At 40.8% G+C, this 111,269-nt stretch overlaps 1 protein-coding gene and 1 long non-coding RNA gene across 8 annotated transcripts; both read left to right on the forward strand.

Moving 5' to 3' along the window:
• Positions 1–16,748: 16,748 nt before the first annotated feature.
• On the forward strand, positions 16,749–30,615 carry LOC128918630 (uncharacterized). Of its 4 annotated transcripts, none has more exons than XR_008469645.1 (8): positions 16,749–17,018; positions 17,161–17,310; positions 17,585–17,733; positions 17,821–21,244; positions 22,543–22,646; positions 23,086–23,262; positions 24,073–24,214; positions 24,374–30,615. It is a non-coding gene; the product is annotated as an uncharacterized LOC128918630 (long non-coding RNA). The 4 variants fall into 4 exon arrangements; XR_008469649.1 differs by having other exon boundaries at positions 16,750–17,018; positions 17,821–18,035; positions 22,546–22,646; XR_008469644.1 differs by having other exon boundaries at positions 17,821–22,646.
• Positions 30,616–33,305: 2,690 nt separating this feature from the next.
• EEA1 (early endosome antigen 1) lies at positions 33,306–103,582 on the forward strand. Of its 4 annotated transcripts, XM_054205632.1 has the most exons (30): positions 33,306–33,449; positions 42,073–42,165; positions 45,047–45,169; positions 55,995–56,122; positions 59,828–59,882; positions 60,017–60,082; positions 60,988–61,027; positions 61,891–61,998; positions 62,085–62,206; positions 63,880–64,035; positions 69,005–69,121; positions 73,116–73,454; positions 77,605–77,754; positions 78,746–78,865; positions 79,086–79,289; positions 79,908–80,108; positions 81,583–81,696; positions 82,919–83,074; positions 85,032–85,171; positions 85,797–86,127; positions 87,617–87,718; positions 89,179–89,373; positions 90,197–90,379; positions 96,586–96,771; positions 97,212–97,343; positions 99,170–99,355; positions 99,658–99,896; positions 101,345–101,465; positions 101,808–101,906; positions 102,986–103,582. In XM_054205632.1, the coding sequence occupies exons 1-30, from the start codon at positions 33,426–33,428 to the stop codon at positions 103,106–103,108; spliced, it is 4,353 nt and encodes a 1,450-aa protein (XP_054061607.1). In that variant the 5' UTR covers positions 33,306–33,425; the 3' UTR covers positions 103,109–103,582. The 4 variants fall into 4 exon arrangements, with proteins under 4 accessions (XP_054061607.1, XP_054061628.1, XP_054061617.1 ...); XM_054205653.1 differs by lacking the exon at positions 89,179–89,373; XM_054205642.1 differs by lacking the exon at positions 45,047–45,169.
• Positions 103,583–111,269: the final 7,687 nt, after the last annotated feature.

The raw sequence follows: 111,269 nt of genomic DNA on the forward strand, positions 1-111,269 counted from the left end.
GATGTAAGACCAGTATGTGCTGCTGCTCTGCCTTTCTGGAAGGGGAACAAGCACACCAAGTCACACAACCGCTATACATCGATTATAACACATTGGTTATAATTTGGCAGAACGCTAGTCCAAAGCTAACAACAATTCTTGATGTGTCCCAGGATGTTTTGTTGGGCCCCACTGGAAGCAAGGGCATCCAGTCAACAAATAATCTTTACTGTGTTTTGCTGCATAGACCCAAAGCTTTGTCTTGATGATGATGACTGGTACCCTCTTATTCAGATGCACAGGCTGTTCCTGAAGCATGTTATGAAAGCAAAATAGATTAGGAAAATGGTATTATTTGCAAGCAAACTGAATAGCAGTATCAAATTTGGTGGGGTAGCGCTGTGCAGTCAATTGAAACCAAGACTTAATAACTTCTATGTTAAGGGAGAGAGAGTATGTATTCTTCTTAGCTGGCAGTAAACTTCACTGCCTATATTTTTTGGCTGCTACAGTTTCAGTCTTTTTTAAAAAAAAGTAATATCAAGCCCCAGCTCCATTGTACTGTTTGTGACCTCTTTGTCAATCTCTTGGAGTCTCTTGGAACTCTGGTGTCTGCTGGATCAAGTCTTGATCACCACTCCTTGCGATAAATGACTGCTGCTTTTCTCTGTACCTTTGCACTGCTACCTAAGGTGCCCATCAGTCAAGGGCAGTTGCATGCTATAGCTCCCAGTCTAGTGAATTACTGATGCTAAAAAGGGGAGATCCTGCTGCTCTCCCCCGTTCTTTTCCTCCCTCTTCAGGCTGCATAGTTCTATCTGTCCTCCCACTGTCTCTAGGACTCATCTAGCTGTACAGTGACCTGGCTCAAATTGGCAGCACTAAAATAACCCCAAAACAAAACCAAAGTATAGCTTTTTGCTGCTTAGTAAGTTGAATTGGCTTTATTGTACACACAGAGCATTGGAAGTTACACAAGAGAGGAGCTGAGGTTGTGTGGTTGGGAATCAGGACACAGGCAAGGAAGAGGGAGAAGGAAAGTGGAGGAGCAGGACCATTGCATCCTAAGGCAGCCAGCTGTTAAATCTTCTCTGCTACACATCTGGCTATACTCATAGCATCTCAGCACCTCTCTCTGTCGCTCACCAGGCTACCTTATGCTATGTTGGTGGAGTAATGGTGGTCTGTATTGCCATTTTGCCATTTTGGTAACATGAAAAAGTATTATACCTTTTGAAAGATCAAGCTAACATGCACCAAAGATTAGCTTGTTTCTACATAATAATCATGTGACACTTAAAAGTCACTGGGCAGACTGCACATGACACTCAGGGACACGTTTAAAAGCAGTGTAATCAGCTTTCAGTCTGGTCTTTCACTTTGCAGGCATTTAGAGTAAGTCAGACAGAAATATTCTACTTGCAGGTCTTGCTGAGATCTTTTTTAACTACCCACTTGTAAAATCTTTTAGTAGCATGGTAAACAGGCAGAAAACAGCTCATATAGCATCTTGAAAATAAAGCAGCGCACTGGAGGTGAACGCTTCTGAATGATGACATATTTCAGTGAACGTAACCTCTTCCACTTGTGGAATTCATGTGGACAGACTGCGCTTCCTTTGTTCATCTTCTGTGAGTACGTTTGCAGTATGGAATACTTGGTATCCACGATACAAGCTGCACTATTTAGCTGTGATTAGTTACTTAAGTCATTTGTTATTATTTCCATTACCTAACTGGGTGAGAAGAATTTATAATTACCAGGGTGAGTTTGGCTTTCTGAATAAGGCAGTAATTTGTGGGATGGGATTTAGCAGGGAAGTACAATTAGGACATTTTCTCTTTTCTTAATTATACAGGTCTTGTCTATAGAATCAGTCCTAGAAAATTAAGTTACTCCTAATACTTTAGGAAGGGAACATATTAATTTAAAATGCTGTATTCTATTTAAAAAGGAATTCAACTGTGCTCTTGATATTAAGTGTAAGAAATACTGTCAGTACAGAGTTTGCTTTATGTCAGTCTGTATACAGCATGTGTATTGTGCCTATTATGTACTTAGATATCTTTGATCTGTGGGCTGTGGCTCTCCTAGTCACCCTTCAGTTTGAACCTGTAATCAGTGATATAGCTGCAGGCAGAGGCTAAAGGTTTGGTACAGGGTTCTAGTTAACACCACTCTTTGCTGTTAAGGTAGCTTTTCTGTACTACTTCTGTGGTACGTGTGCTGAAATGAATTAGGAATTTTGACAGGAGCCAGGAGCTTATTCTTATTTACACATTTGGTAGGACTGGAAGTCTTTATAGGGATACACTTAGCATTAAAGTTAGGGTAACAATGAGAGTCAGGACTACTTGGAGACCTCAGCTTCTGAATCTATATGGGAATATTATACTCTGGTTAGGAGTATTGCCCTTAAATCTGGGCAGATTAGTGTCAATCATGTAGTTTTAAAAATAAGCTCAAGCTTCAATATTGTGTTGATTTTAGTAAGCATAGTATCTGGCAACTCAAGTTTTAGTTCAATCTGTATTTGGCTTTCAAATTGCATTTTGAACTCTGGCCAGTGGAAATGAGACCCTGAGATTGGACTCAAAAGTGACAGGGCAGTGGGTCTAGTCTTTCACTGATTGTTGATGAGCATGAGGGTTTGAGTAGTGCTTGCAGGGCAGTCTTGACCTCTGATGGACTTATACAGAAATGGTAAGTTAGATGACGGGATGAGTTATCTTCAGGGGGTGCTTGTTACTCTTCATGCACTACGCAGAGAGAGTAGTGTGATCCGGCTTCCAACTCAGACGTCTGCATTAAATACCTGCTGCTAGCTGGGATGAATCAGGTCTGTTTTGCATGTTGGCAGTAGCACTAATGAGGATCCAATTGCCTGACTTTTCAGCACATCAGTAGCAATCTAGTACTACCCTGGAATTTACCTAGATTATTTTGATCAGTGTTTGCTCTCCTTGTCAGTTATTTTGAATCCTTTTGACAAATAAGGAAATACTGTGAAAATGGGAAAGCTGGAGCCAAAGTAGGTGAGTTCATTCCAGCTTTGTTCAGGCTTGATCTAATTCTGAAGAAGGTGCCTTTCCACAAGATGTTGGGTGGAGACACCCCAGGTTCTGTAGCTCAGCCAGTCTGGCTATTTCAGTTGGAAAATTTTATTTCTTTTATAGTTCTGTTCAGGCCAACTTTATGGTTCCTTCCCCTTTCTAACAGATATACAGATTCACTTGATTCCTATACATTGGTAGAGTTTTCCCAGTAAGCGTGGGAAAATAGTCAATAAGCGATACCTGTTGTGCCTTTCATCTTTCATCTGCAAACTCTCTGTGGTCAGCCATCTCCCCCTTGTACAGAAGAGGAAATTGTAGTTGTGAAGGGGCTTGAACAGGAGTTGAATCTTGCTTCTCTGAGGGTTGGGCTTGGCACAGAATTCATTAATCTGCAGCTCTGGCTCAGGCAGGCATTTTCCTCACTCTTTCCTCCTCCATTCCCTTCCTCCTCTTGGCTGCTTGTCATTGTCTGGCTCTCCCTCCACCATGCTAGCACAGTTATGAGTAGGACTGCAGAATAAGTTGGACTGGGGAGCTGTTCCAGCTAAAAAAATCATTATTGTATTGGAGTACAGATTATATTTTAGCTGAATCACTTCCTTAGCAGACTACATAAATGTTTGTGCTGGGATGGCACTGTAAGAACCAGGATTGGAGGTGAAGTAGGAATGGCTTCAGCTGGCAAAAGCATCATGGCTGCCAAAGCCTCAGGCCCAGGAAAGTGCTCTGAGAGCAAGGGCAAACACGATCAAGTGACCTGATACGGTGTTGGCGATGGACTTGCTTTGAGCAGGGGATTGGACTAGGTGAGTTCCAGAGGTCCCTTTCAACCTCAGTTATTCTGTGGTTCTGTGATTCAAACTTAAATCCTGTTTCAGGCATCCTTTGACTCTGTCATGCTGTTGCACAGATTTCTTCAAGAGCACAAACCTAAGATCAATACTGTCCAACAGAGACAGAGGCCCTCTGACCATCTGCTATGCTCAACATACTGAAAGTCAGATCAAATCCACCCATTTTTTATTTAGTAAGAAGAACGCTATTGCAACTTTTCTTTATTTTTTTCTGCTTTGTTCTAAGTAAGAATTACAGATGTGGCACTGTGTAGAGACTGTTGTATTTTTGATTTGTTGCAGCTTAATTGTAAATGATGTGAAAGCTGAAAGGATGATGTCTAGGTAGAAACACTAGACAGCCCTGTACCTGCACCACTGTCAAACTCTCTGTGATGCCCACGCTATTGAGCCTGTTCCCACTCTAGCTGCAGTAACGTAGATATCGAAGAAAGAGCTGAAGTTCACAGTTCCCCTCTGTCTGAGGTGACTCCCCTGGTATTCCAGCTCTGTCAGCCCCTGCTACCTTCCAATGAGATCATATTAAAAAAGACCACAGGTTACTGCACAAAGAGATCCAAGACCAAAGAGGAGCACTGCGTCCAGCACTCAGGGTGATTTTCAGCAGCCTGCACAACTTCAATTAAAAAAAAATAATTATTTTTAGTATGCATGAAAGTATAGGTGGGAGACCTAATTCTACAGTTTTGCTATGTTTAAGTGAAAGTGAACTCCCACTATGCAAATGAAACTGTAATAAATCAGTTCTAAGCTGATATAAATGTATTCACGTGGGTATTTGTATGAAATGGTGCAAGCAAGTACAGCTCTATCTCCTGTCTAGAATGGGGTTCATTGATGGATTCAATGGTGAGGAAAAAATACTTTGTGATACATGAGTCATCCCCTTCTAAGGTAGATATATAAATTAATTCAGATAAGTTATACTCCAGAAGTGCTTCTCCACTACGATAAAAAGTTGTCTAGACAACTAGCTCAATTTTCCGTATTTACATTAAAGGCATCAAAAGTTTTAGTGAGATGAATCTCATCCCTGGTTTACTACAGGCCTCACTTGTGTCCAGCTTTAACATGGGGGTCTGAGAGCCTCATCCTGTTACTAACATGAACATGTTTAGCTCTATCTGGATCTGATCCGTACTCATCACTGTGGTGAAGAAGGGCAGAAGCATACCGACAGGCAGAGTCATGGCCAGAACCAGGCTAAGGGGGACATCAGACACAGAGGGACTTTGTGAAGGGTGTCACAGCTTGGGGAGCATACAGCCAGGGTAATGTTTAAGGGCATGCCAGTAGCTGTTGCTGCCCAGAAACACGGCCTGCAGGTCCCTGGTGGCAACTAGCATGATTGTGAAAGGCAGGAAGAAACACTACAGTAGGATGGTGTGGGAGAGGGATGCTCCCAAATCTTCTTGTGACAGTTCTGCTTGCGTTTCTTGCATGCCTGCAAGCATTGCATGTGACACAGGGAGAGGCACGTAAGTGCATTCCTTACAAGCTGACAGCAAATTATCTGCAGCGTGTGGGGGATATTTTAGAGAAACCGTAGAGAAGTACAGTGGAGGGTCAAGACTTCTTGGGCAGCTAAGGGATGTAGTCTCAAGGGGAATTCCCTGGTGGCACACCTGATCCCAGCTGAGATCTCAAGCCAGATGGCCCTTTTCTCTATGCCAACACAGCTGTTCATATCACCAGGTGAGAGGCCAGACTGGGAAACTGATGTCACTGAAATATAATGTGTTCTTTATTATTTTTCTGTGTGGTTTGCTGCCTTATGTGGCTCTGCTTCTGGATGTCCATGGTGAGGTTCACACAGCAACCCTGGCTCAGAGCTGCTTTTTAAAGCCTCAGCATAGTCTACTGCATAGTCTCTCAGATTTTTGTTTAAGTCTTGTCAAGAAGCTCTTGCTAGTGACACAAGTCTTTACACACGTCCCTGGCTACCTTTCGGACGGTCCTCAGAGAAGATCCTACGTAATGACCAACCTCTGTCTCCTTTGAGTGTGGCGAGCCAGGCTGTAGTCACAGCACCTTTACTTGTTGTCAGTGACCTCCCTGGTGAGACAAATCAATCCTGAAGGAGGACTTGCGCTTTTAAAGGAAGCTAGTGAACCTTTGCACATTACAGGTTGGCATGATACGTGTTGGTTATTTGAACTAGAGAGGGCAAAATCCCTTGGGCCTGTTGCCCAGGCTTTATGAGTTTATTTGGGGATGGCTGACAGCTTGCTGTCCCCAGCTCTGTGCCTCACCCTGGACGTGCAAGGTGCCTCTGAGTCAGCTGCTGCATCACCTCGGTTTACATCATGGTTATGGTCTGTAGTATAATAGGGCTGATTCATGTTGATTCATCGGCAGCTTTAATGTCTATACGGTCTGCGCTAGGCAGAAGGCTAGGGCATTATTTTTCTCCTTTTGTCCTATCTGTCTAAGGCATTCCTGCTCTTCACCACAGCCCTTAGCCAAGCTTGAATATGGGGAGATTCGCTGTTCTGCAGAACATTGCTAGAAATTCTTCCTTCTCCCCACAGCACCCTTCTTTCAGGGGCTTGCTTCGGTCTTCACATCAGTTGCAGAAACATAGTGTCTGATGGGTCCTCGCTGTGCTGCCAACCTGTGTGGGTCTGCAGGGTGCTGCCCCCTTCAGTTCTTCATGGGCCATTGAGGCAAATACTTGAGAATTTTCCTTCCCTTGCTTTCTTTTCCCCTCTCTCAACGGTATCCTAACCTGTTCTTGTCCCTTTTAACCACTCATGCAGAACAGGAGAACGCTATGACATGACAAGGCTAAAAACACTGCAAAATGTTCCTGCAGTTTCTACACAGCAGCTGTGGACAAAGCTCACAAAACGCCGTGTTATTATGTACCCCAGGGGAAAACACTGCCTGTTGTACGCTGGCTGCTTCCTTGCTACGGAGGAAGCTCCTCTCTGACCCACTGGCATTCTCCTTGGGGCACAGACACCCTTAGCGGTTCTCGGCCTCAACCTGCAGCTTTCCTCTTTCCCCCTACGCTCAGCCTTTCATTCCCATCCCCTGCTTCCCCGCTCTGCCTCTGTGACTGCGTGCCAGGCAGCCGATTGAACCCTATCACTGCAATGATCAAAGCTGAAAGGAGCTTGATTTCTCAGGGTTATTGGCGTGCCTGATGGCTGCAGCGATACAGTCAGCAGCACGGCCCCATCATGCCGTTAGCAGGCCGTGCCTGGTAGAGGAAGCGCTTCTGGCTGGACAGGAATGTCTCGGTGGCTTTGCCTTGTAGAAGACAAAGTTTTATGGAACTGCTCCTGCCTGACAGGGGCCTGTCAAAGGGTCTTCAGTGTAATGTGAGTGGGAGATCCAGAAGATCTGCTCAGTGAGGCCTTAAGGAGATGGTGGGGCAGGGTGAGAAGAATGGAAAGAAAGGTGGAAATGAATGTATGAAGATTCAGTGGGTCCAGACAAGACTGGGAGTGCTGACGGAATGGAGATGGGGTTAGAGGGAGCTTTACTGGGGGGAGAGAGAGCTGAGCGTCAGATTGAGGAGAGGAGTGTTTAATGGACGTGTCGTATCTTTTACTAGACAGATACAGCTAAAAAAAGCTCAGACATACTTCTAAGCACACTGACTTCTCACTGACATGGAGATGGGCTTGTGTACCTGAAAATCTCCCTGGTTTTGCCCCCCAAATACTTAATTTAATACAAACTGGGACCTGTCCCTACAAATATTGCCTTGGTTATGTCCTGAGATCACCACAGCTCCAATAGCTACACTATTACAGCCAGAAGTAGAGACAGAATGAAACTGGGGGAAACGGCAGTTGAATTAGATGAAAAAATCAAAGGCAGTTCTTCTTGCTGGTTTTACCAAGGATATGTTAAAAAGGGGTCTCAGACTTCCTTATGCAGTCTCTGCCCAGCAGTAGATTTTACTTTCTCTAGGGTCCCTAGAGTTCAAACCCTTTTAATGTCTAAAAATGCTCGCCTGTTTGTTGCATAGCCGAATCCCGCTCGGCTTTCTCCAAAATTAGCAGAGCTACCCAAACAGTAGGGATGACCAGGATCAATCCCTCCCTGTTATCTTTGTGCAGAATTTCCCCTGAACTTTACTGGATAAACTGCCTCAAGCTAAATGTGTCCATCAACGTACGTGTCAGAGCTCTGTCCCCAGGCTTGCCACAGCACAGACACTGCGTGAAGGAAGTCCCCTAACATATGATAACATACAGCCTTTGTGCTTCTGGTTTAGTGAAGGATAAGTGATGGTATATGATTTCAGGGAAGACTGCTGGTTTGCAATCTCTTCAGGAAATTGTAATGTTCACTTAGACTCTATCCTTAGTCTGAATACATTAAGCCCACTGGCGAAAAGATAGCCACAATTTAAGTTAATTGTACAGTTGCTGGAAATGATAAAAGAAGAGAAGAATTCTCTTTGTAGTCAGTCCTCCCACTCATGGGATCAGCTAGTTTCATATCCTCGCTATCTCATACCACAAACCAACGGGAGAAAACAGTAATTCTTGACTCTTTTTTTTTTTGAAGTGGAGGAGGCAAGGGAAGGACATTTTTGTATTCTGTACAGCTTTATTCAGCAGCAAGCTTGCATTTATCTGCAATTTTCAAGTGTCTCACAAAAGATTATCACACGTATCCTGAGAAATATTGGCAGTGGAACCGTCACTTTATTGTGAAGAAAGAAAATGAGAAAAAAAAGAAGTGAAATTGAAGGAATTAGTGTCAGGACTTTCTGGGTCCAGTTTTAGGCTTGGTTTATTAGAAACTGTTAAATGGGGACGTGAGCTGTTTTCAAAAGGTGTTTTGATAAAATGCAGTCAAATGGTCGTGCTTCCAGACTTTTCCCACCATTTACAATACAGGACTGTGGAACAGGTAGCCAGGCACTATTCTGTCTCATCAGTCCTCAAATCCAGAGAAGGTGAGAGGAGAAATAGGCTGTTTGCCTCTGAAGTGCTAGCAGTTGACTCCAAAGGATCCCTGAGCATGTCATTGATAGGAGAAAGCTCTTTTTCAGGTGTAAGGACACTGTGTTGGAGGCGATGGACTTGGCCTCAAATGCAAGCAAGAATTAGATACTGCCGTGCAAAGTACTTTTCTCTGGGCATTCAGGAGGAACCTTCAATAGCTCTGTGCCTATTTACGCCCCAAAACAGGGGTTTCTGTGTGTTTTCTGGGGATGAATGCTGGTGAAAGCAAATGCCAAACCATGGCACCACAATAAGGCCAGCAGAGCTGCTTAAAAAAGCAAACCTTTCCCCCTTCCTTCTCCCAGTCAGTCATTCCTGTCCTTACAGAAACCTTCTGACAATTGCAGCACAAGCATTTGTATGACCTTGTGGGAACTATATTGGAAAAATTGTGTATTTTTTTTTCCCAGGGACTGTTTTTCAGCTGGATTGGTTCTCTGATCTGGTTCACCATGTAGCCACACAAATATTTATGATGGCACAGTACAACAGATTATCTGGGAGAAGATGTGGGAGTGGGAGAAAGCGGGGACTGCTTCACTGGCAATAGTGTTCACTTATAAGAACACCAAACTGTAGTTTAAGAAGAAAGGAATAGCAGTGGGATGACACATCTGAGAAGGGAGTTGAGGCATGTGTGTTATTCCCCAGAAGTGAAAATACAGCTTCGAATGTCAAATGGTACAATTACAGGGGGGGAAGATCAGCTAACACAGCCATTTCCAAATGATGCAATCTCCAGGCACAGAGATTTTCAGTATTTTGGTCACTCTGAAACTTCACTTTGAGGGAGCTGGGAAGCAGAAGATGCAGATGGTGGATCCAAACAGCTGCAAAAGCAGTGGATCTGCATGTGGATGACCCTTCACCTCCATGTGATCTGCAAGATCTGAAGTGAAATCCTATGTGGGATTGTTCTGGGTAAATACATGTGTTTGTGTGCATGCATGGTACAGGCTGGGATTCTTATGTGGTTTTCTTCTCTTGAAGGTGCTTGTTGTGTGTTTCTTTTGAAAAAGGTTGTCACAGAAGGAGAATATAATGCACAGATTTATTTACCACTATTTTCTTACTGAGCTGTGCTACTTGCAGCAGCCTTCTGGGCCCTGCACACTGCAATGGCCCAATAGCCTGGCCAAGTCCTCACGGAAAGATGACATGGGGCTCCCTGTCCCCTGTTGCCAGTGTTCATCCTGACTTCTGTCACTTGGCACTTGGGCTTGCCTGGACTTGGGACAAGGGCCCTGTCTGTCCCTGACCATACCCCCCAAAACTGATTTTGCTGGGCCTTTAAGCCTCTGGCTTTTGCTTTAATATGTCTGGGTTTTATGCCAAAACATCCTAGTTCCAATGCTTCCAGGTGGAGAGGAGAGAAATTGAATAACCATTGTTTTCTGCTTCGTGAGGCTCTACTGCATTTTGTAAAACCCTTCAGAGATAATTCCAAGTCCAGAAGGGAGCTCACAACATGCTTCAGCGTTACTGGCTAATGCACTTGCCAAGTCTATTCAGAGCCTTACAGCTACACGGGTGCTGAAACGCTTTTCTGGACAGACGTCCAAAAACGCTGGGCTGCGTTTCTGCTGCAGTCTCAAGCAGCATTTTGTATCTGCTCTTTTTCTCCAGGACCCAAGATATAGCTTAGGCACATCAGAGCTAATTTGGAATGTGTTAGCTCAGCTGCCTGCAGCAGTCTAGCTAGGGGAGCAAGGAGTTCACCAAAAATTTCCTGTCAGAGAATTAGGGTAAAAAAAAAAAAATAAAATCAAGGTAAATCAGTGCTGAGCTCCATGGCGCTGCAGGTTTATGGCTGTCCCTGCCCCCAAAGACTAAATTTTGGGTCTTTTCACACAGTACAGTATTTTTGGGGCTGTCATATCATTACATTGTGATGGACTGTGCTCCTCGCATACTACTGAGATAGGTGACCCTTGTTTACACCTACCTTTTAAAAGATTTTCTCTCCCGCTATTGTATATAGTCTCATAGTTGTACATGAGGTAAGATAAGGATTTTTCTGCTCTGTAGTCAGTGTTGTGGGAGGATAGACTATGTGCAAGTACTTTGATTCTAGACTAAATGCCAAGTCTGATTTAGCGTGGCACTTCTTGTATTAGCGTTCCCAGGGATGCATGAAGCAGTTTCTTTCAGAAATGTTTTTTAATGAATGAAGTTCTGAATATCCAAGTGACTCTTCCTTATTCACTGGTACTTTATTTCAGTAGATACAGTTTCAGTCAGTATCTCCCCAGCTTTTAAGTCAATGATGTTATTATACCTCCGCTTCTTCAGAGCCTCTCAGGATCTGTGGTGAGATCAAAGATGTCAACCGCCCTGTGATCTTCATTAAACGGGAAAGACGACAGGGAGAGGGCTGGCTCAGGCAGTGAGAAGATCTTTTAAAAATCTTTATCTCTTCAGACCATAATAATGGAGCAATGATTCTCGCCTGGATGCAGGGTGAGAAGCAGAACAGTGCTGGAATCACACAATTTGGTAGTTTCCTTCTTTTGCACATGAGGAAGGTCCTTTCCAGAGCATTACAAATTCTTTGTTGCCCCTGCATTTAACAAGATTGTAGGAAACCTGATGGGAAGGAATGACCTTGGGAATGGGTTTACAGTTCCAGCTGCTGCAAATTTAAGGACAGGATTGCTGGGCTTATAAAGCTATGAGTGAAAAGGAAGCAAAAATTTTATCTTCATCAATTCCAGGAGCAGAAAGACCGAGAACTTTTTTCTTAGTAATTCTGCACCTCTGCATGACAGTGTCAGGGCCCTGAGGGTACCCCCAGCCCTGACTGACCCTGCCCAGTCCCCCGGGGGTCCCCCCACCCTGCCTACAGCCCAGGACCCCATTTCAGCCCCTGAGGATGTTGGTCCCTGCCCCAGTGATGCTGGAGCAGGGATGGTCTCCAGCTCCCCACAACCCTGCCTGGCCATGGGCCCCTGAGCTGGGCCCACCTCTGAGTCCATGTCCCCATCCCCAGGGAGGTGCCCAGTGCCCAGGGCTGGGGCCGCCTTGGGTGCCCTGGTGTCACCCTGGCAGCCCTGTTCTGGGCTCTGTCCTGCCACCTCCCACGGGGACTATTCAGCATCCCAGCCCCAGGGAGCTCCCGGCAGCCCCCGGCCCTTGCGGGGTGCTCTCGGTTGGGTTGCTTTGGCTGGAATTCAGCCAGCACCTTTCTGAGGGCTTTTTCCGTGTGCTTTCTCAGATACACGAATACATCTGAGCTGACTAAAAATATTCTTATCTATTATTCAATAATCTCTTCATCTTTCACCTTGCTGCTGGGTTGCTTTGTAAAACTTTAACAATAAGCTCACTTGATTGAAGTAGAGATAAGGAGTCAGCTCATATGTGTAGATTTTTTTCTGGAGAACAGTTTCTGAAACCCATGTGTATTTGGTCTGTCTGCTTGTTTCAAGACCTATAGACGCTACTGTAAGAAAAGGGTGTTTGTTTGTTTCCACAGACATTTTGAGTATGTAACATAAGACAAACATGTTCTTGAACCTTTATTTAAAAATATCTATTGCAAAAGCACTGAGCTCGACTCTAATACCCAGGAATAGCAAATGAGCTGTTCACTAATGTGAAGCGATGCTTGAAACAGAGTGTTTTCATTGCTGTATTTTTTTCATTTGAATGTTTCTTTTTCATCAGTCTCAGAATGTTCAGTGAATGCATTTGACAATTTTCCCTTAAAGAGATTATGACAGCCACGTGATTGAGGCTGGAAGAGGAGGAGGAAGGGGGGAGTTACCTAATGTGAGAAGAAAGAGCAGACCGCAACAACCCCCCGCCCTTTTTATCCCATTTTGGATATTACGACGCTGTTCTGGTTTTAGAAATATGCGATTTCTTTTTTTTTGCCCCTGGAAAAAAAAGGGAATGCATTTTTCAAGGTGATTGGGAAGAAGAACTGTCGTTCTCCAGCCTGGGCAACCTGTGTGTGCACTGCGCACAGGCAGCGTGAGAATGTCCTGCTCATGAAGATACTTGTTCTGGAGTGATAAGGGAAGCCTAACTCTAATCCAGGGCATGGTAGTTTGTATGCTCTCAAATGTGAGTCCTACCTACGGTAGGAAATTTTACTATGAAGTGTGAAATCTGAGTGGTTGCCCTTGTAGAGATAGGTGGGTACCTGTCACCTGCTGCTGCTTTTGCCATGGAGGTGGTAGGTGCGACAGCAGTGGCTCCTCCACGCTTGCCGAAGAATCTCTCACTTGAGATATCTCCCCAGGTTTCCTGTGTAAGCAGGACTGAAAAGTAAACCACCTATTTTCTCAGTACTTCCCTGAATCACAATCTTGAAGGAAGGGAAGGTTAAAAGCATTTTAAAAAAATTCTTGTTAATTAAAAATTAATCAAAAATATCTTGTTAAGTCTCTTTGGCCTTAACTATACTGAGAAAATATACTGATTTAGAATGTAACTTGCATAAAACACAGTTGTGTTTAATAACGTGGTAGCTTGTCGCAAATTTCTGCCCTTGCTCATTCCAAGGACAAAATGAAGTTTAACATTGGGACAGTTAGAAAACATTTTACCTCATACATTTTAACACTGCATTTTCCCTGTATGGTGTTGAGCTTAGTTATTCTAATTTTATCTTCAGTAATGGGTTCCTAATTTTATTGTCGTGGCTGTTGTTCCCTCAGGGCATTTGGAAATGAGATTTAGCATTAAAAAAACGCCTTAACTGTAACAGACTTTTAATAACGAAATCAATGAAAATGGTATTTCTGACCATAAATCTGGAATACTTTTACATGGATACATAAGAGCTGCTACTCAGTGCTGAGTTTTCCAGCCCTGTTTCATTCAACCACTTATTTGTTCCGGGGATATTCTGTGCAGGTCTGGAAATCTCCATTCAGAAGAGCCAGCAGATGACATGTTTTCCACCAAAACATGTCAGATGTGGTAGAGCCCATAAGAAACCTCTCGAAACATAAGAGGAGTGTGTAGCCGGTGCAGTGTTATGGCATTATGACCAAGAAGCTGTTTTAGCTTTGAGGCAACAGCAGATGTGTTCTCTGAGATTGAAATTGGTGCAATTTTTCTTTTGCTTGTATGGAAAAGTTGGCTACTCAGGATCTGGAAGGAGGCGTGGCTAGGTAGAACCCTGGGGGCTTCTGCTCATCTTCACCTGTGTAAAAGGTGATCAGTGTCTTGCTCTGCGTGCATTCCCAGGAGATGGGCTTTTCCCTTGGGGAAACTTCTCTGTGTCTCGTCACCGAGTGCAGCTTGTCTGCTCTGCCCTGTGCCCCCCCAGCATTTTGATCTGGACCATTCAGGGCATCTGGAGGTGAAAGGAAAGCCCGGGAGCCAAGTGCTTTGGGATGGCCAGGTGCTCACTTCCCCTGGTGCCCATAGCATCAGCAGAGAAGAATCAGGGAAGGTGTCAGCGGGGCCCACACTTGCAGACTTCTTGATTTACATGTCTGTAGATTACTCAAATAGGATAATGTGTTTTAAAAAAGGATTATCTTGCTGGGTCTTGTTTGCCAAATATCAGCCTGGAGCAAGTTTTTACAGCTGAGATACAATGAACATAGCTGAGATACAGCTGATAGCAATGTTTATGATAGAAATCCTGCCAGCTATTTAATGCTAGCAACACACTGGCCACTTACTCACTGGAAGACTTTGTTGTCAGAATGACTCTTTTCTTTTGCAAATGGGAGTATGTTTGGGGAATATTGCTTGGTGCTTCTAAGAGTAAAGGCTCCATGCTGGGTTAGTGGTTAGCCAAGCCCACAGGCGCTGCGTGCCAACATCCCCACGCAGCTCTGCCAGTAACAATGAGGGCTGGCGCTTACGCAGCACTTTTCATCTTCAGACTGGTTCGCAGGGCGGGTGGGACCCACTCCTCACAAGCTGCGGTTGCTGCCGGACGCTGAGCTGGGATGGCAGCTCTCCTGCGGCTCGGGGCTGGAAGGGTCGCGGCGGTCCGTGGGACACACGCTGCCGGGCACTCCCACACGTTGCTTGGAGGAAAAGCGGCCTGTGTCCTAAAGACAGGGCAGGCAGCGCATCCCAGCTCGGGCACTCATCGCTTGCCAGGGCTACCACATCGTGCCTGCCTGCAAATAGGACTCCTCTATCAGGCTAAATAGGCAAAGATCTCTTTATTAGGATATTTCTGCTGGGAAACATACCCATGAAGCACTAGGGCACTATGGCTTCCTCAACTCTTTTGACTACTCTGTGTGTCACTGGGAGGGGGAGGATTTTGTTCCTCTTAAGGCAAATGCTTTTTGATCCTGATCTCATCTCCCAGATTTGGAGCACTTCTGGGTGAAGAATACTAAATATGCAAAATCAGCTGGTGTTTCTACCGTGGTGTTACCAAGTACCATTCAATGCCCTTGGGCAAAAAAAGTTAGGACGGGGCAAGCTCATGACAGGGGGCTTTGCCCTCATGGAACTGCAGGATAACCTTTCTGCGAATATGCCCTTAGGGCATACTCAGAAACAGCAGTCTCACATGTTGGTATGGGCAAATGCTACCTAGAATTTTGATAAAAAGGAAAATGTATTTGCTGAGCCATTCTTGGTAACGCAACAGCTCCTACGGTGATGTATTTGTTGTCATTGGCCTGGTTTGAACAGCAGGGTATGTTCAGCTCGTATTCAATCATATGAAAAAACGTGAAAAATGACATTGTGATCTAAGGCCACTGAGCTTCAGCTCACATGGTACATCGCCTGCTTCCAGTTAAGCTCAATTCGAAGAAAATTATTGCCAGTTGTGTTTCATTAGTGCACCAAAAAAAGGGCTGCATTCATGTTTTCCAGAAAGTTGCTGAATCACATCACGATGCAGAATATATTCCTCAAATGGCCTCTCTCTAATGATACAAGAAAAAGAAAAAAAAGGCAAACCTGTATCAAAAGATGAAACATGTTATATGGGTTAACTGAGGAAAAGTAATATTATCTTTTTTTAATGCCTTATGCTGCAGTGCCTGGGAATCGAAGGGCATAGAGTGTTCCTTTTCTCTTTTACTGCTGCATGACCTGTGCTTAACTACTTCTGTTGCAATCCTAAAACCTGCTCTTGCTCCCCAGGAGACAAACGCTGAAGTATTATTAGACCTTAGAGCGTGAGGGGAAGAGCTCTTAGTGTAATTTTAATGTATAAATATTGTATGCTTTGTGCAAGTTCTTAGATTTTTACAGAAATCTAAGTCAGCTGGTGCACACTCTGGTGGCCAGTCTTTCTACAAAGAGAACTCATAGGTGCGTCATGGTAGATAAGGCGTGTGTATTTGCCATGTATTGTGCACCATTTTTTTCATTTGTAATTGTTATTTTTAAGTTGAGAACGCATATACTACTCAGCCAAGCATCTTACAAAAGTCATTGCCCCCAAACAGTTATTTATTAGTTGCTAGTCTTTTAATCTCAAAGGCTGATTCTGGGTTTCTTTGATAAGATCCAGTTTCTGTTAAACTTTTTTTGGTCACAGCTCCCTATCTGTTTCAAAAAGAAAAAGAATAAGGGAAAAAAATAATCTTGTCCTCTCTTTTGTTGGACTGTAATAAACACGGTAAAGCAAGGCTCTTGGTACACATTTGTGTCATGCTCAGCAAATGCAATTCTGACTACGCCAGGTTTTCTGGGCTGTGCAGTCCTACAAATAACTACTGGCTTCCTGGACTTACAGTGCAGGTATACATGGGTTAAAGATTTTTAGAAACTTTTGTGTATGCACGTGTAGATTGGAATAAACATAATGTTCAATTCAGGCACATAGCCTCTACTGACAATAACTAACTTTTTGATATTTCTGTATATTCTGTCTTCTGAATGCAGTTTTAGTATTGGTTCTGCTTAATACTCTTTCTCTTATGTTGTCTATGGCATACAGTTATACATTTCCGAGTTACTCTTTTTATTCGACGGGAAATGCCAGGCTTTCCTTAGTGCATTCTTCCCTTAGTTCTAGGCAGTGCTCTGTTACGTCGGCTGTAGGTGTTGGAAGATGAAACTCCGCTCAATTTCTCACCAAGGAAATCTCCATCCTGCAATGTGCTGAAGTGCCAGGACACCCCAGCGACTGCAGAAGGGGGAAAACACCGAGAGGTTCTTGCTGGCTTTGCGTGGCTCGGGTGTGAACCTGAAGAAGAGGGAGGGAGGATAAGAAGGTAGATGTGGATGTGCAGCGCTCCTGCCCCTGCCCGGAGAGGCCGGTGCTGCTGCTGCCCACCCTGTTTGCAGGGTAACTCGCTCTGGCCTTTGCTGCCTAAGACATTTTCATCCTCTACCTTTGTCTCTGCTTTCTCTCAGGGTCGTCCCTTAAGGCTGAAAACTCCTGTCACTCCGGAAAAGAAGGCGACCTGCTCCCTCTATAGGCTTTCCTGGGTGTTGCGTTCGTGAACCGGCCACACAGGGATTCAGAGCTGCATGCAGGCTTTGAAGGCTGGCAAAAACTCTGAAGTGAGACACATTTTGCATTTCTTTTTAATTTAGAGGTGATCTTTCTGTGTATGAATATGTATGTGTGTGTGTATGCGTGTGTGTGTGTATATGTATACACGTTCTCTGAGACCTATGTATTTGGATACTTTTTCTGCAGAAGTCATGTATGAAGCGATGTTTACTATGTAGTCTTAGTTTGTTTTAAACCAATGCATGATCCTTTTGTGTGTGAACATTCTGTTTGTTACTGGTTTATGATAATACCCCCCTGACTGCATTCTACCCTTATTAGTGGAAGAGACACCCCCTGAACAGACAGTTCCCCGAACCCAGGCACGTTTCCTCCCCAGCGCCTGCTGTCCCGACCGCTTTTCTCTCCTCCCTGTCCCAGGGCCCCGCTTCCTCCGTTGCACCAGCACTGCGATTTCTGGCATTGTTCCGGTAAGAAAAGCAACCTGTATTAAGAATAACCCTGTAAATAAAAAAGATTATTTGTATCTTGGATCAGCTCGGTGACCTGATTTACAGCACAGCCCCAACGACAGCTGCAGAGCAGCATGAGTGTGAAGAAGCAGCCGGAGGCAAGGCAGGGATGGGAGACAGACGTTCCCAAGCTGGCTTTGCAGCTGAAGTCCCCCTTTGTGAAACCGCAGCTGCCAGCGTACCTTTGCTGTGGCATAGGTATCAGAGCGAATTCCCCTGCAGTGCCTGAAATAACGCTTTAGGGAAGAACTGACACATCGGTGAGTTATATATTAACTGTTATAGATGACCTTTCAGAGAGTGGCAGAGTAACAATCTCATTGAATTACTGATAAAGAAAAATGGCAATTTTTCCATTATGCAGAGCACAGGTATTAACACCTAGGAAAAGACTGTCCAGCTCTTTCCACTAAATTATACTGTTTTCAGTTCTTCCGTACTTTCTTAAATGTGCATAAATTGTTCAGATGCTTTCAATGCTAAATAAATGCCTCCGTCTGTTTCTTGTGGGGAGCTGAGGCGGGAAGGCAGAAAATGTTTTAGCTAAAAAGATGCAGCCATTTCCAAAGAAGTGTCAGAAGAGCAACGTAACAGTTTGCTTGAGTTACAGAAAAAAATAATCTTAGCAGTCATTCAGCACTGTGCCCACTTTTCCTTCCCAAGGTCTGACCTTGCTCTGTGTTCAGCGTTATCAGAGACCTGCTGCAATGAAGTTTATGTACTTATGTCACTTAGGACACAAATGAATTGCTTTAACTTGAGCTTAAAAGTTAAAGCCTGCCAGAGATGACAATATGAGCACTATATGTCACCAGTTAAATGACTAATGATTTATTTGCCTTTGAATCTTCTGGTGAAAGCCGAAGCATAATGGTGAAAGAAAAAATAATGTAAGTTACATAACATCTCACATATGGAATTGATAATGTTCTGTTTTTATGTGGAATAAATGGCTCTTCAGTGGTTATATACATTGATATAATGAGGATGATTTCATTTGGTGTCCAATGTGTGCTGTGCATATATTTCAGGAGATTTGGGAGATTTAAACTTTTTAACTGAGGATGAGATTTTCACAGAAGATCCTTCTTTTGGTCAATACATTCCACTACTTAATGAAAAGAAACCCTTGCTGTGTTTCAATTCAATTGTTTGGTTTTCAAGAGACATTTTTTGACCTTCAAAACCACAAAAATCATCCTTGTTTAGACAAAAATATCATATTTTTGAATTGCAAAAAAAAAAAATCTGAATTTTTTTTTCAAAGAACTTCTTACTTTAATATATTTGTTTCAAATTGTATATTTGGAATTTTGTTGTATGGAATTTATGTAGCCACAGCTTTAAGTGCCCTTACATAATTAATAATAAAAACCAAAATCCCTGTGATCTTTCTATGAGGAACTCAGCTAGACACGCACCTACAGAGACTCTTTTCCACCCATCATTATGGGAAGCCTACTCTGCGCTTGACAAGGTGAAATAAGAAGGGATTCAGGTAACAAAAGGCTGGTAATAAATACCAACTGGCACAGGAGAGTTGAGGGTAGGGCCCATTCAGGGCGAGATATTGCCCAAATGTGTTTGGGGAGGGAAGGTCTGACAGGGGTTGTTTATCTGCCCCTTAGAGCTGCTACACTTCACATGGGTCAGGGTTGTCCTGGGATGCAGAGGCTGCATCTCCTTTCATCCCACCCAGACCTTTTCAAGAAATGAGAGGCATGAGTAAGAGAGAAGATGAATCATTTTGCTCAAATAGCTGATGCTGTGGCAGCCAAGGAGGCAACCTGTGACAGAGAAGGGAGGTGAAAGGCAAAAAGGGTTAGCCAGGATTAGGTCAAAAGGAAGACTAGGCAAAAGCAGAGAAACACTGAGACAAAGGCTTAACCCAGGGATGAGGGATGCAGAGTTTCTATGAAATTCATAGAATCCAGGATATAAGTATGCTTAGGAATAGTGCGGTGGTTATGTTTGGATGCAAGGGCATTGCATGTATACTAGTGTTGCAGATATTGAACATCCTTTAAGCTAATGCCAGAGGTCTGTCACATACGTGAATCCTGGAATTGCTTCCAGTTTGATGAGTACAGCGTGTCCAAGTGATTATTGCACGAGACTGCGGTTAGAAGCATGCAAAATGACTAGTTGCACATAGGTTATACTTGTATCTGATATTTGGGTTCAAAGAAAAGGGGAAGGAGATGTAAGTCAGTCTTGCATGTGACAGTTTTGACCAGTCTCTTCAGAAAAATAATTGCTTTGTACTTGTCCATAAATTAAACTTGCATTGTGATGAAAAGACAGCAACATCCATTTCCACTTGTTGGAAATGTTTTGTATGCAGGCTTTGGCAACATCATTTCTCCTCACAGGAAGAAGACTCTAAGAAATCCCAGCGTTACCTTTCGGATGGTTATGCCATCTCACTACTGTATTGCACCACCAGGGCATTGCAAAGAATGCCTTACAATGTGGAGCTACCCAAACCTAAAAACACTTGGGAACGGCACATTCTTTACTGTATGTGTGACCTCATCTTAAAAGGAAGATTATCGTTAGCAAAATTAAGATGATGGAAAGTTAGGAGGAGTTCTTATAAATTTCATTTCAGCAACAATATGGTTCAAATAAGAAAAAATACATTATTGTCATCGTCCTCTTTGCCAGTTCTACCTATAACTGTTCTTTTTTATTTCGGAAGAGGCAATTACCACAGAAATCATGTTGAACAAATTTCCCACGTATGTTCCAGGGCAACATCAGAAAGTGGTCTGCAGAGCAGCTGGTATCGCTATTTGGGCTGCTCGGCAGGGCCATGAGGATGGTGCTCCCGGCTGCACGCAGGCTCCTGTGACTGCAGGGCAGAGGAGGGAGCTGCCAGCAGCCAGCTCTGCTGTCAGACTTATGCGAAGTATGACTAAAACAATGTCACTGCTGAATGCAAAATTCCCCCATTTCTTTCTTGCTTTAATGAGAAGAGCACTACAGATGTGGGGATAGGGACAAAAGTAGCCAGTATTTCCTCTCCTCTCTTTCTACGTGCTAATCATCTGTGCGCATGGGGCAGCTAATCCCTCTGGCTTCTGAACCAAGAAAAGAAGATGCTTCTCTTTCAAGTTAAGTAATGAATCACCCCTCTTAGTACATAGCATGCATGACTGCATTGTTAAAAGCAGTCTTACTCACTCGCTGAGAAAAATTATATCGATCATTTCTCCCTTTTAGTTGTTAACTGGAAGCCTCGGGAGTTGTGACTCATAGCCTATGTGTTGTGGCAAGCCCAGAAAGACTAAAGATTTTCAGGCAGTTATAAGAGCCCCCTGCATCTTATTCCTCACATCTTCCTAGTATGGCTATAATTTGGAAAAATTATAAATTTCTTGGTTTTGTGCCTTTCTAGGAATCACTGTTCTGCAGATGGATTTGGCCTGAACTTTAAACCAAAGTTCAAAGAAGAGAAGCATTTTTGGTAGGCAACTGGCTTCTAGCAGGGAGTAGTGCAAAATAACTCCTGGGCTGGAGGAAACCCACCCTCCATTTTGCCTTTAGCTATGTGACGGTGTTGGACAAGCTGCATATACAGCAGTTCATCCTGGTTTACGAGGATAGGACTGTGTGTCAACAGGACAGTGGAATAAGGAAAAAGAAGTAATAAATCTGAAGGTTATTGCCAGCTTCTTGGAAAGAGGGTGAATTGGTCTGAGGTGAGAAATAAATTCTGTTGTTGACCAGGAGTTGCCAAAGGTAGAGCAAAGTGAATAGATAAAAGTGAAAACGTAAAAAGTTTTCAACGTGATGTAAGAAAAAATTGTAACTGTAGTTGTTTAAACGTAGACTGATATACTGATAGACGCGCTTGTGTATTCATTGCACAAAACAATACTAGACTGAAAAATTGTTACTGATGCTGAATGGTCAAGTTTTCAGCTGGTGGAGAATGCCAAAGTTAAGAGAGCCTATACCCCCTTAAATCAGTCCTTCTGTGTATGTATGTATATTATAAGAGTATAATAAGGCTGAAGTTTGTTATTACATCCAACTTATTTAATTGGATCAGGCTCTCAACTTGTTAATTTCTCCATAAATGCAAAAGAAGCTATGGAGCCTTCATGGAGGAGAATATGTAAGGACAGTTCTGTTAGTAAGTGACCGAAGCATGTTTGTTGTTATCAATGCTTTGTTATTTCCCCTAAATAGCCCTTCTTGTTCACTCTGTGCAGAGACCTTCACCACATGCTCCTCCAGTTCTGACAGTACATGACATGCTGCTGGTTAGCAGGTCCTCTGCTGTCCCACCACAGCCTTCCTTAGCTGCTGGAAAATGGGCTTAGCTTCTGCTGCAAGCAGATACTTAGGAGGCAGAGGAAGAGGGGAAAAAAGGCACCCAATGAACTAGCGATTGCTTGTGTAACGATTGTGTAATGATGCTAAAAACACACGCATTACAAGACTTCATCATGTCTGAATGTAGCTGGGAGCAATGGTGTTGTAAAACAACGCTGACATGCTGAGTGGTCAGGGTAGAAAGAGGAAAACTGTTTGCCAGGAGATGCCTGAATGCTGAACGTGATGCGTCCTCACCTACGCTGTCTGCTGAGCTGAGGTTGGTGACGTGACATCTCAGTGATTTGCTGGGTGCTGTTCAACCATCACAGCTTTTTGTAACAGAAGGCATAATACCCTCAGTCACCTGAAGTCCACAGTGAACAGGTCTCTTCAAAGAGACTGAGTTCATCCACAGTGGCTAATGACCTTTTCTTTCATCAGCAGGCCTTTCTGGCAGCTCAAGCTCCATTCCTGGAAGGGAAAGGACAGAAGAGAGGACTGGTTCAACATAGAGTTAGGATCCATTTGCGTGCTTCCGAGATGCAGTTAAGTAATTTTTATTTGCTGCTGTGAAACATCAGCCTTAAAAATACATGTAGACTACTAATTAAATGCAAATTGCTAAGGACAATAGGGATAAACAACAGAAAAATCTCCAGGTAAATGGTACATTAAAACATGCTTCAAAAAGGCACTAGCAATCATCATGTAATCTGCTCTTTGTGCTGGGCTGGTAGAGATGGAAGGGTGGGATGGCCCAGAGTTCCTCTGCTTTAGCAGGGACTGCTGGTACGGATTTGCTCCATCAGACAATAATAATTTTTTTTCAGCACCTTTGCCTGGCATTGGATGAATGGCTTTTTGCTTGTTGGGCTGCCATTGCTGCAAAATGTATTGCCGTCAGCTGTAGGTCTTAGAAATATCCTGTGGTATATGGAAAGGAAATGGGATTTATTTTGTGACAGAGTCTCACTCCCCTGGTAGGTTGGTTGATGGACGTGGTCACTTGATGGAGGCACGCTGTCGCGGGGGGACAGCCCCTGGGATCTGCTGCTGTGTCAGCTCAGCTCTCAGAGAAAGACATAAACTGCTGTGGAGGAAGCAGATGTTCCCAGTGGTATCACAAAGGAAGAACAGACAGGAACACATTTGGGAAGAACGGTATGCTAAAGATCCTAGCGAATCTGCATTCGGTGGGCTCAAGGCAGGGTTTGGTGAGAGCAGAGATGAAGAGGGAGTCTTGCTGGGGGGTAGCTCCGGAGCAAAGCAGAGAAGCACCAGAGGCACCACAGGCTGTCAGGAGGGGTTCAGATTTTGTGCGATGACCCTACGGAGGAGTGTAACTTGTAGACCTGCAAATCCCAGTCATCCTCTGCACTAAATGGTCAGTGAGAAATACCAAATAGTAACTGTACAAAGTTCTAGCCTTTACATAGTTTTGTCTCAGTAGGAAATAACCTGGCCCTTGGCAACTAAAAATGGACAGACCTGTTATAATCATCTGTAAATGTTTTCGTGATGCAGAGATAGTTAGAGTAGCCAGCTCTTGTCCTTTGTGAGTAGGGTAGCAGACATCAGGAAACCAACATCTTTAATAACAAGCTGCAATTTGAATTCCTGACTGCAACTTCAGTTTAAAATCTCTTTACTACTCTTAAAACATATTTCAGGTTAGCAACCCCATTCAGCATCAATTTCTGCCCGGATCTGAGAGTACCTTTTAGTATTTGCTGTTTGTTACACTCATAAAAATAGTATTTAAACATCAGTTGGTCCTTTATAAACATAAGACTCTTGGATCACTTCAGTAAATTACTTACTTGTTAAAACTAATTGCCCTTCACAAACCCCCCTTGTTTCAGGGCCTTTCCTTGCAAACCCCCAGTGACACTGAGATAGCTCCGTATCTAGTATCTCAATACTTAAAGTATAAGATTGTGACTCTCAATGATTTTTCTTTTTTTCTCCTAGATCCCATGTATGTCTATAAGCAGGCACAGGTCTCCCTGCGAGACCTCGGAGTGGAGCCCTTGCATTGTGCGGCCGAGGGACTTGCTCTGGTTCCCACATTCAACCAGGTCCTCTGCTGGAGCCTCACACACCTCCCTGACAGGTACATGTACATGTTACCCGCCTTTCCATGTCGACAGAGTCCCAAGCTGTGTTTCTGCCTAACAGGGACACCAGTCCTTAATGGGAATCAAAAGTCAGGATGACCAGAAAAGCCCTGCCCAGTCATGAACTGTGTGTAATGGTTCTTCTCTTTCCTTAGTGGAGACTGGAATATTTCAACGCCTCACTGAGGTCAGCAGTAAAACTCCCACTGTCTGCAAGTGAGCCAAGAGTCCAGCCTTCAATATCTGACACCTATTGGGAGATTTCTTTGAATGCCTTGAAATGAAATGCTGAATGCCTGCACATTTATTTTTCTGCCTTGGGCCAGGTTATAACATGAACGTCTTGTACAAACTGGCTGCAGACGTCACGTTGCCGGACAGCTGAGAAATGATGCAGCAGCAGATGACCCTCGCCTCCTTCCTAAAGACAAATGACATTTTTAACCTTATATTTTTGCAATTACACTGTCAGGGTCTGTGACTACCCAACACAGGCTTAAAAAGAAAGGAGTTTTATACAAACCAGTGTTGTCCAATTGCCTACCAAAAACGGCTTTATTATGCACTGTGGCAAATCTCTATGTTTGGCCAGAAATGTCTAATAGGATAAAATGTGCCAACTCCAAACAGTACACCTGATTTTCCATTTCTTGCTCATCCAAATCACCTGGCAAACTCATCAAGAGATTTTGGTGCACTAAACACATATTCTAGCCAGGTAGTTAAACCACCACTGAGACACTTTGCAGGTTGGATGGTTTTAATCAGTTTTGTAATCTTTGATCTTAAAAAGATCTTTTCTTTAGAACATGCTTTTTCTTGCTTATTTGGTTCAAAAACTTTTTGAGGCAGCAATTACCCGTACTATAGACTTCTACAATATATAATATCCAGTTTAGGAGGAGCCATTTCAGTATCATTATGATGCCAAGCAGGAAATAAAAAGTGAGCACTTATTTTCTGAGCATATGCGTCACTGGCATTGCTCTTACCATTACAGCTATCAACCGTCCAAGAAAAGACAGGTATAGAGGCCAGGTTGTGGGTACACGGCTTGGTAAATTTGGCTTCAGGGTACTTAACGGTGGATCAGAAAAGTTGCCAGCACAAATAGTAAAATTGTCAATTTATCTTACCTAATAAAATGTGTTAGCGTTGTTTTAAAGCAGTAACTTTCTTCTGGCCAGCTTTATAAATGGATTTGATGTTGGGTTTTTTTTGCTTGCAATCAACTTTTAGTCGACACAAAGTACAAAACTGCTTTAACACTGTATCCCACACTCTTGTTAGTTCAGAAGAAACAGAAATACAGTGGTGCACACACATCTGATCCAGATTAAAATTGTCTTGTCAGGTGACGCAGCAGTGCCTGTAGCTGGCGTTAACGAAAGGGAAGCCTCAGCTGTTGAAGGGTTGATTCTTGAGAACCATGTAACCATGTAGGATTTCGTCGTCCCACCACAGGAAATGCATTTGTTACTTTTTCCTTCCTTGACTCCCACTGCCTGTTTGCCCTAGACTTTGGTATACGCATTTTATTTTCCATTTATAAATTAGCCCCTTTTTTTGCTTGCAAACTTTTATCTAAGTGTTTTATGGAATTACAGATCTTACCTGCACTATACAAGGAAAAGAAGGTGACGAATGAATGGTCCCACTCATTATTCTTTTAGTGTGAACATTTTAACTTTAAAAAAAAAAAAAGCTTAACTGAAAGAGATTTGTAATCCTCCTTTGCTTATTCCCAAGATTCTTCCTCATGTCTAAATCACTGCTGCAATTGCTACATAGACAGGTTTGGCCAGTACTGCAAGAAAATCAAGGGTTGACCAGCAGGGCATTTAGGCAGTGCAATACTCTACAGCTTAAAAATAGCATTTTAGACTTTGAAAGGTTGAATTTGTAATAACAGATGTCATTAAGCATTGTGTGATTACTCTAAAGCTACAGGAGAATTTGTTTACTGTTTTAAGAAAGCCTGTCAACCTCCTTTTATAGTTGTCTTCTTTATTTAGCAGCCTCTATTCTGACCATTTAAAAATATTTAACTGAATTGCTGATGCAATGCATGTACACAGTGACTCCCAACAAAGCCAACATTTATTGCATCTGCTGACATACAAAGCCATGAACAAATAGCGCATTAATTTTCAGAGAGAGAGGACAGTGTTTGAATCAGTGCTGTATGGACATTCATATATTTAAAAAAAAAACCAAACCAACAAAGAGCCCCCATACAATTGGTGAGTTTTGTGTTTGAAAAAACCCCACAGACCTTCAGCTGTTTTGCAATTATTCAGAAGGGTGATTAAAACTATGCACACAACTCTATTATCACTAGATTTTCATACATGACATTGAAAATCCATCTTATGTTTCCACTGTAACTAAGAGAGTCCTGATGAGATTAATTTAAATGATCAGTACTACTGGCATTTCCTACAACCTGCATAACTAAGGGCTCCCCTGCTTATTTCATTTGGCACTTTAAGCATTTTGCTGAAAAATCTTTGAAATATCCTCAAACGTGCGTATGCGTAGACTGATGGAGATTAATAAGTTTGTGTCTGAGACCCAAAGAAAAAGAAGCTACGTGTGTGTATTACCACATACCAAAGTGAGCAGATAAGTAACCCCAAAGAATGTGTTTTTTAAAATATTTGAATTTTACTCTGCAGTGGAATTCCGCCAATCCCCTGTCTTCTTCCTATTTACCCATTTTCTGTGCCGTTTACTGGAAAGTGCCTAGGAAACTTGCCAGCAAGAGCTAACGTCTCTGAAGTAACGGGATCAGAATGACCGTGGTATCACCACAGCTTTTTAGGGTGGAATTTGAAAGCGTTTGTTTTGTGGCAGGCTTTCAACTTTATATGGAATAATTTCTTAACTGAGGGATTTGGCAAAGAGTGCTCTGCGTGACTCAGTGGCAGATCTTCTCCATCTCAGATTTTGGTTATATTAATATCAGGTTTATTTTTTACATGAACTCATACATATTTATGACTTAAGCTCTCTTGCGTGCTGCTGGGCTTTCTCTAGTTCCAGTGCCTGTCTCTCCAGCTACTCCAGCAAAGCTACATGGCATACTCCACACAGTGATTCAGTCCTTGGGGTGGGTGGAAAAAAAATAAATCAGTCACTGGAGCAATTTCTTGTTGTTAATAGAGGCAATTCTGTTACTTCTGTCTTTAGCTGGGGTTACCTCGGGGGGAGCTGTGCAAATCCTACCATGTTCAGGTTCTGTAGCACTAGATAGAAGTCATGACTTTGAGCTCTTGGATTTGGTATTAATGCTAACCATGCAACCTTTATTAGTACACACGCTCGTTACTCATGCAAATAATTGCACTGACTTAAAAGAGGCTTTCTGTAGCACAGGAGCTGGCCTCCAGTCATCAGCTCTTTGTTACAGACATCATCACAGAGCCAGCCTGGTTCTCACAGAGCTGAGAAAACGCACTCACCCTAACACACGCAGGGTGAAGTAGTGATGCTCTGGCCAGCCTCTTCAGTACCTCGAGTGAAGAACTGAAGAGCTGTTATTTTTCTCTATACTGAGAAAGGAATGGGTCAGGAAAGATGGGTGACTACTTCAAACATAGACTAAAACCACCCTATGGGTTTTGTCTTGCTCCTTAGGGAAGCAGAGGTGACCTCTTGTGTCTTTCAATGTTCTTCCCCTCTGCTTCCCGCAACATACCTTTTGAACCCATGGGGCAGTTTAAGTCTAAAAGGAAACAGGTGTAGATGTCTCAAAGGTTGTTACATTTCTTGCGTTTCTGACAAAATTGATGACTGGGTGGAGGTAAAAGGTCCACATTTATACTAATGGAAAGATCAGCGAGCCAAGCTGATGTACAGGAGCTGCTGTGCAGCTCTGGACTGACCACAGCACATACTGTCTCCTGTGTGGTGGGGCCCCGAGTGGCCTTGGAGAGGCAGAAGATGGAGTTTCTGTAAAGGTGAAGCTGTGGGATATGTTCTTCATGGGAAACTAGAACTAATTTCTTTTACTGCTCATAAATCGCTTGGTTATCACCAAATTGCCAATAAATTTACATTAGTAGTAATATTTGACTCTCCTATAAAGCTTTTCATCACAAGATTCCCATTTATTTTCACAATAGAGAGATATTGGTATTTTCTTTTTTATAGGTGGGGAGTGTTTCTCAGAGTTTCTCAGAGGTGGGCTGAGTACAAAATGATACGTAGTCTCCTAGAGTCTTAGACTAGTGCCCAACCCACTGGTTAATCTTGATTTACTAACACCAGTTTAAAAACACCCTAAATATTTTTCCAGGCTAAACGCATTTGTTTCTGCCAATAGAGCTGAGGGGGAGCCAAATGGTAGATAATGAAATACTGCGAGTTCAGTCTGAACTGTCACATTCTTTTGAAGGCAAGATAGATGCTGTCATTTTAATACTTAGCCGTTGTCCATTTTAAAGTATATTCCTACATAAATAGTAAGATCAGTAACAAATAGAGATTTTCATACTTTGAGAACTCTAAGAAGCCTTTTAGCTGTTCTTAAGTGGATATCTTAGTTCTCCTATGGCTATTGTGGAACAGATATGCCCTATATATACAGGTAGCAGGCAGGGAGGGACTGGCAGCTGCGTGCCTTAGCTCTGTCTGGCCAGGTCCATGTACCCCCATTGGATGGCAGTGGCCCATCTGTGGTGCTAAGCAGCCCTGCCTTCAGTTGAAAATGCATTTGTGCCCAAATCTGTACTTCATAAAGCTTCCCAATTTTGTCATACACTTTTACGACTTCATAAGTCTACAAAGATTGAACCAAAATGTGGAATTTCTGTAGTTTCCAATGTTTTTCACCTTTTTAACTTTTCGCCCTTACGTGACACTTCTAAAATTATTTTTCTTGATGTAGCGCATGTCTCACTGATGTCTTATCCCAACCATCTAACACTTATTTCTCCGTATCAGTAGTTTCACCAAGAACTTCTCTTTTATCAAGTGTTTTCTGCTGTTTGCCTCTTCAAGCTTATTGGTGCTGCCTGCAAGATCAACAAGTTTCAGTTGTAGTTTCTCAGCAAAATGAAGAAAATGTGAATTCGAACTGCACTCTGCGTATTTTGGTTGCAAATATTTTTGAGGGACAAGAGTATCAATAGCTGAAACATTCTTCTTCAAGGTAATTTTCCCTTCACAAATTTTCATTTGTCCAGCCATGTTCTCCTTAATTCCTAGTAGGCATTTTGATGAAATGCTCCTTTGATTTAGGAACACTCAAAGCCCTAATTTTCTGTGAAATACATGCTCATAAGCCACTCGGAGGAATTTGAAAATCCCAGATGTACGTCTTCTGTTGGTTTCAGCAATGTTGTAACTTACGCTGTACTACTTACTTATGAATTACAGTTTTGCACTTACAATAGCTTGCTTCTTTTTCTAGTCACAAATTTACTAACAATCGTTTATGAAATGTTATGTACTTTACCATCATTTTAGAATCCAAAGTCCAGGTGGCAGGTTTTCTAAATCATTGAGAGCTGAACAGGAGATGATGGCCATAATCTTTATCTCTATATTGAATCCTTGGCTGCACATACTGTGGTTGTAGGAATATTATAAACGTTTTCCAAGAGCTAACAAATCGGCTGTGCTTGTATGAAGTATTTTAAGACAAAATACTTCTTTTGATCAATAATTTCTATGTGGTAAATTGTATAATTTCTTGGGGGCTGGGGGAGGGTGTTCGTATTTAAATTGTGTGTAGAAGCCAGTTTTCTCCAATACCTCAAACACAGGTTTGCTGGAGGAGCTTGGCTGAGGAGATAAAGGGGAGTTTATGGAAAGTTTTAATCTCTGAAGACAGATGGTTGGCAATTTTTTAATACTTTTTAATCTTATTATTTCTCTTTGTTCCGTGTTTTGTGATGTGTATTTTTAACATTATATTACTTTTACCTGCTAGTTATTATGTTTTCTAACATACAAATCTTTTAAACAAACTGTGTTCAACTGAGTTTCTGTAAACTGTAAACTTAAAGGAGAGATTCTCAGAAAACCATGTGGTTAAATTTGAAATCTACTTGCTGAAACTGTATGAGCAGCGTATAGTGACAGTCAAACAATGTATAGTTAAAGAGCTAGGAAAAAAAACAAAACAAAAAAGCTGATGCCTTTTAAAAATATAATACTTAAAAGTAACATCTTGAAAAAATGGGATACTTTTCCAGTGCAGAACATCATGTACCCAAGGAGCTTGTGACCAAGAGATTTTGAGGTCAAGAACTTAACATGACTGAAAATAATCATCCATATAAACACTGAAAACATGTAGGACAGTAGCCCAGAATCTTTGCAAATTTATTGGCCCCAAGTCTAAGTGAGCATATGTGCTGTGGACATAGCATGCATAATTTTCCCTGCCATTTTGTACCAAGTGGTGGTGGTTCCTTGTGGCCCTCAGTCACGGCAGAAGATTGCATGGGCACCAATTCCTGTGAGCCACAGTCCAGGAATCATTGCTTTTATTTGGCTATATGCATAGCCACTTAAAAAAAAAAAAGAAAATAAGGCAATTATCTGCTGGAAAGTCTGAGAGTTGCTGGTGCATGCTGGGCCATCCTGAGTACTGTTTGTACAACCAAAAGACTGATTTCAGTTCCCTACTGAAATAAAGGCATGCTGGCTTCTGCAGGTATGTAAGAGGTTGATGTAGTTCAGACTTTCAGCCTTTGGCTTCTGTTTAGAGGATGAAATACCCGCTTCCAGCTGGATCTGGGAAGGTCTTTGCCATGATCGTGGTCTGAGACTTTCTGCCACCGATGGACTCCACAGAAAGGCTCTCCTTAACCCTCCTGTCGCCAAACCCCTCACAGAGTTTATGAGGTAGGATGAAATGAAAATTTACAACTCCCATGCCTGAGGGCTTCAACCGTGTTCTAACAGCCTGAGATTTCAATATTAGGGCAGCCCGTGATATGAATTCATAGGCATTACCATACACACAATAATTAAAACCAAGGACTTCCACTGGAAATGGGACCAATTTAATCTTTTTTTCCTAGATCTCTGCCTCAGGGGTGAATTTTTATGTGCATTCTCTGGTACTTAGTAAAGGCAGTCTCACTGCAGTCTTTCCTTTACAGACTGGTCCTCTCCCTGGCTGCCTATTTAAATTTGTAGGAACTTAATTATCTTTGAGCCTTATCTGGCTCTGTTGTATTTGATTGAAATTGGCTGATGGATTAATAAGTTACTGAGGAAATGACGGGTGGACAGGGAGACAGATACATATGTTCACACAAACATCCACACAAATAAAGGATCATGCATTTCCTTGCAAGACTTGTCTAAGAAAATCCTCCTCTGATGTAAGACTTTTAACTAGTGTCCTCAAATCTCTGTCATCTTCCTCTGAGCACTTAGGAATTGCTAACTTGGGAGAGTAAAAAACATGTTGCAAAGATGGGCAGCTTAACTTACCCGGGTATGGTAAATTGAGCACTCCAGCAGTTCATTGTCTAGTCTGTCAATTGCTCTTGTTGAAATATCTGGTAAAGGGAGTGAGGTATTAAAATTTGCAGTAATTTTTATCAGATTTAGAGTAAATGTTTACAGCCTGCCCTACATATTTAAGGAACTGTACAGCCATACAAGAATAATCCTTCTCCCATCGTTAATCCTATGTACAAAATTCAGAAACAAACCTCGTTACTGCCAAAACTACTCAAAGCCATTTCATACTATGGACACATAAATGAAAATGATCTAATGGACGTGACCAAAGACGTCACCGCTCGTCAGCTGAAGCCATTACCAGCTGCGTGTGTGCTCATAACCCGCCCCAGTTGTGGACTAAACGACATTAGCGCTGAACACACTGGAGCCCGTAGCCGGAGTAAACCGAGTCCAAACACATAACGCTGCTGTGCCTCCAGCCTTAAGCTGCTGCAGCCGAATCCTGCTGGTCATGCGCTTGTAACTCGCTCTAAGTCTGGGGATTTGAGAGGGCTTGGAAACGTCAGCCTTTGAGTGGAAAAACGTTTTCCATCTTTGCAGCACAACTGGTGCTCTGCTATGATGTTTGCTCTACTTGGCACAATTAGTCATTGAACAGGTTTATTATTTACTCATGACCCTTTGTCGTGCATCCAGTGTGTGAAAGTTGCAGCTTTAGAATAGAACAGGGAACTGTAGTGTGTTGAGCTACACCTTATAGAAGCTACTGGTATTCCAGCAGCTCGCCAGTGGGGTTTTGCCTCAGCATGTACAGAAATAGGCTCTTGGTTGAATGGATGTTTTTAGGCTGCACTTTTTTTGAAGGTAAGTGTGTGCTTGTGTGAGCAAAATTTTCTGGTACTTAGAAAACACCCAACGGGTCACAACGCAACGTTGCCTTTTCAGTTCAGGGCTTGAAGGAAGCAGCTGCTCCTTCAGAATTAAATTCCCAGTTAAATATCCAACCCGGAATGCCTTAACAACGCTCCTTTAATGCATTCCTCGGGACTTCCAACACCTCACGACTAAGGCAGTAACCGCGGAGCCGCCTCTGCGCTTTGCCGCATGCGGTGAGCCCCCGGCTGCAGGTTCAAACCGCGCCTTGTCCCTTCCCCTGCCCGGGACCCGCGCCCAGAGAGGTGACAGTGGCCAGGGGGTCCCGGCAGCTGCCAGGGGCCGGGGGCAGCCCCGGCGGGGAGGTGGACGGCCGCGCTGCCGGGGCTGGCGGCCCGACCGCGGGCACTGCCGGCCGGCTGGGACGGAGGACGAGGGCTGGGGGGGAGATACCGCCGTCCTCCCTTCTCCCCCGCCTCGGCAGCCCGGTTCCCCCGCCGCCGGCGCACCGAGAGCTGCCAAGCTGGGCCCGGCGCGGCGGGAAGGAGCCCGCCCCGGGCTCTCACGGAGGAGATGGGGTCGCGGACCCCTCACCGCCACAGCCGACCCGTCCCCCGGGGCAGCCCCCGCCGACCCGGCTCCTTCCCTCCGGCCTGTCTCCCCGCCGTTCCTCCCGGCTCCCCGCGGCCGGGCGGTGGCAGCCCCGTCCCTCCCCGGGGCGGTGCGGCGCGGTGCGGTCCCGCCCCGGCGCGGCGGCTGCCCCGCCTCCCCGGCCGCGGCGGCTGTCACGGGGCGAGCGGGCCGCGCCGGGCTCCTGCGGGGCGGGGGCGGCGCTGCGCGGGGCCCCGCGGCTTCCCCCTCGGCCTGGCAGCGGCCGCCCGGCGGCATCCGGGCCCCGCCACCATGTTCAGGCGGATTCTGCAGCGGGTAAGGCAGCGAGACCCGCTCCGGCGGCCAGGGCGGTGTGCCGTGCCATGCCATGGCGTGCCTTGCCTTGCCGTGGCGTGGCGGGGAGGTGCCGCTTCCTGGTGCCGGCCGGGCTCGGGGCTGGGCTCCCCGCGGCGGGGACGGAGACACCGGCCCAGCCCGGCCCGGCCCGTCCTGTCCTGTCCTGCGGCGCAGGGGAGGGGGTAGGCCCGTGGCGGCCGCCGAGGCCGTGAGCCCGTCCGCCGCCGCCGCCCCCTCGCCCGCCGCGGGGGCCGGCCCAAGCCCCGACGGGGCGGGACGGGGCGGCGGTCCCGGATGGGGGCGGTGGCAGCGGCGTCCCCCGGGCTGGGTGGGGGGGGTGCCGGCGGCGGGCGGGCCCCCGGCGGCCGGGCGAGAGGCCTGTCGGTGGGGCGTGGGGCCGGCCCTGCCCCGGCGTGGTTCCTTCTCGCAGCGCGGCAGCGTCTCCGCCCGCCGCCTTCGCTCCGCGCCGCGGCGGGGGCAGGTTGACGGGGATCCCGGCCCGGGCAGAGCCACCGCGGGGACCGGGGGTTGTTCCCTCGGGGCGAACAGGCTGCTAATGCTGAAAGCCAGCCCAGCGGCCAGCCGACTCCCCTTATTTTAGGAACCGGCTTTTCCGGCAGCTCTGCCTGGTTGGAAAAGCCAAGTTGTGACACTCGTTTATGAAACCCTTCCCGCCTCCCCAGATCCTGGCGTTGTTCCGTGGCAGGGCCAGCCGTGGCTGGGGTGTAAGGTGTCGGGGTGGCCCAGGGCCCCGGGGATTTGGTTCTTTATCGACAGCGCTTGACAGGCTGGAGGATGCACCGAAAAGGGTTGAGTCACGGCGGTGATGGAAAGGCAGAGCTCCATGTCCCGCTCCAGATCCCGCACCGCAGGAGAGCGGGGTCTGTGTCATGCAGAAGGCGCTCATGATTAGAGGGGAAACCGGCTGCCCTCAGTGGTTTATTTATCTGGTGTTCATCTGGAAGCATGCTGTCTGCATAACACCTCTGTGAAAGGGTGTTTCATTGGAAATGCTGGCATGCTTTCCTTATCTGCCATGCAAGGAAGCGTTGCTACATGAATGAGAGTTATCAGAGGGGAAGAGAGTACGTCGGTATGCATACCACCAACTTTTTCAGCGTAAAGCATGCCTCAAATTGTTTTTCGGTCATAGACCCTGCACAGGTGAAGATTGCTCTTGGTCTATTTGGAGCTTTGTGTTTACAAGGAAGAACTTCCTTCCTGTAGTTGGATGGGAAGCCCTGCTAACAAGCAGGGAAACTTAGTACGGATCTAATTAAATATTGGCAGCATTTAACTGGGTGTTTATTGATTCTGAGAAACAACAGGCCGTCAAGGAGAGCTTTTCCTACATCATGTAGGAAAAAGCTTGATATGGTGCCAAAGGAAATTTGCCCCCTAGTAATAAGTACAGCTAAACACTTCCTATAAAAATCTGAAGCCAGTGCAAAAGTTTTTGTGTGTTAGAAGTAGCCACCTTCTCTGAAAAGTTTGAACAAATAAATATTCCCCAGTGGTTCCCGATTACAGGATTACAGCACAGCTAATTGCCAACAAAGGTGAAACAGACATCTTCCTGCCCAAAAAATAAATAGAGAAATGCCAAGATTTTTAAAGGTGTTAATCTTTTAATTGGTGCAAATAACTATGCTTTTAAAAGTCTACCTTTTATTAAAAGGGCTTTGGGCCTTTTATAAAAGTAGTGATTGGACACACAACCCCATACGTACCTTTTTGATTTACAATCTGTGGTTGGCAAAGTATGCAGAAGACTTCTGATGTACTTTGGTGTTAAAAGTGAGCCATAGCTTGCTGTCATATTTGTTCATAAAGAGCATAAGTATTAAAATCTTCCACATCTCTGAGGCAGTAATTTGAAGATCAAGGACCCTTTTCTTGTGCACCTTTAATGTAGGTGGCAAAAAGCCTCCACCTTCCAGTCACTGAAACATAGTTTCTTGTATATGTATCGTGTTTATCGTTTGCTCATAGGTGATGCCATCCTTTCTAGCCAGATGGCTAGTCATTACTGGTGATATAATTTGAGTTATGAAAGTATGTTTAAAAAAAAAAGAGGAATTCTTTATTACATTCCTTTTTTTTTTGTATCTCAGCTGGCCATCAAGCTGCAAGGGAGGAAGACTAAAGCTATGAAGATACTGTTTATAGTTTTAGTCACTTACTTGAAATTCTGATTCCTGAACTTTTAAAACATCAGCTGTTTCTTTTTTATACTTCTTCTGTTCCCTAATCACCTTTTTATTTCTTCCACAGTTGTAATTTCCGTTTTTAAAAGCATCTTCACGGTGACTATGAATGATGTATTTTCAAAATAGGAAGTATTATATACTCATTACTATTGATCATTGCTCACTTAGTTTTTGAAGTTAGTATTTCCATGCTGTCTTCAACTATGTCCTTGTTTTAGGCCCTTTCCCTGCAAGCTGTTGCTAAATTTTATGTGTGTTTTCAGTGTGACATCTCGGGGATCCATCTGTTCTGTACGTTTGCACTGTAAAACCACCTTTCATTCATTCTTGCCACTTTTCAGTTTCATGCATTGTTCATTGTCCTGATCTAGGAAAAGGTAGTCCTTCCCAAAAGACATCTGTGTGGAATGTCTGAGACACAACTTTCCTGCCCGGATATTTTGATTTTTGTCAGCCCTACATATATGTATTCTTTAGAGATCTGTCGTTTCTTTATTCTGTTCAACTCTGAAGGCCCTTTGTGGCCATTATGTTGCCACTCTGTTGTTCATCTACTAGTAGGGCAGTGGCTGTTGCCTCTGGTCTACTAAAGCAGAGCTCACTTATATTTTCAAGATGCCAAAACTTGGTAAAAAAAAAACCCAAACAAACCACTTTTTGTAAGGAGGAGGCATTTATTTTCAGATGGTGGAAAACTGATTACTTTGACCTTCTTCTGAGCTGTCTTCCCATCACTCATATTTTGTAGTGAAGGACTCATCTGTTGGGCCAGTGTGACTACTGTTTGCATTAGTTTTTGTCTTCATTCTTTGCGTTTAACTGGCTGTCCACAACTGTTAACGATTGTGTTGTGTTTTGGGTGCTAAGATTCTATTGCTTTGTTTCTAAAAGTGCTTGAGTTCTGGTCTGGAGATCTTGGGGTCTAGTTGGAGAGCGGGGCTTTGTAGGCATTTCTGTAGCTTGGGTAGTACAGACGCCTTTTCTCTTACTCCAAGCTGAGGAGCAGAGATATTTACTTGTCTGGGATGCGATGCATCTCATGCCTTACCTATAATTTTCTTTTTACGTTTATAATTGCAGGGCTCGCTAGATAGCGTATTGGCTCGGATGAACGTTGAACTGCAGCTGTGCTCGTGCCCTCCCTGTGGGGTCGAAGGGAGCGCGTGTGCCTCTTCCTGGGCACAAAGTCTGCTTGTGTGGAACCCATGGCGCGAGGGGGAAGAAAGGTTTTACGCCCTATGAAGTCAGGAGTCATTTTGTTTTACAGAGTCACAAAATAGCATCACACTTCTTTAGAAGTAAATAGTATTACTCTTCTGTGTTGCACTGTACTCTGTAGCACTGAGAGTTGTTTGATAACAAGGGCTTTGGCCTTCTCCTGGTCTCATTCCTGCATCTTGTTTGTTGCTTCAGGTCCTTAATATGTTTGGACAATGGTACCCTTCTGTAGTATTTAAATCTGTGCCGGGAAAACTGTATAAAGCCATATTAGTTCAGACTTTCTGAAAGCTTAACATATTTTTTCAAAGGTTTAATTTATTCTGAATTTAAAAATGCTGAAAAGAGTATCGTAAGTGAATGGAGTGTAGCTAGACAGATAAATGACTATGCAAAAATGACACGGTAGCGATCCATATTTATGCTCCATCATTTTAATGCATTAGCTCAACTCATTCATTATATAATTTTCTATTCCTTTTCAGAAAGCAAGCTGCAATCGTTGTCGCCCTTTTTGTTGTTAATGATGTTTCTTTACATTAGCTTGCAGTTTTGAGATAACACAGAGAATAACATTATGAAGTTTAGCATATTACTTCTACAACTCTAGTGCTGGTAGTAAAAAACATACGCCTCTCCCCAAAGTAAACAAATATAACTCTGACAACTAGGAAAGAAATAGGCTGGGTGAGAGACTAATTTTGCGTGAGTCTTTCAACTCCAGGTATGCCTTCAAGGGTGACATGTTAATTTTGTAAAAATGTGTACAGGAGCCTGTGTGAAAATTTACTTTTCCCATGGGATTCATAAGTCATTCTTTTGCTTCCCTGTATAGTCCAACTGGAGCCAAAGAGCATCATTCTGAGTCTTTCCTTAATTCACAAAGTCTGAGTTGTTTTGAGATGTTGTGATTTTTTTTTTTTTTTTTTTAAACTTTTATTTTTAATGGAACATGATGTAACAGTGGTGTGGGAGCCTAGCTTAAACATGTGTGTGAACCTATTTGGTCATGCAGTGATCAATTAAAAAATATTCCCGATATTCCCCCATTCTTTATTTGGCTGGTGAAGGATGTTTAAATTATATTACAGCCTTGAAAGATAAGTTAATTGCATTTATGGTCTTGGTTTCCATAACATCCTTCCAAATTTGTATTAAATTTTTCTTGCTAGTCTGTATTACTTTGCAAATGGATGCTATGGGATGTTTCTCCTGATCTTGAGTTACTTAATGACCTCTTTCCTTCCAACCCTCTTCCCCGTGCATGCCACTCACCAGAAAATGCCATCTATTTGTACTAAGTTTTCTAAATCTAGCTTGGAATTATGCTTTGTCTTTTAAAGAGAGCATGTTGTTTTTTGAAAGGTTAAAAGGATTTTAGCAGGTACTGTTTAATAGTTTCTGTCTTGTATATTGCGTGTAATAAGACATGCCGTGCAGTGCCTTTTAGTGTGATTATGGCATGTCTGAAGTGTTTCATAAAGCAAATACCTTAATCAACCACGTAGTAATAACACTGTACTTTTAATATAAGAGCTTTCATCCTGGAGGTTATAATAATCTCCAATTTGTAATGCTAGAACTAGCAGAACTTAATATGCAAATCTCATTGTGAAATGCAGTCAACTCAGGGGTGAAATGTGGTGGGCGATTAACAATGTGCAGTAATGTCGTATAGGAAGTTAGGATATAAGGTGAAGAAAATATTGTGTTAATTGTCACGGAAGATTCTTGGGTTTGGGACGAAATGATTCATTAGGTATGCGGAAAGTATATGCTGAGGTATTGCAAAAGTGGAGGTGTGTGCTGCCTGTCTAAAGAGACGGTTGGACCATCGCTTATCGCCATTGCCCAGGCTGTCGAGTTCTGTTCAAGTTCTTCCTCTGCTCTGATGTCTTTCTGTCCAAGACTGCATGAAGGGACATTCTCCAGTTTTTGGAGCAGAAGAGTGGAACAAAAAGCTTCCATCTCTTCTAAAGCATTAGTAAAGAAGTGCATATCCATTAATGCTGACAGCTTCTTCATTTCAAAACATCCCATTTCTAGTTGTGGACGTAGATGCTGGGACAGATGAGGGTCCAAGTTCTCAGGCTTTCTGGAGCAGAGCAGCCACCATAGCTAACTGCTATACAAAAGCCTTTTTATCATGTTCAGATTTTTTTAACTGTGCAGGCTGTTTTAAAAATTCCTCTCAATAAGAAGTTGATTCTTGTATCATGAAAGTTCAGCTCCTTTGTGGAAGAAAGCTTTGACGCCTGACCTCTTCATCTTCCCTGATGTAGACATATGTGTATATATGTCTTCTGTGGATTCTTCGTTCTTGCACAAAATGGATTCACAAATGAGCCTTACCTTTGGGTTGCACGATTGTGGTTTATGGATTGCACGGAAAAGAACTTCTGAACTGTATAAACTGAAGAAAACTGTCTATAACATTAGATGCAATACTCTAATTTATCTGTCTTACTGAGAAACTTGTCTACGCTTTACTAATTGTTTTAGATATTACTCCTCTGACTGTCAGTGCACACAATCCACGTCTTCATGAATGGTGGTACTAAACATGCGTTTTGGGGCTCTCCTGCAGGACGTGTGTTTCCGCAGGGCAGCGCTTCAGAGACTGCAGAACAATTTGGGTGGGAGAGGAGCTCAGGAGCTCTCTAGCCTGAGCTCCTGCCGTGAGCAGGACCAGCTCGGGGGTCAGGAGCAGGCTGCTCAGGCCTGGCCTCACGATGGAGAAGCTTTTCCTTACGTCCGGTGGGAACCTCTCTTGTTTCAGTTTTTGTCTTTTTCTTCCCACTCTGCACTGCTGAGCCTGGCTGCCTCTTTCTGATGACCTCCTCGTAGGTGGCGGGGCTGCTGTTAGGCTGTCCCAAAGCGTCTCTGCTCCGGGCTGATGCAGCCCTGTTCCCTCAGCCTGTCCGCACAGCCCAGGCTGTCCTGGTGGGCTTTTGCTGAACTCACCCTGGTTTATCAATGTCTTCCCGGGACTGGGAGAGCCAAAACTGGATGCGGTATGTCGATGTGGTCTGGCTGGGTGCTGGCCAGTGGGGGATGATCACTTCCCTTGGTCGGTTGGCTGGGCTCCTGTTCATACAACCCAGGGTGCTGGTGGCCCTCTCTGCTGCCAGGGCATGCTGCTGGCTCCTGTCCAGTTTGCTGTGTGACACGAGCCCTGGGTCCTTTTCAGCAGGGAGTCCTGGGTTGTTGCCAGGGGTTTTTCTTCCCATGCACAGGACACCACATTTGTCCCTGTTGAATTGCATGATGTTCCTGTTGGCCTGTTCCTCCAGCCCCTCTAGGTCCCCCTGAATGGCAGCCCTGCCCTGCAGTGTATCAGCTGGTCCTCCCAGGTTGATGCAATGTGAAAACTTGAGCATGCAGCCATGGTCCGTGCTGGGATGTGCCTTGTTTACTGTCTGTATCAGTGACCTGGAGGAGAATGCCTTCACTTTGATGTGCTTTGCACATGCATCGTATTCTTTCTTACGCCCTTTTTTGCCTTTCCTATTATCAACATGGAGAGCTTGCGTCACCTTGCCTATTGCTTTTGTGTGCTGTACTAGAAGGAAACTATAATGTGTTCTTATTTTCTTTAGAAACATAAAACAGCTAAAAGAAAAAAGACACGGGAATAGGAAAACCAGAGTATGGTGATTCACTTAACGATCCCAGAGAAGGCTGGAATGAGGAGAGATGGTCTTCTCCTCCACTTACTGTTGCCAACCCCAATACCTTGCTGCTTCACTCCTCACTTCCATTTAGCCAGTCTTCGGTCTTTTTAAAGTTGAGCTGTGTCTCACTGGAAATTAAAAGTCTTTAATCAGTAAACTTGTTGTTTACCTATTTTTTTATTCGATTAGTAATAAAAAGCTGTTACCTTTATGAAAGTTGGGAACAGAGCATTCTTTACAAAACAAAGCAGGAAAATGTACTTAAGTTTCAAAGTATGGAAAAGCATGCATGATGCAGATATCTTATAAAAGGTTATGTAGCTGGCGTGTCTGGAAAAAAAAGAGGATATATTTGAGCAAGAAAATTCTAAACCAATACAATTTTGGAGTCACCAAGATCTAGAAACTAAAACTATATATCTATTTCTGTCCCTCTCTTTGTACGTTTCCATCTATATATTTAAAATTTGGTATCTTTAATCCCCAATATTAAATTAGAAAATCCTTTGTAACATTACAAGTATTTCCAGATGGGCTAAAATACAGCAGTAGCATTACTTCATCCCATTTGCGATTGTCATCATGGAATTGGATAATGAACTTTTATTTTTTGTTGAAACTAGCCTTGCATATCCATATTAAGATAATTTCTTTACTGATGTTTGCTTTGAGAATGCTAACTCCTGCCATTAATCAACCAGTGGCATTCTTGACATGAGTAAGAGAAGTTAAAACAAATTTAAATCAAAGTTATAGTTAAATAAGGATTATAAACTGTGATCCATCTATCCAGATTTTGAATTATGTAGTATTTCAAATTTATTTGCTTATTGTCTCCAAATCTGTAGTTTCAAATCAATATTGTTGTTTTGATTTTCAATGTATTCATAAGAGGGTTTTTTTATAGGTTGTCTTACTGATTAACATGTTTTAAATTTACCACAGGCTTGATTTTTATTTTTTCCAAATCAAGGCAGTGTACCTGTTTACGTGCTTATTGTATCAGCAGGGTCCTCTCTTTTTAGTTTTCTGTCTTTCAAATATTTAAAGACTTGTTCAGATTGTAGACAAGTTATCAAGAAAGCAGTATGATAATAGTTTACTACTTCTGAAACTGTTTAGATTGTAATTTCTAGTGTTTTCCTATTGGATACAGAGACATAATTTAACATCAGAGTGAGTGGTACAAGGGCAGAGTTTAGCCTAAATCTTTGTTTTGTGTTGAGCGTTCATGAGGGGAAGTAGTTTAAAATCCTGGCCTTTGCTTCTGGTGTCTCCTTGTTCTTTGATGCATGGAGAGTCTTGGATAAAAGCTTTTGTTGAAGTGTTGCACTGAAAATTATATAATTGCTTGTCAGGTTGTTCACTGCGTTGCTCTTGTAGAGGGAAAATACTTCTGTATTCCAGCAAGTAGAAGAGAGGCCTTTGCATGGGATACGTACCATGCTTTATTAAATACAGTCTGTAGATGCTCATTTTTCTCTCCCCCCTCTATTTCAGACTCCAGGTAGAGGTGGCTCTCAGAGCTCAGATTCGGATTCATCAGCCACACCAGGAAATGCCGTGGACGTGAACAACGAAGGCTCCTCCGAGGTACTGTACATGGGATTGGAGTCCTAAACCCTGGGGGCTGTTTCTCTGAGCCTTGAAGCTGTTGGAAGTAACTTTTGGTGCCCTAACTAAATAAACACTCAGAAGTATCATCTTCTAAGAATTGGTTGTTATTTAAATAGAAAAAGGAAGGCTAGGCCATATTTATATGTAACTGTTAGTTATGCTTGTCTGTCTAAATGGTCACAAGCAGTCCTTCCTGTAATCCTAGAGACGAATTATTAACATTAAAAGCAATCAGATATAAGCTCAAGGCTCCTCATTAATGAATCTTTTTATGAGAGTTCCAAAAAATGAGGCTTAACATTTTATCGCACTTATACTCCCTTTTCACCTTGTTTCTGCTAAGGTATAAAGTATACTGGAAACCTCCTCCTCCTCGTGAAATATCAAATGTGTTGGTTTTCATTTGGTGCTGGTGTACAAATCTACCACTTATAAATCCTATCCATTTTTTATGTGCCGTATGCCATACTTAACCAGCAGAATAAGTTGTTATTCTTGCTTCAATCCCATATTACAATGTCTTTGGATTTACAGTGTTGTCAAATATTAACTCTGGAAAATGCAAACTGACTTCACTGGCTGTTGAGTGAGTTTGTGCTAATGTTGCCTGATTACCTAGCTTGAAAATGTTTCAAGCTTAGCATACAAATGCAGTGCAAGGTTAATTACTCCTATTACAGCATTAAAGGGAGCAAAGTGCCCTTTCTTACACTGAATAAAGTGCATGATGGTTCAGATACTCCTATGTCTGCTATGATAAGAGAAACTTTCACTGTGCTGTTTAAAATCTTCATTGCCTTCCATCTGTGCATCTGCTTATTTCTTGAAGCCTTATCACAGTCAGTATAATCAGGCATTCCTTAATATTTTGCTGCATGTTATACATGTCACACGTTTGTGAGTCCAAATCTGTTTTGTATGCATATTTACACGGTCCCTGAAGCAAATAAATATTCTTAAACTGCAGACTAAAATCTCATTACTTTTGTAGTTAATTAAGGCCTAAAAATGTGCAATGAGATAATTGCTTTTTTCCAAAGTTTGGTTAAAATTGCACAATTCTGTTAACAGGGGTGCAGTATCACTGACTGTACAGCTGGTGGGTGTGACGAGGTGCCTCAATACTGATGTGGCAGTATTTTCTTCACATAGGATGGGCTTTCAAAGTGATGGTGTGCAGGCACTATTGCACTGTTGGCTTTTCTTGCTGCTGAGTGGGAACAGGGTCAGACCAAAGGCTGCTGTGTCGCTTTTGGTCGATACTGAAGAAGTATCTTTTAGTTGTCAATAATTCCACCATCTGTTGCATCACTTACAAGTGGTGTGTTCTCCTTAGCATATAATTTCAGCGTCTGTCTGAAACTGAGCTCCGAAGCTGGTGATGGGCTCTTACTCTCCCGAGATTCGCGCATTACAGCATGTGCAACTTGGGCCTTTCTGTTGGTCTTCCTTTTCCTGTGCAGCTGCCCTGAGGTGTTATCTCTTTGAGAACTTCTCTCTCTCCAGGAGCACCATAGCCAGACTTTGCAGACTGCTTTCTGTCCATTTTATCATTACGTTCCCACCTGGTTCTCCAGTATTATGTAAAATCAGAAACCCGGTTGACTTGTTTTCATTCCAGTTTCTTGGCTACGTTTTTCTAATTTTTATTGCTGCAAGATTCAAAAGGAGAATAATTATTAAATCTGTGCAGATTCTCATGTTTCCTACCTCCTCAAGCCTGGTTGAGATCAATCCCGATTTTTGAGAATTGTGCTATGAAACAAAAGGAGTGGGGAAGTCTGAATTCAAACTGTTCCTTGCTCAAGGAGAGGTGAGAATCTGTTTTAGCCCTGTCTGTGGCCATGTCAGCACTTCAGATCACACGTAGACCTGTAATCAAGTCCGGATACATCTTTTATTCACTGTGCAGTCTGCCCAAGGAGGAAACGTTTGAGCCTGTCCTACCTTTTTAGCTTAGGTCCCAGTGCAACTCCGTCTGCAGTACGGGGTTGCTTGCCATGAGTTCACCAGCACGCTTACGCTTTCATTAGCGTAATGTGGCTGCGTTAGCTAGACAGGTTTGCCACAGACATCCTTTTTGGAAGGGGCCTTCGCCTTCCCATGCGTGCACGGAGGGCTGTGTTCAGCCTGTTCTGCCGGCAGTGCTCGGCCAGGGAGGTGCGGGCATCCTCCAGGCAGCAGCATGGACGGAGGCCCACAGCACTTCACATCCACCTTTTTTCTAGGTGTTTAAGCATGTAGTGTGTGCCTAGAAGATGTGAAGCTGTTGTTCTTCAGAAACCAATTTAACTTTTTTTTTTTATTTAAATTCTACAGAGCAAGGTGTGTATTTTTCCCTACGCGAGCGTGCCAGCCAGGCGTGCAACTGCGCTGGCTTGTAGGGCTCTCTTGCTGCCACAAACTTGCTTATTAATTTACTGTATTATTTCTGCAATCTCACTGCACCACCCTTCTCTATTTCTGTGAAACATCTGAACACCTTTACGGGCAACTGTGTGGTGGATCTGACATGATGCCTCACAATGGTCCATTCACACTTTGTTAAGCAGCTTATTCCTCTGTCACATGAAGGGGGAACCAAGAGTGTCTGGAAAACACAGAGTAGTATGCAGCATGGTGCTAGCTTTTGAAGCGTGTTTTGGATTTGTATATTTTCGTGTTCTTAATGACTGTTCCTTCTTGCCTTCTTATGGTATTGATAGGTGGTTTGCAAAAACTATCTTTCCAAAAGGAAAGCAAACTTTGCTTTTGGTGATTGTAGAGAACTGTCAGCGTAAGAATTTGAACAGCATTTGAGTCCAAATCTTCTTTTTTATCTTTAATAGTCTCTTTAAAACAAATATACATTTCACAGGGCTTCATCTGTCCGCTATGTATGAAAGTGTGTGTAACTCCCACTGATCTGTCTGAACATTACCAGAATGAGCACACTGGGACAGAAAGAAGACAGGAGCTTCGTGACCTCCCAGCTGTTACTGTGGGTCTTGTTTATTTTGTTTCAATAGCTTTGGTAATGGGCCGCTTTAAATGAACATACATCTTTTCTCATGGCTTGGGTGTCAGCTTCTTAAATTGTTTCTTTTGATTCCTTGCAGAAGCATAATTTGATCTTTTATGCATGATTCCAAAGTATACATTCAGCAGAAGAGTTAATCTATGTCTAGCTTTCTGCTTTGCAGTTGTCTCTCACATGAAACATTTGTGGTATTGGGAGACTTGCGGTCGCTGATATATTCTTTTTGAACACCTTTCGCTTGATTTTCTTGTAAATAAGACTATTACATTATTTCATTTACTTCAGCCTCAGTGTAGTGATAAATACAGCATTGGATCTGGTACATCCTTTGTGAAAAGAAATATTTTGAGCTCCTGTCAGCTGATGATTTTTAAAGCAGATTTCTAGTGGGTAATAGGTACATTGGGTAGAAGATGGAACAGAGAACAGGAATATAAAAAATTTAGAAGCTTCACTTCTTGAACATGTTTAAGAGCCTTACGTATTGCAGCAACATTATAAAAATAATTATAAAAACATTTTTTAATATAAAACTTAATTGGATTTTTTTATGCCCCTAATAAAATGCAAAGGCTGTCTCAGTAGACGTTATAAATAGTACTGCAATTCTAAATTCTTCCAGTTGTGGAGTGTAAAACTGCACAGTTCAAACCACGTGTCCAGTTTTACTCTCCTCAATTGGAAGAATTTAGATTCCGTAAGGTAACAGCCTCCAGCTGCGCAAGGCTATCTGAATTTTTCCTGCTGTGAACCTTCAGAGGGTAGATTTGGCCTCTGGGGGCGGGCAGCTTGCCATGCACTAAATGGGTTTGGACGGAGGTGAAGTTTTGCATTCTTTCTGCCGACGTTACTTTTGTTGTGTTTTGGAATCAAAGTGTTTATTCTAGGCTGTGTGAGCGATGTGGTTTTATTGTGTGTATTTGCTGTATGCATTTGCTAAGTAGTGCTTTTTCCCTTCCCTACAAGTCAATGTGTTTTTACACTTTATTTCTGAAGGGAAAACTTACAATTGTGGGACATTATTCCCAAAGGTGATGAAAGCCATCAATACACTGTTTATCCTGGAGTTATTTGAGAACTCTTTTCAAGGCTCAAGTGTCACCTGTTAAAGTGTGCAGGATCTGTGGTAAAACTGGTCCATGCTGCCCTCCTGGGGTGCTGGGAGACCTCCTCAGAGACAGGACAACTGGAGACTGGCTTGTGATGGATTCCTTGTTGCCTCCTGTTGAAGCAGGGACCATCTGTAGAGCTCTGTTAGTGGTCAGTTCAGCTTTTCATTTTCTTCGTTATCTGGTCACAATGCTAGTGCCTTATTTGAATAAGCTGTGGCTTACCAGTGACAGATTGTAGCATTCCTGATGCGATGATATCAGTAGATTGTGGGCTGTGAGCCATCAGAGGTGGTTTGGTTACCTGAAGAAGTTACTCTTTTATTTACCTGGCTTGTGTTTAACATGGTTTCATAGAGTTGACTGCAGGTTCTTGCCCACTTTGAGTTTTTTGTTTTTCCACCATCAGTTACTTGTCAGTACTTTTTTACTTGTCAATAAAACTTGTGTATTGAGTGTAGCAAGTGAAATGCAAATTCAGTTGTTTCTAGCTGTTGCTGTTTTCTGCTCCTAAAGCTGTGTTTCTTGGTACAGTGATTCAGTTAATATCTGAAAGAGGTGAGAAACAAACAATGCTAATATATATAGTTTATTTTTTCCAGTTTGATCTTTTACTATATCAGTGTGCATAGAAGCATTGGGGAAATCCGTTGATCATTATCATCAATACTAATATGTAAAGTTTAAAACACGAGTGCTGAGAAGCTGATGGTTTGCATTTGTTGATGGAAAATGATAGTTTGCATTTGTAACAAGCACATTGTGATCCTGAGGCAGCAACACGACCAGTTTGTCGCGTTTCATTCCATCTTTGCTGTTCTTGAGTCAGCATTATAAGAAGAATATGATCTGTTATCAGTGTCATCTTATGTGGCAGACACGAACCATCGCTGAGTTTGGCTTACTTAGACTGGTGTTTGGCTTTCTGTTGCGTGTGGATACTCCTGTGAAAAGTTCAAACACAGTTTGTTGGAAAGAATGCTGAAGAAGCTCCCGAGTTCAGTTTTTCTGCCAGTTTTTTTTTTTTTTCTCCTCAAACATGGAGATAGGACTTGTTGCAAGGGCAGTGTTTGGTCACACTCTGTGAGACCTGAAAAATTGTCACTTGGGTTGACAAAAGCATTAGTACCTTGCTTTTAATTTTGCCTATAGCTTTCTTCACTAACCTGTTTTCCACTAATACACCCTCCCTGCTGAGGAAAATTTTAGCAAGTCAGGTCATTTGCCCCTCTGTTCTCCTTGCCCTTCCCTCCTTTCTGTCCTCCATGCAATGAGAGTTGGTCTTGTTCTTCAGTCACAGGCCTCCACTCCTGTGCTTTCCGAAGTTGTCTGATATCCTATTGAGGGAAAGGATCCTCAGCACTTGCCTACAGCCTTATATATGGTCTTCCTCTTAAACAGCTCTCCATGCAGCCCTTATTTTTCAAACTGGGGATTGCACCGTAGGGTAACTGGTGAAAATGACAGTGAAATACTTTCCCCTGCCCCCCAAACACTGATGAAGCCTTACTTTAAAAGACTGAGGCTTATTCAGCTTCAGGAACAACCACCAAAATGTTGGCAACTGTCTCTGTCCATATGTAGCCAACTCAACCAAACAAATGTCGTGTGGAAGTTGCACGTATCACCACGTTCCCAAACAAGAACATTGTTCCCCAACTTTGATGTGTACTGTGGTGTCACTAACAAAAGCTGCGTGGCTGCTTCCGTTTTGTTTTCTTTTTCCTAAAGGAATGATACATTTCTAAACTGTGTCCAGCATTTCCTGACTGTTTCTGTTGGACATCTAAAGAGTGAGTCAGTTGAAGAGGCTTAGTTTCAGACTTCCCTTCCTGGCTTCTCCTTGGGCATTCAGAAAAGCCTCTTGCAATGTTTAGAATGTAGTGGCCGTTAATAACTATTGTCTTATCTACAACTAGGCTAACTCTAAGACAATTTTTGAACAGTTCTTTTGGGTAGACTTTAGAACTTTCGACTCTGATGTTTTCTGAACAGACTTTTCATAGCAGGATTGCCTAGAGTGTAAATTGGCATATTAGTTGTGCAAAAATGTGGGGTCTTTTTGTCTTTCTTTGAAAATACCTCATTCTTTATGCGTCTTTTTTTCCTGCTTGGCTCTTATTGTAGGTGCAATCGATTGCATCTTCTGTTTTTATGGATGCCCTTGGAATGTTGTAGACTGCTTTTGCACAGAAGATCATGTCAATGTTTTAATGCTGATATTTTATACTCTTTGGCTGCTCTTTCGGTTGCTTCTCCAATTAGGTTGCAGTGGCTGTTTTCACCTCAGTGGTACTCGTCTGCTTTGTACAGGAAGAAAAATCATTGGTTGAGCTACATTAGTACATTAATTTGCTGCAACATCTGAACAATACTAAGAGAATGAAGAATTAGAGATACTGGTTTGATTTGGCTTGGCCATGTGATGTGACTTTTCTTTAAGAGAGAATCCACTGGATTAGAATTTCTAATTCGTGACAAAATTGTAGTCTTGTAGGTTGTGACAGAATTGTAGTCTTACTCATCAATAGTAATAAAATCAGAAGAGAACTGAACTAGAAATTATGTTGGTTCTATTCTTCTCAGGAAGAATCCATCTTCTTTTCTGGGAAGACACTGGGAAGAGTCTGCAGTCTGGTATAAAATAAACTGTAGCAAGACACTTTTTTTCTTTTTGTCTAGAAACTGAAATACTTACTTGTAAAATTGAAATGGGCGGCAGGTCTTAATTATATAAAACATGACCTTTTAACCTACTTTTGTAATGATTAAATAGATATGTTATCTGAGGAAGCCACTGTTGTCTTACTATTTATGTAAACACAGAGGAAAGAGCTTTTTATGGTGGAAAGCATGGAAAAAATGTCAACTGTGTTTTCCATTTAACAATGTATAAAGTGATCTAATTTATTTATTCTTTAACTTACTTAAAATATTTCATGACTATTTTTTAATAGTATGTAAGACTTCTGAAATAAATTATGAAACGTGGTCTTGCCCTTGCTGTCTAGGCAGACAGTTTAATCTGCCTCTGAGGACTTCTTGAGGATTCAGTTAATTGATTCGATATGTATTTGGGAAATAAAACCTAGAAACTACTTGATACATCTTTCAGCTTTGAAACATCAGTATGTTTCTGTCCTCTGGCCCTAAGTATATCTTCTGTCCTGTAAAGTGTTCCAGCCTTTAAATCACTGTGTAACTGGAGAATATATGAGTTTTAGCTTAGACTTGCTATTCAAATGCTGGTGAAGATGTGTATCTTGTATCAGGGAAGGTTGTGGAGGTTCACCTGCAGTGGAAAAACGTGAACAGTGAATTTAGAATTTTTCCAAATATTCACGACACACAAAACCTAAAATCAACTCCAGAAAAGTGTGTATGCCTTTGAGCGTGTGAACATGCCATACAGTTCTTGAACTTACTTTCATTTTTTTAAACACACTGGACTTTATTCACAGCATACAGCTTATTGTACCAATACCGTTGTGAAAGAGTTGTTACTCTAAGTCTGGATTCTGAGACATGGGCAAATGTAGGGCCTGTCTGGAAGGTGTTAGAGCTTTGGGACTGAATCACAGCTATTGCTTTTTGTTCATGTGGCTCACTGGAAACAGCCTGTAGGCTTGAGTGCTGGCCCAGTATTTCTGGAAGCCCATAAACTCAAATTTATTTAAACTTAAAGTCTGGTCATGTGAACTCCAAGCATGTTAAAGTGTATACTGGATTGGGCTAAGCTGTCCTATAGCATGTGTATGGTAGAGTAGTCACTCATCTTTTCCATATGGTAAAAGTATCAATTACACTGCAGTTCTGTGGGGTTTGGCGCTTTGGTTTTGGGTTTGGTTTTTTTCTTGGTGGTTTTTTTTTTTTTGTTCACCACAATACTTAAATATTTTCCCAGAAAGAGTGTTTGTGGAATAAAAGTGACTTGTCAGTGGAAAACAGCAAAGTTCCTTGGTTCTTTAAGCTTGACTCATGACATAATTGCTGGGATAAAAATTCAAGATGTTGCAGAAGCTCTGTTTGTGTTAGCAAATAGAGCTCTGTGCGTGCTATTCGTGCTGTATGGCTCTCTACCACATACAGCAGCCATCACAGCCGCATGGATGGGGCCACTTTGCAGTGTTAAAATAGGATTGGACAATAAATTAGATAGTCATCAGACATTTCAAGAAAACGCTGAGGAAGCTGGATAGCTATGGCTGTGACTTTCAAACTTCGATAGAGTACCTTTTTTCTTGGACTCCAACTAGATGAGCAAATCCGAATTCCCTCCTGTAAAAACCGTTTTGCCCATGGGACTGCCTTTCAAGAGGTGTCATCTTTCTGCCAGATAACTCCAGCTTTAATTTGTGAAAAAGGAGCTTTGAATAAAGTAAGCTGTGCTTTCACTCATTAATTACTTAAGTCAAGATTTCATATTAGCTCTACAAAGACCATTTCATTAAAGCTCTGGGGAAAAAAAGAGCAGCTGGCAGATGAAGACAGATCTAATGCATGTATATGTAGGTGTCTCAGGCTCCAGTTATTGAAGATGGAGCCCAGGGAGCTGTTATACTGACCCCACATATGTATACACATTTATTAGGTCAGCTGACTAGTTTCTTTGTCTGTTAACTGTGTTGAATAGCTCTCCATTGGTAGGGATTTGGGACTACACACCTACATGTAAATGTTTGGTTATTTTTTAAACCTCACGCAGGAGCCGTCAGCCTGTTGAGGGAATATATTTGAAGATCTTCAATTTTCTTTGCTAGTGAGCAAGAAAAATACTGCTTTTCAAACTGTCTCGTCACATTACACAACTTCATTAGATCAGGTTTGTGCAGAATGGTGAGGAAAAAAACATTACAAGTAAGACAATATTCTAAGAAGGCTGAAATTTTCGGAAACGTATTTTTACACCACAGCCACGCTCCCTCCCCAGTCCTACAGAGTAATATGAGGAGAAGCCAGAGAAACGGAATTTTTCTGTTACATAAACTATTTCTGAATCAGTTTTGAATTAGTTTGAGGATTAGGGGGGTTCTGTGGTAGCCTGCAGGCAGTCCACAGGTTGTGTTGTGTGCCTGTGGGTCCGTGCCCCTGCTCTCCCTGGGCAGTGTGTTTCGATGCGGGAGGACAAAGTTCTTCCAACAGTTAATGGCCCTGTAAATTATATTGGTACAATAAAATCAAACATGGTAGTTCTTGTGACAAGACTTTCCTTTCAGTGCTGTTTTTAGCATCCCGGTGTACTTCCCAAAGAATACAGTATTAATGATTTGTACAAATATTAATGTTACCCGAAAGGAATCATTTACCTTGTATGCCTTTTAGGAGAGAGAGCACTGAGAAGCTTAAGTTTTTCAGGCCTGAAAGTAAATCTTAACTATTAGAGGGGGAAAATAGCTACAAGTATTCTTCTTCAGGCTTATCTGTAAGTCTGTCTTGAGAAAGGCAAGTCAAGAAGCCTCTTGTGCTTCCATGGAGTCTGAGATCTTTGGTGAAATTTGGCATTATAACTCAAGCTGAGGCAAGACACTTTCCTACAGAACTTCTACGCAGCAATTTCTGTCCTGCTTGGAGTGAAACCGGTGTGTTTTGGAGTCTGCGGAAGGCCTGGCCCACCACGAACAGCGTGGTGCTGTGGAGGTGCTTGGTGCTCGGCATGGCTCACGGGCGTCCACCTGAAAGGGAAACGTTTCCCTCGGGATCAGAAAATGAGGATTTGAAGTTTAGCATCTCTCTCGCTCTCATTGGAATGCTGTGACCCCTGGGCCAGGGGCTGTTTTGAGCTGTAAATTGTGTGCTGACTCCTAGTGGCTTGTTTGTGCCTGTATGTGGGGTTTTGGTTTGGACTCCTTTCCTGTTTGACTGTTCTTGCTCTGTCTGGCTTCAGCAATTCTGTGGTGATCTTAAGAACTCTTTCCTGATAAAAACTTGTGCATGTGATGGTTGTGGTTTTCTTTTTGTTTTCCATTAACTGACAGACATCTGCAAAAAGCTTTGTATTCAATAAATTGTCATTTCCTGGTGAAAAGATTCTCTGTTTATAAAAACAAAACCCAACTAATCATCATTTAACTTCTTTTAGGCTCTTTTGTCCCTGTGTAAAGTGAAAGATAAAACCCAATTAGAAACATCAGTTAGGGAGTTACGACTTATGGTGCAGCGCTGCGGGGGCTATAAATGATGTCTTTGCTTTTATTAAATGAAGAATATGAGATGCCTTTCACTGCTCTGTGGCTGTGCTTTATGCACAGTAATTCCTAAATGCATTTTAAAATTAAACCTACCAAGTGTCTCTTGCAAATACAGCCTTTCGAAAAGTATAACTGCACGTGTTTTATGTGGTGGCTTCCTTCTTCAGGTACAAGAAGATTGCTCTCACACTTGCTGCTTCTGTAAAGGAGACTCTTAGTTAAGGGAGCCAAGTGCAGGCTTACTGGAGAGGACACCTCAGCTGCCCCAAGTTCTGGTGACCAGTGTTACATCTTATGGTTGTAACTGCACAGTCTCCTTTTCATCCAGGTCAGGCATGGTCCTGATATAGGAATGTCTTGCACTTGATAAAAATTCCTGCAAACTAACAAAAATGCTTACAAGATTTAAGCATCTCAGACCATGAGGTTTCTTCCCCTCTTCCTTCTTCTCACACATTTGTCTTCAGATTAGTAAAATATGCTTCTGCATATATTTTCAAAATTTATCTTAAGATGATGCTGAGAGATATTTTTACGGCTGTATATAAAAGATTTTTTTGAAAAAGAAGTGAAGCAAGAGACCCACCAACCCAAGTCCCCAAACAATGTTGTCACCGGGGGATAGTAGTTGCAGCCCCAGGAAACCTTTACACTTCTGTCTGTTACTGTCTGATGCCCAGGAAGACCCTGATGAATCCGATCTTCTTACTATAAAGAGAACTGAATTAACGCTGCTAACATCGGAGCCAACATCTGAGTATTATCAGCCTACAAGATGCAGCTGGGTCCCGGGTTCGTGCAGTTTAAGGCTCTGATGTGCGGGCGGTGATGCCTGCAGCTGTAGGAGCTGGCATTCCTGCCCACCCCAGGACAACCTTTTCCGTAACCCAGCACTGACTCCAGCAGTGCTACGTCGCCCAAAAGCAAGGCCGGCCGTGGTCACGGCAATGTTGGTGGAGAGGCTGGGGCTGGTGGGTGATGCGGTTTTTACCCCTGCCTGTGTGAGAGAAGGGGGATTTCTACTATAAAGAGGAGGTTTTGTCCGTGCTTCCCCACCCTGATGGTGGCAGCATGCTTGCCTCTTCAGAGCTCCCATCCACCCTGGAAGCTCTCGGCCGCAGCACGTTCCCTTGGCTTGGCAGCTCTGCTCTGCCTCTGGCTCCTCGTCCTTGCAGCTGCTGCTGCCTTCAGATCTGCCTGCCTGCCTGGGAAATCTCGGGCTGGCTTTGCCTAATAGTTGAGACAAATGATTGATTGCTGTCCCTTCAGGCTAATTGCGCATATAATCTATTCTTTCCTCTTTTCCAGGACTCTTATTTCCACAGAATAAAACCCAACCACAAAAAAAAAAAAAGTCAAGCAAAGAAACAGACTTTGCTGTTTAAATGGAAAGAAATAAAGGGCAAAAAGAAGGAGAGGTCAGAGCAATTTTCTACACTCGTTCTTTCCAGATGCACTTACTGGTGCTAGGAGGAATATTTGCTTTTCTCTGTGAACGGCAGACTTTCCCATCATTGGGAAACTAAACTAAATGTTGAGAACCGCTCGGTAGCATTTCATTCCAAAAGGGTGCTGTTGCAGCATCGCTGTTTGAGACTTACTGCTTTCAACTGCTAGGAAAAATAAATCCCTTGCTTTTTGACCCGTCCTGTAGTTCATTGCCTTTGCTATGTGCCAGGAATCTGCCTCTGGTTCTTTTTCTCAGAGTGATTGCTGCTGTATAATTATATGTTAATTGTATCAGATAAACATTACTGGGAATGTAGTAGTTTAACCAATTTTCTGTACCCATTTTGGCACGTATACATCCATGTGAGTTAACTTGGTTTAATCTGGAGTGAAACTGTGCTGATCAATTCTGGAAAGAAATGTGTTTGTTAAGGGTAAATGCTTAGGAAGGAATATACTGTTTTGTTTCATCTAGTTGTGCGAAAATTAATCTTCAGTATGATATGTGGTGGGTTTGACAAGCAGCTGTATTTAGTTATTTATTTCTGCAACACTAAACAAGTAGTAGCAGTTACGAAGTCCCTGTTCAATGCTCTGGAGCTCCAGGCATGCTTGAGTAGCTGAACGTGATGGTTCTCCTGGGTTAAATCCACGTAAGTGTTTGGTTGTTGAATTCTTAGTGACTAGTGAAACAAAGTACTACGAACGTCAAGTTAGAAAATGAGTGCTGTTGTGGTTATCCGTATACACATTCAGTATGTTCATTTTGTGCTAAGAAAGATTTAAATTTTTGTGGCTTGTCTCGTAGCATCCAAAGGCAAAGTTAGGAGAACAACAGGAGTCTCAAAACTCTTCATATGTTCTTCAGAAATCGTACAGGAGCATATGTTATGTCAAGTGTGATAATCCCACAGGGGTACTCTCATCTTGGATACTAGAGTGTGCTACAATTTGTACTAGCATAAGGGACTTAAGGGTAACATATAAAAATGCAAAAGAATATTTGAAATGAATTTAAGAAACAGGTGGCCCTTCGCCTCGCTTGCATGAGATTCTCTTTGCACAGCTTGGAATTACAGGGAGCCTTTAATGTGAGACTAAATTGTTTCCTCTGACTCTGAAATGTCTCTGTTTTCCACCATGGTGCATATGGGCTGTAGCGTAAATGGGAATTGAACTCAGAACGGGCACAACAACTGAGTGAGTGAAGAACCAATATAAAGTTCAGCCCTTAAAAGCAGATGTAATAGGTTGCTAGGTAAAATGAGATGGATGGTACTTTTGATAAGCGGCAGTTTGGACACTCCATGAATGTTTAAAGGTACATAACGTTTACTGTTTTCATCTGTCTGTGTGCTAATGGGTAGAATAAGGGCATTGCTCTGCTAAATTTTCACTCTGGTAAGCTTGCAGTAAAAATGCTACAATGAAAATGGATGCTTTCTGATTCTTTAGGCTGTAGAGATGTGATTTTCTTGATGTAGTATTTATCTGAATGGCATTTACTAATTAATTATATGCAAGGTAAAGAGTGGGGTCTTAATTTCCTGGCCCATATTAAAATCAGTAGCGTAAATATGGTGGTATTAGGTGTATGAATAGTTGTGCTTTAGAGTGGGTTTTTGTATCTCTTTTTAAGACCAAGCTCCAAACTCTACCTCCTCTTTGGAAGAGGAATCTGATTATATGAAAAGTTGTATGGAAAATTCTTCTCTTGGGAGGGGAAGAAATTGCAGAGCTGTCCTTCTGAAGTGACTTCTTATTTTTCTACATAAAGGTTTTGTTGCTAGTATGTAATGCTGTTAGGAAAAAAAAAGATCACTAAAAAAACGGAATAAGACTTTCGTAGGCATTTTCTAACTTTTTATTTGCCAAAACTGTTATCAGAGCATGAAATAATTAGTATGGATCTTAACAATTGTATCTGCTGCCTTTTAGATGCGCAAACAAAATTTAGAATTCTGTGGAAAAATAAGATGGAAAAAAATTTAAATTTTACTTCTCACTTCTTTTTCTCTTTTTTTTTTTTTTTTACAATAGGGCTTTATTTGTCCTCTGTGTATGAAGTCTCATGGATCAGCTGAGGAGCTGTTCAAGCACTATGAAGCAGTTCATAATTCTGGCATTGATTCAACTCATGGAGGGGAAAGTCATCTGTCACCGGAAAGGTGCAACAGTACTCATTTGTGCATGTGCTTTTGTGTCAGTGTTGAGCTGCTTCTAATTACACTGAAGGCTGTATTAATTTGAACACTTAATTATGTAGTCAGGTATTTAAATGTTCATGCCCCCTTTTCAACTACAGTTAAAAGGCAGCTTGAAACTTACATTGGCTGATATTGAGCTGACAATAAATGAAAATCAGATACACATGTTTATATTGTTAATTAAATCACCTGTTTCTTATGCAGCTGACAATGTAACATTACAGACTGGAATGATTTTTGTGAGTGTGGCAGAAAAAATGCAGGTTCCTCCTAATTTCTGGCATAGAGCTGAAATTTCATCTTTTGAGGGTGGGGGGGGACAACACTGAAGATAGAGAAGAAAACTGGTTTTGTCCCGGGGTAGTTACGGTACTTATCAGGTAATAATAACATCAGGATTTGCCTCAATAGGTTCCCATATTTACCTAGTTATTTGCAAATCTGAGAAGTTTCTGTTTGTGTCACTAATTCTCCTTCTACGTTGCAGAAACTCCATGCTGATCTTCAGAAATCTCTCTAATTTATTTTATTTAACTGTTCAGTCAAAACTGGGTTGTTAAACATATTTCTAGGAAATACACCAAGTTATTTTATTTTTGAGAGCAGCGGTGTGCAGCAGGAACTGATAATGTGAAACTTACTCTAGAAAAGTTTCACTGAGTAGTCTGCTTGTGTTGGAGTAATCCCTGGTGTTGGTTTGGGAAGCTTTTTCTTAAGGGTAAAATTTATGTAGGTTTCCTTTTGCTTCCTGCTAGTTCTGTCACTAGTTCTGTCACTAGTAGGGCTGTGACCCAAAATGATGAATAATTACGTTGAAAGAAATCCATGTATTTATGTAATACTTCAAGAGAGGGTGGTTCTTCGGTGAGAGAGGAGTGTGGAAGGTAACATATTTTAGTAGTTATCGGAATGAAGATTTGTATCTCCCCAGTAATGTGCAGAGCTGGCAAGCCCATAAGAGCCAGCATTAGCCATGCCTTCGTGCACAGACAGACCCTTCCTTGTGGATGGCTGCCTTCTCTCCTGGCTGCTGCAACAAAAAAAATCAAAATTAGGGCTTAAGATAGGAGAAAGTGATAGGGTGCTAATGGAGTTATATTGGGTTTCCTATGTGCACGTTTATTTGAGAATGTCTGTTTCTTCTCTGCCTGAATTAGGTCTTTTCGGGGTGATATAACTTAGACCTGAAATGATACTCTTAGTAGAATAATAGCATTCACATGGGGGAATTACTGGTCATAGCTGTATTGTTTATATAGTTTATGAAAGATTTATTTTTATGCCTGCAATTTTCCAATGTCAACCAGATGTTGGCTCGTGGAATTTATTTATTTTATTCCTGACTTTTGACAGTTTAAGGACAAGTGGTTTTGTTTTCTCTCATATAATTGAAAAAGCGGACAAGGTCAGGGAGCTTGGATGGAGTGAAGGGAGTCTGGTGAGAGCTGTTGTGTAACACATGAGCTATTTCTTCCTATTAGTGTGGCATTCTTCAGTGTTTCTCAGTTGCATGCTTGCTTGACAAAACTCTCATTCAACATAAATATGTTTTTCCAAGACTTGGCATACCACATTAAAGAAATATTGCAGCCTGCAGCAGGGAGCCACTCTGTTAGTGGTCTAGGAGTGAAGCTTACCTGTAATTCATAGGACCAAGACTGGGAGGTGAAGTTCCTTATTTAGTGAATAGAGAAAGCTAGGTACTATGAGTTACATTGTGTCCTCTCCCCCCCCCCAATAAACTAGCATAGTTAAGTGCCGAGGGTAAAGTGTGTAACTCTCCCCAGTGCCATTTATCGAGGCCGTTTGTACTCAGTGCTAGGATGGAGGCACTGTCCTTACAGGTGGGGAATGGAGTGGAGCATAAGGAAAAGGTGGTCAGGATTTGCCAGATGGTGAGGCTGAGAAGATGTGCTGAGAGGAGAAAGGGATCATAACAGCCCTAGCAGAAAGGGAGATTTGGTGAGGATTTGGATGGCAGTAAGAAAAACAAAGTTATGTGTCTGGAGTGATCCCTTACACTGTTTTTTTTTTCCCCCCATTCATTTTCCACTGGTCAGTTAAACTGAATTTATGTTTCGTCTTAAAACTGTCAAGGAAAACTGTGTTGGGAATATCAAGGCAGCTACTGTAGAAGGGTCTCCTTACATCACAACCTGTCTTTCCCTTCTCCTCCTCTCCTCCTTCCCCCTACTACAAACTTTCTATACAGCTCAAAACCTTTTATCCGCTGTGAAGACTGGAGCATCTTAAATGCTTTAGTATTGCAGATCTGTCTATGTTCAGGCACAACTTCAATATAGTTAACTGTTTCCCCTGCCTGAGATTACATTTATGATCTTAGGTGTGAATATTACCTGATTTACTTACTCATACCGGTGAGAAAGCTGCTCCCTCTTCTCCACCCACAACCAATATATGGGTTTTGGGTTACAGCTACACCTGTCTCAGTAAGGTTGTGTTTGCAAACCTCCAGTGAAGGTCTCACACAGGCAGAATAATGTGTAAATAGCAGAAAATCTTCCTCTGAAAAAAATTAGCCTTCCAATTTCCAATATTTATTTTGCCCTTAAAATTGGTCCACCTTGGAGTTCTTGTTTCACTGGTTCAAGTTCATGTGTTTCACTTGCTGCTTGATGACCCTGACCTGATGTTAATATGCTAATATAGTTGAATCTGTTCCTTCAATGTTTAGCTAAAGAAGAGCTTGCTTTGGTGTGGGGTTTTTTTTTTTTTGGCCTAAGTATGAAATAATTTAAAAGAACATCTGTGGAGGAAGGCATAATGCAGCACAGCAGCAATAAAATTGTGTGGAATAAAACAGAGAGAATTTGTTGGCATTGGCACCCACACATATATACTCTGTGTAGTCCTCAGTGTTGCCACTGTACGAACAATAAGAAAAGTGTAAGTTTGCATAATTTTAATGACCTCTGTGTTCTACATTTGGAGTGGCTGTATCTCAGTAATGCAATGGTATCCTTGTATGTGTAATTGTGCAATTCTGTAAGGAGACCTGTGATTTAGAAGCGTGCTGTCTAAATCAATTAGTGACAATTTTAGCCTTGGATCTTGTGTTCTTGCATGGCTGGAGGCTTGAGCACGAAATTTGAGAATTTAAAATCCCAAGGCTTTAAACATTCAGACCGTTAAGTGAGTGTATCTGTGGGGCATACCGAATTGCTGTGTGCATGAAAAATCATGTAACTGCTTATATCAGAAGGAGTAAGACAGCATGCTGCCTCCTAGCAGTGTTCCTTTACATGATAAGGGAAGTGAAGGAGAATAGAGCTGTCCTTTTCACAGAAAGGCGTGCAAACCAGTTAAACGCCCCAGTGCGCAGCTTTGCCGTTCTGAACCCATGTGGTTGAGCTGATGCACCGGTTTAGATTTACATTCTGTTTTGCATATCTATTTTTTTACTTATCCAATTAATGTTCAGCGTTTTTCCAGTGGTGTACAAAGTGAACTAATAAGTATCTATTAATCCAGTTTGTTCCAGGTTTCAAAAAACCTAAAAATAACTATTTATAATTATGTAAGTTATATTTATATAGTACATGGCTATCACTCCAGTTATTTAACACACGTTATAACCTGTATGTAATTGACAAAATATAACCACTGCATATTAATTTTCTTCACTCCGTGGATATATTTATTCAGAGATGAAGTATCACTGCTCCGACAAGAAGTCCAAGACTTGCAAGCTTCACTGAAGGTTGGAAATGTATTTTACTTTTCACTTGGTTCTTTGTTTGAAATTGCAGTGTTCCACTGTCTAAAGCAACCAAATTTACAGTTCTCTCTCCCCCATCTCCTTTTTTTTTTTTTATTTTTTTCTTTTTCCCCTAGGAGGAGAGGTGGTATTCAGAAGAGCTGAAGAAAGAACTAGAGAAATTGCAGGGGCAGCGGCAGCAAGTAATTGCTTTAAAATACTTGAAGCAGGTTTATCATCAGCATTGACATTGAAGATTAATACCTTTTTTGTAAGGCACGTGGCCTGATTTAGTTAGTTCCATAATTTGAATATTGACATGTTCTTGAAAACAAAGCTAGTTATCTCTCCACAATGTAACAGTATATATAAATCTGAAGAACAAAGTCAGAATAGATAATGATTCTTCCATACTACTCACTACAAGTTCAGTTCAGACTTTTCCTTCTGTTGGTCTTACTCAGAACTCAGTTTATTAAAGAAAACAAATCGAATGTAGTGTTCCATCTGTTATGCGAAAGGGCTATGGGGTTTTTCTTGTGAGAACTTTTGGAGAACAGAAGTGTGGTTTCACAGATGTCCAGATGAACAGAACAAACAAGGCAAGGCAAACTGTGGTGTGTTGTGCCCTGAGGAATCATAAAACCATAGAACAGTTTGGGTTGGAAGGGACCTTAAAGATCATCTAGTCCTAACACCCCTGCTCTCACTTCTTTTATTACTGTGAGCTACTTAGATACTGGATTGTTAAAAACCCCAGAAATTGCTGTCTGACAGAGTACCTTCTCAGAATGCATTTAATGATGGTCCGTAACCTCTGTTTTTAGGGCAGATTTCAATATGGAGGAAAGGGAGGGGGAGGGGATTGTTACTGGAGTCTTGCAAGTCTGGAAGCCTGGTAGCGTAGTGGTACATGAAACGGAAAATCATCTTGGCCTTTTCCAGTCTTCCAGATATGACTGTTTGAAATCAGGTATTTTTATACTGCTGTGCAGTATTTGAGCACAGAAGTCTTTATTTCCCTGTCTTTTCCAAAAATGGGATAAACTTTGGAAGTAGTAGTTTTTATTCCTGCTGTCTAATCATGCATTTATTCTGTTCTCTTAAGGATTGTAAATCTGATGGATTGACAACGGCTACATCTACAGGTGGCTAACATTTTACTATGTTAATTTCTTCACTGTTCTGGAGTTTCTGAATTTTTTTTTCATTGTAGCTTTTAGGTTTGTGAAAATGCACTTTTGCTAAGTTAAAGAGCTGGAAAGCTGGAATGGTGCAATTACTGGAAAAAAAAGTTCATTATAAGTGCTTGAGATAGGTAGATTTTGATAGCTATAGTCTGGGGAAATGTTCCAGAGGCTCAGGGTTTGTAATTTCTAGAAGTGAGACAGGCATTCTCCTGACTCTGAAAGCAGTTCTCATGAGTAGTTTTGAACATGTTTTTAATCATTTCATATGTTAAGCATTCAGTACAAGTCTTTTGCTGAGAAAGACAGTGATTGTTGATATTTAAATTATAGCATTTGTCAGTGCTGCTTTTATTTGGTGTTTTTCTGTATGCATTGCTAGCAAAGAAAACAATGAATTTTTGTGGGTTTTTTTTTTGTTGTTTTGCAGACCAATAATTTTTGCTCTCTGTTTTTCTCCGTGAGGCACTTATGGAATAAAATTTTCCTTATGTGTGCGTAAAGTATCTGACTGATCGTGATTGAAGAGTTCTTAATCGCAGTTCAGGGCTTGGAGTCAGCAGCATGTTGCAGTGATCTGAAGATCTATTTGTGACCAGTGAAAACCAATATGTACTTAATCCTGCAGAGTACTCAATTAGTGACAGGTTCCAGCATCATGCTTGTAGATATTTAACTTCAGTAAAGTTGTTCACTTTGCTAAGCTAATTGGATGTTAAGTGAACTTAGATTACTTTTTTACCTGCTGTGGTTCGTTATGGGTGTGAGTAACTGTATTGTCCTAGCTCTTCCAGAAAATAATACTGTTCTTTTTATGGAAATAGAATCATTAGAACGGCAGCTAGAAGAGATCCAAGTAGAAAATTTTAACATTAAGCAAATGAAAGACTTATTTGAGCAAAAAGCGGCACAACTGGCTACTGAAATTGTGGGTAAGTATGTTAACATCAGGTCTGATTCTGTTCTCTACTTTTGCAATTTGTGCAAGTGATCATTTATTCAGCTTCCTTCTTATTAGATCTTAAATCGAAGTATGATGAAGAAATTAGCCTTCGTGAAGGTGCAGAACAGAAAGTGACAAACCTGACACAAGAACTGCAGAAGGAGAGAAGTACAGTGGAAGACTTAAAGACAGAGCTGGTATTCACATCACACTAATGTTTTTGTTATTTTCAAGTCAAGGGAGGGATATAATTAAATGATTGCAAATGCAGTTTTGAAGCAGTCAAACCGTTGAACTTGGAGACATCTGCTTGTGGGCTGAAAATGTTCAGAACACCATTGTTTCTGATCTATTACACTGACCTACATTTTCAGTGTTTTTCCAGTGAGGAAATACATGTAGTTTCTGACATACTAAAATTTATCCTAGATTATATTTTAGTCTGCTTGTTTGATGCTCTACCCTTCAGCGATTTTGCAGGGGATTACACGTATAGATGTGCTGTGCAGGCCTCTACTTGGAGCATGCCATTGCTGACTTCCACAGCTGACTTTAGATCACCCTTTTTCCATGAGGTGTAACGCTCTGACTGTCCCTGGACAGCTGCATTCATAAGAGTTGCTCAGAGAGGTGTTTCGTGACATGGTGGCTGAAAGGCTGGCAGCTGTCATCACCATGCCTATGTTAATGTTGTCCCTCTTGCACTTGGCTGATAATACTGATGTGTGTGTATTCTGGGATTTTGGCTCCTGGTGACTTTTATATACAGCCATGGCTCCAGGGAGCAATCCCAGTGACTCAGCAGTCATGCCACTTCCAAAGCAATAGTGAAGGGACTTCCTAGCTTGTTTGTCTTCATTCCTCCACTCAACCACTGCTTAGACTCTGGAGGAAAGTAGGACTCGTTTATCCCACTTCTTCCCTGTAGTCTCATGAGTCCCTCTTGGCCCTGCGTAGTCACTGGACCCATCCATTCCTCCCTTTCTGTTTAGTTGTTTCTTGTCTTCCTTTTCCTGCCGCATTCTTACCCCTTTCCTGTACCTTTTCTCTTCTACATGACAGCACTTCCTTTTCTCTACTTTTTTCAGTGCCCAGTATTGCCTTTCCCCTCCCTTTTCCCTCCATAGCTTTTTGCTTTGAGGGCCATTATGATGCTTTAAATGTAATCCCCAACAGCTTTTATCTGTGGGTCTGGTAGGAGGCATGCCTGACAGTTCCTTCAAGAAGTTTCCTTCAGCTGCCCTTTTTTTGTCTGTTCTTGTGGTTTTCTGAAATAGTTCTTGAAGACAGAGGCAGTATGATTATAAAAGTGTGTGTAGTGCTGGATTGTTACCTATCTCAGTCCTGAGAGGCGCTTGTGAGTATTGCAGCAGTAAAATATATACAGTGTTCCCTTCTGTAGAGTTGTGTGGGCAATACAGCCTACTTCTCAGGGAATTGTGACTTCAGATAATTATCTTGCATGGATTCCCTGTCACTTTAGTGTTTTCTCCCAGGGAAGGTCTCCCTCCTGTACCTAGCGATCTACCTACGTGAAAATTACAGAAATGTAATGTTTGAGATCTTATCCCATTTGTCAGATTTGGTTGAAACCAATTAACAAGTTCAAAGTTTAGTAGGCAAGAACTGACAACCAGCCATTAAATCCTGTTTCCTTTGGGAATGATATGTACTTTTCTGTGGGTTTTTTTTTCTCTTCTCTTTTCTTTTTCCATAGCTAGTATATGTCACTTTTTTTTTTTTTTCACACACAAGGAATATGTCACCTTGTCTATAAATTGATGATTTGAAAGATTTTGAGAGATTACATTGACACTGGAAACATGTCTGCCAGCTGCGTGTTGCTCATTGCTACTCTCTTACTTTTCAGCTACAAAGGCCTGGTGTAGAAGATGTGGCTGTCCTGAAAAAGGAGCTGGTCCAAGTTCAGACGCTGATGGACAAAATGACACTGGAACGTGAGAGAGAATCTGAAAAGCTGAAAGATGAGTGCAAGCACTTGCAGGCAGAGCAGGCGAACTCGGAGGTAATAGTCATACCTAAAGACGTGTGTGTGAGCTTTGCCGTGATTTTCATCTGAAAATGGAAGATACTAATTCATCATAATGCAAAAGCCTCTTTCTTAACTGAATCTTCTAACTTATCTAATAGACATGTTTCTTCATTACGGTAAATTGTGTAATTTTGCCAATATCTGCCCTCCAAAAGCCCCCATGCTTTTTGTTGCAAAACCTTTCCTTGGCATAAAAAGTTACTACAAGAGCCCAATAGCAGAGGAAAATGAGACCTGACAGAGCTGTGCTCTTTCTGTTGGGAGAAAGAAACAGAGCAATATCTGTGTGATTGAAAGACTTGTTTCCCTTGTTGAGCTACATGTGGATAAAACCAGTTGTTACTGAAAATGATGGTTTTGGTTAATATTTGGGTTGGCGTGTCTGACGATGGATGCTAGAGTATTAAAATATATAAAAAGAAATTATTAATGCAAGGTAGACAATAATTTGACTATTCTTTTAGGACATTTCATTCTTGAACTTACACAAGATTAAAAAATCTTAATGAATATTGTAAACAGGTTTTCATTTTTGTTTTTTTTTCTAGTTTTTACTGTCAAATGGGAAGACTTTTTACACCTATTATTTATTGTAGGAATATTTTGTGTGTAAAGGACAAATCTGTTCTGCCCACATACCCTGCACCAATCCACTGCATAATGCCCTCCAAGGGTTGCCTGTTATCCAGTGGAGCATAAAGTGAGTGACTGCCAGGCCTCACCATATCTTAAGGTCAAGATGTCAGGATGATACCTGTAATCTGTTTTCAGGCAACAGCACCTTAGTTTTCCTCTCTTTGTTGTTGCAGTCTAAAGTAGAAAATAAAATCTATTGGTCTCATGTTAATTGCTTTTTTTTCTTTTTACATTTTTTTCTCCATCTTTTCCTGGATTTGAGCCTTTTAAATTCATCCTGTTTAAAAGAGACCTTGCTGTCTACTTGAGTTGCAGAATGTGCTGGTTTCTTCAGAAGTACTTTGTGAAGGCTTGCCTCGGCTTTGGCTGAGTCAGTGGAAGAGGTTTTAAATTGCTGATGGGAGCCTTGAAAATATACAGAATTGTTGATAACTCTGTGTTTAAGGAAGCAAAACTAACTGCCTTTCCCACAGCAGATACTTGGTTTTCTTGGTTTTGGTTCCTCTGCTTTTCTGCCAGTGAGCATGCAAGATGGAGAAAAAGGAATATAACCACTCTGACTTGGATCTTTAAGAGGGAATCTCACTCCACAGACTTTCTCAGATCCCTCCTGGCTAAAGCCTGTTTTATGTTGCTTACCAGACATCTAACAGAGATAATGGCAAGAGATTCTAATAAAAATACAGTAACACCAAAAAGGCTTTTGTCTAATGTATAATTTATTCTACTAAGGAGTTGGTAAATCCATACCTGCAGAAGAATTCTCTTGCTGGGTGTTGTCACATCTCACTAGTGGGTTGGTTGGTGTAGTTTTACTAATGAATGGCTTGACAGTGTAACAATCTTCAGTGAAGACTGTCAGCTGTGTTTGAGACATTTTAATTTTGCCCTCTCCCTTTTCTATTGTACCCCAGCAATGCAGCAATGCCAGCAAAACTTGTCAACGCAGGGCTGTGGTCCCTAGTGAAGGGTCCTTGCGGAGTTCCCCAGCTTACAGGAGGGAACGCCTGGAGTTTCTATAAGACTCCTGGTATCCTCTGTCCTGGTGAGATTTGTGGATGCGAAGGATTCCTGACATCTTGTTATTCTGGGGTTTCATGTGCCCTAGATTTCAGAACTGCAGTTTTAACTTTCTGTTTCTTCATTCGCGCTGCAGAGCTTTAGAGAAGCGTTGCCCAGCATTATTCTAAACCCCTTAGGGCTTTCCCTCCCGCCTTCCTCTCCCAACAGATATGTTGAGCTCCAGGAATTGTACAAGGGTACAGTATTGTACTAAACATGAATCTGCCATTGTTTTCAAGTTAAAATGAAGTATGCCAAGAGCTTCATCGGATGTGAAAAAAGGAATATCTCAGTTGGAGTTATGAATATAATGTGGTTATGTGGCCATGTAAGTTGTTACATAATTGTAATTTGGTTTTAACTGTGAGATCCCACAACTATGCAGCAGAATTTAAATTTCTTTTCAAAGCACTGTTGCTGTAGTCTTTTGTGGTTTGGGATATTTAGTTTTCATGTGAAGATAAAATGACATGGTGACATGGGTGTAACAAAAGTCTTTCAACTTAAAACATTCTCACAGAAGCATGAATTGCTCCTGTTCCCCCAAATTAAGTATCTTTAAGTTTTGACATAACTAGACATTTTAAAAATGTAGCTTTAAAGTGCAGCTTTTAACAGGAAAAAAACTCAAGTAAAGAAGGTTTTTTCCGTCCTCCTGGAAGTAATGGCAGATGGGGGAAAAGGCTGCATGATGCCCCTAGCTATTACTATGTGTTCATATAAGAAGTCTTAGACGTACGGAAAGATTATAAACTACATTGCAGCAACTATAATAACATCAGATGTCTGTGTAGTATCATCAGTATGTAGGCTGAACTAGAGAAGACCCATGTTGCGGCGTGGCAGAACGTGGTAAGCAGTGGCAGTCTGGTTCTTCTCAGAAATGTTATTGCCTTCTCTGCTTAATTCCAACATATGGCAACCATAGCCCAAGACATGTTTGAAATAAAAACTTTTCTGTCAAGGTAAAGTGACAGATCAGACTTTAAAAAAAAAGTAATAAAAAATTACTCAAAGTCATCGTGGTGAAAACTTCTCTACTTTTCTTAAAAAAACACAATTGTGAAAAGTGTTAGCCATAAGAGAATGAAACATTGAAGCCCTTCATTGGCAGAATAGGTGCAGTCCTGACTGTAAAATTTTGGCCATGTTCCACCTTGGCTTTGCTCTTTGAGACTACCTGAAGGGCTGAAAGAGTAAAGTGGCTCTTATGCCATCCATGGCTATTTTTGCCAAGCTGGCTGAGGATACATATATTAATATTGGTTTGCAAAGTGAGATGTCTTTAAAATATGTTAGATTTGTGGTGTGGGTGAAGAGAATAACAAAGATCATCACAATCCTATATGCCTGTCTTCAAATGCTGCCGGAGAGGGATGTGAAGAATAGAATAGCTCTACAATTGTTGCCTGAATGTATTCATTGTTGTCCTTTCTTTTTTTTTTTTTGTTTTGTTTGGTGTTTATGCTTTATTTCAGAGTTGCACCAGAAACTCTGGTGTCTAGATATCTCTGATAAGTGTTCATTCTGAGATACTGCTTCCAGGTTTAGTTTCTCACTGTAGTGACTCCCGCGTAGTAAACGCATTATGAAAACAGCTGCACTGCTGTGGAGCTAAGCATTTCTATGAGTCTCTGCAGATTGGGATTTGTTTCAGTATCTGATAAATCTTCATAAAATACAGGGCATAGACTTGATTGTCAAATTGAGTGCCTGCAGAATGAGATTAGTAGATTAAATTATAGGTAAATTTAATAAAGCCGGGACTGGTTTTTTTTCTTTCCCATTAAGCAAAGCCATTAAAAACACTGACATATTTGAAAACAAATTTGAGGAAGTGTGTCTGCTAACAGCTTTTGTGACTGCTTATTTCCGTCTTTCATCCATCCATTTTATTTTTTCTGCTTTCTAAAGGAGACACTTAAATTTGAGGTAAATCTTTGAAAGCTTTTTATTCTTATAGTAGATTACTGTTGTATCAAGATAATCTTGAGAGGTTGTTAAACAGATGCATTCCTGGTTGCTTACTGGTTCATTAATCATACAGACACATCAGCTAGACAATATGGGGAATGAATATTCATCCATGATATATTTCCATGTTAAGAATGAAATGTGGGACTGGCTTATTGAATTGTGAATGAGAGAAATGTATATTTATGCATATAAATTATGATTCTAGTTGGAAAGGCTGCAGTGGTGTCCTTAGCAATCTTCTGCACATTTTCTGCATTGTATTCGCTCAGTAGTGAAATATCTGTACTCTGTTTTCTGAGAACATCCTCGATTCTTTTTCTGTCCAGGACAGATCCCAGGATGTGTTTTAGTTTATGGCTCTGTAATGAAACAGCCTTGTAAAGGCTTACAGAAAGTCAGAGTTGCTAACTATATGTAGTCATATAGTTTTCTTTGGTCCATATGTTCTCTTTGGTCTTCCTTTTTCTGTAGGAAGGTTGTAAATAGTATGTTTATTGTCTGCTACTTCTCTTCTACTGCTTTAGTTCATTCTTGAATTCAGTATTTATACCTTTGTGCTGAAATCTGTGGTTATGAGAACAATAGGAAAGAAAACTTCTTTTAAAAGGTCACTATTATATAGTGTATTCAAAGTGAGCGCATTCATACACAGCATGCTTTAGGGCAGCCATTGTTACCCGTCTAAAGTGCTTTTCTTGTTTGCTTTCATTACTGTATTCAAATACTGCACAGTCATTGATATATTCAGTTTTGTACCAATCCTGTTTAATGGGGTAGTATTGTTACCCTGATTATGCTGACCTGCAGGGTTGATGTGCCCGAAAGTCACTCCCCAGGTTTGCACCAGATGCCAGACTCACTTCTAGTGCCTTTTCCAGTGCATTTCCCTTACCAGGGAGGCAAAGTTTTGGCTGTGTAACTGCAATGACTTGGGAGGGTTTCACCTTGAGCTAGAACTGTGATAATTATTATTGGATAATCTGTTGTGATTTTCATCAGTTGTGGGCTCAGCCTGGTATTTCCTATTGGACTGGGGCAAATTTATGTCTTCTGAAATAGGACATGAATGAATTTCAGCTGGGAAATTATGCTCAGGGTACTTCTGTAGCTGATGGACCTCTGAGATGAGTTTGCAGGTGATTTTTTTCTTAAGCTGTTTATTTGTATACAAGATGCTTTTTACTTTGCTACCAGACATCTTGCTTTTGTTTGGGTTATGCCTGCAAAGATTTGTTTTAAATGCGGATTTTTCTATTTGTCTGTTCAGGCTACCATTAACCAGTTAAGAGCTGAACTTGCCAAAGGACCTCAGGAGGTAGCTGTGTATGTTCAGGAGCTGCAAAAACTTCAAAGTTCAGTCAAAGAGCTAGAACAGAAAAACCAGGTGAGAATGCTGTTATTTCCTATGCTTATCAGCTCATGTTAAAATGGAAACACATCACACGTTGCCTTGGGAATTGCTGAAGACTGTGACAAAACACTTCTTGGTGTTGCAGAAGTTGAGAATTGCTTTACTGTTTTGCTTAACATGAGAGATACCATAATGTACAGGCAAACACTATATTTTAATGACCGGTATGTTACAGCTGAAATCCTTAAGGTTGTTGTTATTGCAGATTTCTAACAGCTGCAGTTTATGCTCGCCTATTATTCAGCAGTATTGCCATCTTAAACATGAAAAAAAAAGAAGCGTTACCTTTCGAAATAGTACGTTTTCCTAAAGATCATAATTCAGGAGACATTTTGAGCTCTCTTTATTGGTTTTCCAGATTCTTAGCTTTTAGATTGTACTTCTGTCATATTTTCTTGCTGTTTATTAGAGTCATGAATGGAAGAAAATTGAGATAAACTCCAGGAGCTTCTCAGCTTATAAGTATTCCTTGAGAGCTTTAATCAAAGCCCCTTGAGCTTGCTGCGCTTTGTATTTGCATTAAGAAAGCATGTGTTGTGGGGTAGTAAATGGAGGTAAGGGAGGAAAGGAGACAAGGAGAAAGATGCCTGCCGCATTTGTATATGCTGCTGTATGTGAACCGTACACATTACATATGTGTATTTACCAGCAATCTTGTCAGTCTTGGAAAATGGGAAAGGACAGGGACCAGTGTGTATTTAGTGTAATCAATATCGAAACTGAGATGGTGAGAATTGTCATGCTGTTCTTTTCCACAGACCAGCAACACTGAAACAAGCTTTTGGGAAAATTATTGCTATTCAGTATAGAGACATTGCCTGAATATATTGCTATTCCATTAACAACGTGGAGTGAAACTGATAGATACATAAGATAACCATAGTTTAGTAGAGTCCTCTGCTATGTCAGGTTAATGCCAAACACCACGTGAGGAACAGGGAGAAGTGAAGTGGCAGCGAGCTGCTTTTCCTCTTTGTTTCAGTGACTTAAGGCAGTTTACAGCCACCTCTTTATGCAGCTTTTTGAAAGGCGATATTCATAAAAATGGTATGCCAGACAAGGAATCTTGTCCCTGGAGGACTTGGACCTAGAATTGGACAAGGTAGGGCTAGCTTCCCAAATAACATAAATTGCTCCCATTTCGTACAGTTTGCCATCCTTGAAGAAGCTGTCAGGGAGGAGGGAGGAGCCATTAACGCAGGATAGAGTATATTGCATTTTGATATGTACATCCATTTATAATTCCATTCCAGTGCAGCAAGTTATTGCTGTGCATTGATGTAGAGTTTTTCAAGCTCATGTACAACCTCAGGCAAGCAAACTGTTTCTTATATTTTCAGGAACTATACTGAGAAGAGCAGATGACAAGTAGATAAGATCAGTTCTCTGAGACCAGCAGGAACTGCCTTTCCTTCATTTATAAAGCACTGTAATTATGGGGCTTGGCTTGGCTTGCAGAGGCCAGTAATGACCTGGAGCCCAGAAGAGACCTAATGTGCAAAACCAGCGTATTCCCTGAAGTATTAGACTTGCTCTAATCCTAAACCCGTTACCTGTGGGTTTTTTTTTTTTTTTGTTTTCTTTTTAGGAAAATTGTGATGCATTGTCTACAGGGAAAAATGCTTAGTTTTTAACCTTCTACTGACGTAACTGTTCTGAAATTCGATCAGTGACCACAGAGTTCATTCTTCAATGCCTGGCCACTGTCGCTACTAACATGCATTATGTGTATTTTTCCAAGGAGCAGTTATAAAAGAAGGGATCAGTGTGGTTTTCACCCTTGTATCTTGTGAGCTTTGAAGGCTCAAGGCTCTTCACTGAGTGCTGTAACATGCTCTCATTCCCTCTTTTCTGTGGAAATTGAGGCTTGGGGAAGAGAGGTGGCTCATATGTGCCCACATATCCCTTTACATATCTGGGATGCAGCTGGGACATGCATTCAGGTAGGAAACACTGCTGGGTCTGCTAGTGTAACCTGAATGACCGTAGCTCAGCAGCTCTGTGGCCTCAAGTTTGCTCGTGGGCTTAGCTCGCACAAGGAGGTAGCAGGCTGTCGGGCAAACTCAGCTCTTCTCCCATGAAAGCAACATTTTGTGGGTCTGTTTGGCCATTCGTGACTGCAGAGGGTGTTCAGCTGTCAGGGGTAGCGGCTTTAATCCATGGTGTTCATTGCTGTATTTATCATCAGACCAGGGAGGAAGAGAGAAGAGTAGTGCAGGATGTGGAGCAGCATCTCCAGCCGCATAGCTGCTGCTCTTGGCTGTCATCTGGATAGTTCATAAGGTGATGGTGAAGAGGCTTGGCTTCTTTTTTGTTTTACGTAGCATTCCTGAAAGCTTCCCAGAGTCTCGTTCTGCTTCAAGACACCAGTAACTCTTTCTTTCTTTCCCCTTTACTTGAAAATTTAAGTTAATGCCCTGCACTGACTCTTCATGAAGTAGCTCATAGCAGGTCTACATGTGACGTGTGGATCTAGTTATGGAGTAGTAGTAAGATTAATGCCTTAGCTCTAACTTGCCCAGCTATGATGAATAAGGTTCTGTGGTGTGTTGGTATTTCAGGAACGCTATTCAGTACAAATGTTAATGATCCTGCCTGGTCATTTCTCTTTAATGAAAAGGGAATTGCAGCTTTATTTTATATTCTGAGGTTGAAATATGTTCTAAAACCGGTGGGAGCCTTGTCACTGACGTCAGGAGGGTAAAGATGGCACCTGACGTCAGTATGTTCTTATGTGCTCTGTTCCTGCATTTTATATATGCATATATAAAAACTTTGGCGTACCTGTAACAGCAACAAATTGTTTTATTTTTCAAGGAACACTTCAAAATATACTACTTCAGGGCTATAATTTAATAGCCAAACTTTAGTCCTGAGCCAGAATTTTTGGCTAAGTTGCATGCTTTAGAAAGTATATATTCTTCTAAATGGACATGTAGGGCATTAATTCTATTTGTTCTCACATTGGCTCCTGGACTTCTAGAGTTGTCATTTGCAAGACTGCTTGCTTTCTAAATTGTCTTTTTTTTTATATAGATTCTTCTGTTTATTTTATCATGATTGTAAAATAAAAGAGTCTGTATATGGTTTGTAACAACCAGTATAGCCATCATTTGTTAAAAATCTGTAAAAACCAAAACTGTTCAACTTACTTGAACAGCTTTTTCTTCTGGCAAAACAGGTTTCATCCCTGAATACTGCGCAGAAGTACACTTTTAAGATGCCCAGCATAGCTGGAATTGCAGCACTAACTATCTTATCTTTGGAACTGTTATTCCAACTGTTATTGCAGAACCATCTGAAGTTTTGATATACAAGACTGACTTCAGTGTTGTCATTTTTTCAGGCTGACATGCTGGAAGTGTTCTGTATTTTTCTGTTTTAATTGAGAGCGTCACTAGGGAATATAGTAGTCACTGAAACTGCAGGAAGAACACAATCATTTAAAAGTTGCGCGCAGTAATGCTCCACTGAGATATCAGGAAGATGCTGCAATAAATGGAACGTGCTGGTACATTTCAAGAAGATGGAGTCAGTTACCTGGGGTGGATGATGACCAGGGCCTCCCTGCAACTATATTTCTGTGCTTCAAAAAGTGCCACTGGAAAATTGAAATGGTTCTCATGGCTTCTTTGTCCTGCTTGGAGATCTCAGAAATTCTAGTTAGTGTCTCAGGGAAAGCAAATTTTTCTTCAGGATACAGAAATAAAGTTTTTGTGGTGTCCTCAGTAAGAGGGAGTGAATTTATGTGAGAATATTAAAAACAGTATTTCTAGTTGAAACTGTGTGCTGTATGGGCTCCAGAATTAGCTTGTGTAATATGAAGTAGAAGTCAATATTTCCTTTAATAGTGTTTTTGAGCAAGTTTGTCACTGTTCATCATCAACACTTGAGAAGAAATTTGAATAATGCAATGAAGAGCTGTAAGCAGAACTGCAATTGAATTGCTGTGTAACTCTCTTCATAGAGTCTGACTGAGAAGCTACTGAAGAAAGAACAGGACTACACCCAGCTAGAAGAAAAACACAATGAAGTATCCGTGAGTAAGAAGAATGTGCAGGCAAGCTTTCACCAGAAAGACCTGGACTGCCAACAGCTTCAGGCAAAGCTGTCTGCGTCTGAAGCTTCCATACAGAGGTTACAAACAGAGCTGGGTGAGAAGGGGGAGGCAAGCCAGAAACTTAAAGAAGAGTTGTCCGAAGTAGAGACAAAGTACCAGCATCTCAAGGCGGAATGTAAACAGCTCCAGCAGCAGAGGGAGGAAAAAGAGCAGCATGGCCTGCAACTCCAAAGCGAACTCAGTCAGGTAAGGTTCCTTAAGCCTCCTAGACCATCCCATTGGGATGGTTTGTTAAACCATCCCATTAGGGTTTTTTAAACTGTGCATGCGTATTTTTTGTGCACACGCACTTGCATTTCCTTATTGAAGGGGAGTAACTAACCAGTACTTGTATTTGAATAAATATAAAGCTAGCTAGTATTTCAGTAAATATAAAGCGTTCTTCCTAACACTGCAGAGAATGAAATGCAATCACCTCTTCCCCTTAGAGAGGTAAAGAAAAGAACAGGCAAAAAGAAGAGGCTGTGGTAAGAGTGCAGAAATTCTTTGGTATTTCTTTGTTGTTACGCCTGAATCTTTTTAGTAGGTCCAAATTCTTGTCAGGGTCAAATGAGGATAGTTGTAGCCCATGTCACAATCAAACTTAGCAAGGTCTACAGTTATAACCACTTTTCCATATTTTTATTTATGGGAAGGTTATTGTAGTATCTGTCTATCTGTAAGTATAATTCCCCCTTTTCTGAAAGGGAAACATCTTACTAATTCTGTTCTATCTGGAACTCTTCTTAAAACTATATAACTTCAGATTTGAAGATTAAATTATAATCCCCTTTTTTTGTTGATGCATTCCCTGAAATAAGGGAAATATTGTCAGATGAGAGGACAACCCAGAATATTGAGTTTCCATGACAAATATGGTAATGGACAAATCCTAAGAGTCAGCAAGGTTATTTATTCTCATTCAGTAAGGTCACTGAAGCTATGATGAATTCAGGTTATGAGAAAAACAAATTCAGGTAGAGTATCAGAAGTAGTTTCACTTCTAGTAGTAATTTTACTACTCTATAGGAAGTTTGAGAAAAGTGAGTCTTTGTTTTACATTAGAACTGAACAATGCTTGATTTGCTTTAAAATTGAATAGTGAATAAAGTAGGGAATACTTCGTGTGAAAAGCAGCGATAATATGAAGTCTTAATATTACTTCTTTTGTGTCTCTTCACAAACACCTTCTCTTTTTGTTGTTGATAGCTATAAGAACACCCAGAGCATACATCTCCCCACTGTTTACTTGTTGTTCTGCTGAGTCCAATGAGTTATGGAAGCAGGACTTCTGTATAACATTGAGCATACTGACATTTGAGGATGGATGAACTCCGTTTTAGCTAGTGTTGTGGGGAGTAATGTATTAGGCTGGAGAAATATTTGTGCTTCAGGAATCCTGTCCAGTCCTAAGATGGAAAAATAATCTGGTTTTTTTTTTTTTTGTTAGTACGACGTACTTCATTTTAATCTCTTGCTAAAGGTTTATCATTTTAAAGTGAGTGTTTCTCAATTTTCAAGCCTTTGTCAAGTCTGAAATAGATTAAGTTGCAAGCTGCGTGCGTATAGTTTATCTTGGAAGAACTGTGGCTTGGCAAAGCTTCATTTATGTATGTATTACATCCCCAGAATGACTTTCCTTCTTCCATCGGATTGCGGGGAGGGGAGGTAATTATATTAATTACCCACTTAGGAATCCTCACTTGGTAAAATAGCCTCAGTCTGCCTGGGCAACATGTATGCAGGCTTCAGAAGCACAGCCAAGAGGTTGAGCTGAAATCTGGCTTCAGCCTGAGAGGGCATTTTCAGGAAGGATTTTTTGGAGTGGGAAAATAAAGGAGGAGGAAGGCGAATAATGCATTGCTGAATGGATTCCTATGAAAGGGAACGGAGGCATCGCTCACTCTCTGGTGATACCACTGGGAAGGAAGAGAGGCTAAGCAAGAAAACCTGAACAAGTTGCTGGATCTCAGGATGTGTTTTAGAATTCTATCGTAAAAGAATAGTGGAGGAAAAAAAGCCCTTCATACATGGTATAAAATAAAATTAAAGCTAAGCAAAAACTTCTCTTCCCCTCTCTCCCTCCAAACAAGAGTTTAGTTACTATTGTCATGAAAAGACTAAATTTCTCATATTTTTTCACTTAATACTTCAATGGCATTATCTTTTTATGCATGTAGTCCAATAACTTATGTTGACACAATGAATGCTGCTTATGAAGGTATGTATGTAATTGTTTAGTCCAACCACTTTTTCAAGGAATCCTTGCGGAAATTCATTTGAACAGATGCATGTCTGGTTAAGTTTGTATATTTTAGAATTTGGGTGATGTGAAGGAATTGATTTCACAATGGGTCGAAACTTCAATGATAATGTTGGTTCCAGCACAGCAATAGGAAGAGGGTAACACAAGAAAATATGGACGCCTTCAGTCTTGAAGAAATGTTAATTGCCAATAAATACTGTTGTTGTTGTTGAGAAAATTTGAATCTACTTGATTGTATCTTCGAAAGCGTAAATATTTTTGTAATGATTTTAGTGTTCTGTAACATAGGTTAATCCTGGATTTTATCGTTCTGTTTATTTAAAGTCAGTCTTAAAGTCCTTCAAAAATACTTAACTGCGCCTGTAATAGAAATGACTTTTGTATAATTTTGTTTGCTGACTTACCCCTTTCCAAATACTCTCTCCCAGTATCAACATAGCCATGAATAGTTATAATAGTTATCTTGTTGCACCCTTTCTTCATTAGATTTTTTCCCTCCAGCTCTTGTTCATATTTTTAGTGAGGAGGAAGTATTAATAATTTAGTGATTCCTACAGAAAGAGACAAATGTTCTTGATTACTGGAGGAGAGGTTATGGTTTCTTTCCTCACCCTGTCCTCCCTTTTCTCATATCTCTCTCTTAACTGTGCAGTCACAGGTAGCAGTCAGATTCTCGGCCACATGCTGAACAGCTTTTCATTCACAGGTTTTGTGGTTGTGGACATATAAACAAATAATTTAGTTTGGTTTCCTAAGAAAATGAGGCATATACACATTTGTTTCCCTGTCTCCATCCCCTGTAACTTTTGCATTGTTTGATAACTTCAGCCAAATTTTGACAGGTGGCCCGAAGGTCTTCAGCGTTAGATTCTTCAGTGGCAGCTGGGTAAAGGAGAGAGACGTATGTTCATGCCTCACCTCCTTGATGCCCAGGGGGAAGATTTAATGTTATCCAAACCATGTTCCTTTTTCTGTCGCACTAGGCAGCCAGCCGGTCAACAAGTGAAGGCTTGCAGTGAGCGACAAGATTGTGCTGCCTTTTGCCTAGGTATTAGGAGGAGTTTGAGGAAAGCCGTAGAAAGGTTTAGTGATGTTGAAGGGAGGACCTGGATTTAAAAGGTAAATGGTTCAAGGGTCTTGGACGTAAATTCATAGGGAAGCAAGCTTAATTTATCCTGATACCTGTAGAAAGTTCTTGCCTTTCTGCAAGGCCTGATCCATTCTCTGGTTTTGCATTGAGCTGAGTTCATTTACGTATCTGTGAACGTGTTCATGTAGAAGTAGGCAGGAGGTGACCCAGGATCTGTAGTGACAGTTTCAAATAGAAGAACAGCTGATTTTATGGAGAGAGCTTTTTATAACAGTGAATAGTAGAAGTCCATCCTTGCACTTTGAAGATGGTGCAGTACAGCTTTTGATGACTGAAAAAATTACGAGGCAGGCTTATGTCCAGCTGGAAGATCACATCCCCCTATTTAATTTCTGCTGCTGAGAGGTGCTGGACTATAAGTGACCAAAGTTACTGTGTAACCCTACATTGAAGGTTCATGTATCTCTTCTCTGCAGAGTATGAATGCCATTGACGTAACCAGGTCTAAAGCTAAAAATTACACTCTTACTTGTCTAGCAGTGCAGAACAGTATATTGTGGGAGCCAGGGGGGCAGGTAAAGGCACGGGGCTTCAGCCACAGGATTGATAGGAGTGAGGGAGTGCGCTGTGTAAAATGAGATTGCTGTAACCATCACTGTTTTACATGATAGTCCTCATGCCTTTGAAGGATTGCCCTCTTTGTGTTTCTCTTAAATCTCTGTAACTCATATTATAGGGCTTCTGTAGATAAATGAGGGTATTTCCAAGTCCATCCAACCTACTTTTTTGAATATGTATTCATGCTTCTGCAGCTGTTGCTGTTCTTCAACACGATTTGTGTTTCCGAGGTGTGTGATGTATATACATGACTTCAGGAGCTCATGTAGTTCTTTTACTCTGGGTTATGAAAGCTCAGGGTAAAAATAGCACAAATTGAGTCTAAAATACAGCGCCATTGACAAAAGAATGACTAAAAAAGTGGATTTTTTTTTTTTTTCCAGTTGCACAGTAAACTTCTAGAAACAGAGCGCCAGCTAGGGGAAGCGCACGGGCGGCTGAAGGAACAGAGGCAGCTGTCTAGTGAGAAACTGATGGACAAAGAGCAGCAGGTGGCTGATCTGCAATTAAAACTTTCTCGTGCTGAAGAGCAGGTAGGGGCTTTTATGGAGACTCTAGTTTGTTCTGCTTCTGGTAGTAGCCTGTATATACAGTTGCGGTGATGTTGCAGTTTGTAAAGTTTGTCCTTACGGGAATTTAATTTGACTAATTGTCAAAATCTGCCTAAATGCCACTTGCATTACAGATTTTTGTAAGGCTAAATGCGCATTGGATGCATGTATGTTCGTGGTGCTTCACAGATGAATGAAAGATGTGCTTTTTGCACTTAGATGCTTTGTCTAAGGGTCTTATGAAAAAAAGACTTAGGTACACCTAAGCCCACACGGGTAAAGTTTTGTGTGTAGATATTTTTGTGAGATAAAACCCTACATGAAGAAAAAGCGAACATGTCACAGCAAGTCATTGATAGTTAATAACCTGTGTGGGGTGGATGGGCAGAAAACGCTTGTTTTATTAATTTTTATTTGTTTTAATGAGCATCTTGTATATGTTGCTGATTTTCTGCTGCCTGTATGGGGATTGGCCAAATATCTGAGTGGTACGTTGTCAAAACTTTAAAGTTTTCCGTAGCTAATTTGCAAATCCTTGACCAGTATAGAAGTGGAGAGACTGCTAAACTGAAGTTGTTACTAAAACTGCTAATAGTAATAATAATAATAATAATAATATTGTTTTCCAGGTATCTGTATCATCAGTCATGTTACACCTTAATAACTGTTGGAAAAAAACATACTAAAAATTGCTTACGTTTTAGATTTTTGAGAGCTAAAATACATATATGTCTGATATTTATTTTATATTTCTCACTTGTGATATAAAATCTCACCTATTAATAGTAATGAATGCTTTAGTTAGATTTTGAGTCTTTAACTACCATTATGCACTTTTTATTTTTATACCAGTTTTCAAATATTCAAGTTTAGACTAAAATCTTTTGGCATTAGAATGAATGTGGAGCACTATTGGCATACTGAATGGTGCATGTTCACTCATTAGGCTGGTTTGTTTGTTTGCTTTTGTCAGCTAAAGGAAAAAGCAGCAAATTCCACAGAATTGCAACATCAATTAGAAAAGGCAAAACAGCAGCACCAGGAACAGCAGACGCTTCAGCAAAATACTACAGCAAAACTACGAGAAGCCCAGGTAACGTAGTTATGTATCCTCATGTGAAAGTGTGTTTCAGGGTGTCACTATGTTAAATATGATTTCTCTGTAAAAGTGACTTGCATGACTTATACTAGTTTCAATAAATTAACTTGTAAATCTAGAACAGAAGTGTGTAATAAATTTATCCAACATTTTATGCATTAGGAATAACTTCTAAGGTCCTTATAATTAAGGAAGCTATTATGCAATTTTCTAGAATGATTTGGAGCAAGTACTACGACAAATTGGAGATAAGGACCAAAAAATTCAAAATCTTGAGGCATTGCTTCAAAAAAGCAAGGAAAACATATCTCTGCTAGAAAAGGAACGAGAGGACTTATATGCAAAAATTCAAGCTGGTGAAGGAGAAACTGCAGTTCTTAATCAGCTGCAAGAGAAAAACCATGCATTGCAAATACAGGTAAGAACTCAGAGACTTGTTTCTTTTCTTTCATTCTCATTATTTAATCTTGTTAGCTTTTTTCCCATTTTTTCAGTTATGATATTAATCTTTTCTGTACTTGCTGTTTCTTTGATACTTAATTTAAAGATCTTACGGTGAATTTCACAGGACTTGTGTTTTGGTGACTTCCTTGCTTTCAGCATAAGGGAAGGGATTCCTAGATGTTTCCTTTGTACATATGCTGGTAATATTTGCATACATATGATTTTTGGATACATCTACATGTTTGTTTCTCTTACTTTAAATAGAGGTTTAATTCCTGCTTTCAGCATCAAAATTCAGTTTAGCCTGCATCTGTTGTCGCCTTAGTATTTTGTTTTTGTTACAGTAAGGCCAAATGGATGATTTCCTTTCGCTTCCATTTTCAGCTGGTAACCTATTTAAACTCCGGTATTGTGTACAATATAGCCTTACTGTAATAATTCAGAAAAATAAATGTGATAGTGTTGGGTCTCCTGAGCCGTGATAAGGCACGCTAAAATTCAGAAGATTTATGACTTCCTTGGACATGCTGTTCCAGCCTTCTCTTCTTACCTGCTTTTTTTTGGTTTGTTTTTTTTTTTTTTTTCACTGCAGGTAACTCAGCTGACAGAAAAGCTGAAGAATCAATCAGAAAGTCATAAACAAGCCCAAGAGAATTTGCATGAGCAAGTGCAGGAGCAAAAGGCACATCTAAGAGCTGCTCAAGACCGTGTGCTTTCCCTGGAAGCAAATATCACTGAACTAACCAGCCAGCTAAATGAAAGTAAAGAAAAAGTATCACAGCTTGATGTGCAGGTAATGGAACTCTGTACTGTCTGGTGATGATGAATCCTGCTTGTGATTTCTGTCTTCCCTCCAGAGAACGTACAAAGCAATTTGGAAAAAATTGCATGTTTTTACCAACAGACAAATGAAGTAGCATAAGGCAGAGAAAATTGACGAAAATGTAACTGTTTTCAGAATAACAATAGATGTCAAGTGTTGGTATTTTTTTGTTGGTTTTGTCTATATTGGTTTTGTTGTTTTGTTTTTTTTTTTTTTTTAATTAAAAAAAAAAAGTAGTTCATAGCTGAGTAGGAAAAATCCTCAAGCATCTCTTGTTGTATTTATAATGGTTAGGCATCCAGAACCCTGCTCTTACCGGTCCTGGATTCTGTGCGCCAGAGTGAAAGTCTGTCAAGTCACTATTGTCTAGAAATGTCCTATACTGGTGTCTTTTGTCAAAAACAAAACAAAAAAGCTGTGGGCCACCTTGTTGTCAATTTAATTCACTAAAGAAGGAGATTCCCCAGTATGGACTCAATGTGGACTCCCCTACTGTTAAAGTGCTGCTTAAGCTAAAAGCTGCTAATTAAATTCAGGTATCCCAAAGAATAAATAACGTTTGATCAGAAGTTCTTGCATCTGCACACTTGGAGCAGCTAGTACTGTTGTTGTTGGATTAATACACAGTGGTGTCTTTTGAATTAGTGTTACTCAGTTTCCAAACAGCTCTAGGAACTTCTGATGTAGCTTTGTGATGTTTTTACTCGGCTTTGCTACACTACCTGTTTTTTCACCAAGATATTAGAGCTAGAACTGAATACTCTATGGACTGTTGCAACTACTTTTTAAGGCAATATGTGAGCTTCCTTACAGTCTTCAGAGAAGTCGCATTTCTATTAGGGAGAAAAAGAGTGACCCTAAATATTGCCATTCTATTATTATTTCCATATAATAGACCCTAAATATTGCCACTCTACACCAATACCATTCATACCCATCTTCTAAATATTGTTTGCCGAGTGTTTTGGAAGGAAGGGAGGGAGGTTGCTCCCTAACAGGCAGGTAGTAGCAGAGGAAGATAATATGCATGTGGAAGCTTACTTTTGTTATTTCTTATTCTTTTTGCTTTTAAAAATTTTGGAGGCCCTCAAATGTACTTGTAGTCTGAGGTTATCAAGGTATGCATGCGTGTGAATGCACCAAGTCTCTCCCATTGTTCCTTGTTTGTAAGTAAAAATCTTTTCCTAGAATACAAGATGAGTGGGACTGGTGGCTTGGGTTTTTTAGTTTGTTTGTCTGTTTTTTCTAGCTCAAAGTAAGCACTAACTGGTGCTTAAAATCTTAGTATTTGTCTAAACTTCGAAAATCTTTCTTCCTTCCTTTTTTTTGAAGCAGCACATGAGAAATACCATTTTGCTATTAAACTTACTGATGAGTATAAAAAAAAACTTAAAATGAGCTGTGGTAGAACAAATGTTTTAATGAAATACAACTTGTCTTTCAGGTAAAAGCGAAGACTGAATTGCTGCTTTCAGCAGAAGCATCAAAAGCCGCTCAAAGAGCGGATCTTCAAAATCATCTGGACACTGCCCAGCATGCACTGCAAGATAAGCAGCAGGTTATAAGCAACATATAAGCATAAAGTTTTTACGTTACCTAGAAAACTACTTAAAAACCTAAGAACAGTCTATTTACAAACTAAATAAATGTATGGATATACATTTGGAAATAATCATTTAGGGTATTTTAACCATGTGATATGTATTCATTCTTTTTGCTGTAATCTGGACCAAATATATATTGCAGTCTAAAGAATTTACTTGGGAATCCACTCCTTGCTGTAGGATTATGGTTCAGAATATAAGCTGTCCTACTGGGATACAATTCAATTATCAGCTATATGTTACGAAGAAAAGATTGTAGAATAACTGGGTACAAGGAAAACTCTTAACTCTTATTGCGGATTCGGATAAATTCAGAATCAGATGCCTGTATTCAGAAATAATTATCTGTGTGCCAAGTGACACAAAAAACCCAAAAAGACTTTGTTAAAATTGCATGTTTTAATGTGTGTTAATCCTAGTGAAGCGTTCCACCGGCTGCTGAATCAAATACTTGATTTGTTAGAATTGGTGCTGCAGTGGGCTTCATGGAAACATCCAGCAGATGCTAACATAGCACCATTTTTAGCATGGGAATGTAATTAAGTGCTATAAACATAAGGCCTCTTTTCCAACTATCAAATAAGTAATTAATAATTAAATAAATCAGCTTGGTCGGAGAGCAATGAGCTTTGATGTAGCTGTCATCATAGTGGTTACTAGGTGAATGCATTCACCTAGACCTTAGGAAATTACTTTGTTTTATGTTGAACCAAATGGTTTGAAATCATCTCTGTTATGTGGAGAAATGACTGTTTCCATGGTATTGACTTTTCTCTTTGCTGGTGCTTGATTTCATGAAGAGAGCAAAAATTTTCTCTAACATTTTGTAGTGTTACTTTCTAGTTACTGTTGTACTAACTTCAGAATCTAGTGCCTTTATTACCTACAATTCCTCTTCCATTTATAAGTTAAAACACCTTTGTGAAGATTTAGCCCACAGCCTGTAAAGTTTGAGAGGAATATTAAGGCTTTAAAAAAAATTTTGTCAGCTTAACAGAGAGAGTTTGTGCATGTGTTTGTATTTCTGTTCTCAATTTCCTGCCCCTTAGAATAAAAATGAAACATTATTTTCCTTTTTAATTTAAACAGATTAGATCATTTAAAGCATATGTGACATTAGTCATTTTTGGAAGTCAGTTAAAAACTAATGACCCTTGTTTTTTTATTTTACCTCAGGAGTTAAATAAGGTCAGCGTTCAGTTGGATCAGGTTACGGCTAAGCTGAATGACAAGCAGGAATATTGTGCTCAGCTGGAAGCCAATCTTAAAGAGCACAAAGAGAAACGTCTTTATTTAGAACAGAAAACTGAAGAGCTAGAGGGACAGCTTAAGGTTTGTATTGAACACAGAATCTGAGCTTGCAGAAACTGATGTTCTCCGCTGTTTGGTAGTATGTGATAAAAGCAGTGCTCAAATTATGGGGGAAGGATTATATCAATACCACTTTTGTACGTTTTCTTTTTCACTAGCATTTCCCGATCCACTCTTTAATCCTGTTCCCCTCTTCTTCCATGCTAGCATATCAGACTAAGAAGATAGGTTTAGGACATTGCCACTATGCTGTCATTTTTCTGAATGTGTGCTTCTACAAACCGCCGTGCTACCTGGAAAGTGTTATGAGAGGGAACATGAATACATCCCGAAATTAGAGTCTTCGTGTTCAAGCCTGTACACTTTACAAGTGGTGTCAGGGCATATGTGTTAACATTGGTTAGCCCAAGTTCACACTACCTGTCTGGTTTAATTTATTTCAAAAGCCTTTCAGTAGGTTTCCACAAGGGGTTTTTATCAAGATTTTTTTTTTTTTTTTGGTCAATGTTTTTCCTCTAACTTGATCTTGAGTTTTCCATTCTATTTCTGGAATCAGTTTTTCTCTTAAAGTATATATAATTCTGGGAGAAGGTTTGCAGAACCTTTTGGTGTTTTGAGATACTAATATTTTCAGTTAAGGATATGAATGAGTCTGAATGCTTGAAAGCTTTTTAATTTGGGCTTTTTTCAATATTTGTTAAGCATTCTTGGTCGTCAAAATTCATGATGCATAAAACCATATGATACAGGGATCTTAGGAGCAATGCAGAATTGGCTTTGCAGCGTTCTCTGTCTATTTTGAGGGAGATTAGCAGTCTTTATGCTCAAGACTGAGTGGGGTGTTTTTTGTAGTTTATGTGCTCTATATAGAGAAGGAAGGTTGTTTTCCCCGAATGAAATTTTAAATCCAATGCTATTAAAGAATAAAGCAGTCATACATTTGCATTATTAGCATAATTGTTTTGTGTTTCCATTGCTTTCGTCTGTTGCAGGCTGGTTTTTTTCTCCCCGCTTTCATCTGTGTTTTTATTTTTCATCCTTTTGCTAAAGTTTCACAAATAACCAACAGACACAAATGCTTGGGAGGAGTACAGTGCTTGCTTGCACAAGATTTTACAAGGTTACTGGTAGCTGAAGTGTGAAACTGAGCAGGGTTGTTGATGCTGTCAACAGGAATGCAATTCTGTGTAAAATCTTGGTGTCATCACCATTCTTTGGGATTATTCCAGTTGAATGCGTGGTATTTAAAAAAAAAAAAATAAAAATTAGAAAATAGAAACAAAAAGCCCTCAGGAATTTTTTCGGAGAAACTTGTCCATTTTGTTTCATGGCCACTGCATGAAAGCAGAAGTGCCTGTAAAACAGCCAGCGTGTTGAAGAGCCTAAGCAGTGCCTGTTTGCTGAAGACTCCTGTGTTCTTTATACTCCATGTAAATGAACAAGTACCTTCTAAAAACAAAACAAGAAAAACCTCTTCCAGACGAGCCAGGGTTTCTTTACAGCTGTAGTTCGCGCCTTTGTTTTTTGTTATAAAGAAGGGCAGAGTTCTTGGGACGTGTAAATCAGCAGTCATTTGAAACTGCTGAGACTATTCCGTGGTGGCTGAGAACCTGGCCCCAAAGCTGGGCGCTGTGTATGGCCTTTTTTTGTATAGATGTTTTGGCTGGGTTTTTAAAAGATTTCTGCTTTTTATCTATTACTTTGCAGTAAAATGGCTGCTTGACATTTAATTTAAAGATGATTTCAGGATGTTTTACCAAAATAGTTCACTTCTGGGGGAGCAAGAGATTTGCAGGAACTAAATAATGAAAGATAAAAAGCAAACTAATGAGATGTGTGAGGATTGTGACTGCTTTCTACACTAAAGGCTTTCTACAGTAAATGCTACTCACGGACTAGATGACTTCTCCTTTTTATGGCTGTTTTTATTTTGCTCGTTGTGTTCTGATAGCTCTAACTTTTCGTTTTTCTATCTCAGAAACTTGAAGCTGACATTCTTGATGCTAAAGCAAGCAAAGAACAAGCTCTTCAGGAGTTACAGCAGCAGCGACAGCAATCTACAGAATTAGACCTCCGAACAGCAGAACTGAGTAAACAACTTGAAGCGGCAAGAGAAGCGTATGCATTTCCTGTGTTACAGTGCTTCACAGTACTTTTCAGACATAAAACTAGAGGGGTTTGGACTAGAGTTCAGATTTTGTTCTTCTCTCCTGTGATTTCCTAAAATCATGGATAAAAGCAGTGCGTTCCTTTGCTATGAGAACTGAGTTATATCCCACCTGTTTCATTTCACTCTATGCCCTGCAGAATCCATCTGCAGCGCTGTCTCGTGAATCGCTGACTGCTGTGATTCAATACACTTCTTCACTTTATTCACTGTGCTTGTTGTCAGCTAGATATCTGAACAGTTTGATATACTGAGGTCCATCTTTAAATATCCATGGCTCTGTAACTTTCAAAGACTGATTTGCAGTTTATGTGTAAGCAGCAAAGGGGTAGTTTCTGCTCGTAATTTTTGAGGAAGAAAAAGCCGTCTCAAGATAGTATTTAGAATTGCTGATATGTCTTCATTGGAGAGAAAAAATGCCCATGTTCTAGATGAAAAAGATATGATTTGAAGTAGTTCTGCAGTTAATATATAAATTGTAGAGGCATTTAATGATACAAATGATACAAAAGAACCTGTGAAGAAGAAGAGGAAAGAAACCCACAACACAGTTTATTTTTCTCTCTGTATTTGCAGGATGTCTAGTGCTAAATTGGATTTACAGAAGAAATCTGAGGCCCTTGAACAAGCGAAACAGCAAATTTCAAAGCAGGAGGAGGAAAAGGCCAGCCTCAAACAAAACCTTGAGAAATCAAATCAAGATGCAAGTAAACAACTCAAGGAATTGGATTGTAAAATGCAAGCAGCAACATCAGAGCTGCAACAGGTGAAATTAGAGAAGGATAATCTATTAAAGGACCTTACAGCTACCAAAGACAAGCTCTCAAAAAGTTCTGAATCCTTCAAAAAAAGAAAGGAAGAATTAGAAAAAGAAATACAAAAAGGAAAAGCAGCTGTGGCAGAAATGGTTAGTTGTTTTTTTCGTTTGATGTTGTTTGGTGTACTTACAGACTGATAAAATGACTTTGCTTTCTGTCTGAAAACAGTATACATACAGTGACAATGCATGGAAATTTAATTGCCTTAAGGAAAAACAAACTGTGATTTTTTAGTAGTTCATACATGTGTCCTACCTTAAATTTTTGTCTGGATGTTCACAGTAGTAAACATCAGTCATATCACACAACAAGATCCTTTTTTCTTGCTGAATGCCTTTAATATGGTGAAGAAACTAAATGGAGACAAGTGGTGAAACAATTTGATGGGAAATGTCCCCCTTCTTTAAAATTCATCGGCCTTGTTATAACAAAACCAAATTATAAACCCTTTGCTAAAGTGCCGGCATGTTGAAGACGGTGTTATTTTTCTGAGACCATTTTAGTTTCCTTTCTGGAGTCTTTGTATATAGAAACTTTCTGTGCACTTGTCTGGACACGCTGGAAGGCTGCGCACTGTAGGCAGAGTAACATCATCTGTCGCTTGGGGAGATGCTTAGCTCAAGGTATTGTCAGAGTACTAGAACTATAGAACTTTGAGTTTCAGAAGGGTCTCACAAGTGGCGGTATAATGACAAATGCTTGACCGCCAGAGCAACCTATTATGGTCAAGAAAGTGAACTCTCACTAGCCTTTTTCTTTCCTCTTTTGCTTTGTTGGTAGTATGAATTGGCACTATATGAATACATGTTTTATAGATTTTGTTACACATTTTTTCTGACACCCCTGCCTCAGACATGGCAGGGGTGTCTTTCTCATTCCCATCTTACATGACATCATTTCCCAGAACCCGTTCATAGCTGCTTTTATTCTGATCTAAAAAAAATTCTACTCCTAGTTAAAAATAACTTTTTTTCCTTTACTCTTTCACCTTTTTAAGATAAGCCTTTTTGTTTGCTTTACTTAGTTACTGCTGTTTCAATATTTGTTTCTCCTAAAAACTGGAAAGATTTTCTCCCCAATTTAGACTTAAAGATAGGAGTCCGATTCTGCTTCTAATTCTGTAGTTATTTGGAGGCTCGCCACTGTCTTAAGTGCATAGTATTTGGGCTTAAAATGTAGTTGTATTTGCATACAAGTCCTGAAAATGTACTTACTTGTGAGTTTTAGAACATTGGGAAATTTTGGATCCTGACAGGATTGATAAGCCTTCTGCTTCCCACAAGATACGGAGAAGAGCTGCCAACAGCAGCTTCAAAAGGGACACTGTCCCTGATCAGAAAAAAATCTTTGGCACATGGCTGCATTTGTTAGTACAGGGTATCATCTCTGTTCAGTTTAGATTTACCACTGTTAAAGTTTTGAGAAGTTTTGAGCTGAAAATATGTCTGCGGCTGAGAAGGAAAGCTTTTTAACTGAAAAGAAAAGCGTTGGTTTCCAAGGCTTTGTAAATCCTGCAAGAATACCTGGTACCCTGTCTTAGAAGCTTACAGGAATATTTCCTTGTTTTATGTTTTTTAGGAAAAATCTTGCCAAGAGGTAAAACACCAGCTCCAGGTACAAACAGAGACTGTAGCTAAAGAGAGGAATGAATTGAAAAACTCACTGGAAAAAAAAGAGGGGGTAAGCTGTCCGCTTAGTTTCAAAAATCTAGAAAACAGTAATAATAAATGTTTAAAAGATTCGTTTTCAGTCTCACATGCTGGGACTGATGAGAGATAAAGAGGTTGTAATTCTGTAACTGTAACCTACCTGGGGCACTGTAATAAAGCGATACTAAAAATTTCCTAGATGTTAACATGAAGTTTCAAAATACAGGTTTTACTCCTGCCTTTCTGTGCCCCACATACCCGAGTGGGTGATTTTAGCCCTTCAGTTTTTTTCATTAGTGAAACAGTTATTTTGTATTACCATGTCCTCATTATTTTTTTCATGCTTATGGTCTGTGTATGATAATAGTTGTTGTTTTGTATCCTTAGATCTGTTTTAGTCTCAGGCCTAATCAGTATGTTCTCTGTGTGGTTGACAGGACATTTTCAGGTGTCCTTGAAGGATTTAGTTGCTTTTGCAAACTTGCGTAAGTCACTTGCCTGTGACTGCATAAGGACCAAACGTACTACTTTTTTAAAGATGAGCATTCAGACTGCAAAACCCCATGTAGTCCAGCTGGCAGCCTGAAGGCCAAATCCGCTTTCATGGCTTTCTTTACTGAAGCTGTCACCTATTCCCAAAAGGAATCAGAAAAGATATGATCGGTGGACAGTTTGGTGGACTGTGATGGGCTCTTACTGCCTGAAAGAGCTTGTGGATGTGTAGGTGTGACGGTATTTGCTCTGTGACACTGCTGCTACTCCCCTGGCTCCCCTCTCATTCAGCAGAAGCTCTATGGTGCTCTGTGGCGAGTGCAGGAGGATGAGTTTGGTATCTGCTGCAGTTGGCAGCAGGAGAGCCCAGACCACTGCTGGCTTGAGAAGAGTTCCCTGTCCTTAATTTTGAATGATAAAAAAAGACTGCGGTTGCTCTAAGGGTAGGAAATTTGGAATAATGGATGATTTTATTGTGTTATGGTAGCTCTTGAAAAATCTACTTGCCGGTGCTGGAATACCTAGCTCTGAAGCAGAAGGCAGCAGCAGTGGCACTGTGGGATGGGCTGGTTCTGTGTGCAAGAAATAACGGTAGCATACTTGGAAACTGTTTGCTGAGAATGATCTGCAGCTCTTTGTGAAAACATAAGAGCGGGCATACTGGATCACAAGAAAGGGTACAGCTTGGTGTCTAGTCTCTGGCAGAGAAAAATAGCAGAAGCCTTGAGAGAAGGAGAGTAGGGCAAGCTTTTCAGATTCCTCTGGTCAGGGGATTCTCCACAACTAGCAGTCCTTTGGGAGCTAATTTCCTGAAGCTGTATCTTCAGCTTTAACAGCTTTTACCCAGTTTTTCATCTGTGAAATTATCTCTTTGGCTTTTTGTACTATGTAATTTGTCATCCACACAGTTCACCAGGCAGTTTCACATACTACAGCATGTGTACAAATAGCGATTTAAATTAAAATTATATACAGTTATTTAATATTTTTTGAATATAGATTTCTAAGCAGTTGTCGATAGAACTTGATTCAGCACGAGCGCAAGTACTGGAAATTCAGGGTCTTCTGAAAGAGAAAGAAAAAAACGAGCAACATCTCCAGGGAAAGCTGAGAGAGTTAAAGGAATCTTTTGAGCAGAAGAAAAAACATAGTGAGACACTGCAAGCTGAATTAAAAACTGCCCTTTTAGAAAAGGTAAGGCTGGCCTCTCTTACCCCTTAAAAAAAAATATGTAAATTTCTCTGATAAATGCTGCAGCTTTTATGTCAATATCTTTGTGATAAACAGCTGTTTGCTGTAGTCTTGTTGGAAGTCGTAAGGTCGGGATGTGGGAACAAGGTCTTGAGGTGCTGTTGGAGATTGAAACAATATCATCAACAACAACGACGATCATGTAAAAAGAACCAGTGCTGGAATATGGATTCTGTAGGAACTGACTTTCAATAAAGTGATAAAAATGGCTAGATTTAATGTGTTTATTTTGCTTCAGGAACATGCTATGAGGCAAGAGCTGCCATTTTCTTGTAAAGCAGTAGAGTTTTCTGAGAGTGGTTTAGACAATATCTAGTTTTGGAACGTCCATGCCCATTACAAACCAAGTCTTCTCTTATTATACCAAAAGAATTTATCTGAGCAACAGTATGAAACTCATAAACGATAACGGAAAGAGTTCAAATGTCTTACAACATTAGGGAATGTTGTGTTGTGTGCCATGCACTGTTAAATGTCACTATAGCTTTGGCTGTCCTATGCTACATGGTCGTATTTGTGCTTTAGTCAGCCTCTGGAAACCTTAGGACTTGGAAACATTATTTAGATTTTTTGATGTTTGGTGTGACATGAATTAAATGTTGTTGTTAAATTAGTTACTGTAAAATCACAAACATCAGATTACTGAACTGCTATTTCATAAGTGGAAAAAAATCTCGTCTTGCAGTAGAAATACAGTTTATTGAAATGACTAAGCTTACTTTACCGCCTGTAACTTTAATTGAAACTTCCTATGCTTATGTTTCAGGCAGAACTGGAGAATAAACTGCAACAGCAGTCTATTTTGTCAGCACAGGAGCTTAAAGCAGAGAAAGTCAAGCTAGCAGACTTACAGAAGACCCATGAAAAACATAAGGAAAACATGGAGAAGCTGCAGCTGGACCTTTATGGGAAAGAGTCTGAGCTGCTGGCAACCAGGCAAGACCTTAAGGTACTTACAGTCATTTTAGTGTCGTATGTGACTTCGTAGATCTCTTTATATACATTTTGAAGAACAAGAAACAGTGCAAGAACTGTATAGGAGGAAAAAAACTTTTCTGCTATATATAGAATTTAGTGCTGTTCAGTCACTTCCCCTGGGACAAATGACATCCTGAAATTAATTTAAAGCCAGGAGTATTTGCAAGCTTACCTGAACTACTCTTCCATTTGTGCAGCAGCAATCTGAGCTCTGTGAGCAAAGTGACAGATGATTTATTTCTGTATTCTTTCAAGAGTTAATTTTTTGTGTTGCTTTTTCTTGCAATATATTGTAGCTTTCAACTAATTTAAATAGCATAGCTAATTAGGGCAAAGTCTTTGCCGGCATGTGAGTAACCGCTATCTTCTAGATGATTTAACTAGAATTTTAGTTGTCAGTCTTTTTACATGTCCTTGACCCTTCTGCTTCTTCCTGGCTGATCATAGACTTTCAGAGACATCAAACTAATAGAAACAGTAGGTTTAGGAACCTGCCTGGAATATGGGTGCCTGAACTTGAAATTTTTGCTATTCCTAAACTGGATTTATCTGATTTGGTATTAGGGTGTAGTGCCTACAAAGAAGTATTGCTGGGAGTTGAGTCAGTCAGTAAAGGTGTTTTTTGTCCATTTTTCTGCCGCCTTCCTTCATGCCAGTGCTAAGCCGATGCTCCGGATAGTCCCAGGATGTGCTGTGCAGCAGAGACTGCCTGTCTACCGGCAAGATGTGCAGCTTTAGCACTTTTCTCTTCAGATGAATCCCACTCCAGCTTTCTCTGTGTCCGTCTGACACTGTTGTTTTAGGCTCTTCTGAAGTTTATGGAGAGAAATAGGCACATTGGGAGCACAGCTCATCTGATCTGCTTTAGAAGTCGGCTTCTGTTTGCTTTTTTATGTATAAAGGGAGCCATTGGTGACTGCTTAGATTTCAGAGCTCCCTTTCACCTGTCCCAGTGGAGGCCTTTCAGTCCCACCACTGAAATTGTTAACGGTCTTGTGGCAGTTTCAGATAGGTCCAAGTGAGCTGTGGACCCCTAGCCAAAATCCAGGTTTGCAGTTATTTTAAGAAAAAGAGAAATAGCTCCCTTAGATATAGGCCATTGGAGTTTTATTAATCATATTCCTCCCTTGTAGCATTAGATTTCTGCTGCATTTCCCTGCAGGTTACAGAAGCTTTGCTTCTAAGTGCTTCTTGATTGAATCACTATGTAAAAATGTGAAGAACTTTGGCATGGTTAACAAGCAAAGGTGGTTTAAACATAGTCTTTGTGACAGTTAGTTACTATAGCACACGTACCTCTGTGAGTTAATTTCCTGCGATGCATTTAGATCAACGCTTGGTAATACAATGACCTGTAAAAGCTCAGTGACTGGGTTTTTTGGTATATTTTTTATTTAAGTGTTGCTTGTTGCAAAAATAGCTCTGAGTAAGTATTATTAAAACAGCTTGATGACCTCTAGTTCTGGCAAGTATAAAATAGGACAGTAGGTGTCCCACATGCTTTTAAACCTGAATGGGGATGGTAGCAAGAAAGAGAGAACATTCATGCAAAAAGGTAAAGTAAGGTGATGGCAATGGGAAAACAAGGTTTCCAAGATGAGCAGTCATATAACTTGATTTACTTTGTAAGTCTCTGTGGAGCCTAGAGACCCTGAGGAAGATTGGGGTTCTCAGTACTGAAGTGATGTACCAACTTGGAGGCTGTTTGCTTGATTTAAAAAAAAATAAAATTAAAAACATATATTAATTAGCATTAGTGAGGTCTGCTTGCCACCACATTTTTTCTGTAAAACGTAGAAGAGGGAAAAGGTGGGGAACCGATCTTTAATCATGGATGTGCTGCCACGTTGCAATGTTGACCTGAAGAAGCAGTGATAGCTTGTCTTAGAAGACCATGAAGGCAAAAGCGCATTCAGAAAGCCTCAGCATGATAATCTTAGTTTTGAGAGCTGAATATCAAAGTATCACTCGAATCAGAAGAACTTTATGGTAGAGTTTCACAGTCCAATTCAAAGTCGGTTGTCTGGATTATGTTTTGCCTTGGGTAAATTACTTAATTAAGGTAGATAATTTGAGTCAGAGCTATGGATTTTGATTAAAGTTTGGAACTGAAGCTGATGGGTGGGCTGGGGTTCAGATTGGTCTTAATCTTCTTAGTAGGCAGTAGTAGAAGTTTTTAAAACTTCTATATAAGGTGATCTTGGGTGTCTTTCAGTGCGGGATTTTTAGGAACTCCCTGCACGGCTGTGTTGAGTCAGCACAGTTTGAAGCCCAGCATTGTCCAGGACAGGCACAGTGTCCTGGTTTGTGGTACCACAAACCTGTATTGTGAGATTTTAGCAATGCTAGGTTTTCTTCAGTTAAAAATACTAAATATTGTCATGTGGTGTAGCACCATGCTCTCAGTGAGGTGGAGGTTTCAGGTGTGAGGATAGATCATAAAAGGCCATGTGGCATATGGGTGACACCAGGAGGGTGGTAGATGTAGTTCCTGGGAGTGTATGGAAGGAGTTGGACTGTACACAGAGCACCATCTGCTGGCATCTCTTCGGAATATCACTGCTGGGATCATCGGCTCATCTCCGGCTGGGAGAGACTGAGGTGTGATTGCAAAGTGAAGTTTTGCAGTTGGAGATACAGCATGGCACGAGAGAGCGAGCTTCAGAGCGGGCAGCTGCCCGCTGGAGTGCCGTCAGCACGGCTGGATCCTGCTTTCTGGCTCAGGAGCGGAAGATCCTATGTAGCTGTAGCCAGATGGAAACTTCGAAGCCGTAAGTCTTGCAGAGGAAAAGTGAGAAGGGCTGTAACAAAATCGGAAGTGAGAACGTGGTTGTAATTTTATGGATACTATTTGCTGCAAATTTACTTTGGTTTAAAAATGCACTGTCTGTAACAGTAACTACACTCATACATTTTTGTCTCTCTGACTGGAAAAAGAAATTGTAAAAGCTATAGTTTTTGATAGAAAAGAATATCTATAAATCAGAAAAGACTCCCACTGAATATTTTTTTGTGTGTATACACACACACATATATACAAATGTATATGTGTGTATATATGTGTGTATATATAATCACAGAATGATTAATTTTAATTAATACTATATAAACATTTTTTGTATACACACACAAAATATTTTAATGGGGTTTTTTTTGGTGGAAAAGGCGTTTTTTATATAGAATGGTTAACAAAAATACAGAACTGTTATTTTTGCCTTGATTTTGAGTTTAGCGCAAACATACTTTGAGTGAATTCTGCTCTCCTGAGTTCTGCCAAGTATCCTTCAGTCTTGGCATTTGTGCTTTTTGTAGTCAGTCCTGGTTTCCTCTGTGTTCTCAAAAGAATGTTTCTTGCCTCCAATATTGGCATCGCCATCAGTGTATCTTTAGTGGATGTTCTGGGACAATATTCATGCTGCCAAACCTCAGGTCTATAAGTCAGGAGCCTAGTTGCCTCCAGTCAGCCTAACCCTTCTTCTTAGGAAGCGAAGAGAAATGAGGTTAGCATCTGTGAATAATTTCATGTCTCTCTTTGGGGACTGGGATCAGGGAGCACACAGACTAAACAGTTCATTTGTGCATCTCACTTTGTTTTATCGGATCCAGGTCTTACCACCCAGCTAGGACCAGTTCTGCTGTTGGCACCATTATTTGCACTACAGCAGCCCAAGTTGTAGTGCATCAGACTGTGATATCGTCTTATCTTTTTCGTTATTTATTTGAACTCTTACCAGTCATCCTAGCATCTGTTTTTATTTACAAAAAAAAAGTGCAGATTGGCATCTTTTTGTTCTGTACCTTTTCATTGCATTCAGTTTTGTCTGTCATCCTAAAGAGCAATCTCATGACTGAAGGTGTCTTGTTGGGAGAACACCGGTCATATTCTGGGAGCAATGGCAAAGTTGAATGGTAATTAAATAGGGTAAATGGTATCAGCAGTTTTGAGAGGTGATTTTATGTTAAAGATGAGAACTCCTCAGCAGTCCAAAAGAATCGGGATGAATTACAGTCTCGGTGGAGACTGGGCCAGGAGCAAGGGTAATAACTGAATGCTTAACCATGTGCCAGAAGATTTCTGCTCATTTTGAAAGGACGCTGTGAGGGACTTTTGAGCAAAGCAGAAAGAAAGGCATAAATAGATAGAAGGTTGATTTACTGTTAGAATTATGGTGAATGGTTTCACAGTTAAGGTAGGTAACATTGTTAATCACAGCAAATTAAAAGGCACTTGTAGATGTAAGCTATAGTGTGCTAAATTGTATGCAAAATTCCAAGTCTTTTATATTACAAACTATTGAATGATAGAAATGTTTCTGCATAATACACTGCAGAGTGGGCTGAATACTGGCTCCCCTAGGTGTAGACACAATCAGATAACCTGTCCAGTGTAGATACCTTGGGGGGGGCGTGTCTGTTGAGAGAGGAGTATCCCCCGGGTGAGGCTTTTAATTGGGTGTCACTATCCACTTCATCAAATTTCATCATCCTGTGCTAACGCATTGGATGTAACCACATTTCTTCTATTGGAAACAAATTTGAATAAAAGCTGTGGCTTCATTATGTTTCCTTCTAAAACTGCAGAGGCTATTGGGTTTTTCCTGTGAAGGTGTTGTGTGATGATGCTACACTTCCCATCCTTTGGTACTCCACTGTGCCCACAGTGGAGCAGAAAGGGACGATTTTGCTTTCTGAAAGACCTACCCTGCTGGGTCTTTCTTTTCACTTGAAATTGCGAAAGCACCTCCTATTTTGCTTAAAAAAATCTTCTGAGTTAACACCTTGTGAAGTGTTAAGTAGTAAACTCTAATAGCTCAGAAAGGAAATAAAATAATTTGTCTGCAAATTAGTTTTAAAAGTCAGTGTGAGCTTTTTAAGAGCCACTGGGGTTGTTGAAAATGCTATTGAATCAGCAGTGTTCCATCATCGGTGTTTCAAACTAAGTCTGACTCTACAGGCAAAATACTTTAGACATTGCAAGGGAGGGTTAGGAGGCAGCAGAAATAAATTTGCTTTTAAATCAACATGGGAGTGGCTAAAGCATACGCATAATTAAGTGAAGTCAAAGTGTGCTTATTGTTCCTTTTAAAGTCACTAACCTCCAACAAAAGGTTTGATTAGGATTTAAGTAAGAGCTTCAAAAGAGTTTAGTTTGTCTTGAAAGAATTTAAATCCTTACTGGTCCACTGAAGGTGATAAACTTATTACTAATAACAAATCTCCTCACCTCGCATTCTGTATCTGAGCATCAAAAATTTCCATAAATTACCAATATTTTGAAGGAGCGGAGTATGAATTTGGTATTTTTCTTTCTCATTGGTTCTTTGTGAAAGAACATGCTTCTGAGTGGAGCTAGTCCTTGCCTAAGCCGAAGGCTTTAAAAAAACCCAAACCTCCAGAATACTAACTCAAGAAGAACCCCAAAGTTTGACGTTGCTGTGAGCAAATAGAATGAGCCTTGGGTGCAAGTTTTATGTTATTTCTTGGGTTTTCGTGACCTGTTCTAGCGAGATAAAGCAAAGTTCTTTTTCTAGGTAATGGGGATAGTTGGAGGCAAATTAAAATATAATCTGTAGTAGATTTTGAATGGAAGTTTAAATTTTGTGTTGAAAATGCTGATGCAGCTGAGACTGTGAAACGTTTTGTCCTCATAATAGCATTTCATGTTGTATCTTTCACTTCAGCTTTTTCAAAAATTTTACAATTGTCCTAGCACTAGCTTCTTTAAGTCATCGGTAAAAAATAGCGTTGGATGGCTTTTGAAATCTTCACAGTATAGCTTCGCTGCCTCTTAAGTAACAGCTGTCTATAGAGTTATAGAGCAGTTGATTTGCCCAGAGAAGAAAATAAATTTGTGTGAGCAAATTCAAGTTGATTCTCTAGTCATCAGTCACCTTTCATTCTCTGCCCTTTTGTATGTTTACACCTTTTCTCTGTGGAAGGATGCAAACTGGAATACGTACAGTAAGGTATTGCTGCTGGAAGTGGTACTGAGGTAGTTTCTTTTCACTTAGGTTAACCTCATAACCTTGAATTTTCTGTAATTATGCTTTTTCAACATTTGAAGCTAATGTTGCATGCTAGATAACGATTTTTCCATGTGCAAAATGTTTAAGTGACTGTTGAGTATCTGAAACTCTTACACTGAGAGATAATTTGCAGAACTCTCTTTGTAATTAGTCCACAGAAGAGAAACTTGCTCTGGCTCAAGAAGAATTAGTTTCCAGCAGAAATCGAATTGCTAGCAATAATCAGCAGATTCAGGAACTGAAGAAGGTAAAGTCTACACTGGAGCAGGATGCATCAAAGAAGGAGCAGCAGCTAGGCGAGAAGACCAAAATGTTACAGGATCTTCAGAACGACAGGGTAAGTCTCTCTGTCTTTTGAAATCTTCACACATCCATCCTGCACAGGCACTCATTACTACTTTATGTTACATCTCTAAACAAGGGGTATTTTGAGGGCTTTGCACTGTTGTAGTGCATAGTAATGGCAGCTTTGCTGAGTCTGTGGTGCAAAGACTTTTAACAGACAATTGAAATTAATTTGGTTCCAAATAGGCTGTTAATTTGTTCTCAGTGGCTAGACAGGTGTAAAAATGTTATTGGTTTTAAATCTAAAACTGCAAACGTGCTGCTAATTGTTTGCACTACGAACTGTGGATAGAGATATGTGGCAGTTGTTTCCCCTTAATCACAAAGCCTCCAAGTAGGTTTTTGGCCCTGGATGGTTTTTATTTGGTTGGGTTTTTTATTTTGTGAACTTGGAAGAAGTAACTTTTCTAGCACTTTTTATTTCTCTTCAAGATTTTGAAAGAAAAAGACTTGGCTAATGAAAAATGTAAAACAACAGAGCTCCAGGAAATAAGGAGTAGACTTGAAAAAGAAAGTGCCAAGCTGGGTGAAGAGCTTAGAGCCTGCAAGCAAGAATTTGAGAAGGTATATTGAGACAAACTGAGTCTTCATGTAGTTGGTTATCTGATAAGAAATATGTGCCTACTCAGTAGATGTTATCTGGAATGGCTTTGCAAAGATGGTTGCTGTAAGTATCAGTATTACAGGTAAGGGAATCAAAGCACAGGTTTCGTTGAGGTTCCTGAGCAAGGCTGACTTGATTGGTGATAATCCTGGAGCACCGGTGCCCAGTGTTCTTGGCCAGGTGGACCACATAACTTAGGTTCAGGATGGGTTGTATGTCCTGGCTTTTCTTCTGTTCCACTGTAGATTCGCTGTGCGTACCCTTGCTTGACTATTCCGAAGCACAGAAAAGATATCTAAAAGTGTCAGAAATGTGAAGTTTCCCAGATATTCTAGGCACATCTGGTACTTCTCAAGGATGTGTGGTAGAGTTGAAACTCCCTTGATGTGCTGTGGTTTCTTAAAATGTCTGAAAAAGTCACAGTCGGGAAGAAGCAATGTCAGGAGCCTCATAAAATACTAACGCTCTTCCAAAATCATAACAATCAAATGAGCTCTCTAAAGAGTAAAAGTTTGGAGGCTTTAATGAAATAATTTTTAGTCTTCAGTAAAACAAACTATTTCTCGCCACATCCTATGTATTTCATTTTTTAGTCTCCGTAGAAACAAACACTCCTAAAAGGCCATAGTTTGTGTTTTCCACATTATGCTATTAGTAGTTATATTTGCATCTGTTAAGCACACAGCATTTAAGTTGCTGCACAAATATAAATGAAGGTACAGTCCCTATACGCTAATAAAAAGAAGTAACGTGATATTTTGAGTTTCAGATGTTCTTTTGTTCTCCAGTGTCTAGAAAATGGTCTCTTATTTTTAGATAGAAGCCTGTACTTTGTTTCTGTCAAGCAATGTATGCCTAGTACTTTCTTGCATTTTGGGGAAAAGTTATTATAATTCTTGTCGTTCCTGAAATCTCTATTCTAAAGAAGGAACTTTATGAACATGTATACAAAATGCGTGCACACCAATGGCAGCTTAATATTCAACTCTTGATCTCCCTACAAGCAAACAGACTGAACCAGAAATTGTCTCCTAAAGGCCTATACTCTGTTTCCCATCTCCTACTGTGGAATGGGTAGATAGGCATCTACAGGGCATCCCCTCTCCTCGGTATGTGTTCTCTCGCTGTCTTTGGTTTGGTTTTAATTTGTGATGCAAATAGGCAACTAATAGGCAACGCCTATTAGTTCCTGCATGCTTGACTATGTAATTTTAAGGAAAATGGTTACTATAAATTTAACTAACATTTCTACTTCGAGATTTTTTATGTTTTGTTACGAAGAACAAGTAAAACTGATTTTTAGAACCAAATGTATCATCCTACTTGCTTAAAACATAGGGTAATTATTTATACATTTAAGACTAATAGAAATTATCTTTCTTCTATTGGTGTTGGTTTTTACATTTTTGCTATGACGCTTTTAACCTCAGTATTGTAACCAGAGAAAAGTGTGAAGTAAATTTTAGAACAGACTCTAGAAGATGGTAATGGACCTATCTTTTCAAAGAACTGTAGAAAATAATCCAACAGAACTTACACTACTTTGCTAGAAACATATATTACATTTATTTTAAAAATCAAATGTTGTTCATAATATAGGTATAAGTTTAAAATCTTTGATTATGAAAATCACTGATACTTTGTGCTATAAAGTCATCCTTTCTTCTGGTGATAAAACTAAAAATTATTGCTGTCCTTTCCTTAGAAACAATTACAGTAGTTTTGAATTTAAATCATTTACACTTTCAATGTTGCTACTTTAACTTTGAGCTCTGTATCCTAACAGGAGGTGGCAAATCTCAAGGATGCAAAACAGCTATTGATTCAACAGAAATTAGAGCTGCAGGGCAAAATAGATAAGATAAATTCAGCTCTGGAACAGGAGAAGAAAAACCATCAAGCTGTCAAAGATCAGCTGAAAAAGAGAGAAGAGGAGCTGAAGAAAGAATGTGCTGAAATTGAGGCTAAACTGGTTAGTATGCTAGAGAGTATACTACTGTTATTTGTGAACATGCCTCTGGATTCTTTCAGAGACAGAGAGGAAGCAGAGTTGACTTCAGTTTCACATTACATTAATTTTTAAATGACAAAGTCAGAAATCTTTGAGGCATTTAATGGTGTAGGAAAATTCAGTAGGGAAATTCAGTGTCTAATATAGTTTGTTGATTAAAAGTGGTGATTCTAGTACAGTAAGATTCTTTGTCTCAATTACATGTAGGGAATAGGGAAAGAATACTTGGAAGGTTGTTTTTCATTGTTGCATTGTTTTCTTAGCACACAGAGAAAAAAGAGAAAGAAGAAGAAAACCGGAAGCACGAGGAGAAGGAGACCAAGCTCAACATGCAGGTCACAGCTCTGAATGAAAACCTGGCTACCATGAAGAAAGAGTGGCAAAGCAGTCAGAGGCGAGTGAGCGAGCTGGAGAAACAGACGGATGATTTACGTGGGGACATTGCCGTCTTGGAAGCAACAGTGCAGAATAATCAGGATGAGAGAAGAGCGTTGCTGGAGAGGTAAGCCGTGGTCATGACGATGTGGAAGTGTAGTTTGGGAAATAGCCTCACACTGAAAACTTGTTTCAGTTGATTCAGGATTCTCTATGCCTGCTTTGTTTAAATCCCTGTTTGTTGATAGTGCCTGGGCTGTGGGTGCAGTTTCCAGAGTGAAACCTTCTGTCATCCCTGCCAAAGCACAGCAAGGGGTGTTGAGAACAAACTGTGCTTTTTTGAGATGGGGGTGACCATTCTGTAGAAAATCAGGCAGGCTTATCAGGATGTCACTTATCACCAAAGCCACAGCTCTGCGCTTGTGCTCAAGGATTTATGCCCATCCATAAAAGCCTTCTAAATCCATTGGGTTTCTGTGAACTTTGAGGTGTGTAGGTTGTAGCTTCTCATGTGTTGTGTGAACCTTGCAAGGCCTGGCAGAGAGGGCTTCTCTTACCTGAGTTAACTATCCTTCTCCATCACTGTGAGGCTCCCCTGCCTTGACTCAAGCAGAGTGGATTCGCTAGTCTTCCAGAAGCCTGGAAGAGGCTCCTTGGTGCTTCCAATAACGTAGAATTTGCTTAGGGACTTCTGCGTATGCCCACTGTTCGGTGTTAGGAGATTGAATGCGTAATTGGGTTAGATAGGCTAAAGTTCACACAAGAGGCATTTTCTTCCTCCTGAAAACCTACAGTCTTCTTTTCTCCAGTCTCTACAATATATTTAAATCTTATCTAAGCAGAGCGCCTTTTCTTCGGGCAGCAGGAGGCATGCAAGGCAGTGGGAATTACCTGAGCACAGTGATTACAAGGGTAGAAGAAACACCTGTGAGACAGCAAACTTTCTTGGTCCTTATTTCCTGACATGTCTGGTAAAGGCAGAGTGGAAAACGTTTTTCGATACTGTCAAGCCTGCTGATTTGGTTTTTGAGCAGTAGACCTTGGCAAAGGATGGTGTCAGTTTAAGAGAGATCCTCTTTCTTTGGCAGTCCCTTGCCAAACTCATCCAGTAGCCATTTACAGCTTGGTAGAAAAACACCCTTTCAAATTTGGCTTTCAACAGTTAACTGAATTTCAGCTGATGGGAGGTGGCCTTGCTAAAAGAAAAAGGGTTCTTTTCTGCTCCATTGTGTGACCTGATCTGCTGCAACTGGTTTATGAGAGTGTCCTGTTGCACAGGGGTACTACTTATCGGGGCTTGCAGTTGATGGATGGCATTCAATACTGTCCCCGGTTTTGCGAGTAACTCCAGGTGTTAATAAGCTGCAGATATCTGGGGGCAGTGCCAGATAATCTTAAACTGATTGTTACAACAGAAAACTTTTTTCCAGTCAAGTCGTCCAAGAACTCTTCACAGCAAGGATATTTTGGGCTGGATTTTATGAGAGTAACTTCTCAGATATGACAGCCTGCCCAAAGGAGGCAGTGTACGTTGCCTTATATGCTTTGAGATGACTACTTGCCATTTTTTCTCAGGTGTATAAAAAGTGAAGGAGAAATTGAAAAGCTTCAAGCCAAACTTGTAGAAATGAAGAAAAAGCTGGACAACACTACTGCTGCGATGCAGGAACTTGGGCGAGAAAACCAGTCGTTACAGGTACAATTTGATTTGAAGCAATTAAACCTGTCGATTCTCTGTGTGGGAAACTTATTTCAAGTTTGTGTCAGAGCGGTGGTGGGTTGCTACCAATCCAGAGTGATTAAGATGTTATACTTGTGGTGTACGAGGGCCGTATTGCTGTCTGGGGGTTCTTAAATCTGCTCATAGTTTTGAAACTTGGAAGATTTTCTCTCTGAACAAATGTAAGCTCTCAGTATCATGGCAGAATTGGTGCTTTTATACTGCACTGGGTAGCACGTGCAGTGAAAATAGAGGAAATTAGTAGGAATTAGACATGCACTGAAATAAAAACCTGCTTTTTTTGTATCTTCTATATAGATCAAACAAACACAAGCTCTCAACAGGAAATGGGCAGAAGACAATGATGTACAGAATTGTATGGCCTGTGGAAAAGGCTTTTCGGTGACAGTGAGAAGGGTAGGTGTGTTTTACTGTGTGTCTGGGGGGATTTTCTTTTTCTGTTGTTTTCAAACTCTTAGATGGGATACAAACTTCAGAAAATGGCCTTAATAGTGCTGTGATACTCAGGACATCTCAGAATACAGTTGTTGCTTGCGGTGCCTTAAATATTAAAAATAAAGTTTATGGAGCTTACTATATTCATGATTCTTTCGCCATTGTAACAGCATCCATTTCTAAACAGTGTTAAAATAGTTCCATCCCCTAAGCGAGCAAGCAAAATTACACTGTTGTAAGTGTATTTGCAGTAAACTTATTTATAACCAGTCTGAACTGGATTTACAGGTATAAAAGGAATGTAATAGAAATTATGTGAATGTGAAGTATATGTGAAAATATGAGGCATCACCATGATCTGGTGCTTTGTGACTATATATTTCTAAATACTAACTAAACATGGAACAGAAGAAACAACTGGATGTGTTTTAGGTCTGTAGTCAGACCTTCTTTGTAAAAGCAGCTGTGGTCAGCCAAGACGTTAGCATCCCTCAACTTGGCAGGGTCTGCCCTTCATCCAGAGATTACCGTCCCTCCAACAAGTGACTTGGCAATGAAGTACTTGAGGGATATTCATGAATTTCATTCTGCAGTGCTTCCTGACTTGGTCTTCGGTGTCTCTCCCTGTCCTGCATTATTTCAGTGATGTTCTGTGGGTAGTCTTTGAACAAAGGCTGGTGGATCCTTTGATTCAATGATACTTCTCAATGTGAAATCAGGTAGTTACATGTAGAAAGAACATGTTTTATAAGACCAGAACAAGTTCAAGCGGAGAAATTCAAAAGGAGGATGAACTTGAACCAGTTCATTTCCAAAACTAGTATAGTCTTCCGACTCAGTGAAGCACTTCTGAGTATTTTACTCCTATATACACCCCTTTAGAAAGGATTTATTTCTATGTCCTTCTGTGTGCTATGTAACCACTAATTAAAAATTCAAACTTCTGAAACCTGAGAGTTGGCTTAACATGATAGTGATCTCTGTTAGTGATCGATGCCCTGTCATTGATGTTCAGCATAAATGTTTCTTCTCTTTCACAGCATCACTGTAGACAGTGTGGAAATATCTTTTGTGCCGAGTGCTCAGCAAAGAATGCCTTAACTCCTTCTTCTAAGAAGCCTGTCCGAGTCTGTGATACTTGCTTTAATGACTTGCAAGGATAACTGGCTATCGTGAGTGACAAAGAAATGTTACACTAAAACTTATAATTTCTGTTGATGCACTTCGTTCAGCACTCAGACTACTATTCAGTTTGGACAATGATTGTAACACTTGGCAAAATTTAGTATATTTTAAAATGTTTATTGATACCAAGTAAAACTATTGTATTTTTTGTGAGACATGGGCTCAGATCATCCATAGCTTATTGCCATTTATCCTGGAAAGAGCTTCTATGTCTAGTTTAGAAATACCCAGTTATTTGTAAATAAAGTTTAAACAGAGGAGTAACAATGTATTTTTTTATCTTTTATTTTTTTGTTCAAGAGAAACAGCGTTTATGTGATATTGCAGTTTATTCTTGTTTCCTTCAAAGAAAAAGGAAGATGCAAAAACTTGTGAGGATTTTATGTATCAAAAGTTGCTGTAAAACCATAACTAATTGTTGCATTTGATTGCATATCTGATGTTCTTTATAACGCCCTGTGATTTTGTTTTCTTTCTCTCTCTCTGGTTCTTGGACTTTTCTCTCTAAATTTCAAACTCCACAGTGAGGGTAATGGCTGGAGTCGACTCCAACTCGGTTCTATTTGCCCACTTAGAGCTTGTTGTAGTATCAGCACCCGAGTCCTTATCCAGCTACAGCACTTGGATACTGGAACATCTTTACACATACTGTATTGCATAGTTTGCGTGTGTGTATGTGTGTCTGAGAGAGAGCATGTGTGAACAAAGGTGAGACAAAGTTTAGCTGGCATTGTAGAAATATGACATGATACATTACAATATTCCATCCCATATTGATTTATTTCACTTTTACGTATTTGGTTGATGGATTTTAATATTCCAGAAACCCTTATATGTGGGTTTTAAAAAGCAAACAAACAATAGTGGTCGTAGCCTGTAGCACATGTCTCCACCTGCCCATACTCTGGAAGTCCTGAGAAGTCCTTATGGTTCTAAGGGACATCCAGACCTTCTACACTAGGTGTCCTACTAAGAAAAAGTCTTTTTTTGAGACTGCTGCAGTTTATCTATCTGACCTTTTCTTCTGTCCCTTCCCTCAGCTTTTGGTGGAAGAAGCTAAACTCCTGCTACACCTAAAAACCCTCAGTTTTCCATTGCTCCATCTGACCCTCGTTACTGGAGGGTGTTAAAAGTTACGTTAGTTATATGATTTAGTCTGCTCAGAACGGTGGTGTGAATCTCCTGCTACTGGATTAGTTATAAGCCAAACAGCTCTAAATAAGAGGCCAATACATATGTCTTCAGATATTTATTCATATTTTCTTTTCTGTACTTGCAACAGAGGTTTCTTGTAGAGTTCATGTAGGCTCCAAACTTCTTTTTTGTTGTGATTTTATTTATACCCATTTGTTCTTGGCTGCCTCTCTCTTACCTTTTCTTCCCTTTGTATCTGATGTCTCAAAACTGTTCAGGTTATTTCTTCTGAGTGGGGGTTATGCCTTCTGATATCTAGGGACCCTTTGTCTTAAACACCCTAATAAATTCCCCACGCCCCGAGCTCTTCTGCGTCTTACAAAATTTTGCCAGCTGTTCAGAGAAAAGGACTGTGTCCTGAATTCCTCTGCTTCTTGCCCGAGGTAAGGAATCAAATTCTGTCACAACGATGGAAGCTTAGCCATCATTACACAGGTTGGTTTGCTTTTATCTGTTGACAGCTCTATATGTGAATGAAGAAGAGTCTCTTTTATGAAAAATGTCTAGTCCTGATGAACTCTCAAGTGAAAAAACTTCTTAATCCTTCTTCTCCAGAAGCCGTGATCTATATGTTTCATATCCCTTCTTAGCTTACCTGTCTAGTTCTACATTTGCAGCCTCAAGGAGTCTTCCTCAAGGAGTTTCCTTAAAATTAAATTAAAAAAAAAAATTCTTATCTCCCAAAAGCCAGCTGAATTATGGAATTCATTCTCCTCGCTATGAAAGGGTTTGGGATGCAACCGTGCTTTGTGTGAAATACTGACCTGCTTTTCTGGTTCAAACTCAAGAGTTTCTTGCTCAAAAGAAACAATTGCTGCAACGGTTCCATATGAACAGAGCCTCTGGACTCGCTGTTTCTCCTTGTCAGTGTAACTGTTTGGCATAAGAATATTTTGAATAGAAAATACGAACAGAATCTCTGCCTCTGGGAATTATTTTTTTTTCCCTACTGATTTATTTATTGAGAGAATCTGAAGAGTTTGCTTTCGAGCCTTTCTTTCTTTGACATGTGGCTTCAGCAATGTGGGAAAGGTAAAGATGTGACAGTCCTGCTCCAGCCTTGATGTGCTCTGCCCTGTTGTGTGACACATGGAGCCTCGTGCTGCTCTTGGGGTGAAGGACGACCATGTGGAGAGAGGGAAGAGAGAAGCTTCCTGTGACTGCACAAGGACAAAACGCATGAGGCAGAGGAAGATGGAAATCTCTCAGGGGGAGCTAGGAAAATGGTTAAAAGACTCACTTGTGGTCAGGCATTTTGCTTTTGAATGGCAACGTGTGGAAGTTGAAGAGAGAGCTCTGCAGTAAAGAAGTGGTAGAATCACACAGAATCACAGAATGGTAGGGTTGGAAGGGACCTCTGGAGACTATCCAGTCCAACCCCCCTGCCAGAGCAGGGTCACCTAGAGCAGGTTGCACAGGAATGCGTCCAGGTGGGTTTTGAATGTCTCCAGAGATGGAGACTCCACCACCTCTCTGGGCAGCCTGCTCCAGTGCTCTGCCACCCTCAAAGTAAAGAAGTTCCTCCTCATGTTTAGGTGGAACTTCCTATGCTCAAGTTTGTGCCTGTTACCGCTTGTCCTGTCCCCAGGCACCACTGAAAAGAGCCTGGCCCCATCCTCCTGACACCCACCCTTTTAGTATTTATAAGCATTGATAAGATGCCCCCATAGCCATCTTTTTTCCAGACTGAAGAGACCCAAATCCCTCAGCCTTTGTTCATGAGAGAGCTATTCCAGTCCCCTAGTCATCTTCGTAGCCCTAGAAGCTCTAGTATGGTTCTTAATTGTTCTTAATTCAGCCTTTTGGGATGCCTTTTTGTAAAGATGAGCAGCGTCGCCTCACTCAGCTGGCTGCTGAAGCAGTGCGGTTGGTTGACCGCAGATCAGACCTTGCTCTGGAGCTCCTCGGCTTCAGGGGCAAAACCAGCTCTATTTCTGAAGACTGCTTTTTGCTGACCAGTTTATATGACCAACTTTTTGAGGGGATGGAAATGCTTTTCAAATGCGCATTTGTAGAAAGAGGGATTTTTAAAATCTGGAGGAACAGTGGTGTGGTAGAAGCTTTCATGCTTGAGCCTTGGGTTTGCAGCAATAGGTCAGGATTTCTACAGCTTTTCACTAAAGTAAATTTATTACTCCATTGCTAAATCTTATGCTCCTTCTTTTGTGCTTATGATTCTTGGTACTGGTCTGTATTTGTTGACGACTTGATGGTATAATAGACTGTATAATGCTCTTGGCCTCACTGCCAGGTTGGAAGTTGTGCTCAAGCTCAGTAAAATGAGCCATGAGATACATAATAAGGGAAACTGGAAGGTGAAAAGCTTTGTATTTCTAAATCTTGCAGAGTCTGACTGTTTTGATGGGCATGTTTCAGTAGGAATGTGGGATTTTTGTTGCACTGCTTTAAAATATAAATAATAGGAAAAACGTAGTAAAAAGCCTGGTAACTTCTACCACACTGAGTTAAAGGATTCCAGACAAAATAGTTTAATGCACTGATTTTTCAGACTGCAAACACAGGAACAGAGGGAAGAAGTAATAAAATGGCAAAAAAGACCAGAGCCTTGGAACCGGAGGACACACGGTGATGTGTTTTAGCAGCCTCTAGCAAGAACCAGATAGCTCTGATTCACTGAGGAGAGGCCATTATAGATCAAGAGGTGGAAATAACAGTAAAACCAGCTCTCGAACCAGTAGGTGTGTGAGATCCTCAAGCTGCCTTTGATTACTGGCCATTACCATGGCATCAGGAATGGGACAATGAACTGTGGGGTTTGTTCCTAAAACTGTCCCCTCTGCAGGATGCTCCATCCACGTTCAGAATTGCTTGGGGAGCAGAATATGAGAGACCAGCTGCTACATGGGTTGAAACAAGCTACGGAGGCAATCGGGGAAAGTGTAAAGGGGATAGTCTTGTTAAGGGTGGGGAGAGCTTCCTGGAGACCACCTCTCTTCCTAGTCAAAGAGCCACAATCCCTTGCGTTGTTGCCTCCAAAATGCCAAATCCTACCATTCTACTCCAGCCTCATGTCAGCGATAGATACTTCATACTTCGTCCCTGCAAGCCCTCTGGAGGCAGGTAGCGTTGCAGGGGTCAGTGGCAGGCTTTTTTGACCTTAGCTGGCTGTGCTTCGCTGTTATTTCTTCTCCCCATGTATTCCTTCCCTCCAGTTATCTTCCCCTTTCTGCAAAGGTTGAACAGAGAATAAAATTAATGAGTCACAGTAGGAAAAGCTGCTGTCTGCAGATGAAGAGACAAAAGGAATTTTCTGCTGCAGCTTCCAACAGAGGCAAGAGGTTTAGAGGGATCTTGTTTTTCAGCTGGCTTCATTCTCTGGCGCAAGAGTCCGAGGCTCTAGGGTATAGTGTGGGGTTTTTTTCCTCTGTTTTTGGAAGGTGTCAAGTAACCAAGTTGCCACGGAGTGTGGAGCACGAGGTGCACAAGAACAATGATTAACTATTTTTGTTGGTTTTGGGATGATTATTTGAGAATCCTCGCTGGAAAAGCTTTCTTGGTGAAGCAAGAAGGGATTTGGGAGCAGAAGCATGAAGTAACTAACCTTGCTGTGTTTGTATTACATTAGCAAGAACAATTGAGTCTCTCATGCTAGATGTTAAGAGAAGTGACATTCCTAAAGAAGGGACCTGGAAAACTCAAGTACTTTTCTGGATTATTAAATGTCAGTTAAATATGAAGTGGTTAACAAATGCTTTTTGCAAAACTTAAAAATTTATGACCAGTACTCAGCGGCAGACAGAAAACTGATGGAGCTTAAGTTCAAACAGAACATCAGCTATGCCAAGAAGAATGATACCATAGTTTGAGTATGTTGAAACTGATAAATCACTCCTCCAAGTGCCACCCCTCCCACTCTCATATTCTTGGAGGACTAGGAAACAACACTGTCATTTGCACTATGCACTTTTTGCTGTCTGACTGATATAATCTACAGTAAGTGGAACGGCATCGTTGGCATTGTATGTGTTAGCTGTAATCAATGGACAGAAGGTTTATCTTCAGCTGGACCTTTCACTGTATTACATTTGGCCCCTTGCTTAGTAAGGAGAACTGCACTCATAATTCCTTTGTACCAAAACGCAGACATTGTCTGAGAACACATGTAACAACAAAAACCATGTAGTCATGCACGTGATGTCTTTGTAGAGCTTCCTTTTAAGATCATAACATGAGAAAACATGATTTTTATGTATTTTGAAGGATCTTGCCAGTTGTCCAGTTCTTAATTTTTGAAGTCTTGACTTCAGCACCCCTTCTGGGATAAGTTTAAAATTGTTGTGCAACCACAGCCTCTCCAAAAGCACTATGTGGCTTACTTTTCAAAACCAGCAATAACTGGATAGTAAAGTCCCTCCACAGAAACTCAGTTTTGGGGGTATTTTTTTTTTTTTTTAAAGGGGCACTGAATAAAGAGGTTTGCATCTTTAGAGAGAACATTAGGTGCCACTTAAGATCACAATAATGAAGAGGATAGGTACTAGTTAATATAATAAACTCTGCCTTTTGTCTGTAGCTCACCGCAGACTATGCACTCACTGTGCAGCAGATACAGGAGTATCTGCTCATTTGAAGATTAGTGAAGCCCTGCTAACCCTTTTGGATCAATGTTACTATGAAAGCAGAAGCCTGGTAGGCGTGTTTTCCAATTTTTCCTTCCCCCTATGACCTAAACTAAAACCAAATTCATCTGTATTTCCTGCCTTTTTTGGGTAAAGAGGGCTGGGAAAGAGTGTTCGTTGTTATACGTCAACAGGCCAGTGCTGGCAGGTCCAGGCTCCTGCTGTTGGCTTTATGGCAAAGTTCTCCATTGTATCACGCTAAAGCTTGATTCCTGGCGCAAAAGGGATGTTTGAAAGAATATCTCGCTGGGTTAGCAAATACCAGAATTTTTTATAGTAATGTGTCCAAAATGCTGCTTGTACAGGATCTGTCACTTTTGTAACAAAAGAAAAAAAAAATCACAAAAAAATTAATTGTAAAACCCCACCATTTGATGCCATTACGTAAGATTTCATTTAAACTACCTCTCAGTGTGAAATTCAAATATTAGGTAAATTTAATAAGGTTTGCTCACTGTCATGTTATGTATAAGTTACAGTGAATGCCAAAATTGCGAAAGTTTATCACCAAAAAGGAAAAAGGTTAAGTCTTTTTTTTTTTTTTTTTAATGTGTTTGAAAGTATCCAATAGTTTCAAGTTATTGTAAACTCTGTTGTATTCTTTTAACTTCTGTAGTTTCAATCTTGAAAGTCTAGCTGCTGGACAGGAAATAAATCAGAACGAGAAGCTTTCATAATCACGGTCTGCTGAGTAAAAACAATTTTGTATGCAGCTTTGTCATTTGGCTACAGATAGCCTCATTCACCAAATGTACCATTAATTCAGTCGTCTTTCTTTTTCTTCAGTACTCGAGACGTGAACTGGATGAATGGTATTCTGTAACGGATGCGTGCCACAAATTACATTGTCTTTGCCTCTTTTCTGAATTTTAATGATGAGTTTATTATTGCAGATGTGAATATTGCTCATACAGCTTAATTTCTGTATAATTGTATAAAATATAAATGGAAAAAGTTTAAAGTTCTTACCCGGTATTTAGAGGTAATGTATTATAATAGCCTTATGTTGCAGTTTTACCTACAGAGTACTGCACTTCTGTTAAACTGGATCATATCATCTTGGTAGGTGTAGATAGATTTTTTGCATGAGTGTGTTTTGTTTTTGTTTCTTTTTAATTGAAGTTCGATTCTCTTAAGTTCTGTTTTCAGTGTTTGTGTTTACTACTTGTGATCACGTAGTTGTGCCTTACATTGTGAATGAATTTAGTCCAGCGTGCACTCTAATTCCTAAACTCCATGATTTGGAAGGCAGCTGTGGATTTGGGTGAGAAGATGACACCATGCATCAACCGGTTCTGTATAAACTATGATGAAATGTTATTGAAATGTCATTTTTGTTTTCTAACCTGCTAAAGGAATGATTAATGACAATAAAAAAAAAAATAATTAGACCTTTCTAATAGACCAGTTCTGTCATTCAAAACTACCTTGTCCCATTTCAGACAGCAAAGCTACTTTGAAATGGGGGATATATCGTTTTACAAATGAACCATTGGGAAGCCACACATCTAAGAACAAGCTAAACGCTCCAGTTTCTTAGATTTGTGGGGAGCTGCACCAAAAGCTTTCACATTCCCGAGAAGGCAGTGATAATGACTGTTTTCCAAACCTGTTTTTTCACAGGTTGAATTCAGAGTAGTTTTTCCATTCCCAATAACTGCACGAGGCTGCTGGGTGTCCTGCGTTCAATTAAAGTCCTCCTGTCACTGGTTGTGTTCAGGCATTGCATTCAACGCAGTCGGACAACTGGCTTAACTGGAAGACTCGGAAGTAGCACTTGTTTTAGTTCTTCAGACTAATGAAGGGCTTGCTTCTCAGATGGAAAACTTTCAGGCTGGAGCTGCATTGCAGAGAGAAGCCAGGTGATTAATGTGTGTGTGATCAGGCCCATGACAAAGCCACCGTTGAATTGTGGGGGCATTCACAAAAGAAGTGCCTAGCTATTGAAGCAGGTCCTCGTAGGGGCTCTGTGTAGACAGTGGAGAAAGATGGAAAGAAGAGGTCTCCTCTGAAAGGCAATTTGAGTTGGGAAGTTAGTTTCTTCCTTGACTGCTTTATGAGGCATCTTTCTTTCCAGACTGCAGAGAAGAGCTTGTTAAGTGTACGTCTCCATAAAGACAGCCTGCGTGTGAGTACTTACTTCCCCTGGGGTGTCCTCCTCAGAAGTGTGCTGGCCTCCAGGAAGTACTGAATCTCTGGGACTATTTAGTTGTTTTGGCAAAAATGCACAGAGATGCAAAATACCATCTCAGTTCTGTCAGCGTACAAAGCGCAGAGCTTAGTCTGTCAGGTGTGACTTCTCTGG

Source organism: Rissa tridactyla, chromosome 1 (genome assembly GCF_028500815.1).
Source record: "Rissa tridactyla isolate bRisTri1 chromosome 1, bRisTri1.patW.cur.20221130, whole genome shotgun sequence".
NCBI lineage: Eukaryota > Metazoa > Chordata > Aves > Charadriiformes > Laridae > Rissa > Rissa tridactyla.

Excerpts from the sequence above, each read along its gene's own strand:
- EEA1 (XM_054205632.1), top strand. The coding sequence starts at position 33,426 with ATGTTCAGGCGGATTCTGCAGCGG. Across the intron at positions 78,866-79,085 it reads CAAAACTACGAGAAGCCCAG|AATGATTTGGAGCAAGTACT; the intron begins GTAACGTAGTTA and ends GCAATTTTCTAG. Across the intron at positions 79,290-79,907 it reads ACCATGCATTGCAAATACAG|GTAACTCAGCTGACAGAAAA; the intron begins GTAAGAACTCAG and ends TTTTCACTGCAG.